The sequence below is a fragment of the Oenanthe melanoleuca genome, chromosome 8, assembly GCF_029582105.1.
Source record: "Oenanthe melanoleuca isolate GR-GAL-2019-014 chromosome 8, OMel1.0, whole genome shotgun sequence".
In the NCBI taxonomy this organism is placed as follows: Eukaryota; Metazoa; Chordata; class Aves; order Passeriformes; family Muscicapidae; genus Oenanthe; species Oenanthe melanoleuca.
In genome coordinates, this window is record NC_079342.1 from 13,325,541 (window position 1) to 13,466,994 (window position 141,454).

General features: G+C 41.3%; 5 protein-coding genes across 18 annotated transcripts; 4 read left to right on the forward strand and 1 right to left on the reverse strand.

Moving 5' to 3' along the window:
* The first annotated feature begins 3,990 nt into the window (after positions 1-3,990).
* Positions 3,991-30,681, forward strand: SYDE2 (synapse defective Rho GTPase homolog 2). Its single transcript, XM_056497714.1, has 7 exons — positions 3,991-4,224; positions 7,563-8,228; positions 16,745-17,844; positions 20,453-20,579; positions 25,725-25,906; positions 26,708-26,939; positions 29,042-30,681. Exons 1-7 carry the CDS (start codon positions 4,116-4,118, stop codon positions 29,524-29,526), a joined length of 2,901 nt encoding a protein of 966 aa, XP_056353689.1. The 5' UTR covers positions 3,991-4,115; the 3' UTR covers positions 29,527-30,681.
* A 4,540-nt stretch (positions 30,682-35,221) lies between these two features.
* Positions 35,222-61,754, reverse strand: DNAI3 (dynein axonemal intermediate chain 3). Of its 2 annotated transcripts, none has more exons than XM_056497828.1 (23): positions 61,696-61,754; positions 56,033-56,114; positions 55,751-55,789; positions 52,137-52,318; positions 51,499-51,603; positions 50,536-50,673; positions 48,939-49,138; positions 48,557-48,673; positions 47,704-47,888; positions 46,666-46,790; positions 46,473-46,562; positions 45,926-46,042; positions 45,129-45,257; positions 43,225-43,298; positions 41,719-41,866; positions 41,391-41,478; positions 40,588-40,718; positions 39,210-39,273; positions 38,718-38,848; positions 37,876-38,080; positions 37,412-37,503; positions 36,041-36,174; positions 35,222-35,452 (listed from the first exon to the last, which is right to left on the reverse strand). In XM_056497828.1, exons 2-23 carry the CDS (start codon positions 56,100-56,102, stop codon positions 35,446-35,448), a joined length of 2,571 nt encoding a protein of 856 aa, XP_056353803.1. In that variant the 5' UTR covers positions 56,103-56,114; positions 61,696-61,754; the 3' UTR covers positions 35,222-35,445. The 2 variants fall into 2 exon arrangements, with proteins under 2 accessions (XP_056353803.1, XP_056353805.1); XM_056497830.1 differs by having other exon boundaries at positions 35,227-35,452; positions 37,412-37,500; positions 61,696-61,748.
* Positions 61,755-61,954: 200 nt separating this feature from the next.
* On the forward strand, positions 61,955-76,098 carry MCOLN3 (mucolipin TRP cation channel 3). Of its 3 annotated transcripts, none has more exons than XM_056497832.1 (14): positions 61,955-62,211; positions 65,138-65,367; positions 67,120-67,287; positions 67,793-67,946; positions 68,419-68,503; positions 68,584-68,680; positions 69,287-69,386; positions 70,951-71,063; positions 71,139-71,288; positions 73,215-73,316; positions 73,428-73,550; positions 74,078-74,284; positions 74,655-74,784; positions 75,969-76,098. In XM_056497832.1, exons 2-14 carry the CDS (start codon positions 65,140-65,142, stop codon positions 75,980-75,982), a joined length of 1,671 nt encoding a protein of 556 aa, XP_056353807.1. In that variant the 5' UTR covers positions 61,955-62,211; positions 65,138-65,139; the 3' UTR covers positions 75,983-76,098. The 3 variants fall into 3 exon arrangements, with proteins under 3 accessions (XP_056353807.1, XP_056353806.1, XP_056353808.1); XM_056497831.1 differs by lacking the exon at positions 61,955-62,211 and adding an exon at positions 63,357-63,477; XM_056497833.1 differs by lacking the exons at positions 61,955-62,211; positions 74,655-74,784; positions 75,969-76,098 and adding an exon at positions 63,357-63,477 and having other exon boundaries at positions 73,215-73,347; positions 74,078-74,200.
* A 4,263-nt stretch (positions 76,099-80,361) lies between these two features.
* MCOLN2 (mucolipin TRP cation channel 2) lies at positions 80,362-100,221 on the forward strand. 3 transcript variants are annotated; one of them, XM_056497550.1, is made up of 14 exons: positions 80,362-80,520; positions 83,783-83,942; positions 85,932-86,105; positions 89,475-89,619; positions 90,155-90,242; positions 90,363-90,459; positions 90,890-90,989; positions 92,514-92,629; positions 92,780-92,929; positions 94,307-94,408; positions 94,536-94,658; positions 97,040-97,246; positions 98,396-98,511; positions 99,466-100,221. In XM_056497550.1, the coding sequence occupies exons 1-14, from the start codon at positions 80,471-80,473 to the stop codon at positions 99,500-99,502; spliced, it is 1,665 nt and encodes a 554-aa protein (XP_056353525.1). In that variant the 5' UTR covers positions 80,362-80,470; the 3' UTR covers positions 99,503-100,221. The 3 variants fall into 3 exon arrangements, with proteins under 3 accessions (XP_056353525.1, XP_056353526.1, XP_056353527.1); XM_056497551.1 differs by lacking the exon at positions 80,362-80,520 and adding an exon at positions 80,947-81,623; XM_056497552.1 differs by lacking the exons at positions 80,362-80,520; positions 83,783-83,942 and having other exon boundaries at positions 86,023-86,105; positions 89,480-89,619.
* A 738-nt stretch (positions 100,222-100,959) lies between these two features.
* Positions 100,960-121,357, forward strand: LPAR3 (lysophosphatidic acid receptor 3). Of its 9 annotated transcripts, none has more exons than XM_056497901.1 (5): positions 100,960-101,787; positions 102,001-102,126; positions 108,034-108,528; positions 110,993-111,749; positions 118,210-121,357. In XM_056497901.1, exons 3-5 carry the CDS (start codon positions 108,442-108,444, stop codon positions 118,557-118,559), a joined length of 1,194 nt encoding a protein of 397 aa, XP_056353876.1. In that variant the 5' UTR covers positions 100,960-101,787; positions 102,001-102,126; positions 108,034-108,441; the 3' UTR covers positions 118,560-121,357. The 9 variants fall into 9 exon arrangements, with proteins under 9 accessions (XP_056353876.1, XP_056353874.1, XP_056353877.1 ...); XM_056497905.1 differs by lacking the exons at positions 100,960-101,787; positions 102,001-102,126 and adding exons at positions 102,718-103,121; positions 110,745-110,900 and having other exon boundaries at positions 108,034-108,261; XM_056497899.1 differs by lacking the exons at positions 100,960-101,787; positions 102,001-102,126 and adding an exon at positions 102,252-102,387.
* Positions 121,358-141,454: the final 20,097 nt, after the last annotated feature.

Below are 141,454 nucleotides of genomic sequence, written 5' to 3' on the forward strand. Positions count from 1 at the left end.
GCTCCACTTTAGTCATATAGTTGTCACTTTATCCCTCTGTCTGCAATAGGTCTTGAGAGAAGAAAGATACTGATTTGTTAAGCTTTAATGAAAAGGAGACTCATTCATGTTTCCAGACACTTTTAGCTTTACTCACACAAATGAATCCCACTGAAGGAAAATAAAGTACATCTTTCCACAGGTACATCCAAAATTAAAAAGAAACTATTATTTCAGATACATCTGAGGAGATCTTGTATGCTATAAGGAATGGAATTTTCTGAAGTCAGACCAGAGCAGTTAAAAACCAGTCCCCAAGAGCGTATGGAAATGAAAGCCTGTGTACTTAGGGAAGCACAACTTAACCTATCTGCTGAGGCAGAGCTTATCTCTGATGCTGTCAGCAAGACTGGGAAGATTATTTTTGAGGTTATTTAAGGTTATTTAAGTCTTTTATGAGGAACTATTTAGCTGCATAATTTCATTATTCAACTATATCAGTGCCCAAACATTGTTACCTATGCACCAGCATCTTCACCAGGTATATCCTTCTGATAAATGCATCTTTTTTCCAAATTAATTTGGACTTTTTGCCTGTTCAGTTATTTACAGTTCTCACATTATCAGCTTGGAAAAAATTAAGTAATTGGCAAAATCTCAATCTCTTAATGAAAAAACTTTTAAAAACATTTGTCTTTGTAGCATCAGAATACTGTTTTCTCTTTGCTAAAAGGGACACTGGTCCTAAATATTTGCCTGTCTCCTAACAAGAAGCCTCTTCAACTCTATGCAAGCTCTAGTTCCATTCTCTTAAAGTAGCTTTTACTTTGTGTAGAAGGCCAAGTAAAAGGACTCACATTCAGCACTGTGTGCTTTGCAGTTCCTGAACAAAACAGGCTGAGCTGAAAACAAAAGCTCAGCTTTGACTCTTACTCCACTGGCTCAAGTTAGTTCCAGCCAGATCCTTAATGTTACTTTATCTGCAGGGTTGTTTTGTTTTTTGGGGGTTTTTTGTGTATCAATGCCGACACTGTTGGGCAAATACAGGATGCATAGGGATTTAAAAAAAATCCAGCTGCCAACAAGAAAAAGTGCTTTGTAACCACAGTTTGGAATGGAAACAATTTTCTAAGATACAGATCAAATTGTGTTTATAGACTCAACTATTGGCAGCTTTTCACCAAGCTATTTCCTGTGTGCCTATTGCATAGAGGAATAATCTAAGTGCTTAAACTAACATTTAAAACCCTACAGAACATGAAGGAAATACTGTGTGAAGCAGCATGGAAAACACAATGGTGTTGAATTTTCTTTTGTTTTCATAGCTAATACTCATGGGAGAAGGCAATAAGTACTGCACACCAAATGCCAGTACTCCAGTTCTTTGTAGGATTTGGTCCTTACTCTGGCCAATACTTACTTTCTACTAATATTCTTTTAATTGTTGAAATATCCAAATAACAAAAATTTTCAAAAGTGCTGCCTAAATTAGATGAACTTGCTAAAAGAACTTGCTAAAAGTTACATAGTTACTTTAAGTGCAGCAAGTTGTTATTCCTTAGTAAAATAATTCAGACAGTCAATGGCACACATAAACAAAGAATCTGATTTCCCATTAGAACAGGTGGAAAATTTGAAGGTCAGAAGATAGTGTCAAAGTAGATGTGAAGTGGTTTGCTCAGTTTTAAATGATTGCAACAAATGTGTCTTGCAGATAAAGCCCAGAATTCAGCTGCTAGCTGTTTGGAATCTTTTTGGTGTTTTTCAGTGGGGCAGGTTTCCTCTCCCACACTTCAAATGCATGCTCTTTGCTTCAGGCATGCATGTGCTGGTGGCACATCTCACCTCCTGATAGCATCAGTAAGGTCAGGGCAGTCAGGCTGTGGTGCCCATGCAGAATTTTAACGGGGTTTTTGTCCCTGATGTTCTGCTTGGCTGGACTTCCTTCCTTCTATCCAAGCTATGTCTCAGCTAGGGAGCATGGCAGCTCCAGCAGTGGAAAACTTTATTAGGAGAGTAATTTAGGTTGGATGGAACCTCTGGAGGTTGTCTGGTCAGCCCCAACACAGAGCAGGAGCCATGTAGGTAACTTTAGCCAGGGCCAGACAAGTTTCCAATGTCTCCAGGATAGAATTCTCACAGCTTTTCTGGGCAACCTGTTGTGGCATCTAATTATGACATGCACAACAACAACATCCTCAAATTTATTTATATTTTTCTTCTTCAGCTGTATCCTTATGGATCCATTTGGGAGATATAGTAAAAGGCTTAGCTTTACATACTGATTCCAGCTAGAAACCAAACATTTTTGTTGGGAAAGAAAACCACCTAAACAGGTAAGATCAATTCAGGTGAGGTGGCCCTGGGCCTTTGGGTAATGAAGAAAACGTTACTGTGGATGAGTTTGCTGGAGATATGCATGCTGGAGACAGACATGGACTGTACACAGCAAGTTGCTGCCAGAAAAGCATTGACAGTTTTGGGTTTATGCATTTCTTGCACACTAATTTGCCTGAGATGCAGTTCCAAACCCAGTCCATGAGTCCTGCAATGCAGCTGCCAGACGGAGCAAGATCTGAGGCTGTGGGGACAGAGGCCAGGCAGATCCATTGGGACTCACAGCTCCTCATCTGCACAGCACAGTGAGCATTGGGACCATCCCAACCACCACCATCGCTTCTGGGATTTGTCCCAACCAAAGGCATTCTGGAATGGTGCTCTGAAACCCATACACAGATATTTCACAATATTTGTATTTAAAGGAATGCAAATGGTTTCAAAAGACAGGATGGCAAAATTTCATTTCATTGCATTGTGACATATGATAACTATTGTGAGATTTATTTTAGTTGAAGAGAAATCACAACTACTCTGTAATGAGTTGTTTTTACTTTGTAGAAATACAGGGTGTCTCACATATAAAGATTCAGAAATGTAATCTAATTTTGTTTGTTCTTTAGGAAGATTTCGTTTCAGATGAGCAAATTGTTAGACCTTCCTCAAAATTTGGGGAGAGAGGAAATCTATGAATTATGTGTGATGCTTATATGTGGCACGTTGCTTTCTCTAGAACCAAACGAGGTGACAGCCAACCTATGGCCAAGGGGGGAGATGGCAGTGGGTCCCCTGCTCTCACCCACCACAAGGCAGGTCTGCAGATTGATTGTAAGCTGTGCCACATAAAAAGCTGCAAAATACAGTTCTGAAGCTGTTTATAATGAAACTAAATGCAGGAGATGTAGACTCAGGCACAAATTAACCAACAAATCTGTCTCAGTACTTTATCTTGGTAAAAAATCAATGCTGTATAATCTCCTAAGATCGGTTTTGAAGGGCTGTGCATTTGCTAATGGAACCATTGTAGTTTGCAGCTCTGCAGCACGTATACCAAAACTGGAGTTTTGCCTACTTGAGCAGCCTCAGCACATTATTTGCCCTGTCCTAATGCTGTTTGTCTTCCACCGGCGTGGTATTTGGGCTGGGGTAGGAACGGCTGCTAAGAGCGAGGCCAGCTCCATCCCCACTCACCAGGCCCGGAGGAGAACCTGCCGGGAAGCGAGAAGTGCCACATGCACAGCCTGAGCCCAGGGGGCAGAAATAGGCTTTCAGCCCACACATTTGCTTCTTTGGGGCCAGAGGGAGGCAACATCAAGGGCAAAGAAGTATTTAAAATATGCTGCGATTCCTTTGCTCTTTGTCAAGAAACACCACGCACATGGCTGCCGAAGGAGATGCTGACACTGGGGGCCGCCTGGGGAACGGGGCGATGGGGAGTCCGTGCCCTTACAGAGCCCGGGTCCGGGGTTAGTACGGCATTCCCGGGCCCTGGGGCGGCTCCGGGAGTACAGCATTCCCGGGCCCCGCCGCCCCTCACGCAGCCCGGCTCCCCCGGGGCGACCCCGCGCGCGGCGGGCGGGGCGGGGCGGCGCGCATGCGCGGCGCGGGCGCCCTCTCACCCCGCTCAGCTATGCCAAGTATGTGCGCGGCGGAGCCGGGGCCGGGCGCGCGCGGCGGCGGCGCCATGGGGCGGTCGGGGCCGGGGCTGCCGGCGGGGCCGCCGCGCCGCTCGGGGCCCGCGCGCTCCCGCGGCCCGGGGGGCAGCGCCCGCTGAGCGCGGCGCGGAGGCAGCGCCAGGCATGGCCGAGCCGCTCCGCAGGACGCTCTCCAAGCTGCGGGGCAGGAGGTCCCAGCGAGGCGCGGCGGCGGGCGCCGGGCACCGCCACGGCGGGGTCTGCGCCCCGCAGGGTAAGTGCTCGCCCGGCTCGGCCGCTGCTCCGGCTGCCGGGCAGCGCCGGGCGGGGGCTCCCGCGGCGCCGGGAGATGCTCCGTGCCCGCTCCCGGAGCGCCGCGCCGGGGCCGGCCGTGGGCTTGGCTCCGGGTCAGTCCCGAGCGGCGGCCGCAGCGCGCCGAGCTACCTGCGGCTCCCCTGGGAGCGGGAGCTCCTCACCGGAGCCAGAGCTGCTGGCCCTTGGACCGGCGCTGCCTGCGCCTCCCTGCTCCTTGCCCTGTCTCCCACATCTGCTTGTCACCCCTCCGCTGCTGTTTGCCCGCTGGGCTGGGTTGGTTTCTTCGCTTTTTAAAGATGCACTCGAAATCTTACAGATCAGTTTTCAGTTTTGTCCTTGTTCCGTGTGAATATATAGTAGTTATACTTTTGTTAGGAAACTTAGTGAAAGAGAATGTGTTTAAATATCAGCCAGAAGAACTGAGAATTGTTTGATCCTTATATGGAGAGGCTGGATAAAGCTGTTCCCTGCTTCCATGCAATCTGCAAAGCAAGGCATGGGATCGTGCTGAAGTATTTTCTGTGCCCACGGAGTTGGCATAGTGTCAGTTTTGACTTCAGTTGAGTTGAAACATTGAATCTTTGATTTCTGAGCATACACGTGTTGTTACTATCATGGCTTAACTTGAAATACTGATTTATTTAATTTTTTGTCAATAGAGTGTAAGATGAAGGAAATACCTGACTTTTTTCTTGAACACCATATTGAAGCCTTTTGAAAAGGAACTGTTGTTATGTTTCATATTTGTGTGGAGACGTGGTCTTAACAGTATGAAATATAATATTAAATATATGTGTGAAAATGCTAATAATAGGCAGCATTCTTCTGAGTGAAGCATTGCTCTAGAACAAAAAGTATGTACCTGACCTATATGTCTCTCAGAGCTTTGTATTTATTTAAAATTGACTCACTCCTGTAACAGCTAACAGCATTGAAAACTTGCTCTGTGATATCGAACCACTGGTTCTGCAGATACTTGCATGTGAAGCAGTTTGTTACTAAAATAAACACGGGCATAAGGGCTTTCAGGATCAGGGCCAAGTTCGAATAAAGGGGAAGCAGTGCTTGCAAATATTGCTAGCAATTGCAGAAACTGCAGTTGGGAGATGTATGTGTGAGTGTACCATTTGGACAGGTTTCAGTGAGCATTTCCAATGGATGATCCGGCAGCGTGTGGCCGGTCAGTCAGGGTTGCCCTGAGTCCTGTGGAAGGTGCCGTGTCCCTGCCAGCAGCCTTGCTGGAGGAGCTGCAGGCTCGTGCTTATTGATGTTTCTGCAGATGGCTCGTTATTGAGATACCTGGGTGTATGTTGAAAACAAAGTTTGCTGCTGCTAGCACTGAAGGGGCCTGGGGCTGACACTGGATGGTCACTGGGTGTATGTTTAGGCACACTGCACTGCTTAGGAGTCTGTTGCTTTGGGAATCCTAGGCTGTCCTAACCGTGTTTGTACAGCAAAGCAGGAAGTGGCAGATATTTTTGTTTGTGGAAATACAGCTCTCAGGATGCTCCATCTATTTATGTCACTGGAGCGGGGACCATCCTTGGAGTGAAGCAGGGACTTTGGGATAGTTGTCACCAGTAGAAGGGATGCCTACCCGAGAAGTCCCTGATCCACAGAGACTTCTTGGAAACATAGGCACAGCCCTCTGCCCATTGCAGATTAGTTTCCCATCCTTTTGGTTAGTTCTTACTTGCAGTGGTAGTGTGACAGTGTGTAAGGAGGAACCATTACAACAGCAAGCTTCCATTTCCAGGCTGTGGGTGGGAGAAGGAATATGGTTGCTGCCAGATCACTGAAACTTTGACGGAGATCTGCGTTCACATTTTGCTCAGATTCTTTTACCTGACTGACTTGGGCCCCAGTGTAGCAAAGCACCTCAGTGGACGTGTGCAAAGGCTTCAAAAGGAGCGTGGATTAATTTTGCTAATTCTTTGAAACAAGTTAATTCTTCAAATCACAAATGGTGATAATACTACAGTTTAGCTGAACAAACAAACTGTATGCTTTTGAAAAATTACCAAATGATGAATCTTTCATCAAATAAAATGGTGGTGTTTCAGATCTTATCAAGGATCTCTTCTATCATTAAAGTACAAACCTAAAAAGAGGGTCAAAGGGAAGGTGTTCAAATAAGTCTTTTTCATGTCTCCCTTTCTACAGCAAACTTGGCTGGATTTACAGAGCTGCTCCTTGAGTCCTCCAGAGAGGTGTTCATATTTTAACATCTATTATTGGTGTGTAAATAATTCTTTACTGAGAATAATGTTCAAGCAGTAATGAATAGCTGCTTCCGTCTGGAATTTCCAATGGCATAGGATGTGAAAGGAGGTTGTCTGTTTTGTGTGAACCCAGTTATCCCTGTTCAGCCTCAATGGCTGAGTGAGCCTGGTTTGGGTTGTCCTCCTGTGCAGAGCAGTATGAGGGTTGTCTGACCTGCTCCCTGTTTTTAATTTGGGTGTATTTGCACCTCTCCTCAGTCCTCCTGCAGTGGCTGCAGCTCCCTGGCTGGGATGTGCTGCAGCCAGGGGGGGTATGGCACTGCTGCCCAGTGGTGCTTGAATGTGCTCTGACAGGGGGTCAAGTGTGAGCAGGGCTTTCCATGGACAATTAAATGTTTGTCTGCTGCTTCAGTGAAACTGTCAAGTTTTGGGAACAGTCAGTGGAATTTGTTTACTTCTTGCATGAAATTTTTGTTGTTTAAAAACTTCTCTACATTTATTCTTTCTCCTTCTTATTTTCATGGTAGTGTGTTTTGTTTTATTCCCCCCAAATCAGGGGATGCTTCTGTCTTAATAGTAGATAAAGCTGGTAAGGAGCCTTTCTGGAGGTTCTTGTGCTAGACTTCATCACCTTTATTTATACAGAAATCTAGAAATGAATTTATGTGGTGGTTCTGTAGCCATTTAAGCAGTACATTGGGACTTTCTTCATTGGCATAACTAAACTGGAGAAGTAGTATAGTGACTTTTCAGACCGATTGCACCTGAACTTGGCAGATAGAAGCAGCTGTTTCTGTGGAAGTATGCGTGACCTTTCAGCAGAGCTATCTCACTGCCGTTTGTCTAAATTACGTAGTGTTAAAAATACAGCCAAACAAGCCTGCCTCTTTATTAGCTATGTGCACATTCTGCTTTGACAGGCTGAAATCTAATTTTGTGATCGTATCTTTTGTCCTTTTGGATGAGGTCTGGTGCAAGTGCTATAACGACAGCAAATGTGTTCATCTGTCAAAACCAAAACGATATTCTAAACATTTGTCTTTCTCTCTCTTTTTGCCTTCCTTTCTGGGAACAGATTTCATAGAAAACGTTTACATAGCTTCGAGGAGCAGGAAGGAGCCCAAGTGCCCGCAGGCCAGCGAGGTGCCCGAGCACAGGCCGCAGGTGAACAGCATCACCGTTTCCAAGAAACGCAGCTGGCTGCAGCAGAGCACCCACCGCCGGCCTCCCCCTCCTCCCCTGGAAGAACACACTGCCTGCAGGGAGGTGCCCGGGGCTGTCGTGCCAGTGCCCAGGTCCCCGGTGCCGCTGCCCGAGCCCGCGGTGCCCTGGGCTCCCTCAGCGCGGAGCTGCGCCCTGCCGGGCCCGGGCCCGCCCAGGAGCGCGGCCTCGGACTGCGGCGAGGACGGCGACGCCGACGACGAAGGAGAAATATGGTACAACCCCATCCCTGAGGATGATGAGCCCGACCTGCCCCGGGTCCGCCCTCCCGCTGTGAACAGCCTGGCTGCTGCGGGCTCCCCGTCGGTTTGGTACAAAGCCCACCCTGGAGGTGACCCGGGGATGGCCGCGAGTCCCCAGGAGGAGGGCACGGGGAGCGGCCGGGCGGCGCAGCCCGGTGAGGGCAGCCAGGCCGACGGCCCCGCGCCCGGGGAGCAGCAGCACCGGCAGAGGCTCGCCTGCAAGGCTCCCTCTGCGCCAGCAGCCGAGGATGGTCCTGCCTTCAAGTGCCCTTCCACAGGTAAGAGGGCTCGGGAACAGAAGTGTTGGAACCTCTGTTGTCTTTCAGAGGAATAATAAACCCCTGTTATGCCTCTCTTTCTCCACCTCCTCCTTTGGTGGAAATGCATGTCAGGTGCATTGAAAACGACTCAGGTTGTGAGACTGGTGCTTGCTGAGTGCAGAGGTGCACAGTTGTTTCTCATCAGTTTGTTCATGGCATGTCCAGGTGTGGTTGCCTGTGTTCTCTGTGGCCTCCACCTCACTTAAAACACAGGTTTTACAAAGCAAGCTTGCTGAATCCTGGTAATGTGAGGACACACTGGGTCTCCTTTGTCAGCTGGTGTCTAGCCCTGGCCTTGGATTCCTGCCTCAAAGCTACTTAATGTCTGCAGAAGTTTCTTTAACTTGCTGTCTGGGACTTTTTAATAAAGACTTTTTGATAGACCATGTAAATGCTATTCATCACGTTGCTTTCTGTAATTACTGTCTTGTTGACTGTCTCAGGCTAATCTAATAGACTGCAGAAGAGTGGTTTTCACTTTCAGAAGCCAGGCTCTTTGTTCCTTGTTATCTTTGGCTGAGTGTTTGATAGTCTCGTTTCCATAATTCCATTAGTGTGTGAATTCAGCATCTTATTAAGGATTTTTCCCAGTCTGTTAAAAAACCCCAAACAAATATAAAACCACACCAAACAAAAGTAAGTAGAAAAAACCCTCCCTTTCCAAAACCTTTCCAAAAAGGTATTACTTTTAATTACTTATGTGCCTCATATTATCTCAACCTTAACTCTAGTGTCCCGTTCAAAGTTAGAAGCAGTGTAAAGTTCAGGAGACAGAATTCCAGGTTCCTTTCTTTGGAGAAAGGTTATGCTTTACACTGACATTTAAGAGCCTTATTTTGCTTGGTTCATCAGAAAGGACCTGAAACATTGGTGTTGGAGCCCAGGTGTCCATTGCCTTCTGGAGAGGCTTCTTTTTGGGTTGTCCTTGTGCAGCTTCACCATCCTGGCAGCCCCTGGCCCCAGGTCCCTGTGTGCTGCGAGCTGCTGTGCCTGGATTCCTGGTGTGGAGATTACTTCTGGGAACAGGCTTTGTTTTCAAAGGCACCAGAGCAACTGCTGTAAACAGCAGATTAAAAAACTCTTGGTCTTCTGGGGGCTCACATTTTGTTCTTTTCATGGAAATGCTGCAGATACAAGCATATTTGCAGTTGTCAAGTGTGTTAAAGTTTTTGGGCATTTATTGCAAATAGCTCACTTAATAGCTGTTTTAAATACTTAGACCAGTTTTATTTGCTTGCAAGACACATGAGATAATACGTTCTTTGTTAGATTTTTGTCATTGTTGGGGCTCTAGATGCTTTGTAGAGGTCAGTAAGAGTGGTTATTTAGGAAGGCCACGTGTGTCCTGCAGACTGCTTGACCTCTATTTAGTTGGTTAATCTCTCTATACATGGGTGACTATTTCTTTTTTTTAAAGAAGTTAGTCCCTTTCTGTAAGAAGAAAAATGTCAAACTTGTTTTCATACTGAAGATGCATTTATTGCTGAAACCAAAGTCATCCACTTCAAGAGTTTACTGAAACTGGGAGAGAAGTTACAAATTTCACCTGATTGTTTGTTATGCATCTAGTTAATTAAGGTAGTTCAAATGCAGCTCTCCTTCTACATGTGTTGGGTGGTGATCACATTGAATAGATTAATTGATGATGAAGTGGATCCCTGCTGCTCAGTAATTGGCTTTATTATGGAGAAGTGGCTTAGTTCTTTTTAATCCAGTTAAAGTATCTACAGTTATTTTCAGTGAAATTTAAAATGACAGCTCATCCATATAAAATTACTACATGAAGGGCACCATGGCCAATTTGTATTTGTGTTAGGACCTTGTTTGAATTATACAGCTGGTATGAAATGGACATCTGTTGGTAGAGAGCTGGGTACATTAAGCAGCAACTCCTGTCCAATAAGAAATTAAAGCTTTGGGGAAAAGTCTCCTTCTTCTTCTTATTGATATGATTTATATATGTCAATATTGGTTAGCGTTGGAGCCTAAATGCTAGCTTTTGGGAAGCATAGACAGGAAAAGGTGAGGCAGTACAAAATCCAACAAAATACATATATTTGTTCATTTTGTCATTTGCTGTTTGCTTCTTTGGACAAGGGAAACAATTTTACCTTTAAAACCTTAAACATTGTTGCCTTACTTGGATTTCCAACTTTGTAGAGAGAAAATAGTAATACCTTTCTTTTTTTCTTTTTGCTTATATTTTTGAGTCTTTATTAGAAAACAGATTTTTTTAAATGAAGAGAATAACTTATAGAATTCTGTTATTGTGAGTCTTTCCAAAGAGAGCACCAAACAGGTATTTCCTGTAATTTTTACCAGTACAATGGATCATAGTTGTAGAGGTACTAATTTGTCCCATAGTCTTAATTTACACTGCTAGCTCCTGGTATTAATCTGGTTACTTCTACAGTAAATGCCATTTATGTTAATAGGATTTGTCAGGCAATTCCTTAGTGAATAATTCTGGCCTTGTTGGCTTAAAAAAAAAAAAACAAAACCTGATCAGAAATAAGGCACCCTTATAGCAGAGCCTGGGAAAAATAATTAATGTATTTTATAACATGTACCCAAAAGGTAGGAGTAAGAAGGTAACTTGGTTCCTAGTTAATAATGTAGAAACAGCCCATGTTGACGTCTTAGGTTTGGGGGAGAAGAATTTAAGTGGAAAGAACCCTGGAGGTTGTTTTTGGTTAGGTGTCTCCCTGCACAGGCAAAATTGTTATGATTGAAAAATAGAATTTTTTTTTTTGTTACAAATGCAATATGAGAAATTTTTTTCACTGTAAAATGTTCAAGTAAATTTTCTTCATAACTCTTTAGGCCTGAACTCTTAACTGTATGTTTTTACAGATGTGTGTATCACCTGCAGATTGTTGAAGAAAAGCACCCCTTTGTAATGTTGGCCACTCAGACAGATTTACACCATGACGCTCTGAATAGTGCCCTCTGAAAAATTGGCACTGTATTTGCTTTTGGGGAGGATTACTGTTGGTATTAGTGTCTACCGAATGAGTAGAATCATGTGTACCTGTATCTAAGAGGCATCCTGGTAGGACCCATGCATTGGAGGTTGCCAGGATCTGGATTGTGCTTTTGCTACTAAAAATGTACTTGAGTTAGCTGTCTGAGTGGAAAATCCTGGTAAGAATCACTGTAAACAATTTCTTTCCAGTGTCATGGCAAGTGAAGATGGATCCCATATTCCCACTTAACCCTGATATATGCCAACTAGAACTTGGCTTAGCTCCTATTAAAACTACAGGGCTCTTTTTCCACTTCAGACTGTGACCATTATCCTGGTTTCCAAATACATCTTTTGGGGCCAGTGCATGCAAATATTTTGCATGCTTACATGTTGCAGGCAAGCTTTCAGCAATACACAATAGAGTACACTGGGCAGCAAATGCTATCTACACCTTTCCTTCCACATGTTACAAATATTAAATTTGAAATTTAAGGTTTTTTCCAAGATGGAAGATGCTTTGTGATTTACCTGTTTTTAAAGTGCAAGGAGCTTTGGTTTCACAAGACAGAAGTGCATTAATGTGAAATACTTGCACGATGTTTGAGATACCTTTCTGCCAAATCCCTACTCATTCTGGTACCTCTGCTCCCTCTTTCTCCTGCAGAGGTGAAAGCAGTTTTTAGGTGGATTTTTGGAGAGTTTGTGCACATGCTTTAGGAGGTCAAGGGCTTATTCATGTATTTATCTTGGATTCATGAGGTGACAATGCCATAAAGACCTGGTGGTGAAAGAAACAACAGGATGCAGCACTATGGAGTGGAAGCAGTTCAATCAGAGTAGTTACTGCCTTCTCCAGTTTCTGATTTGTCCTGAGTAACTGTTTATGACCTCTGATGGGGAAGATGGGGCAAGGCTGCTTTTCATGCTGTGAAAGACACAGTGAGGAGAGGAGATGTTGGTGAGAGCAGACAGTGCTTGGCATCGCCTGGGGCTCCGTGAGCGCCTTGGTGCAGCTCCAGCGTCTGAGCAGAGCTGCCTGCAGTTCATCTGCAGGGTCATTCGTGTTTAAAATATCTGTAACAAACTCGTGCTGGGTTGGAGATACCGAACTCTTTAAATCTGGTCAGTACAGTGCTGTTACACGTGCTTGCTCCTCTCTGCAATGGGATACCCCTTGGTGGGTGCTCCGAGGATCACCACCAGGATGAGGGGTAGGCACTGGCCACACCCTTCACCTGTCCTGCCTGAGCCTTGGGGAGCTTGTGCTGTGACCCCCTCCCATTTTAATTATTGCACTATTTTAAGCAATGTATTTTCTGTCTTTTGCTCCTATAAAAGTGATCCCTGGGTTGATGTGTTCATCACATCACATTTTATTAGTATTAGTGTGTATATCAAAGAAAACAATCTTTACAAAATTCTGAGGGTTTTTTTTTTGTTGTTGTTGTTTTTTGTTTTGTTTTGTTTTGTTTTAATAATTTCTCCATTCCTTGACTCTGAAGTAGTATGTGAGATAGGGACTGCATTGGTCAAAGTAGTAACTTATACAGAGGTAAAAAAGACTTTCCTTTACATGTTAAAAGCAGAGATTCTTTCATTCATTTAGATAAGTAATTAAGATGTTACATAGAAATAATTGCTTTCTAACACAGTTTTCTAAAGTGGTTTTTAGTTTTTTAATTTTCTTTTGCCCAGTTACTGATGTAGATAGAGGTGATGCTTACCTTATGTCTTAATTGAAGTTGCTTCAATTTGATATGAGTTGTTATCTCAATGCCATTTACAGTTCTGCTTTGAAGTTTTCTATCAAAACATGTCTAGAGCTATGCCTGCACCTGAGAAACTTAACAGCCTTTGACATCAGTAGAGCTGATGTGCAGTTTGTGTCAGCTGAGGATCCAGCTCAGTGTCTCTTGTGGATTCTACCACAGAAAAACAGTAGCCCTCTTTCACTCACTGTTTGCTACAAGAACACTTTTGAGATATTTGGGCTCTTCTGTTTTGGTTTGCTGCTTTTTCACTTTTAATACATAAACTCAGCATTTCCATTAGGTGTGAGAGTGGCTGTTTGATACCTCAGTAGCTTGGTGTAGTAAGCAACTGATCGCTTTCTGACCAGCTTAATCACCTTGACTTGTTGTGCAAAAATAAATTGCAGGTTTTCTGAGTAACTTTAAAATAACTCAGAAACCCTATCTTAAGCAATGAGGAATGTGACATATATAACAGCATAGTCAAACGTGCCTGTAAAACAGCATGTGTTGCTGGCAGTGGATGTGACAGTGATATATGTGCCCAAACACACATAAACAGCATTAAACAGGGTCAGACAAGCATGTTTACTGTGCTAAATCACTGCATGTGTCTGGCAGGGGCTGTGTTGTAAGTGCTTGAGTCAGTGCTCTCTTCCCTTGGGGCAGTGGGTGTAGGGGTAGGTCTGCTCCACTCAGGGGACACTCGTGGCTGGGAGAGGGCCTGGCTTGTGAAGCCCTGTGGGTTCTTCATGTTTTTGTGGTCATGGAAAGGCTTTATGCTTTCACACAGCCTCAGTGCTCAGCAAAGTAAAAGGTGGCTGTATACTCAAGCTGAACCCACATCTGATGTTTAAGTTGCTTAGGGTGTCAGCTAATTTGGTCTTGGATTGCATTGTCCTCCAAAATATTTTTTTTTTCTGTGTCCATACTGCTGAAGTGTCAGAAGGCACAAGGTGAATGTATTAAAGACAGTATAATAGAACAGCTCAGGCTGGCGAGGGCATCAGATGGTCATCCAGCTCACCCTTCAGTGGAACAAGGAGCCTAAATGAGACTACCTACCCTGCCCTGTGCAGCTGCAGCTTGCAAACCTGCAGTGCTGAAGGCTCTACCACATCCCTGGTTGTTCCAGAGATTGAGTGTTCTCAGTGTCAAAGAGAAGTGTTACATACACATATAAATGGTCAGCTGTGTATATAAAACTGACCATCACCGTGCTGTCCTGGTGCAACAGGTGCCTCCTATGTTTTGTCTTCTCCTACCACCCTGCTTTAAGGATTTTTTAAATGTCTGACTGCTGTTTGCAGCACAGTGTTGTAACTTGGTTGAGAAAAGAGGTGCAGCTCAGTTTTGCTGTCACCCTTGTGAGAAAGCTGTGTGAGATGGGTAGGCTGGGAAGTGAAGTGTTACTGGACTGTGCTACAACTCCTCCTGCAGCTTGTTCAGAGTTGTCATGTACACTCTTCTAAAATTGCATGCATACCTCAGCACATTGCTGGCTTTAGTGGAACAACATGTGGCTCAGTGCTGATGGGAATACCATCCTGCATAATACTCGACTGTTAAGTTTCTTCCAGCCACATATTTCACTTTAACTGTTTGGTGCTGAAGGCAGCAGAAGTTGGACACATAAAAGTCATAGTGTTAGATTGACTCTTTGGTTTTAATGAGCTGGTGGAGGGAGTTTAATTTGCTGGCTTGCTTTTCCAAGCCTGTGCCAGAGACTTTTGACAGAAAGGGAAGATTAATGTTAGAGGCTGCAGTGTGGCACTGATTGCTATAGAGTGCTCCACGCCAGCCCACCAGTGGGACCGTGCGGTGATTTGCAGTACAAGGGAAGGCTTTGTCTGCCTTTATCAAACACCACATTTCTAACTAGCTGCTTGCCAGAAAAGCACAGCAGGCGTGCTAGAAATAGCCCTTCCCCTGCAAGGGAGCTACTTCCATGAGATGCAGGATTAAATGAATTTTCCTCTGTTCCTCTGGAAAACAGATTCTATGCGTTATTCTTTGTAACTGAAACTTCCTTTTATAAAGATACTCTTTTAAGCAACTGTCTGCAAAAGTTACTTAATCCAAACTTCTATTGAGACTAGAACTAGGCTTTGTAGCATTTTTCTTGGAAGGGAGCGGGGTGGGGGGACCAAAACCACAGTGGATGACTTTGGTCAAAGACCAGATTGCCTGATTTCGCTGTTTAAGCTTGGTGAAGTATAAAAAGAAAGTTACAGTCCAATGGTGAAAATTAATTTGAATGCACAAAGCACTTGTAAGAATCATTTGCTGTGGACTTGAACTGATTAGTTTAGAATTAAAGTAGTAAGTCCTTGGCAAATCTGAAGGAGAAACCTCTATAAAGTATGGTTTGTGAAAACAGCACTTCCTTCTTTCTTTTTATATGCTGTAAACAGTCTCCCTTTCTGTGGCTAGCAAAGGGGAATGATGGATGGATAAAGGTGTTTGAGTCTCTGTGAGCTGCCTGGGCTAATTGCATCACACAGGGTTGGTGTAGTTAGGGGCTCTGTAGCACCCCAGCCTGCACAGGCAAGGCTACCCAGTCCTCTTGGAAGCTGCTAACATTTTAAAAATGATAAGTTTAAATGGGATGGCTCTTGCTAGCAAGAGGCACTCTTTGTTTCTTAAGGCGTGGAAAGGTGACTCTAGTGAAAGTAATAATGTAATTTTATTAATAACTATCATTCTGGCCTCATTCCTTAACTCAGGTAGATTGATCAATTTTCTTACAGTTATTACTGCCTCTTGCTGGCAAAAGTGAGAATGGCTTGAGCAAAACTTGGTATTTGCATTTCCTTGAGTATTAGAGCATGAGGTGAACCACGGGTTCCTGTCTGTGTGCAATACTTGCTATGTCTAATTGTGTTCCTTAATTAGCTTTCTTTACTGCTGAATTGAGGTAGTGGTTTTTTTATCTTTTGCTCTTATTAGCATCAGTGCTTGCTGGTTTTGTTTTTATTTCTTTTTGATACCTTGAAAGGGGGGTGATTTCCTTTGAGGCTGTCACTTGGGAACTGTCTAACTTTAAACTCTCTTGTGGGATGGTAGTGCCAAGAAACATGGAAGGTTGCTGGCAGGCAGTGAAGTGAGGCAGTGCAGGATACAGCTTTTGGAAGAAATAAATCTTATATCCTGCTGCAGAAAGGAGAAGCTGAAAGAAATGAAAGAAAAGGTGTGAGACTGCCTGCATCTACACAGGAGAGATTTAGGGCTTTTTGAGGTAATAGAGGGACATAAAGAGCCATATTCTTTACTAGAGACAAGTGTCTTTCCTCCAGACATAAGAGAAGTGGCAATGCTGATGTGTTGGCTGTGTTGCTAACTGCTCTGTAGACAAGGGTGCCTTTGCCATATTTCCAGGATTTTTTCATTAAGTCTGGTTTCCTTACACTTGTGCCCCAGAGTGTGGCTGTGTGTGCTTGTGTGGGGGATGCAGCACAAATGGGTTGAGCTGAATGCTGCAGGTGCCATTGCTCATTTGTTTATATGTAATTTCTGGCCATTTCATCTCCGTAAAGCAGAACAAATCTGGCTTTTGACAGTGAATTGCCAAATTTGGCTGGACAAGTCAGCTTTGTGAGCACTTGTGAACATCTGACTGAATGAGTGATGGTTGTCTGAATGAATTGTATTACCAGGTTATGGCAAATCAACGTTTTCCCCAAGTTCAAGATTTATTTTTTCATTGCCGAGAATTGCAGTTTGAAAATGATTATTCCTTCTCTTTTCTTCTAAAGGGTTTGGAGCTGCCCTTGCACGCAAGCCTGATATACCCTCCACAGAGATTTCTCCTCCAAGTCCCTGTCCCCTGAAAAAAAGTGGGTCAATCAACTGGCCTTTCCCTGATAGAATTAAATCTCCCAGGACCGTGAGGAAGCTTTCCATGAAAATGAAAAAGCTGCCAGAGCTGAGCAGGAAGCTGAGTGTGAAGGGAACTTCAAGCCATAGTAGTTCAGATAATCCTCCTTCCCTGTTGAAGGGGAGCTGCCGGGATACAAGCCATACAGTGTCTTTGCCTTCTTCTGGAAACTCAAGCACAGCTGCCAGCAGGAATGTGATAAGCCGTTACCATCTTGACAGCAGCGTGTCCTCACAACACACCTACAAAAAGAAGAGCTCAAGGAGCTCCAAATCCTTCAACAAAGGTGGTTACCTCAGTGATGGCGACTCTCCTGAACTTATAACAAAATCAGGTAAACACAGACATGAAACCAAGTGTGGGAAAGGAAAGGAGAACCTTCCAAGTAACAGTGGTAAACCCGAAATAGATATCGATGCCTTCAGACACTACAACTTCTCTGATCAACCCAAGTGCTCTCAGTACATCTCTGGACTCATGAGTATTCACTTTTATGGTGCTGAAGACTTAAAGCCACCACGAATAGACTCAAAAGATGTCTTTTGTGCAATACAGGTTGACTCAGTAAACAAAGCAAGGACTGCCCTGCTCACATGTAGGACAACATTTCTTGACATGGACCACACATTCAACATAGAAATCGAAAATGCTCAGCACTTAAAGCTGGTGGTGTTCAGCTGGGAGCCCACCCCAAAGAAAAACCGAGTGTGTTGTCATGGGACTGTGGCTCTTCCCACTCTTTTCAGAGTCACCAAAACACATCAGCTGGCTGTCAAGCTGGAGCCCAGGGGCCTTATTTATGTCAAGCTGTCACTCATGGAGCAGTGGGAAAACTCTCTTGATGGCCTTGACGCAGACCGTGAGCCTGTGATGTTTGGGGTAGATGCTCGAAAAGTTGTAGAGAAGGAAAATGCAGGCTTGATGGTGCCACTTCTGCTGCAGAAATGCATTCTGGAGATTGAAAAGAGAGGCTGTCAGGTACTGTGCATATTTCAATCTCTTTTGTCAATATTTCTGTGTAAAGATAGCTGTTGTTGCAGTGTAAATACTGAGTGGAAATGGGGGAAATTAAAAACATTTTTAGAAGTCAATTTTTTTCCTTTGCTGCTTGTTTGTGGTGAACACTGGCCATTGTAATGTGGGAGGAATAACAGGGCTGTGTGCCATCAGTGCTTCCAGCTTGGCCTTTGTAGAGGAGAAGTACACTTGCTCACAGGAGCTGCTCCCAGCAGAGCTTCAGGAGTGGGGATAGTGAAAGAGACCTGCAGTCCCCAGAAAGCAGAGATCAGTTGAGAGCTTGAGAATGCTTGACCCCTCAGACATGGCTCAGTCTATAGGGACACACATCTAAATGCAAAAAGGATATGGTTCAGTTTGCTCCAACCCAAAGCTGAGACCCCGTGTGCAGTGACACAGTGAGCCCATCCTGTGGTGCAGTCTGGAGCCAGTGTGCCTAAGACCCATCTCTGTCATCACTTTGTACCCAGCATTAGGATGAGGATGAGTCTCTGAGGGGCTGAATTAGCCCTTTCCCCACACCACTGCTCCTTGTCTTTCTTTGGGTTGTTCTCAAAACTGGGACTGCTGCAAACCAGCAGTGCCTAGTGTCTTTGTTTTCATCCCATTATTGGTTGATGTAATCTAATGAACAAAAATATGTATGAGAAATGAGATATAGAAACAAATCACTGGTTACGGATGCTAGGCAAGAGATCTATTAGGAAGGACTGTGTACAGTCCTAAGCTCAGATGTTCCCCTTGGCAATTAATTTGAAACTGGTGGGAGGGCTCTTGCCTGCTATTCCACAGCATACGTGAGCCCTCCTTGTCTTTTGCACCTGTTCTCACTCAGGTGAAATTGAGAACTAGTCACACCTACCACTGTTGCTATTTTAAATTGCTGACAGTTTGGATATGCTTCCAGGTGTGATGAGATTAGTTCTGCTGTTTATAACCCAGGTCATGAACTATAGAGGGAAGTGGAACTTCCATAAGGCTCTTGTGCCAAAAGTCGTTGCTGATATTAACTGTGTGATTTTTCTTGTAGTTACTTCTCCTAACAGCCAAATCACTGGAAAAGAGAAGTTTTATTCTTTCCAGTATATGTGTCCTATGATTTCAGCATTTTATTATAGGCTTACTAGCACCTAGTCATGCAAATGATATTGGGTAATCAAGGCAACACTGTAATGAAGGAATTGGGATTTGAGTTATCTGAATGTACCTGATGCTTTTGAGCATGAAATCTATTTTTGTATTTGCACAGAGAGAACCAAAACTGCAAAATACACTGTTAACTTCTTCTTTTAACCACATGCTTGTCTGACATTTTTGACTTTCCTACAGGCTGCAAATACTGTCATGGTGCATAATCTCCACTTGAATTTCAAATATGGCATTAGGAAACTTGAAAAGTTTAAAAGAAATGGTCTTAGGCATATACTAGATCATATTCAGTTTTGAGAAAGGGAGAGTACAAATTCCATTGGGTAACTTTCCATTTATTTAAACAGGAATTAATATACGACCAGAAAAATACTTTTGTTTGCATACCTACATTCTTCTGGTTGTGAGACAGTACAGGTGGGATTCTTTTGTTTGATTTGGTTTTGGATAATTTTTTTGTCTTAAGTCCATAGTAGTTTTGCATTAATCTTTTACTGCTCAGTACAGCTGCCTATAATGCTAATTAAAATAAAATTAATATTTTAAGATTTAGTTTTTTACTATCATAGGAGTTCTTTGTATAACTAGTGATGAAAATAAAAATAATGATAAAATAGAAAATTTCCATACATGAAAGCACATGATTTAACTGGTAATTCAGTTCAAGAGTGATGTGGGTTTCACTCCTATCACCTTCAGTGTGTTAAATAATATCTGTTTTGCTGAAAAATTTTAATATAATTTGAAACATGGAAATCAGCATCTATTCAACTTTAAAACAATATAGTTTAGGTGTAATAATGGAGAATACATAATTTTCTTGAAATTCCTGTTAAGGGTATAAAAATAATTTTTTTTCCTATATAATGTAATACTGTAGGAAAATATTTTCACTTATTTCGGGTTTGTGTTCGTTTATTAATTGATTTGTAACTTTCCTCATTTTTAGTATGGAGTCAGTTGCATGACTTTTTCTTCTGCTAATGGTTAATAGCTGTATTTGTACTGCAATTTTTACATAAAGCTCTAAACACTTCTCATTTCTTTCTGCTGAAGTTCGAATTCTATTCTGTATAATTAAACAATTATGCCAGGAAAAATAATAATGATCTGAGTAAGTAGGGTGAGAAGCAAATATAGGTTTAATCTGTATTTCTTTCCTGATTCTCCATAAAAGTGAAACCTGAAGCAATTCCGGTTGAGAACTAGTGTTGTGTCATTAGAGCAGTGCAGAGGGAGCAGGAGCATCGCTCCTGGCTGCACCTGTCCTGCGATTCTGCGCGTGGTCATCCATGGTGTGCAGCCTTGGCCTGTCCCAGCTGTGCTCCCAAACTGCTGCTGCCTCTCTGGATGGCACAGCACAGGATGGCAGTGCTCCCTGGCAGGCAGGGGCTGACCTGGGCTGTGTTTGTGCCTGCAGGTGGTGGGGCTGTACCGGCTCTGTGGCTCGGCTGCCGTGAAGAAAGAGCTTCGAGAGGCGTTCGAGAGGGACAGCAAGGCTGTCACTCTCTGTGAGAGCCAGTACCCAGATATTAATGTCATAACAGGTAACACTTTTACTTGCTTTTCTTCCCAAAGAGTTGTGCCGTGTTCCTCATGTACCTTTAAAAGGGTGAAGTTGTGCTTTGAGCTCTTTTTCTGCTGTCATTTTAACTGCTGCTGAAAGCTGGCTGGGAGTGAGTGCAGTTACTGTGAGGATGTGAGAGCATGGATGAAGCAGCAGTGTTTTGTAGGGAGGGGAGGATGTGGAAGGACCTGCTTTCAGCAGCTGCTCCACCAGCTTCTGAGGGAAGTGGGAGTTTGGAAGGAGCTGGTTAAACCTGTGCCATTGGTTTGTATTGGAGCAGATCTGGAAAAGCTTGGCTGTGATCCGGCACCTCTGTTGTGCTGCTAGCTCTGCACCATGTGCCCAGGGCTGTCTTGTTCTCCCTTTATGTTGGAGGTTGCAGAAGTTATGGGAACAGATTGTGTCATTGTGCAGGATAGTTAGAGCTGCAGCAAAGTGCCTTCATTTGATCACTGCTTTTTTAAAAATCTTGCTAAGGTTTTTAAACTTAAAATTTAAACTCCTGCTTCCTGGAGTGGCCCTTTACTTGTTGTCACACAGCAAGCTCCAGGCACAGGTGGAAGGTCCTGGGAAGCCTGTCTGCATCAGCTCCTTACATGGCTCTCTTCAGAGGAGCTGTACAACTGAAGTAAGTTAGTGAGGTTTTGCTAAAAACCAGAACAGTTTTATAACTATTGATACTTGTTATGTAAGCTAAAGTTGATCTAATTTCAGGCATCACTGAGTAAGCCAGTTGCTCTGAGAAATTAATCAGAAGCATTCACTGCCTGTATAGCAAGAGATGGAAAATGTAACCTTAGTTGGGGTATAAATTTTCTGTGCCAAAACTCTTTCTGTAATATCCAGCTAGGTGTATATTGTATAATATCCAACCTAGCTGTTAGTTATACCCGTTTGATGGTTTATTTCATTTCAATGTAGTGGGAATTAATTTTATTTGTACAACATGTTTTCAGAAGATACTGCTCAATGACATTTGCTGAGTTACATAAACCTCTTCCTTCAGAGTGTGCAGCCAGTCAGTTCGCCTTACTTGCCTTGGCTGATTTTGCTGTGGGGTTCAATACTGTTCACAAGAACCAGCATTCTCAGCATCAGAAACTTGTATTTATAGAATCATAGAATTGTTTAGGTTGAAAAGACCTGTAAGATCATCAAGTCCAGCCATTAACCTACCAGTGTTTCACTCTGATGTTGTACAGCTTTTATAAACAAGGTGTACAGTAAAGATAAAAAGTATAAACAGTCTTTTAAATTGGGTTGTCTTCTTCTCTTTACAAATAAATTAATGAGAAAAAGTGGTGAGAACTTCTAAGAGCCTATTGTTCCATGAAATTATTGAAGTCCTATTTTCTCAACTTTTTTATCATCAGCTCATTTGGTGGACTAAAACCCCTCAGTTGCTTTCTGCCAGCAGCAAAAGCCATCTGATACTGACGTAGAAGCAGATAAATGGCAAACTGCAATTTGGTTAATGAAAACTTCAGGGTACTGAAAAATTGTTCTTACCTTTTTAAAATTTTAGATACTAGAAATGGCATTGCACTTCCATGCTACAAGTAAATTTTATTAAAATAAAACTATTTGTGGGAATGGTTCAGGAGTATCATGGAGAAGGGTATAGGAATTTAATACTTACCTGTATACAACAGAACCTGGAACATTTCCTAAGCATTTTGATTTTCCTGAGTATATTGTACACTCAGAACCAACCAGAACTGGCTGCAGCCAAAGTCTGAACTGCAGGAGAGCTCAGTGCTACTGCAGAGCTCTGGAAGGGCAGCAATGCAGTCTGACTGATCTTTCCTGAGTTTGTGCTGTGGTTGCAAAATTGAAAAATTGAAGTACATTTTTCCATATACATTCCTGCAAGCCTCACTGTTGGTGGTGATCTTTGGAGACTGCAGGTGTGGCTCGGTGGTGGTACTACTGGAGGATGCTATTTTGCATCCAGAGTTTGCATTGCAAGAGTGAAAAGACCACAGCTTTGTGCTCTGCCTTACAAAAACTCTACTGGGTATTCTTTAGCTTTTGTTCTATTGCAAGAGTTTACTTAAATGCTGCTTTCCTTACAAGGGAAAAAGAGTTTTAAGGAATTACATTAGAAAAGCAGTTTGTTTTCCCTGGTAGCCCTGCAGCTGTGCAGTGCCTGTAAGTGCACTGCCTGTGTCAGTGTTGTGCTGCAAGGACTGACTGGGGGGCTCTGGGCTGGGGGAGCAGGCAGGGAAGGGGTGTTGACATCCATACCTTCCACTGACCCAAATGCAGCCACTCAAGTGATTGGAAACCTCCTGCTCTGCAATGACAGGGGAGCCTACAGTTTTTGTGGACAGCTGAGTTAGCCACTGTGCTTAGTGCTAGGAATAAAAGAGCCCACAAAACTTACTGCATGTGCTGAGGCAGTTGGGTTGAGAGGGAATGTTTCCCCTGATTACTTAATGCTGAGGCTGATGCACATGATTCATACTTCTATCAGCCAAAACATGTGTTCCACAGAATATGAATCCTCGGCATAAATCTTGGCTGATTTGAAGAGAAGTGCTGCCTTATGTCCTTTTTGAAATTTGAGTAGCACTCTTTTCCAAAAAGATGAATAATGGTTTTTTGACAGCTCTCCAAAGACTAAAGAATGAACACTTAATCTTGACTGAGAAATTCTCTTGGGATTGGCACAGGCTTACACACAATGAAGTGGGCTCATGGATCAGGCTGAGGCGTGCAGGCAGTTCATGGAACTGACCTGTAGCTGTGTTGGTGCATCATGCCTGTTGGCATCCACGTGAATTCATATCTCTGCATAAAGCTTGCACTACTCCTTACAGTTCAGTGGGTCAGAAAAATGAGGAATTAATGAAGTGGATGGCAATTTCTGCTCTCTGTCTAAATGTGTTGTGTGTGGTTGTGTCAAGAGGAATGTGCCAGTGGGCTGGCAGCAGCAGGAAGCGTAGATTCATGGAAAAAAAAATAACAGCAGCCTCTTAGAGGGCTAATTTAGCTGAGTGAATAGCAAAAGGATTTAGAAAGGTCAAGGGGCATTCATGGCTCCCAAACCATCCTGTTATCCAGAGCTGAACAGGAGAAAGTCTTTTGGCAGGTGGTAGTCCTATGATTTTGGATGCTATTACAGGAATTTCTGCTAAAAAATTAATAAACAGTTGTGAGTGTTTAGTATAAGCTAATTTGAATAGAATGTATCATTTTCTACTGTAAGCTGGTTTTGATTTCAGCCTCTGCCTCCAAAAAAAGCACAACTGAAACAGAGATTTCGATAGAAGTAAGCATGTCTTGCTAATGTTGTGCTTATGAAAAAAGGAAAATATCCCAGACCATGTTGTACAGCACCAGAATCTGCCACATTTGTTTCATAAATATTTTAACCAGCTAATCCACATAGGGAACATGAGCCTCTAAATTCAGGGAAGAAAAAATATTTAGTGGGAAAGGAGGAATATGAGTAAGTTTCTAAACAAAAACGAGCCACTTAAGTGGAAAAGTACCAAAAATGCTTATTCTTTTGAAACCAAACAAAAAATCCCACCAAACCACTAGGGGAAATACTTTTTCAGGAAAAAATGGTTGTTTGCATATTTTGCTGAGGGGCTGTTCCCATTTTAAGCACAGAGTGAGCTCCTGGAGGCCGTGTGGTGTCTGTAGGGATGGTTTTGCCTGGCTGCCCCATGCCCCTGCTGCAGCTCAGGACCAGGGCACTGCTGCTCCTGCAGCACAGCTTCAGTAGCTGCACTGAATCCTGCAAGTGCAGGATTCTTTGTAAATGAAAATATTTATACATAGACAGGTAGAAGACAACTCTTACATGCTTCTGCATGTGAAGGGCAAAATGTTAACTTCTATTCTCTGAACCTTTTTAGAAACTGCCTCATAACAAAGCCCACACTGTACAGTTGATTTTATGGCTTGGTTACACAGACTTGAGTTAATGAAAACTCTTGCTTTGTTAAATAGCACCGTGTGATGGTAATTGCTGTGATGTGAGATTTTACAAGGTTGTGAGGAGTGCCTGCTAAAAAGAATCTTCTGCCTTTCCAACCTTACCTGTTTGGAGGACAGGCTGCTTTGTTAACTGCAGTACCTGCTTTTAAAAAGTTTATTTTAATACAGTATTTCTTCCTAACGAAGTATTTAAATGCAGTTGTGATCTAGTGAAAATTAGTAGATATTTGTGGCACAGAAAGCAATTTTTTAAGGAAAATGCAAACTGCTGGGAAACAGCCTTGTTTCCTTCAACTTTTTGTTGGCTATATTGGATATTGCTCCTTGGTAGCATCCTGGTACGTCATTTCCAGAGGCTGCTGTTAGAAGCCTTAATATTTTGTGGTTTTTTTCATTATTATTCTTCCAGTCACTGAAACCCCTCTCAGAATGAAGTATCAGCCAGGTTCCAAAGCCAGCTTACAGGAATGCAAAGTCTCAATTCCTCTTTGGAAGGAATAGGTGTTAGTAGATGCTTGCCTGGTTGTTGCAGTCTCTGGAACCAGCCTGTCCCCCAGCACATCCCCATCTTCAGTGGAGTATTTCTCTGCAACAGGGAGGGCTTGGTGCCTGGGCATTTCATGCAGTGTCTCTGTGGGTGTGAATCACATCTGTCCCAGCAGGAGCAAGTGCTGTGCTGGGGCTGCAGGGAGCTGGGGGCTCTCTCTGTTTGGTTTGTGCTTGGCTGGGTGAGAAGACACCATGTGCTTTGCTGTACGTGCCAAGGGCACTGGGATGTTTGCTCATAATTTAATAGCTGAAAATAAACAGAAAAGAAGAATTAACTGATAGGCTTATATAAAGAGGAGGGGTCATGAAGCTGGACTTTGGTGTTTGTAGGAGCTCCTTTCCTTGGATGGGAGGTGGACTGCTCTGAGCCCTCTCCTTGCCTCTCCTCACCCTCAGCAAGGGAAGTTTGGAGAGGTGTTCCCCACTCCTGCACATGTGCCCCTGTGCCCCAGCCCCTCTTTGCTGTGCCCTTTTGGTGGTGTCTCCCTCGCTACTGAGTGCAAGGTTTGTCACTGACACAGAGGATTTTCTTATGGAATGGGTGAAGTTGATGTGCTTTAATGCTCCCAAAAATTGCTGCAAAGTGAATCTGCAGATTGTTAAGTTAGCTCTTATGTCTCATTAGGTGTCCTAAAGGATTATCTGCGAGAGCTGCCCTCTCCCCTGATAACCAAGCAGCTCTATGAAGCAGTGTTGGATGCCATGGTGAAAAATCCCTTGAAAATGACAGCAAATGGTTGTGAGAATGACCCAAGTGACTCTGAGCACACAGCAGCCCTTCTGGATTGCCTGCCAGATGTTGAGAAGGTGAGTAGTGTTAGCATGGTCAAGTAAACCACAAGCTTCAGAAACTAAAGGAACGGTTTCATATGTCTCAGAACTGTTCATTAGATCAAGTGGTTCACTTGGATTTGTGATGCTCCACATATTTGAAAATAATTCCATGCTGCAATGAATTGGAGGGTCTGCCTTGCTGGATTTGTTCTAGTTTTCATTTTATATTGTTTCTTTAAAACTGCATGAAAGGCTGTGATCTACTTTTACGTGATTAGATCAACCATTATTCCTGTGTGTATTCCTGCTCCACTTCTGCAGAGCTCTCTGATCTGTATGATGTAATTACCTGGGCAAATCCATTTCTCTTTCTTAAGTATGTGCAATAAAGCCTTTGCTTCCTGTGCTGTGCAGTGTTACCTGCCAGATTCCTGTGTAGCAAACCCCAGCCCCTTCTGGGGGAAGAGAGGGGCCTGCATGGTATCTGGAATTACCTGGAAGCTTGTTCAGATGCTGACATCATATTGAGGGTTTATTTTCTAATGTACTTGGAGCATCTGTACTGCTTCTGTAGCCTCTCCTCCCTTCCTTTTTACTGTGAGAACTCGTGTGTGAGTTCAGATAAGAAACAAACTGAGTTTTACCAGAAAAGCTATCTTAATTGGTCTGCTCTGTCATAGTCAAATACAGCTTTTCTAATTCAGAGCTTGGATGTTCTGTTGATGGGTGTTGGTAAAACCAGAGCTATCAGCCTCGATCCTTTCCCTCTAGAGCTGTGACCAGCACCACTGTTTTCTAGTGTTTGGTTTCCTGAGTAGTGTTTTGTTTCTCTAGGCTACCCTGAAGATGCTGCTGGATCACCTGAAACTGGTGGCTTCTTACCACGAAGTAAATAAGATGACATGCCAGAATTTAGCTGTGTGTTTTGGCCCTGTGTTACTGAGCCAGAGGCAGGAGACCACCAACCATAACCACAGAGTCTTCACAGACTCAGAAGAGCTTGCTAGTGCCCTGGACTTCAAAAAGCACATAGAGGTTCTTCACTACTTACTTCAGTTGTGGCCAGGTACTTTCATGAATATGATCAAGGAAAAAAAGTCAAAGCATTGTTGTGTGTTTGCACTGTGTGACACTGTACATTAATTCACAGAATGATTGAGCAGCATCAGAATTCTTAAAATGGGAGGTACTATGGTATCACCTATTAATTTAAAGAAATGACGACAGTTTCTATTTGGGCACTTTGCTAAATGGAAAGTTTTTTGTTTTAATTGCTTTCTTACCAGATGGCAGAGTTTGAGTATGATGTAAGAAATAGTAAAGACTTTATGTGAGTAAAGACACTAGAAAACACAAACCCAGTGACATTGAAGTTTCCACATCTGAATTCGAGAGGCTGGAGATTTTTTTTCCTGCTCTCCAGCTTTGACTTGATGGAGTTAATTTATTTCCAGCCTTGTAATTTGGCAGAGTTGAAGACCATCCTTAGAGTAAGAGCTCTGTAACTTCTACTTGTTTTTGCAGAGCTTTGCATAAGGAAAAATGTTGCTGCTCCATGATGGGTTTGAGGTGACTGAAGATGCTGCTGCTCACTTGTCAGCTGCAGGTGGGCAGCTCCAAAGCTGCTGATCATCAAAAATGAAAAGAAGCTTTCAGTCAGATGAGTGGGTCTATGCAGGAGAGATGGGACATGTAAGTGGAGGAAGAGGGAGACCAAGAGATGTTTGGGTAGCAAATACTGTGCAGAAACTAATTTTGAAACCCTGGGGATAGGTTATGACATGGCTGTGGACTGCAAAACCAAGCTCTGCCCATAGGAGTGTGTACTGCTCTAAGAGGGTAGAGTTTTCTTCACTTAGAAGAAAAAGCCAAGTCCTCTCCCTTGGCATGCAAGAGCTGTGCAGGATGTTGTGTTAAAAGGGAGGTAAAACAGAAATGCAGAGACTTGAGTAGGCGAACACCACAGTGTAAACAGCACACTTGGACTGAATGGAGGGAGCACAGTCTGATCCCTTACATTTAATCTTCTGTAGTTTGAGACAGCTTGATAACCAACATGTTGTGCAATACTTCGATTTCCGTATATTTCCTACTGAAAACAAATAGTCCTTGTTTGGTTAGAGTGTGTAAAACTGGCAAGTTATTGTTAACCCATGGCCCTCCATCTTAATAGAGCATAGTCTAAACAGAAGGGTTTTTGTTGTAGTAAGGGGGGAAGCAATGAAAGTTATTGTGTGTTACTGTGCAAGACATAAAGTAAAATCCCCTGGAGAGACCTGTAATGTGGATCCAGAAGGAGAAAGGTTGGGCACATTTCAGGACTCAGTCTTTGTGCTTGTGTCTAACAAGGAGAGGATCAGATGGTGAACTGCATGGGTTTGTGTGCACTACCTTTTCAGTGGTGATTGGGAATAGGAAGTCTCTGCTGCTCATTACAAGAAGCAATGGTCTGTATAAAACCAGAAGTTTTGCAGCTCAGATACTTACTAGGCACAGGTCAGTGAAAAGAGCTGTGCTGTTTGCCTTAGGCAGCGGGTGACAGCAGAAGAGCCTGTTAGTAACTTGTGCTGTGCAATTGTGAGCTCAGGTAACACTGCCAGCAAACCTGTGTGAGTGTACATGTGCTTGTGGCTGCACAGAAGAATTACTGCAGGTGAGAAGTGAGCTTCTTAAATAGCACAGAACGTTAGGGCGGGAGAGAAGCCCAAGAGCTCAGCTCAGTGTGTTGTCTGCTTCTCTAGGTGTTTCTCAGTGGTGGTATTTTTGTTGTGTTTTTGTGTTTTAACCTCTTTTGCTGTGCCTGCTTTCTGTTACTCCTTAGCCTGGACAAAATGTGTGAGCTGAACTGTTTGCTTTTCTTTGACCCAGAGTTGCACGGTGATTAACTTGTACAACGAATTTAATTGTTGTTCTGGGAGTTTCTACTTTTAGAAAGGTTTCTCTGCTGCAGTTTGACTCTGGAATGAATCTTCAAAATTGAGATTTTACAGTAGTTTTTCCTGATTATTTTATATCAAACGGTGGCAGAAAATGTGCAATGTGCTGGCTGTGAGATTGCATGTGTCCGTGCATGCTCTTGGACACCGAGGGAGGACAGTGGGCATTTGCCATGGACTTTCCTGTTGCAGCATGGATTCAGTTCTGACTGGTTGAACTTCTCTCTTCTAGTTCATCACTCACCTGCCAAAGAGCCAGCACATCTGAATGTGTTCCCTGAGCACTCATCCTCCCTGAATTACCTGAGACCCAAGAGGCAGAGACCTCAGATGCTGAACCTGAGCGGGACCGAGATGTCGGGGGTGCTCAGACCGAGGCCAGCAGGTCTGGACAGCCCCTCGAGCAACCGCTATGCAGGGGACTGGAGCAGCTGTGGGGAGAACTACTTCCTGAGCCCCAGAGAGTGCCTGGGGGAGGCAGACTACGATGACGTCCCTTCGGAGGACACCGAGAGCGGGGATGACAGCAGCAAAGCCGAGGAGCTGGAGGCGCCCGGCCCCGCAGAGCATCCCCTGGGGGGCTACCTGACAGTGCCAGCTATGGGCTCTGCAGTGGATCACAGAGCACACCTCAAGGACCTGCAGGAAAGTATTGATACTCTCATAGGAAACCTGGAAAGGGAACTCAATAAAAACAAACTAAATATGAGTTATTAAATCCTGTCCTGCATGACATCTCCTTGTGCCTCCGTGCCCCTCGCTGGGCTGCCCTAGCTGTGTGAGGAGTGATGGTGCCCCTGAGCACCTCACGGTAAGGCCATGGCCCACCTTGTGTTAGCACATTTGAAGCCATTCCGTAATGTTTCTGCCTTTCTGTTAGAAGGTATTGTCCTGATTTCTGTTGGAGACAAGCTTAGACTGTGATGTGATTCCACATAGTGGCATTTCTCCCTAAAAACACTATGCACTTAGGTGGCCTGGGCAGTACCCGATGGAAGATAAAGCAACACCTCTGCTGTCAGTGGCAGCAGAATTCCTCATTCCTGAACTCCTGGCTCTGGTACAGATGCTCCTCTCAGAGGAGGATGAACGCTGCTTGGCCTGAGTTTTGCAGCAGGGACTTCAGATAGACTTGTTTCAATATATATGCAATGGCTGCTATGAAAAATGCTTTATATAATATTTATATATAAAGTTTTAATTGTACAAATATTAACGTATTACTGTATTAACACTTTTCAGTAATTATTTAAGCAAGCAAAAATAAATATTTTTCTAACCCTGTTTGTATATATCTATGTATAAATGTGCATGTGTCTGTAGCCATCTTTGAGAAGAAAGGTCTCAGAATTATGAAATGTTCCCATTTCTAGGAAGGCATGTTCAGTGATGCCAGGACAAGGTTGCCCTTTGGGTAACACAGCTTTTGATTTATGCACAGAAACATGGCCAGAGAGAAGGCAGGGTGAATGATTAATGTAAATGACCTTGTGTATTGCAGGAACAGTGGTTTGCAGGTGTTGACTATTAACTCTCACACACTCTCACCACCTTTCTCTGTTTGGTTTTTATTTTTCTTACTTCATTGTTTGTTTCTTCCTCCATGGGTTTTTTCACAAATAAAGAAGGTCTGGAAGGTATTTACTTTTCAAAAAATATTTTTTGTTTTTCCTTTATAACCTGTTAACTTTATTCTTGATGTTTTGGTACGTTTTTTTTTCTTTTCAGAGTTTCATGTATTTTTGTTGTGGTACCCTTGGCTGCTGCTGGTAGTTACATGTGTTTGAGACCTCTGTAAAGGGTTGTGGCTCTGGAGATGCAAGTTCAGCACAAAGCCAGTTACTTTGTTTTTTTTGTTTGTTTTTTGTGGTTTTTTTTTTTGTTTGTTTTTTGTTTTTTTTTTTTTTTTTTTTTTTTTTTTTTTTTTTTGTTTTTTTTTTTTTTTTTTTTTGATTACTCTCCCAAAAATGGATACCAGAGTTGTCACATGTGGTTGAATGGGTGGAGTGATATTACTCCTGGGAGTTTGGGTGGGATTGCAGTTCACTGTGACCTTACTAGATGCAGCCATCACCATCTGCTCAGAGCCTCTTTTATCTCTAGTCATTTATGGTGAGCCATTAAACATTTCATGTTAAGGAAACACATTCTTGATTCCATTAAAAATACTGTATACAGATGTTTTGATAGTCCTTCTAACCAAAAGGACATACAGTCATTCCTTGTCCTCGACAGGTCACACACAAACCCCCAAGGAAGGGTTTGGGCAGGTGGGGCTGAGAATATTTTGGTGTTTTGAGAGGTCAGTTGCTGTCAGCTGGCAGGGTAGAAATTAATTCTCTGTCTTTTTGGTACGATTTTTGACATCCCACCATGGCTTTCCATTCACCCTGTGGGTAAGTGCTTTTCTGCTAACCTGTACTTCCTTATACTGCTTAATTGAAGAGTTATTTATTACAGTAGCAAGGAATTAAGAATTGCTATGGCAAACTTCACCCCTCTTTTCTAAGCAATTATTTTAGCATGGTTCCAATGGGTTATTCAATCTCATTAATTTATTTTTATAAGTGTTAAAAGATGCAAAACAATTATTGCAATATGATGATATGAATGAAAATGTAAATTTAACCTGAAGCATTTATCAATAAATCGATGTATTTTTTTAAACTTTTATACCTACAGAATGTGCATACTTTTTAAACTATAAATTTAAATTCTAAATAAAATTTGAATTAAGAACAAAATCTGCCTGTGCCTAGTTTGTGATTATTTAAACCAATCTAAGCTGATGTCATCCATTTGCACTGGCTGCACACATGAATTAATTCCATAAAGACATTTAGCTTTTCAGATGTTTTGTTCTGTTGTCATGTCTAGATTTACCCAATGTTTGAGTTAGGTAATTAAAAATAAACCACTACTCCATTAGCACTCTTTAAATTTAAATGCAAACATTTTTCATTTATTAATCTTTCAATGCCTGTAATAATCCAGATGATGTAAGTGGTCACCTCTTGAATGCATGTAAGCTTTTTCTCCAGGAATAAAATTAAAAATAAATTTGGGGCAGCAGTGCACTGCTCTGTCAACTTTAATAGTACAGCAGTGGAAATTAGTGACTTGATAAATTCTATTCATGCTAGGATCATGGGGTAATTAAAATACATTAATATGTTGTATTACTCAAACGTTTCTGGGTAATTTAGTCATAATTTGTAAAACATGTTTTGTATCTTAGATATCCTCCTTTAATGAGACATTTCCCAAGTGGTATTTTTGTTATGTTTTTCCTTATATATATATATGTATATATTCTTAGAGATACTGTTATATTTCATACAGTTAGTTATGTAATCTGGTCAAACTGCATTCTTTTTGTGATTGTTACAGATTCTTAAAGAACAGGATTACTGTGGGAATTTCCTTAATTTAGAAGCACTAAATTGGGAGATTAAAACAACCTGCTTCTACCAAAGCAGTAATTAAAGTTTTTACACAAAAGGGCAGCCTCTGGCTGTGTGTGGCTGCAGGGCAGAGCCCCTCCAAACCTGTGGCCACGGCCAGGAGCCTCCTTTGCTGTGCTGACCTGTGCTGTTGCCTGCTTGGTGAGACTCCTGTGGCATCAGGAGCAGCTCCTGTTCACCAGGGTCTGGAAGAGGTTAACAGCAGAGGGCAGAGCCTGCAGTGGAGTTCAGAGAGCAAATTGTCCTTGGAGTCTGTGGACTTCCTTCAGGTGTGACCTCTTCTTCCCAAGAAAAGAAAATGGGTGTGAGTGCTTTTACAGAGGCAGTTCCAAGGCTTGCACCAAAATCTCATACAAATGGTTTTACCCAAGCACAAGCCACTGATGGCCATGTGCAGGGCTGGGTCACAACCAAGAAATGTAGTTTGCAGTCGCCAGGGAAAAGCGGAAATGCAAAAGTAGGTCTGTGCTGTTCTTTGCTGCCAAGTGCTGGGGATATGATACACTTGGGTGGATTTAGGAATGGACTAGGCCCATTTTAGAGTTTTAATCCTTTCCTGTTTGTTTAAATAGGATTTTCCACATTCCAAACGCGGGTGCTGTGTAGCTGATCCACCTTCTGGCTTCTCCCCTTTTAGCTTCCCAAAGTGCTTATTACAGGAGCATGCACGAGGTGGGTGGGGATGGTGTGGGTTTGCATGACCTCAGGCTGGCTTAAGCCACTGGGGACCTACATGTTCAGAAACCTCAGGTTTTTACACCTGTCTTTCCCAAATGCCTATATGTATCTTTGTAAATGCACCAGACAAGAAATGGATCTGCAGTTAATCAGACGTGTTCTAAAAATAGAGGGAAATATCCCCAACAGATATGCAGGATTTTTACAGGATAAATCTATAAATCTGATAAGCCAGAGACACACATGGTATTTCCACTGTCAGATCTTAACCCCTTCACCTTCATCCCCTTCCTAAGGAATAGGATGGGGATACTGGGATTCTTGACATTTTTCCTGGTATAGGAAACTGTTGTCTCACATTGTGGAGCTAACACAAGCTGAAATACGGTTATTTGGAGTGGGAGGGGGACTGATGTTGCACTGTCATGTAACTATGATATGTTTCCTTTAAAATGTCATCCTACATAATGAATTTAGTTTTAATTCTGCTTATCTCTTAGAACCAAGCAGTAAAACCTGTAATATGTCTTCATATCCTCAGGGCAAAATTGGAAGGGCCCAATGATGCAAAGCTGACCCTACAGGTATTTGCACATCTAGAATTGTATTAGATTAAAGGATCCTGATGGGATGTACAATCTCATGTGTCCTGTATTACTTGAGAACAGAGATGAGGAGGAAAATGGCCCTCAGGAAGATTTCTCCCTTTCAATTGGGGCATTCCTGCAGCTCCCCAAACTACTACTAGGGAGGGAGGGGAGCTGGAAAGCAGAATCCACATCTGCTGCTGCTTTGGCCGTGCTGTTAGGAAAACCCATCTGAAATTCCTCTGTCTTTTGGAATATTTTCTTAATCAAAACTCTTAAGAGTGCCTCTGTGGTGGGGAACAAGGCTCCCATTGAGAATGCTACCTCTTCTGGGGAGTAGTGACAGAGCTGCAGTGGAGAGGGTTGGCTGGGCTTTCCAGATAAGCCATGACTGACTTGTTTATTTGTAGTTTGTAGCCTTGTTAATCAAAAGAAATCTGTGGAAGATGCTCTGAGGTGGTCTACCAATAAAGTCCAAGCCTGATAATAGGTGAGCTTTTTAATTAGTCAGTTGTATGATATTTATGTATCTGTGTAGAGCAGGCTATTAGTTAAATATTGATTTAGCAGAGGAGCAGTGTTCTCTTCCTGTTTGCACTCTGACTGTAAACACTGTGCTGCAGGTGCTAGGGACATGCTTGTTGAATTTTCCTTGGTTTTAATTTAGAACTAATTCAACCTGAAGGACAAGGCATGTTGCTATAATAATTAAACTTCAAAGTAGCAAACGAGACCATTTTCCAAACCAAGTTCTATCTAGTATCAACAAACTGCTCTTAAATCTGACCAAAGTTCAATCAAATTGCTAAAAGCACATGGTAGGGAGATCCTGGCTGTAGAAAATTGAAGGGGCATGTCTTTAACACTGCCTAACCCCAATTAGCAGTGTTTATTTTGGGATGCAGGAGCCTCACACTGATCCTGTTTTCTCTTTGGCTGTTCTTTATTCTGACGAAGCAGAGCACTGGGGCTGGCTATTGCTTGTCAGCTGAAGATCCTCTCTGCAAATCCCCTGTGTGTCAGTTGTCTTTTGTGCTTTAGTGTCTACTGTGACCACATGGACATTTATTTGACAGGAGTCTGTGACCCTCAAACACTTTGGTGAGTCATGGAAAGAGTGAACTCACCCGTATAGAGTTTAATCTGTCCTCCTCTGATAGATTTAATTTCTGCCTGGCAGGCTCTGCTCACTTACATGGTGTCTGACCTGGATATTGAAACCCAGCAGCAGCAGAACCACTTACCAAAGAGTCCTCTCTGGATGGAGGGTGGGCATTAATATTCATGAGCTGTTACTTATTTACACTGGTAAATATTGAAACTTCTGTAGAACACCATTTGATCTCTCTGAGGGATAATTATCTTTTGACAGAAATGCACAGCTACAGTGAGCTTACTGAAAGCTGTTTGTCCTAAAAAATACTGATTTCTTTGAGGGAACAATATATTTTAATGGACTTGGTTTTCTGTTAGTAAGCACTTGCCAGGATTAAGTAACAATACGTTTGTAAACTGATGATAGCAAGTGGTTCAGAGTCCTGACAGAGCTTTGAAAACTATTATTTAAAGAGAATATTCATTATAACTCTATTAAGGAAAGACAGTGGGGAAACTGGGTCCAAATCAATTGTTCTTTAACCACACTGTGAGCAAACAAATAGATAAGGTTAATGAAACAATAATCTCTTGCTGCAAGATTCTTTATTTCCAAAGATAAACATGTTCTGCTGAAATAGAGGTCTTTCAATAAGAAGCTTGCTGGTTCTAAAGGTGATAATAGGCTCTAATCATCTAATGAGGAAAGTATTTCTTGTCTCTAAATCCATTACTACCTGCTTCTCCAGCTCCAGAAATACAGTATAATGTGCATTTTCTTGATCTTCCATCTCTTCTTTTGTTTTCTGTAGTCATATGCTGAAGGAAAAAAACATACCAGGCAAAAATGCACTGTTAATCTTTGAAATCTGTATGTGATCCCATTGCTTTCCTTTCCAATGAGTTGTGTCAGTGCTGTCACAAATTAATAAAAGTAGGCATCACCATGGGCTATATCAATCAATAAAGGAAATGACATTTAGTTACTTAGTGTTATTAAATCATTTACTGAAGAATGGATAACCAAAATTCTTATGTGAGTCTAGAATGGAAGGCTGGAATCCATCCTTGCTTGAAGGAGCAACATTTTTAGGGAAGTTGACAAAATGTAACTTTTTGAACAAGCAACTGGTGTAAAATGGAAAGCAAATTTATAGTTGTTAAATGTCCATAGGTTCTAATGCTCTTGCAGAGGGTTCATTTGACCAAGAAATGGACCACATGAACTGGGACCATCTTTTCCATTCTTAAGAACTGTAAATATGAAATAAAGAGCTGCTAAACAATTCTGATTATGTCTATCCTGATTTTTTGAGAATTCTGTGGAAAATTCTGTCTAGCAACACAGGTGCATGTTAAAGATACAAAGAAACACAGAAAATTTTCTTAATTCCAAGAATAACATACTGTTTTTTCTCTCTCTGTCTCCAGTTCGATTTCAATTCTGTTTTGGCTTGAAACTTTTGATACTCTTTAAACTCCTGTTCACAGTACTTCAGATATTTGACTTCTCTTTTGAAGTAATCAAGTATATTGGCATGCTGTAAACACAGTGACGAACAAGGGTCATTACATGCTCAGAGACACAGATCTCTTGCTGATGATCTGAATGGGATTAATATTTCATCTAAACTGGAAATATGAATATCTCTATGTATCCCAGTAGTTTGCAGCAAAACAATATAAAGATGTGACCAACTTCAGGCATAAAGAAACCATAAACCACCATACATGGGTAGTACACTATGCATTTATTTTATCTGGCATCCTATGTTTCAGCTTTATTAGTCTCTCCAACAACCTACTATTTTTCTGTGAATACTTCAGTTACAATTAACATAATCTAAATATTAGTGACTGTTCCTTGGCTGATAATTCAGCACCCTAAAGAGTTTACTTCCAAACCACAGGTAATCTGTGCAAAAGCAATTGTTCCCTCATATCACTCAGCTCAGTTGTTTTGGAGAAGTAATTTTTACTAAAATGAAGCTGCTGATGTGATGTTTTATTGCTACCCATTGCAGCTCTGTGCATGGCAAACCTTTATGGGATGTTTATAAACCAAGTGCCTACATAAACATAAAACTGCAATAGAATGGGAAGATGATTTTGTGATGTTAGAGTAACAGACTTGGCAGCAGGCAAGACTGCTAGACTGACACACTAGCTCAATCTTTGGCTGGGAGGTGGAGGAAAATAAAAACTGAAAACTATGTAGAAAAAAAGAGAAATTAAACTGCTTGCATTGTTCCCATGGCCTTTTGGTACAGATAGTCCTTATTTCAAGAGAGTGAATGAGTGGGAATGTTAGTAACAGTTTTCAAAATGGGCTTTTACTGAACTAGAATCAGATAAGAAAACATGTAAATTGAATTACCAAATTTAGAGGAAAAAAATTAACACAAATGTGGACAAGGAGGTGTAAAGAAAAAGGAATCCAGTATATATACATTACTATGCACTTTAAAACATTGTTTTACTGCATGAAAGGTGTCATTTTATGGATATGGCAAAAAACACTGTACTCTTAATTGGGTTTTCAGGTAGCCAGGTTGGAACAGTGGAATTCTGCCAACTGTCACTAGATTTCCTTTAGTTGACTCTTATCTAAGCTCTGTACAAAGCCAGCTTGGCTACAGGTGATCTTTGGAGAATATGGCTATACTGGTTTCAAATTAATTGTCATTGTTTGAAGGCATCTTTGTCTAGGGAGACTTGTTCTGTGTTGGAGTTTTCAGGATAAAGTGTCAAAGAGATTTAATAAAAATTCTTACTAACCTCATTACTCAAAGGCTGACATAGTGTTTGACAGATTTCCAAAATATGCAGAACTCCAAGATTGTCAGAAACAGCCAGAAAATGCTGCTCTGCTGAAAGATATTTGACAAAAAAACATATAAACAATCCAAATTCCAACAGCAATGTGAATCTCCACCCAAAGACAAGCTACAGAGGGTTCTTTTTTTTTTTTTCTGGTAGATTTAGTTTAATCTAAACAACCTCATTACTCTGTTATTTTATTAATTCCTTTCAAGATTTTCTTTTAACAGATTTTTTAAAAATGAAATATTTTCAGTTGCTTTTATGCCATGGGGGTACACTTAGAACTGATGTATGCATTTTTGTATGTACAGAGTTAAATTTGTGGAAGTATGTACTTGCATAAGATCATTTGTAATAAGATTTGTGTACCCATTTTGCAAACAGGGTAGCACAATAATAGTCAATCACCATCCACATACCTGAGGCACTGGAGGGGCTGATGAAAGTGATGATTGATTTGGAGATGTTTTGGAAATGAGATGGCTCATGAGTTTTCTTCACTAAGTCCCAAATATCTATATTTCCATTGTCTCTGCCAATGAAGAAAACTCCTGGTCTTGTTAAGGACCATTGTCCTGCAGTGTATCTTCCTGCAGAGCATCTTGACTGAAGGATTGGTCCATTCTTAATTTTTTTGAAAACAAAAGATAGACCAGACAATCAAACTTCAGATCAGATCTCCTGTCTTTGGAAAATGCTTACAATTTAAATGGTCCCATTACAGAAATTATGTCAATTGCAAAACTCCTACTACCTGCTGTAGATAAAAAGGATTTGTGAGGAGGTTAAAAACCTGGTTTCTCACTTCCAGTTTCTTCAGGTAGTCTGTCTGCTGTTAAAACCTGCATGGTCTGGAGATTTTGTCAGGTGCAGCTAACCTGGATTCCTGCATGAGACAAACTTTAAAAACCCTCATGTTTCTTTGTCTTCACATGAAAAAACCTTCTCCTAAAATACAAGTTCTTCAGATTTATTCTGCATGCACTTCCCTAGCAGAAAAAATGGATAGTTGGAAAGCTATGCTTTTTGCAAGGTTGAATTTAAGAAAGTCACTTCACTTTTTCTGTAAAAGGCAAGTTTACTAAGCTGTATCTAAAATAGTTTTCTGATGTGAAGAGGATGGAAAGCGTCTTTTATATCTGTTTAGTTTCTAAGATATAATGCTTCATTACTTACTCTTTCTGAAATACAGTCTCTGAGCCTGTTCTAGTCCTGTCTTGTATACCTATCACAAATGTTACAGCTTGTTCAAGTAACTTACTGTAACTCCTTCTTTCCAAATGGCAAATTTTTGGCCTCCAATGCTTAGAAAGATGTCTTTAAAAAATGGAGATTGCTGGAGAGTGTTGATAGTTTCAGTGTGGAGAGTATATTTCTGGGAGTGCTTCTGACCTAATGGAGGAAAAAGGCAATTGCTTGTTACTAGTGCCTTAGGGATCAAGAAACAAGAGTGCAGGACCTACCACAGGCCTGGAAGATATCATACTCTTTTTCTTTTGCTCACAAGGAACAGGAATTGGATTTGCCACAAATCTAGTTACTTCCATGATTTGTGACAATATCTTTGTGCTATTTTGTCATGCCAGCAAAAGTGCTTGCACTTCTGAGGGTGTACTGTTAAATCCAGATGTTATCAGTGAGAGAGACTATTAGAGCTAAGAGCAAGAACCTTAGGAAGACAGAGTATAGACACAAATATTTTAAAGTTAGTGATATATTAAGACTTAACAGGTATTGAGAAACTTGAACTTACTAGCTAGTTTTGCTGAATTAGTATCAATTTTCATTTTCCAGTTAGAATACACAATTTCTCCATCCTGTAATGCCAAAAAAATTGAGCAAATGCTAAAGTTAGAGCTTGGTGGTTTATTTCAAAGTGATTTTTTTTTTTAAGTTAGGACTTTTCTTCATTATAACCATTGACATTAAGATTATTTTTTGCCTTTTCTTTTATATACCTTTTATGTATCCTCAGTATTCTTAATATGCATCCTTGTTATTTCTTAATAGTCCTAGTATTCTGTTAGGCCAGGAGACCAAACATCCTAAAGTCCTCGTAGTAGAAGGCCAGAAAACCCTGCACCATTTTGGGAAACCAAGGTCCTCTCTAGAGCATATCCTGTAAACCACAGCTTTGGTCCATCCAGGGAGGAATTCCTTCCTGATGGAGGAATATCACACTATTCATCCAGGCCTCCCATTGGATCAGCCTTGTTAGATATGCTAATTTGTAAGGTCTATAAATTGTATACATGATCTACTGTGTTGTGTGCATTGCAGTGCATCCCACCTTGGCAAAGTGGTGCACCATAAGGATCCTTATAAAAATACCAAATTAAAAACGCCTTATCCCTTAACCGTGTCTGGCTCTCCATTTTTAAGACCACGGAAAAACATCACCATCATTAAATATGATCTGAGTAAATTAAAATCTGAATTTGCAGCCAATGACTGAAAACACAGTAAAGTTTTGCATCACTGTTTTTCAGTTATGTGCTGCCAAAACAGCTTTATTTGCCATGATGTATGCAGGCTGTCCTTCCTGCAGAATTAGGTGCTTGGATTTGATAGTTCATGCTTTGCTCCAGTATATGGGGAAAAGGTGACTAGAAGCAAAAAGGTAGCTAGAAGCCTAATTTTCATTTCTATATGAACTCTAAACTAGGAAAGACCCATGAATTTTAGTAGCATAGGGTAGGTAGCAGGCTGTGAATAGCTGGGATTTCCTAAAATAAAATTAAGTCGGGGAGGTAAACTGTAGAATAAATGTTTTCACATGACATGTGGGAAGACACAAACAAATTACTAATCTTATGTGTCCTGGAACAAGGAAATATTCTTTGGTTCCTAATAGGTGGTTAAGCTCAAAATATTTTGGAAATGTCTTCTAATTCTGCTCTTGAAGTAAGGGTTCACAGTCTACCGAATACTGGAGGTTTATTATTTTTTAAGCATGTAGCTAAAAGTATTAAAGTGAAAGTAAAAGGTGGCATGTTCAGGAAGATCTTTTTAGTTACACCTGAAGAAAACATCCAAGTCCATACATTTGTGAAAATTCTGTTATTTAGCTGTTCAGTCTTTCATATATCTTGGATTAACATTTTAATTGGAAATACATTATTTTCACTTACTTCATTTCCAACAAAAAAGTCTGTGGATATATTCTCTAGCACTTCCAGATTTTTGCTTGAAGATGTACTCATCTCTGTATATGGGCTCTCTTTGATGGGTGTTCTTAGTGCACTTAGAGATTTTGCCTTCCCTGGGAAACAACAGTTACATCTTTTTGTTACTCACTGGAATTTATTAGACCGAGCAAATCCTTTGTCTTGTAAAGGTAACTTGTGGATAAGGGGAATTTCAAGAAGAGATAGGAAGAAAGGCTGCCAAGTAAAGCAGCAGTACTCTAGGTTTACTGTTTCCTGGTGGAGTCTCCCCATTGCTGCAGCTCTGAAGTCTGCTTCTTATATCCAGACAATACTTAGGGTAGCATCATCCTGTTCTTTGGCAGTTTTACACAGCACCAGTGTCTCAATGGGAGCTGTCCTTACACATCACCCAGAGCTGCCACAAGCAGGAGCTCACATCTCTGCTCCAGGGAATGGATTATGTTTCTAAAAATAGTTTTCTGTAAGGGCTGAAAAGGGCATATTGTTTCAGGGATAAAGAGATTGTGTGAGGGATTTGCATGGGCTTCTAAATGAAAGGGTAAAGTCACTGTGTATATGGAATTGCTCAATTTGGATTTTTACATGTACATCTCTTCGTAGTCAGTAAATGTAGTTCACACACCAAATACCACTATACTTAAGAAATCTTTTTTCTAGATGAGTTTAGCTATACAGTATTTTGTTGCTCAGCTTTTATTATGCATATACTGAAATACAAGCTTATTAAAAATATTTTCCCCTGCAAGGTGTAATAAAAATATTACCTGAGTGTTTGTAACGATACTGCAGTTCCTTTAAATTAATTCTAGTGGGACCATACTCTGTGTTGTTATCCCTTTCACGCAGATCTATCTGTTCAGAAAGAAGGGCATTTGCTAAACCATTTTGTCAGATCTTTGAGGTACAAGTCTAAATGAGTTACTGCTGTAATGGAACAGGTCTTTGCAGTGTGTTTGTGGGTTTGTAATACTCAGAAAGTCACAATTTGCTGGAAAAAAATAGAGTTGGGAAGCAAAAGAATATGTTCCTATGGACTTCTAGCCATATCAACACTTTAGCTCAATCCCTGTGTTCTATGTTTGTGAACACTACCTTTATGAGAGGTTTCCAGGAGAGATCTAAATCCTCATCAGAATCTGAAGCATCAGGGGGCATGTGAGATCTTCTCTCCTCCTTTATTTTCTGAGATAAAAAACTTTCACGATGTTCGATGGATGGAATATCCCAAAATAATATTGAGCTGCAAAATAATTGTATAATGGATACTGTATAGTGTTTTGGTTTGCAGCTAAATGCAATTTTCCTTACATTTTAAAGCTTTGAGGCTGTTTTAACCTTTTATCTTCAAGCCTTATATAGCAGTAGAGACACTGAAAATCAGACAAAGGCTAGATAATTAATTGCTTCTTTTGTAAATGATGTCATATATTTCTTTGTTCACCCTTTAATCAGTTAATTGTACCAAAGCAGCTAGATAGCATTAATACAGTTTGCTTATGGACAGTTATTGGGTGAACTTACTGGCACTGCCTGGGTGAAATTCCTGAAGGCTGTAGCAGGTAATTTAGTAACTCAATTTGAAGATCAGTCCCAATTTTTTGTGTGTACCAATTAATTTGCTGACATTCAAGACAAATGGTCCCACTTGTATCTGTCATCTCATTGGAATCTTCAGCCCTCTGATTATTCCTTTTGCTCTACTCTGGACATTCACAGGTTTGATATAGCCAATGAAACTTTCCTCATTGCTGAGATCTCTTTCCCTTTTCTAACGGGAGTTGCTCAGGGACCTGTGCCCTTCAAGTATGACATTATAGTGACTTTCCTGTTCTTAACTTCAGGTAAATACTTCCAGTGGTGGGTGAGTAGTTAAAATAATTTCTTCTATGTGTATTACTTGCATTGCACTGCAAAATCATTAAGAACTGCATTTGCAATCTTCTCATTTAATTCTTCAAAGTCTTCTCTGTTATTTTATAAGAAAAATAACTTAGCATCATAAAATTTTGCTCTCTCTGACCCTCTCTTTGACTTAACTAACAAATATATGATTGAGCCCAGCCACGCAGCCTTTAAGCCTTAAGGCCTTCTGACATTATGAAAGCTAAACATTTATTTCCACTTTTGCATTCTGCCCCCTTGCTAGTTTTTCACACAGAATAATAATGTAACTGTCATGACTATTCATGTCCCTCCACAAAAGAGGAGACTCACAAAAAGTAATTCTGTCAGCTAAGTCTCCAAATTTATATATAGTTTACAATTTCTGTAGAAATGGGCCTTAGAATCTTTTAACAGCTTTTTGTGCACGTCACACAAACAAATATAAGTGTGGGGATGTGGCTTTCCAGGCTAACACGTATGATCAACACTCTTCTGAAGAGGGTATACACAGAATATAAACATATATATGCAAGAGTTTTCTGTTAATAAACTGTTAATGGTCAAGAATGCAAAGTGCTTGTCTTCTTCATACAGAATTTCAGCCACTCAGGATATGCTGAATCCAGAAATGTGCTACTTAAATAATGGATTATGCCTCATTAAATTTTTCAAAAGAAACAGAAAAATGTCTTGTAGAATATCTATTGTATATACCAATCAGGGGAGCAGGTTACAAGCTGCAGGTTATTTTCACCTCTGTGTTCAGAAGTACCACCCTTTTGGTTGTCCTGAAAATAACAGTAATAATTATTACAGGGGCAGAACATAATGAAGGACAAAAATCACACTCTGATATGTAAATACTTCAATACATGAAACAGGCTACTAGAAATTAAGTCACTCTTTCTGCTTGGGTAAGGTTTGAAAATGAAGACTTTTTAATTTGCAGTTATTAAGTGAAACTATTTAGAAATGTGCTTCAAGTGAACTGACTTTGTGTACTGCTACACACCTAAAATTCTAAATTAACTTGGCAGGATAAATACTTACTGGTACCACTACAAGTCAGGCCCTCTTTTATTTGCCATGTTTGTAACTTCATTTATGCAGCTTAACCACAGAGCCAGTAACTGAGAAACTTATCTCCAAGAGTTCAGTGTAGTGGGAATTATATGTCTGCCAAGTTTACACCATGGGTCATCTATCTTAAATTATCATTTGGCTGGACCTCACTGTGGGATTGTAGTGGTGCCTTCAAATGTTAATTATTAATACTTTAGTTTGTGTGTGTTGGGTTCTGAAGGTTTTATACTATTTATCATTTACCAAGTAGCTATTGGTTTATAGCAAATTAATTTTAATTACTCAGAAAAATAAAGGAAAGGTGTCAGGGGTAACAAGGGATTATAGGCTAATCATATCTAACTTCCAGTATATGAAAAGCTGGTAATAATGGAGCCAGGCAAAGCTGAATTAGGTTCTGGATATAACTTTTAATAATTTTTCATTAAAATGTAATCATGAAACTGCTGATTTTAGGAACTGTGCCATAAAAACTGCTATGTCATACAAAGGCTGACATATTCCATGTTTATATAACAAAAATATGTCCCAGTACATGTTGCTAAACACTGGCAAAGGGATTCCTTTGTCAGTGTTATTTATTAAGCATAAGTCTTCTGTATCTGTTATCCCAGATCAACACAAAAACAGCCCTCTGAGCCTAAATTTTGACTAAAAAAACCCCACCCAAACAACAAAAACCATAACAATGTTCTGCTATCCAATCCCTTTCTTCATGCCTTACATCTGGTATCAGTTAGTATCCATGACTATTAGTGTATAAAATAATAATGAACAGTGGTATCAGCTGACATTTTATGATATATGTGTGCCCCTTTTCCCACTTTTCTGGAAATGTCACTAAGGACTGTTGTACCTGTGAAGTCTTAAATTTTTTTTTCAAAGATTTATTGATATGAAATTTCCATAAACCTTTTAAAGATGTCAGTTTTCTTCTTCTTGGTCTGGTTTTCCACTGTCATTATTTTACATTTGACTACATTTGCATTTCAAATTAATTTAGCACTGTTTGCCATACTTTGATAGTAAATCATCACTCAGTGTTCCTGTTGGATCCTTTCAGTACATAGACTGGAAGTACTTTGGAGCTTTAAAACCATAATGGAAAATGTAAGTTTTGAGTGCACAGGCATCATCTAGAAAAATTAAGGTGACTAACACCATTCTTGGGTATCCAGATATTTAAGTAATTGAAGTTATTTCTTGGAATTCTTGGTGACAGGCTAGATTGCTCATAGTAGAAATTCAGTGCATTTTAAATATGGAAGGCTTACTAAAATTTTTAATTATATTTTTCTGTAAAGTTATGGAAATTTTTTCCAGTATGAGCAGATTCACATCAGACTGAGAGCACAGCAGAGTGGTAAAGCACAATGAACAGGACAAGAGGCACCAGATTATTAGTATTTACTAAATGCAGTGAGAAATAATGAATACAAATAATTAACTGTTTCGTATTTTCTCTTGAGTTTACATTAGGATTTCTGAGGTAATAGATTAGAAAAGCAATAAAATGAAGTGAATTTTAAACTCACCTCAGAGTTACATGGTAGCCAATGTACATCTGTTGCTGGCTTTGTATGAGTATATGGCATGGAAGAGGCTGCACAGTGTCTCACTAGAGGTGGCTCTACGCTACTCTGCTGGACTTGCACACGTGATAGCTAGAAATGTTTTTAAAAAAGATACCTTAGTGTGTCTTCGAAATATAACAGTAGATCTATCAAAGAATAAAAGGTTACTTTGCATTCTCTTAACACTTTTTCACATATTTAAGATCAGTTGATAGAACTTTCTAGGAGTCTAATACCTTTCATTTGGGGAAGAAAAAAAAGGAGAAAAGCATCAAAACATGCAGACATCATTAATGTCTCCTCACAAAGTAAACAATTTCTTCCTAATATCTAACCTAATTTTAAATTTTTTTTTCCATTACTCACTGTGCCATCACTACAGTTGCAAACCAAGGGTCCTTCTCTGGCTTCCCTCTAGATGCCCTTCAGATACTGGAAGGTTGCATTGAGGCTTTCATGCAACTTTCTCTTCCCCAGGCTGAACAGCCCCAAGTTTCTCAGCCTGTCTTTGTAGAGGAGGTACTTTGTAACCCTTCTCTGGACTTGCTCCAACAGTTCCATGTCCTCCTTGTGTTGGGGACACCAGAGCTGGATGCAGTTCTCCAGCTGGGATTTCACCAGAGCAGAGTAGAGGGGTGGAATCCCCCCTTGCCCTGCTAGCCACGCTGCTTTGGATGCAGCCCAGGATGCAGCTGCTGTTCTGTGCTGCCAGTGGGAGCCCCTGTACACCACTCTCCAGCCATCAGCCCTGGAATTACCTCAGCCACCCTCACTGCTGCTCTTGGCTCATCCTCTGCTGAGTCAGTGGTTTCTTCAGCAACAGGTACTGTATTTTGCAGGTTTGTTTCATGTTTAGAAATATCCCACAGTACAACCTATAATGAGAAATTAGTAAATTACAAATTATACTTGTATATGTGTATTAATATGCTGTGCATTAATATGCTTTTTTTTTAAATCATGGAGGTTTGGGGAAAAAGAAGAAATCCACTCTCTGCACTAGAATTTATGAAGTTTTTAAAGTATTTTCTCTTCAGTCTGATGCAATCAGCAGAAAGGTTACATTTGTCTCTAAAAAAGAGTCTTTACAACTTGACCTATTTATCAGTATATTGTATGGTAATGGCTCAGCTATGGAATAACCAGACATAGCCTCAGTCCAGGATAAGAGAGCTTCAAGACTCTGTGACATCTGTCTTCTGTCTCTATGTGTTACTATGTATGTTGAGTACATCTCTTCATCCTTATTTTTATACAGGAAGAAAATACAGAAAAATGCAATTTTATTTTTAAAGGGCAAAAAACCTGTCCGTCAACACAGCCACCAGCAATGATATTTGGATCACTTGGATTGAACTGAAAGCAGCAAATGTCTTCAGGAGCCTTCAACACCAACTAGAGAGAAGAAAAACAAGGTAGTTGAGAAATACAGTCACACTATTTGTTTGTTCTCATGTTATTTAAATACTTGGCATATTTTAAAGTCTTGATTAAATACCTGGAGGCAGGTAGGGTCAAAAAAACTCCAGAGAAGTATAACTGACTGGTGTAGCAATGATTTATTAATGAGGTTAACTTGCTCTTCATCTGAAGGCTGCTCTCCTGCTGACAGTGCTATAATCCCTAATCAAAAGAGAAAATAAATTTTTTCAAAACTGACAATTCAAGTTTCAACACATTGATAATTATTCTGAATTATTTATATTTATACCTTCTGAATACAGTGAAAAAAAAATCCACAAAGCAGGAAAGAAACTCCAAACAAACCAACCACGTATATTTCACTTTTTTTTCAGATCATCTTTGAGGAAACTATTTTTGTTACTTAACATTAGGTTATTTTAAAATGAGTCATAGAACCTACACATCAGGATAAAACTCCTCTTTTTTTACTCCTCAATGGTGTAATACTGCACCTGAAATGATGTGACAGGCATGTAATCCTGGCCACCCATCATGAAAATAAAGCCTTGTAACCCAATTCATTTTCTTACCTAGGCTGCAGTGTTGGCTAGTAGAATGCTGGGAGCTGGGGCATTTATAGAGAACTTAATTGTGCCTTTAGGTCTGGCCATGCAGAGCAATAATCCCCAGCAGGAAGCAGGAGTTGAAATTTCAGATGTCTTGTGATGCACCCTGGCACTTGGCAGACCCTGTCCTGCTGTGGCTGTGCCTTTCCTCACCAGTACTAGGCATGCTGTGAGAGCCAGGCATTGACACAATGATATGCAGGCCCATCTGAAGAGTCTGGCACAACAACCCTGCTCAAATGAGCCTCGTGGGGGTAAATTTCTCTTACCTATGATCTCCACTTATATATTAGCATGGACTTTGCACAGCCCATATGAATTCTACAAAGAATTAGTCTGTATTATTTTTCATTTTGCCTCAAATTGGCAATTCAAACAGGGATACTAAATCAGTTTGGAATTCTTTTTAAATTTGAAAGCTGACAATTTTATGAAAGATGTGTATTTTAGAGCTGTCATATAATACCCATAATTGAAGATTCAAATCAGTACTGTAACTGCATTACCATAAATGGTTGGATGCCAGCGAACGCAGCTAATGGTTCTGTTCTTGAGATACTGCACATCTGTAAATGATTGGTATGCTTTAAGATAAACATCTGGCTTGCCTTCTTCTTGGTCCTCTGCTAGGGCCTTCCAGTCATCGAAAAAAACATTCATAATTTCATTTTGCTGCAATGCGATTTCCATTCTGTTTTGTGAAAAGAACAATTAACACTTAATAATCCAGATGTGACTACTCAATTGTAGAATTAAAAATATTTCTGTAAAGAGGTAGCTTCTGTTTTTCACAAAATTACCATCACATTAGTTAAAAATCAAATATAAATTCCTCAGTGGTGTATCACTGCAAGGAAACACTCTTCTGTTTAAACAGAAATAGCTACTGTACCAAGAATTTAAATCTAGTTCTTTGTGGACCAAGTACAGAGCAATTGTCCAATTCTTTGTGCAAAAAATGTCATTAAGTAGGACTTGTCCCACTTAATGGGACATGGCTAAGGGCATAATAATGGGTAAGACAGCACCTTTGCTCACTGCACAACCATCTGCTTGAGTGGGCAGTGTTTGAAAGATCAGCTTTGCAGTTTGAAAAGATGTATCGCTATCAACTTTAGCAGTTCTGATATCTATTTAAAGCAATGTTTCTATCTATATAGCATAGACTTCATGGTTATTTTCACAGAAAGAAGTATTAAGTTAATATTTGTTAATATTATAATAATAAAAAAGGAAAAATTATCTAGAAATAAAAAATAAAATTTATGTTTGACTAGGCCAATAATCCATTCAAGAGTACTTGCCTGTATTCTGTATTATTTCAGGTTGTCTTTAAATGTACTGCTGCAATAATTTTACCTTATATGTACTGCTGTAAGAAATTCTTTCAGCTTCTCAGATGACAGACTCTCTGCTTTTGCTTCACTTGACAACTGCCTAGTACAATACTGCGTGGATGCATTTTTTGGATAGATCCTACCCAATTGGAATAAATTTGAATGTAAGTATTGAAAACAAAGTCTATTGTCTATTTCAAAGACAGAAATCTATGTAACATGTAAAATTTAAATACAATTTTTCTAGAAACTTTTTAGAAAATATTTAAGAAAAAAGATGGAAACAGAGCATCCAATTTTTTTCTGTTAATCAGTTTGTAACCGAGTAACTTTAGAATTTTAGTTGACATAAGAAACAGTGCATAGCTTAATAAATAAGCTGATAAATGTTTTCTCATACGTACCATTTTGTCTGAGTACTAGCTTCTCTTACTTTTGGAACCATTTGCACCCCCACATCCCTTTCAAGCAGTTTAATACTGAAAGTGTCATCTTCATAGGCTGTGCATTCAGCATAGCTGTCTTTGTCATCTGAAGCATTCTTGTCAGTAAATGTAATCGGTGCACCAAACTTCCTGCGAGCTCGAGAGATCTTGTACTTAATCTGGAAAAGATGCATTTCCATGGCCAGCAGAAAAGAAAGCTTTTGGAAAGTTCATTCTTCAAAATGGCTGCATTCATATACTTGTAAAATTAGTTCTATTAATGATTTCTATGTTGAGGTTACTCATATTTCTGCATTTTGAAATTCTGAAGTGCTCATATAAATAAACTACATATGTAATAGAAGACAGGTTTGTATTTGTAAAACAAGAAGTTGTAGCATTTTTGGATTGCTGCTAGCAGAACAAAAGAATTACATTTTCTAATTAATCCAGTATCAAAACTGCACATTTAATTAAAGGATTGATTTGAAGGCAGCCTTATGTAATACTGAACTAGGCTTCTAAGACCTAAGTTTTCAGCTCTTCCCCTCTTGGTGGAATTCTCAGCTTTGGGTGAGGTATTTCAACTCCCCTTGCAGTGCCTGGGGTGAGAAAAGTACTCTGAAGAAGATGCAAAAAAAAGGCAAGAGGAGTTTCCTTATGGTGAGAACTAGGAAGGATGAAGGGGCATGTCTTGACTTCTGCCCACAAAGAGAAGTAGGCACTTGATTTCAGGAAGTAGAGAGGTATTGCTTTGTCTTGGATCAGCACCTCCCACAGAACTGGAAAGGGAAGTAGGCTAAAAATGCTTTTGAGTGGACCTTGCCAACAAAGCAGAATACTTGGACTATGAATGTGTTAAATTGAATGACTGTAAAATAGCTTATATCTTTTTAGGTGTAAGCAAGAATGTCCAGTTGCTGAGAACTATCAAAACTTAGCCAGTCTTCCCTGAAGAGGCACTTAGGTACTGGGTAAGAATCACTCAAGTTAGATGCTTGGAGATGCCCCACACATCACAAGTTAGGTGACAGCTGTGAGTGGATCTAGTTTTTGGACACATAATTTTCTCTCTATATATATAATCTGTAGATGTAATTAATCAAGTATCTCCTTCTGTAAAGTCAGCTTGTAATAGCTGTACATATTGTGTTGCATGCTACTGAAATGCCATCCATATGCCAGAACAGTTCACTGAGTTTCATGGAAACAGAGTAATGACTGTGTCAGCTGGACATCTGGTAAATAAAGCAAAAAGTGGCAGAGGTGCCAGTGACCAAAGATGATCAGGACTTTTGAATTCACACCTTAAAAAGTAATTATGTCCAATGCAGTGATACGTGCCTTATTTGTAAGACTTAAGGAGATCAGAGTTCAAAAGTAAAAGTTTCTGCAGCACTTTCAGCTTGTGTTAAAAGTTTAGCTACTTCTCAATTTCTCTATGTTAGTTTTCTTGAAAGACCTCATGAAAAACTGCGATTGCAGCTTCCAGTTTTCTGACTTTTTTTTAAAGGAACTTAAAATAAACATAGGGGGTTTATATTTATTTGATTGACTAACACCTGTTGATTCTGACCTTTGTATCCCTTTCTTTAAGAGATTCTTCTTCAACTTCCTTTTCGCTTCCAAGGGAAACCCAAGGTTTGTGAACTTCCAGAGTTTCTTCTATATTTTCTTCTTCTGTTTCTTCTTTTTCTTCCACAGCTTCTAAAGACTGTGATATCAAATAGTGAGAAACGGTACTTTTTCAAAAAATTTATTAGTGAAATGTAAGTATTGACTAGAAACCTAGTTTTCAGTCTTCACTCACACATTCTACTTTTGTCTCAGTGCAGTGGGTCTGGGTATACTACACCCCTGGGTAGGGCTGGCTTAGGTCCTGTTCATTTGTGCATTAGAGTTTTCCAATAATATTTAATATTTAACTACTAAAGAGAGACTGTTGTCTTGAAAGCAAATAATTTTAAATAAAAATAATTTATGGTAATTTTTTCCATTAGGCCCTCTGGCCTGGAACTGCATTTTACTTTTCCTAATTGTTGCTTCTCCTGATTCCCTGATGCTGGATGGCAAACTCATATTGAAATATTATATAATCTTTCTATAAACATTCTCCTACAGTGCAGTGTACAAGTTCTATTTATCTGGAGCTATTTAGAACTCAAGAACATTTTCGTGATTTGAAGAATATATTCATAGATATTATGAAAAATAAGTATAATACTTCTTTGAAAACGCTCAATATATTTATTGTCTGTTATTTTTATGTCTGAGAAATCTAGGTATTGGCAGAGAAAATTAATGCTTATGATAAAAATGCAGCAGTGGTGGTTATACTGGTCCTCTGAAGTGAAATACAAAAATTAGTTTAGCCCTTCTCAGTATAAAGTATATTTTTACAGTGATATATGTATTTTTCCATGATCAGCTTAACCACTAGAGTAACACCAGGTGCTTAACCATTCCTGACATCTTTGTCTGAGAGTAGATTCTGATATAGTCATTGATAGAACAATGCTGTGGTATACTTGGATTTTACCTTTAGAAGGTTTTCCTTGGCTTCTTCAGAAGCAACCATGTAAAAGTTCTGTCCATACTGGAGGTTTGGATCAAAAACTACCAGGATTTCTTCCCCTGGATATTCCTATTTTAATGAAAAAAATTAGTGGAAAACTGAAAACAAATAGTATTCAAAACAAACACGAGGTTGTGACTGGAAAAGCTACCACCAATTTAGTATCTTTGGTTAATTTTGTGTTCTTAACAGAAAATGTCATGTGCTAATTGAAAGGAATAGATGGGGTTTATTTTGTAATCAAAATAACTCTGGGACAAAACGAATCTTTCATACAGACAATTAAACAGAAAATAAATTGTTTTAATGATTCTTAATAAATAGGCCATGAATTAGGGGTAGCCAAATATGTGAAGCTCTGTCAGTTCACAGAATCAAAACCAATAGTATTTGTTACTTTTAGCATATTTTCAATCTGAAGTTAGTGAAAAAAAAAAAAGTATGGCAAGCATGAGAAACTGAGTCAACAACGGTCCATGACCTCTAGCACTCATGTATTACAGCATCAGTGTGTTCACACAAACAAGAGTAGATCCATTCTTTATAAGAACAGATCCTCTGAGACCATAAGTCTTAAAGTGAGAATGAAATATGCTACATACCAGGATAACTTTTTCGAGAAGGTAGAAATCAGAAGCTTTAGCTCTTGTTTTCAGGTCTTGAATTATGTCCTCTTTTTTAATACACTTGAAACAATTTTCTTCTGTGACATCTTCATCAGGTCGGCAATTAAAAATTTCTTGGGTCTTTGCAGACAAAAGCAAAGGAAAGATTTCTGGGTGGCCTATGAAAAAACCAAAATTGCATGATAACTTCAGACTGTTGTTTAAACATGCATATACTTTGATAACTCTATGTCTTTACTGTTTCTAGCAAAATGCCTTTGAATCTCTCAGCTTTGTTTTTTGTATTTTGGAAGGCATGAAATACAAATTATATTTACTTAATTAATCTTTGAAAATACTCTACTCAACATTTTGACAGAATGAATATAATTTCCCTAGTATGAGGGGATTTTTTCTTTTTGATCAACAAGTTATTAAAAATCTTTAATGGATTGTTTTTTATGTATTGAGGGCAAAACCACATGGTTCTGATCTAAGAAACCTTTTGAGTAAATACTCTGTGGCCCTTCCTTGTAGAGCAGCACCATATTAAGCCAAAGTTTAATCTAGGTGAGGCTTCTCTGTAGTAAGGATGCTTTTCTGATTTCAGACTCTCATCTTGTTCCCATTGAGTTCAGAGTGCAGTAGAGACTATTTCTCACTAATCAAATGAGACTAAAGCTAGCTCACTGAGATTAAAGTCAGATATTTCTTTTCAGCTTTTATTAGCTCAGAACAAGATATTTCTTATCCTTGCACTAGCACGGATATCTTCATTGGTTTAGGGGAGGCTGGATGCAGTCAAGGTGACCTGTCAGCTGTGCTTTGCAGATACTCAATCTGAAGATAATATACAGTGCCTCTTACTGTGTGTGCCAGCTGTATGTGAGCAAGACAATGTATGTAAAAAGCTGTTCTTTCTCATGTTACATGCTCTGTCTCTAGCTTGCATTACAGCTCTAAGTGGCTGAGATCACTCTAGGCCCAGCTAGTTGAACACTGCCCCTGAGACTCCTCCTTTGCTTTACTGCCCTGCTAGCAGATTCATGCTCTGTCTCAGCTGCCATAGTAAGACCATTCCTCATGAAGGCCACCACATTTTTGCCCTTTGAAGGTTAGCAGACATTCATCTTTTTGGTGAACTGGAACCTAAAGACAGGGATGTGCACACCCTGTACTGTTTTTCTGTACTGAAACGTGCTGGCTGTTGTGATAATAGCTGATACTTTCTATCTTTGTTTCACTCTCTTTTCTTAGTTTAAGTTCCTTAGTATTTTATCTTAATTCCCAGCACCTGAAGGGTTTTTCCTCTTTTTGCATGCCTTGAAGGGAAGTTGACATACCTCAAATGATTGTGACCAGCTATGTCAGCATGTTTTGAATAATCTCTAATCTGAGCCAACAAGGACTAAAAAAAAAGATAAATCCTCCTTAATCTCTGCATAATCCTATCACATAATACATTATGTTTGATGAATCTGACATTTATCCTTTAAAATCTTTCAGTGCTGCTACTCCACTGCATCTGCTCTGCCATATTCATCACCAAAATTAATGGCATGCCTGATGTTTCTGGTGCATGCTACACTGTTCCACGCATGGATTACTTAGTGTCCACTTGTTATTTCACAGCACATACAATCTGTTTGTAGCACACACTTTCATCACAAGCTGTAATCAATATTGCAAGATTTTCCTTTTTTGATATCTTGGAGATTTCCAGGGTTTCTATGTGGATGCTTCCAAAAAATACGGAATCATAGGGATGTTGATTGGAAAAGACCCTTAAATCATCTGGGCCAAACTCACTCTTGCTAACCCCAGACCTCAAAAATCCCAGCCAGGAGTAATGGTTGTTTTAGACATTATACTGCTTGTAACAATAAGCTTTTATGCTACTGTTTCTTAAATGCTGAATCATGTATACAGCCTTGTGCACAAATGCTAATGCTGAAAAAAAATCCTTTTAAAGAGATGTAGGTTTCATTGCCAAATGAAGCAATACAAGCATGCATTAAAGTTAAGCAAGATTACAATGGACATCATGAGAGGAAATAGAGTAAGACAGATACTCTATGTGCATTTTTTTCAATGCTTTATTACTATAAGACCAAGTTAAAAACAAAGTAATGATCAGAATTAAAATTATACCTTTCAGTCTAAAGAACTAAAATTCTTTATAGTAGAATATTATTTTTAACAGAATCTATATTACAAGGAGCTGATACTGGAGTTCTTACATTCTAAACATTTTTATTGAATGCTCTTTTTTCAGGAAAAAATGTGTAACATCTGATCATAGGCTTCACATTGTTTTTCTGTTAGTAAATTGTACCTGTATCATTTGTAATAGCCAGCAGCTCTTAGTGCTACGAGAATTTCACAAAAGACAAAGAAACTCCCAGGAAGAAGTAAAGAACGCTTGCAGGCCTAAGGAGTGCATGCATGGAATTTAAATCTTGCACAGGCAGTGTTTGCTTACACCAGTGTTATTTTCCTGCTTTCAACAACAGGTTCCTAGAAGTAGTTTAGCTGTTAGAGCTCTAACCTTATTTGCCAGTAGGTGGAGGTACAATTCTCTTACTAACTATCTCCTGGAACACTGAAAATACATTTTTTAAAGTACCACTTCAATCATCCGAGGGATCACTTTTCATGAATTTTCATTAACTGCAGTTTAGCCATTCTGGCAATGCTAACCAGAGAATAATTTTCACCCAGTGCTCATAGGAGTTTGGAGGAAAACAAGTGATTTACAGTTTCTTTTAAAATTACCTAGTTTGTATATTCCTTCTTTGCCACACTGTTTTAGTTTTTAACAATCAAAGCTGTATGGTTACAAGCCAATTATTAAGATAACCCTTTGGATTGTTCCTGTAAACCATAGATAGATTTTACTTGGATATCAATTTAAGTTGTATCTGAGGAATAATTGCACAGATCAGGTCAGAAAAAAAATACAACCAGAAATGCGAAAAATAACAACCCATTGGAAATAATTTTTCTAAGAAAAAAAGAATATATTTAAACTTGGATAATTTCATACTTTTAGCCCTTAGCTATGGCCATGCTTAAAACTGAACTTGCACATAAGCCAAATTGTGACTTTTAAATTAATTTTCTCCTACAAAAAAAGGATGCCAGTTGATATATTTTGGTATCTATTGTTAAAAACCACAAGTGATATGATAAAATAATTTTATCATGAAATTTAATAATGGTTTGTCAAAGATCAAAGATTAATGAATTATTTTAAAAAATCATGTCTTTCTTTCAATTGTTAAACTACTTCTAAATGCAAAGATTTTTGCACCCTATAACTCTGTTATGATGCTTTCTATTTCCCCTTATCCCAACTCCTCTCAAAACCAAGAAAAAAACCTCTTCTGCAAACCCATACCTTTTTCCTGCTGCACTGCCTGCTACTCAGAGAGCCACTGTAACCACTGTGATAGCTGTATTTCTAAAGTACTCTAAAGAGTTTTTATTTTTTCCCATTCATAAAAAAGAATATTTTCTTTTTATTCCCTTCATTAGTAACACTGAAGCTTCAAAAGTGCTTTGAGTATCCCAGAACTACTACTTTAATGCTCAGTCATCATAGCACTTACCTATACTGGCCATAGAAAGATCAACTTCATCCTCTTTACCTGAAATATAATGACATGATATTATCAGTAGTGTTGGTTACAGAACTATAATGAGTATTTTTTCCTCTCTCAGTTAGTTATAAAAAAATAGCATATTCTAATTGTTCTCACAGATTTTTAATGCATGGGGCCAAAATAGTTAAGGTATATCCCATGTAAGCCCAGATTGCTGCTTGTTTCATTGTTGCTGTACCTTACATACCAAGCTGTGTTCCTTTTCATGATTCCTTAGCTTTGTTTTACCTTTTTGTTTCTTTGATGATCTTTTTGAACTTTTCACAGTGGTCTTGACGGATCTGACACTTTCTGACATTTTTTCAGATTTCTGTAGGGAGAGATACGTATCATCAATAATTTTAAACAGATGAGAGAATGCACCATGTATGAGTGAAAACTCGGTCCATAACTTTATGTAGCTTATAGTAATATTTTCATACACAGTTAAAGGTATGTTCATAGTTTTAAATCATTAGCTGTATTTTCATATCATGTGTAATAGTTAGAAAAACTTATTTTGTCCAGGGTATTTAATAGTGAGCCCTGATTGTCCAAAATAATGACAGGTTAAATTATATAGAGGTTTCTCTTACTGAAAGCTAAGGATCTGAGATAAAGTGGGAAGAGCACCCATAAATGTTTGTCCCAATGTTTGTAAGTGTAAATCATTACTCAGCTGCACAAAGCATTTTTATTTCCAGTTTATTTTTCAGTATAGCTCTGCAGAGGACAAAGTCAGGGAGAAGACATACGCCTAATTAAATGTAGCAACCATACAGCAGGAGGTGATATTGTATAGAAGCCTGCTCTGTTTCATTTGCTCTCCTTCATCCCAATATCTGGAGAAAGGATTAGAACAGTAGTGAAGGTAGGACTCAGTTCCATGGGAAGAAGAAATGCAGTTCTGCCTGCCCTCTGCTCAGGCTGGACAGCACCATCATGTGGGAAATGCTCACGCAGCAGCCGATGGAGCAACTAAATCAGGATGGCCCAAGCTCTCTCAGAAGTGTTAAAGTTGTTTGATGTTAATATTGAAGAGCCAGAGGCATTCAGATAGGATGAGGACAATGGGGCTCTCACTTTATTTGTGTCCTCCCTCTCACGTTCACACTCTTTAAGACTGTAAACTGACTGGGAGATGAACCATTTTGTGTCTACAGAGCACCTACAGTATTTGGGTGCTATTACAATTTTATCATTGACAAGAGGGAAGTAGATGCAGATAGGACAGAGACAGGACAGAGGACACCTTCAAGGAGGCTGTCACGACATAACCATTTCTGATGATTTCTTACAGGAGCTACAGCCTGCCTGCCTGCCTGTACACATGAACTGCACATTTACTGTCAAGATGCTTAAGGTGAAAAGGTGAGTTTATTAAATAAATATTCTGTCTTGAGGGTTTCCTTATGAACAGCCTAAAAATAGTGAGTGCCAAAACAAATATGCTGCGGTCTGTGTATTTGCAATTTCAGTGGCAAACCCAGACTGAGAAACAGTGTTTTACTGTTTTGTAACACTGCTCTTAAAAACTCCAGAAGCAAGCCAAATAATCTTAGCTTCTGATCTAAATTTTAGTATGGAGATGGCCACTGATGGCAAAATATAGGTAATGGATTATAGCCTGATGGAAGAGCTGAGTTTGGGATAGATGTTGGCCTCCCAGGAACTCAAGGTAAATTTCAATGTTGGCTTTAATGTGAGCAGAGTCTGACACTCTTATTAGAGTTATGCATTTTCTTTTTCACTCCAATCAAAGTAGAAAAATACACTATAAATCCTCAGACTCTTTTGTGTATCATACTGGATCTTGCAGATCATAGGTGGCAGACTGCATTCATGGCATGTTAGTGTATATTCTCTTGTTTAATCTCTCTTGATTATGGCAAATGCAGTCCCCTTCATTAATCTGTCTGAAGAATGGTAGCAATTTAATCCTCTGCTTCTTCCAAAAAGCAATGATGATACCAATGCAAAGAAAACTAATATTTCAGAATTTTGAAACTTTTGCTGTGCATGAAATGATGTTTTTAACCCCTCACTCCCAAATCACATATAATGAATCTAAGGAGAAAGTTGGGAAATTTTTCTATCCTCATTCTCACAGTCTTTTTTTGTCAAATACAGGAGTGGAAACACTGTTAACATAGTTCTGTGTAACAGTCAATGTATTTTCATACATATATTTATATATATATTTAATATATATTTTCATATGTATAATCTTTCAAATGAGCTTATTCAATATGCCTAGCTTATAGTTCTGAAACACTTAGGCCTACCTCACTGAGAGTGCATATCAATTCAGATGGTCAAAAGAATCTAATTTTTCTTATTTAAAAAGGAAAGCTGTGCAAAGCTGTTCCTTATCTTTCTTCTTGTATACTTTACCTATAAAAACTGTGACCCATTTTGTAAATGGGACTATTCTAATTTGAAACCAACCTCTATGCCTCTGTGGAAGAGAGACAGCCCTCCAGGACAGGAGGTGAGGACAGCTGTTGTAGAAATTAGTTGAAGGACAATATGAACCATCTCATATATGTTCCAGTCACAATGTTTTACTTCACCATTTCATAATTATGCACTGCAACAAAGCTAGTTTGGAAATTTTGAGTGAGTTCCTCTGAGTATCCTAAACTCTAAGTCACATGAATGGGGGAAACACTGAGAAGGCTGACATAAGACACATTCTGTGTTTAGTAAGATAACTCACAAATAAAAACATCTCTTTCCTTTCAACTGATTTCAAGTATATTTGACCTATGAAAACAGTTAAGACTCTTGAAAATGGTGTCCCAGTAATCAGTTCCTCCTCCTTCACTGACAGGATGAGGTTATAGAGGTAATTGCAGCACTGTACAGAGAAGAGCCATGGTAGTGAAGCTGGTGTCAGCGCTTGGTGTATGCATTTGCATTTGTTAATACAAAAAGTGCCCCTGCTTAAGGGTTGCAGATGAATAGAGCAGTCAGTGGCACTGTTGGTGCTTCCCTCTGGGATGCTGGAAAGCAGACAGAAAATTCAAACCACTTATCTTCTTTTACAATAGCCCCAGGACCGTATCACCCTGCCCCTCTGCCATCCTGTGCCCACATGATTGTCAGAGGTCAGGAAACAGGGAAGGCCTGCAGAGAAAGCAAAGGCAGAGCTTCCAGAAACTTCTCTGGGAGCACACCAGGCCCACAGCAATGTACAAAGCCTATATGCAAAGTTGGTTTTTACATAGGAGTATGCAACATCCAGGTGCTCCCTTCAGGAAACACACACTCTGAGAACTTTCATGTTTGAGGTGCCTTTTGCACTTCACCTCTTCCAAAAAAGTATAAAAGAACAAAAGTCCCAATATGTGAGTTAAAAACTACTATTTTCAGTAGTTACCTCTTAGTTTCGGGTTTGCTTTTTTCCCCAAAGTTTTTATACAAAATACTAAATCCTATCAAGAAAGCCATGAAAAAACAGTCTATACTAGTGGACTCTCTGAAAATTTGACCAAAACTATTAACTTTTAAATCTATAGTTAGTTCTTCTTCTCTTAGGGATATTTCTATGCTGCTTATTTAAAAAGAACTTGTCATGGCATACAAAAATGTATTATGCCTTTCCATTAAGTTTATAAAAATTCATGATCCTATGCTTGAGACGAGGTTGGAAACAACATTTAAATTAACATAATTCGAAAATTTTAGGAGTGCAAAATCTATATAAAATTATAGCTTTTGAAAATCAATTGTCATAGATATTGCCATGTATTTTATTTTAAAAAAGTAATATTTAGATTTCATTAATTATGTTCAGTCTAATTTTTCAGCAGTTTTTTAGTGGAACACAGTGTTACATTATGTAATTGCTAAAACCTGCGTAAATATTTGACAACTTTGTCTGACATTTTATAGCCTAGTTTGTTTACAGATGGCTCTAATATTTTGAACATTAAGCTTAAGGGAAAAAATAAGATCAGAGTGTTCTCCCAATCATTTAATGTACTGAAACATTTACAGCTATGAACAAATCCGTGAAGTTGCTAGGTAATGCAAAAGGCAAAAACTAATTAGCTATCAGTTCTACAAAAGATGTCATCTGATTTGAGGACACACAATGATTCATTAGTTGCCTAATTGAATTATTTAAGGTAAAGTTTGTGTGCATTGCTATTTTAGGACTGTAATTTACTATAATTTGGAATGACAGATTTGGATGTGTGTCCATTTTACAAAAGCACTACAAGGAGAAGATCAAAACCACGTGCTAATTGCTTTTTTTTTTTTTTTTGTATCAGTAGCAAGCTAAAAACCACATTTCTGTTGGTAAAATTTAGGAACTTGTTAAAAATACCATCTTGAAAATTACTCTCTCCAGAAATTCACATGCAATGTTGCCTTTAATGAAATTTATTCAATTTTGCTCTAGACAAAGAGCAAATAATACAAAATTATTAAAAATTATTAATAATCCTCGTGCATAATTTGACACAACTTGAAAGTATAAGTAGGGAGAAAAGTTGAAGTTCTGGCAGCTGCCAAATCATTTCAGCATATAAATAGTTCAATTTGAATGTACCTGGTTTCACACTTGTAACTTTTTAATAAATCAGGCTTCCTTCAACATGGTGTTGATTTTGTTATTTGATAGAAACCAGTAGGTGTAGTTAGAGTATCTGGAATGGTAAGTTCAATATGTGTAAAATTAAGAATTAGTAAGAAAGCCATAAAAGAACAAAATTGAAAACTTCATTAGAATGTTGGTTAATATTGTTCTGATTCTTTCCTTTATTTTACTCAAAGAGAAACAGATTAAAATTGGAAAAGGTATAACAAGGATGATTGAGGATATAGAACATATTTTGTACTGGGAATAAACAAGGATTATTTTTAGCCTGAAAATTATATAACTCAGTGAAATCACAAGAGACACAGAGAAAGTGACAGGAGCTGCTGATTCACGGTGCTAACATGAGATGAGCTGGCATCACATGAGCTTAGGGATGTGGAACAAACAACTGGGAACAAACAACAGGACTGCAGAAGTGTTTCATTGCACAATAAGTGTGTGAATTATGGAATATACTGCCTGTGGACAGGACAGCTGCCAGAAGCACACAGTTTTAGAATGAACAGGGCAAACTGACAGATGAAAAACTGAAGGCTACTAAAAATAATGGTAATACATCTGGCTATAGAAATTAAACCCAAAAAAGAGAGGGTGCTAAGAGTGGAAATATGGCTTTACTATTATCTTGCCCAGACAGAACTTCTGGTATAAGCCAGTACAACTGGTCTAGGTTATTAAAATAGAGTAACAATTTGGTTGGTACTTAAAAAGTTACTAAGTGTGATATAGAAGCTGTCATAAAATGGTCTGTGAGGAACCAAACAGTAACATATGTTGTATTGTCATGACTTTTGAAACAGAAAGGCTATATTGTAAAAATTTACATTAGATAAGGCTTCTGCACACAGAGGTAAGAAAAATAATCATCTTCGACATGTGAGAGCTGGGTGGCTGGAACAAGATCCTGTGTGGAGACCGGGGATGGGATGGGATGGGATGGGATGGGATGGGATGGGATGGGATGGGATGGGATGGGATGGGATGGGATGGGATGGGATGGGATGGGATGGGATGGGATGGGATGGGATGGGATGGGATGGGGGTGTGGATTTGCGGGGATTTGCAGCAGCGCGGGGGCTGCGGCGGGGCTGGGCCGTGTTTGCAGCCCCGCTCCCGTCCCCAGCCTTGGCACAGCCCTCAGGGCCACCGAGGAAGGCGCTGCCTCGGGCCGCACGGGGCAGTCCCGGGCTCCACGCCAGCGGCTGTGCCCTGCCGGCCGCTGCCCGTGTGCCCTCGGGTCGGGCGCTCTCACCGCGCCCACAGCGCGGCCAGGTCCCCCTTCGTGCCCTTTGTCCCCTACCTGAGCGGCCCCGGCCCGGCGCGGCCCCGGCGGCGCGCGGTTGTCGTGGCGACGGGGGCAGCCGTGATTGACGGCTCGGGCACGCAATCAGCGCCCTGCTCTGCAGACCCGCCCCCGCGGCGGCAGCTTGCAGGGACGCGACAGACACGAACTACTCGTCCCAGCATGCTTTCCGCGACAGACGCGCCGCCGGCGGCACTCTGGGGCGCGGGGCATGATGGGGTCTGTAGGCGGCAGGCGGTGGCAGTACCTTCTGCAGCCAGGCCACCCGCGCACCCCTGCCCATCGGCTCGGTGTGTGCCGGGCAGTGCCGAGACCGTCTCCCGCTGGCATTGAGGCGATTCGATGCGCTTTGCTAATATGAAGATTTGTAATCTCTATCTTTTGTATTTTGGATGCATAAAATTAAATTAATTTGCCTTGCTGCAATGTAAAACACAGGAGCCTTTCTCTCTGTGTAGTGCACCCAGGCTTGGTCCTTGGTGCCACTCCGAGGTCCATCCACCCCTTCTTATGGTAAGCAGGAGGGTTCCTTCTGTCTTCTGTGTCAATCTGTACAGCCAGGAAGTTCCCTTTCTCAAAATGCCTGCTACTCTCTTTGTTTTGGTCTTGGCCTTATTTTACCTTCTCCTTACACGCCAGTGTTCAGAGTGGTACTTGCAGCACGAATTTGGCAGCTGAAGACTGTGCAGTTATAAGCCTGGTTGATGCTCTTCTCAGGCAGCAGTGCCAAAGGGATCATTTCTGCAGTGCAGTGGGACTGGCGCAGACCCAACGCCGGAGACCGTCCTCTTTGAAGTTCAGATAATAACTTTAATAGCTTAATTGTGTATAAGTGGAAAGACCAGCATGTCCGCTATACCGCTAGCTGCCCTTCATAACCACAGTCCTGTGACCTGAAAGGGATTTTGGGGGCTTTTTGTTGTTCGTTTGGGTTTTGGGTTGTTTTGTTTTGGGTTGGAATTTTGTTTGTTTGTTTTTGTTTGGGGTTTTCTTTGGGGGCGGGGGGGGGGGGGGGTGTTGTTTTTTTTTGACGGGTGCGAAACAGCTATTTATAACATAAATATTACTTCCTCTGGTGGAGAAGCCTAGGTCAATAAATCTGGAGCCGGCATTACCATCCTCTAGGAAGTGTATTAGAGTGTGGAGAGCCGCCCGTCACGTGCGGCAGGCGGGAGATGAGCAGCGCAAGGTGTCAGAGGCCGCGTGTGCCGGTGTGCACAGCCCGGCACGGCCCCGCACAGCCGAGCCGAGCCTAGCCCGGCACGGCACAGCCGAGCCGAGCCTAGCCCGGCCCAGCACAGCCGAGCCCGAGGACCGGGGCGGGCTGGCGGAGGCCGCGGCTCTCCCGCCCGGCCAAGCGGAGCCGGGAGGGCGCGGGGCGGCTGCAGGCTCCGCGCCGAGGGCACCGCGCCGAGGGCTCCGCGCTGAGGGCAGCGTTCTGCGGGCTCCGCGCCGAGGGCTCCGCGCTGAGGGCAGCGTTCTGCGGGCTCCGCGCCGAGGGCTCCGCGCTGAGGGCAGCGTTCTGCGGGCTCCGCGCCGAGGGCACCGCGCTGAGGGCAGCGTTCTGCGGGCTCCGCGCCGAGGGCTCCGCGCTGAGGGCACCGTTCTGCGGGCTCCGCGCCGAGGGCTCCCCGTTGCGGGCTCCGCGCTGAGGGCACCGCGCCGCGGGCTCCGGGCTGAGGGCTCCGCGCTGAGGGCACCGCGCTCCCACGGCCCCCCCGCGGCGGCAGCAGCAGCCCCCGGGGGCCGGGCGGCGGCAGGAGCAGTCACGGGTGGCAGGTACGCCGGAGCCCGTAGCAGCGGGAGAGAGGGACCGGGGTGCACCTCGGCCCGCAGCCTGCGCCTTTCAGGTGCCGCGGGAAAGGGGCGCCGAGCCCGGCCTGGCCGGGGCTGGCGATGCGGGTGCGGGCGGCTCCCGGGTCGGGCCCCTGTGCCACCCGCGGGTGCCGAGGGGAGGGCGGCTGAGGGAAGGGCCCGGCCCGGCCCGGCCCGCAGTGACCGCCCCGGCTCTGGGGGAGCACGGGGCTGCGCCTCGAGCCCACCGTGAGGGACAGAACTGGGTTTGGGTTTTTGTTTGTTTTGTTTTTGTTTTTTTAATCCAACACAGATATTGACAGGGCTATTGCAGTGGCAGAGTAGGGCTTAATTTTAGAAATGCTGTATCAGCTGTGAGAAAGATGAGTGGAAACCACAGTGCTCTATCCTGCAGGACAATGGAAGTCAGATAAAACAGGAGCTGAACATTTTCGGCCTCTGTATGGGCCTATTCTTAGTGTTACACTGCTGACTCAAAAGATTTCTTGCTTTCCCTGACAATTGGGGAAATTGAAGGTCTCGAATCATATCTGAAACAGAATGTTGTTCTGCTATGTGCAGGGGCTGCTGGAGGAGACTGGATGTGACTGGACATTAGTAAAAAATCTATCTTGATGATTGGTTGAGTTATACACAAAACTATTCTTACGGGAATCAAAATAAACTGTCTAATAAGACACACCTTCATTCACAGCCCAGGCTGTTTTCTCTCTTCTTAATATCATCACTCTTTTATCTGAAATAAATATTCCTGGCTAGTCCTTATATATTTTATAAAGTGCTTATAAAATGTTTAGGAATCAGTGAATTTAGTAACAGATCAAAATGTAAATATGCTGAATACTATGCAGAGTAATGTCTCAAACTGTGTTTGTAAGGTTCTCATCTAATCTTTTCCCCTCATACTGAATGCAAATGTGAGCCTCTCTGGATAACCATGATTCAATTACCTCTTGGTCTTTTTGTTTGGTTTATCATTGTTGGTGGTTTGCATTGGGTCTTTTATGTCAAAAGAAAAAGACATAATCCTGCCAAATGACAAGTTAATGCTCTCAGGTAATTTATCTGAATTGCAATTTGTCATGTTCCGTCTCCATTTCCAAGAGTGAGCCATGCTAGTAGTAATGTATAAGAAAAGTGCTGCATCTCTTGAAAATTCCATTTCTTTCAGAGACTGGGCATAGGCTTGTAGGTGTGGGGGAAAAATACTAGCTACAGCAGTAGATAATTTTTCCAGAAGAGTGAATGCTTGTGAGAGGCTTTTGGTGCTCTTCTTGAGTCAGGATGTCTGGCACATATGCGGTTCTTGTCAAATGAGAGAGGAAGACTTTTACAGGAAGTGACCCTGTAATTCCAAATGGACAGAAATTCCACTATTAAATTAGTGTCCTGGCAACCTAGCTGCAAATGTAAGGACTTGCCCAAATTTTTCTTGGAGTTCTGCAGAATGTGTGCAATAATATGAGCAAGGTCTGAAATTCAGGGTAATATGCAAGTGCCTTTCACAGAAGATAAATGCCTTTGGAGTTCAGGTTGTTAGTGCAGACTGATCTGCTGTATTGATGCTTACATGCTTTTTAACTGACAAGGACTGTTTTTGGTTTTTTTTGGTTTTTTTTTTCAGAAATGGAAAATCCTGAAGTGACTGTGAGCGGCTGCAGTGTGCATGATGATGAAAACCTCTGCAGCTACAAACGACACTCATCAGTATCACAGGAGGGGCTTTTGGAAGACCAGCTTAGAAGGAAGTTGAAATTTTTCTTCATGAACCCATGTGAGAAATTTTGGGCCCGAGGCAGAAAACCTTGGAAACTTGGGATTCAGTTACTCAAAATAGTAATGGTTACAGTTCAGGTGAGTACCTATGGAAGCAGGGACTCAGCCTGTGGGATGTCAAATGAATGCAGGAAACATGCTATTCATGGTATGGTGCAGAGGAAGGAAAAGGATAGGTTGCAAAATTATTTTATTTGCATATATGTAGCTTAGATCTCACGTGGCATAATTTTCTCATAAAACTATGGACTGAAAAAAATAGCTTTCCAGTAGTACAGATGAGAGGAACCTTGTTTAAGGGCTCAAATTGACTTTTTATTTTACTTTTTTTATCTTTGCCATTTTTACCCCCAAAAGAATGGCATCCCTAGACATCTGTTACCTCAATACTTGCTTCACTGTTGTGTTTAAGGAAGGAAAAGTTGTTTCTGTTTTGATATCACAGTGATGAGAAGTGAAATTAGTGACTTTTTCATTATGTTCGCTTATATCTTGCATTGCAAGAAACCTCAGAAAGTCTTCCTCATTCTTCCTCTCACTCAGCCTTGCACCACAGATTTCATATAACACATTTATCTGCTGCTCAAAACACAGTTGTTTGTCTCAAAGTTGTGTGGTTAAGGCAGAAGAAAGTTTTCATTAAACCTTTCTAAGGCCTCAAATGATCCTTCATAGTTGCCCACATGTGATTTCCCTTTATGGTCATGCCAGTGCTATGACAGCACATCTGTAGAAAAGAATGTTTTCTTTCCATTTGTATGAATGATGGCACAAAGTGCAGAAAGAAGAGTTCTCCTGCTGTGCATCTGGCAGCATGTTTGTATCCTTTAGTTTTTAAGTGTGTCATCATCTGATTGCCATATCTACCATTTTGCAACTAAAATTAAAATTTGATGATGGAAGAATCCAAATAGGAAAGAAGCTAATGCTGATTTTGTATTTTCAGAGAAAATCTGTAGATAATTCAGTCTGAGCAGTGTTGGTTTGCTGGTGTATTCCTGTGTGCTGAGCACGCTGAGCTTGCCTACAGAGCATTTCAGTATCTCTGTAACTGAGTTACCCTTATCAAAACCTGCATATCCAGTTTGCACCATGGCCATAAAACTAATCTGTAGACTACTGATTCAGACTTATCTCTGATGAGTGTCTTCACAATACACCTGACACCAGATTTGAAACAATAGTCAAGAGAATTGTGAGCTCCGAGAAGTACATCATGTACTTCTAAGAAACCTTTTCCAGTCTGGATAGCAACTAACAGTTTTGTGCTCGCTTTTCATGAACGGTTGCAATATACTTTTTTTTTACCAGCTTCAGGTGTTATCTTGTTACAAGCACAGCTTTGGTGAGTTATTCTCAAAGCACTTTTCACTGAAACTTGATTGAGAGATGTTTGTTTTCCTGAGCTATCCTCAATTTCCCTTTTGTCCCCTGGAGTAAGGACTTCAAAGTGGGGTCTTGTTATGTCCCATCCTGGTTTTTTGGCTGAGGAACAATGATATTCCCCCAGAGCTAGTCAATTGACACCAGGCTGAAGTAACAAAGCGTGTGTAACAATATATAGGGAGCTCGAACTCAAGATGGTGTCATTTTCTTTGTAAAAATGCCAGTCCTTAGCCAAGATGCTGTAAACATGTTAAAGGCCCATTTGTGAAACCCACTGTTTCCTTAAAGTCAAACTTTCATTTGACCAGCTGTGAAATGGAGCAGCCTGCATGTTAATTGCCATGTGTCTACCAGTGAGACAAAAGATTCGTAAAACAGAGTTCACACATGTTAATCCAGAAGCCAAGGTTGTCTTTGAACAGGAAATATAAATGTCTTTTTCAGCTGGTGGTTTTCGGATTGAGCAATCAAATGGTGGTTGCCTTCAAAGAAGAGAACACTGTTGCATTCAAACATCTTTTCTTGAAAGGGTATATGGACAGAATGGATGATACCTATGCTGTGTACACACAAACAGATGTCTATGATCAGATATTCTTTGCAATAAACCAGGTAGGGATTGTTGCTGCAATATCTACAATATATATGATATTTTCCTGGGTATGTTTTTCTGAATTGAACTTCTGTGTCAATTGCTTAAGACTAAAGCATCAACTCGTTAAGTTTTTCTGTCATTGCTGGAGCATTGTAGTGTGGTAACATCCTTAAAGTTAATCAGTGTACTAGTTCTACACTAAAAGCACTCCTTGAATCTGAGCCAGAATTCTTTGCAAGTAAGGCTTTCTAGTAAGAATTGTAAAGAGAAAAAACTTAATAAGCAAAAAGGTATTTAGATCCAAATCCTGTACTTAGTGCCTTTGTAAAATACCTTAAAATATTTGAGGACTTAGCTGTGGTGTGGTTTAGATTTCAGTTCTTTAGGTGACCTTTACATAAAAGAGATGGGTTATAACTGATCCCAATACTTCTGTGTTTACTTTGTTTTGTTTTTTTTTTTTTCTTCAGAGACTAACAGTTTTATTGCCATTTAAGTTGGTTTGTTTGTTCTGAACTTTAGTACCTTCAGCTACCCAACATCTCTGTTGGAAATCATGCTTATGAGAAGAAGGGAGCAGAAGAGACACCTCTGGCTGTTTGTCAGCAGTTCTACAAGCGAGGAATTATCTGTCCTGGAAATGACACATTTGATATAGACCCAGAGATTGTGACTGGTGATAAACCTAATTCATTTTATCAGTTCTTTGGGAGGATGTGACCTACATTTTTTATAAATTCCTTATAAAACTTCACAGTACGGTATAGTCTTATCACATGATCTGTATTGAACTTATTACCATCCAAAACTGGTAAGAAAAGTTCTGTGTAACTAACCTCTAGCCTTCACCTCCAGTGTCCAATGCCAAAAAGAAGTGAGGAGCCTTTAGCACTGATGGCCATCTAATACAAGTATTTGGGGATAATGTTCAGGAGTGTTCCCTGTGAATTCATGATGAATAACTTGGCTGGTGTTCAAGGAAGCCAGTGTATTTGTCAGTTGGCTTCTCAGATGACTCCTCACTCAAGTATGCTATCTTGTCTGGTGTAGCCAACAGCTCATAACAGCCTTGGGAGTGGGACAGGCAGATTACAGTTAAAGAACCTGATAATCCATGAGATATTGTTGTGAGTCCTTATCCGTTCCAGACTGCTTGTACATTGAGCCAACGACTTCATTAGACAGCACAACAATTGGAAAGCACAATTTGAATTTCACTCTGGATTTCCCCAGGTGAGGAGGAATGAACACCTCCTGTGTTGGGGTTTTGGTGCATTTTCCCTGTGCAAGGCTAACCTGGAGCTCTGTTGCAGACTGGTGGCAGTGCAGCTCATGTTCAATCTGAAGGCAATCAACCTCCAGACCGTTCGTCACCACGAGCTCCCCGACTGCTACGATTTCACTCTGCGGGTATGTGGAAGCCTGCCACGTATCTTTCTGTTCAAAACCAGAAAATGTCTTGCTGGTTTGCTGCACACAGCACAGGTATTTTCTGAAGAGTGTTGAGTACCACTGGTCAGTGGTGCCTTGGTTACTCTGTTACGGCTTGGTGCTGTAAATTACTGCTGTAAATAACCAGCAGTTGTCACTGTGGGAGGTTAAGCTTTGTGTGCTCCTGATGTGGTCCTGAAGTACTTGCTTGGCTTACAGCCACTTGTGCTCTAGTCCATCTGAAGTATAATGGAAGCGTAAATCTCTTCTCTTTAGAGAGATGCTTCTGGGAAGGGCTGTTTTCAGATCATAGAGGAATGAGAATGTAGTTTAAAAGAATTTCACCTAATAACTAGTTCATCAAACAATTTGTGGCAAATACATGGTTGAGCATATTTGTCTTTTGACAGCATTTATTTGAAGATACTGGAATTTAGTTTAAGCTTAGAAAAGCTTTGTAACTTCTCCTCTAGGAGAATTATTCTGTATCATTATGCAGGCTTAGCAATACAGTGGGCTACATATGTAATTGTTTAACTTTATAAAGGCATGAGCTTTTTTCATTTGTTTTTGTTTTTAATACAGATTGTGTTTGATAATAAAGCACATAGTGGAAGAATTAAAATAAGTCTAGACAACGACATAGCAATCAGGGAATGTAAAGACTGGCACGTTTCTGGATCAAGTAAGTGGCATAAACATGTTGAAATTTTCATGCTGAAATTTTGTCCACTAGCACAATATTTGTTAACCTTTCTCTTTATGAAAGGCACCATTGACGTAAAATCTCTAATATGTGCACTCTAGGTCTGATTTTCTAAGAAATTGTTGTTCTTCAACCTCTGATCTGAAAACCTGGGAATCCAGCCACACCATTATTTTCTGTAGCAGTTCTCAAGGCTTTCACCATTGATAATATCAAACCAAAAATTTTCCATACATCACTGTGCATCCTTCTATCTTTTGCTACTAAACTTAGGCTGCTCATTTCTTAAGGCAAAGTTGTGAACTGTTCTAGCACCAGGCAACAGGACGCATGATACTGGTGGAAGGTTGAAGCTGATTTACTCTTATTTCAGGACTTTGCACCAGGAAGGATAAAGAAGCATTGTTAGCTAGCTCCATTGTTGCTGGAGTGGAATGGCTAGAAATACTTCTTATTGTTGCTTAAATGCCATTTACTGTGTATTTGGCTATAACTGAGGTGCACAGGATGGTTAAATTTCTTACACAGTGACTCACAAGAATGAGCCACCTTTATTGGCAGATGTTTGGCCTGCTCAAAACATGATCTTTTTTCATTAGCAAAAAAAATTTCTGATAGTCAGAAGCTTTCCAGGATTTTTAGATTCCACTTTGCAACAGGATAAAGCAGGTTCTACTTTGCCACTTTCCCTGCTGCTATGCCTTTGTTAGGGAATGAAGGCAGTGGAAAAGGATAACTGGTGTTTTTGTGAAGATGCAGACTGGAGTTTATTGGGGACCGAAGGAAGCGCACTTGGAGCTCAGCGCGGGTGCCCGGGCTGGAGGCTGCCGTGCCAGCAGTGCCCAGCTGGCGGCGCTGCCGGCCCGGTCCCGAACCTTCCAAACCATCCCCTGGAGTCCCTTAGCTTCCTTTAGCATTAAAATCGAATCCTTTTTCTGTCTCACCTCTTTTCAGCTGTATGGTAGGTATAAAAACAAACAAACAAACAAACAAACAAACAGATTTGGTGCAATGCTTAACATAAGATGATCAAGAATGTGAATTTTAGTAACATAAGAGGTGGAGAACTCGTCTAACTCAATGTTGATCTTGACTAGCTAAGCAATAGTACAAGTTATCTGCACTGCCCTAGGACAGAAAAACTAATTGTCAAGTACTGGTCTGAAAGAGAAGTACATATTATAAAGTTCCTAGGATTTTAAAAAAATTCTGAGCAGCTCTATGATTCCAAAGGCCATTCCAGTCCCTGTAAAATGATTAACTCTCACCTGTAATCCTGCAGGGCTGTAAGAAGCACTCATACTCTGGTATATTTTTGATACGGTATCAACCCTCCTAAATTTACTGAAGTGGTATCTGTAGTGCAGATGCACTTGTGTCTCTCATAAAATAAATATGTCAGATAAACTTTTGTGGGGAAAAATGCTAAGATTTTTCTTAATTCGGTTGTATAAAAATAGTTAACATCCAAACTGGATTTTTACTTCAGTGACAGTCAACAAGAGTAAGCACATTATAGACATGTACATTTTTGTTCTTGCAGTACAGAAGAACACTCATTACATGATGATCTTCGATGCATTTGTCATGTTGACTTGTCTGGCTTCATTGATCCTTTGCACACGTTCAGTGATTAAAGGAATTTGGCTCCAAAGGGTGGGTATAGCTCCTTCTTCGGAAAACCATGTCTTGTGTAAGCCTTGTTAACTTTTCTTTTCTCCTTTCCCTTAGGAATTTGTTAGCTTTTTCCTATATTATTATAAGAAAGAAGTGTCTTTCAGTGATCAAATGGAATTTGTTAATGGATGGTACATCCTGATTATCATTAGCGATGTCCTAACTATTGTTGGATCAACTCTAAAGATGGAGATACAAGCAAAGGTAGGCTTTTCATACTGTCAGATGAAAGTGAAACTGTTTCTGTCTAACCTAGGTTTAAATCTCTCAGAGGACTTCAGGCTGGCTGTACCTGCATCTGAGTGGCATGACATTTTAAAACTCTGCCTTCTCCTCCCGAATTGCAACTCATGCCTGTTGTTTCTAGTAGCAAGATTTAAAAACTCCAAATATCACTCTGTATTATAGTGCTGAATTAACTTTGCTCCCTGTGACAATGAGGAATAAAATGTAGTTCATCTCTGAAAGTTTGACTGTTGACTTCCTTCCTTCTTCACTTATATTTGCTTATTTGATGATTTTTTTCCAAATTTATCATTTAACATTTTGAACTCTACAAGTGTTTAACAGAGTGTTTATCTCCTTAAATATCACTGTGCTGCTTTCCCAGCTTCTGTTTTCCAGCACATACGTAACAGTCAGCCACAGCAGGTTCTGGCCTTTCACTTTCTAAAGTAAACTTGTTATAGACAAAACTCAAAACTTCTAAAACATTTTGTTTTACATAATTAGAGAAGAAAAATTATTATAAAATACTATCCTGAAGCACTCTGATATTCAGATAATATTGTTCTTCACAAAATCCCTTGCAGACTTTGAAGTGTGACATTGCAACATAGTGGACTTTGGACAGTAGTGATGAGAGGATGGGTCTGAAATCCATCTGCTGACAGCTTGACTATCACAAACACCCTGTACAAATTGTCCTGTCTCACATAGGGCCTATAAACTCACTGAGAATAGAAAGAGGCTGTGAGGAAGTTGCCTAAGATAAGAGATAGCTTTGGGAGAAGCAAAGAAGAGAATAAGATTGGAATAAGATCTTGCATTTGGAATTCCTGTATCTTGTACTATAAATACATCTGTTTATATATGTAAAAGTATTTTTCTAAAACTCTACAGGTACATTTTACTCCATTTTGCAAGCCTTGTGGACCATAATAACAAGATCTTGTTCCATGTTACTGTATGAAAGTGGTTGAATACAAAGTTCACATTAAAGTAGCCTAAATTTGTTTCTTGTCAAGCTCTAAATGAATTATGCTGATAGGAAAGATTAGCCAATATCCATTGCCAATATCTATTATTTATGTTTTATTCTTAGGAGAATAGAAACAGAAATGAATGAAAATTTCTTTTCAAATAAGCTGTCACAATCCATGTCAGAGTAGAGTGCAGTTCAGGAACAGAGTGCATGCTAATTTGGATGAAAACAGGCCAGCATCTATAGGTGGAAAAACCAGCAAAGTTCCAATAGATGTAAGTTCCAGACAGAATTCATTAGAAGCTAATTAGTGTTCTCCTTTATAGCTTTATATAGCTCATAGTTCCCAACTATATAACAACTCCTGCGTATTTATCTGAGCAAGGCTGACAAGCAATGCTAATTTTTCCAAAGAGCTTTTCCTTCATACTGTAAGAACTTTCTTTGTTCTATGTCATGTTTACACTGTCCATTATGCAGTGCAGAGGTTCCTAAGATGCTCTGAGGAATCTGTCAATGCAGATTCCAGAAGCAGTTTCTGCAGGTCTGGAAGCAGCATACAAATGTTTGCAATGCCACTGCAGATCTTGGTGAGCTGGGTACAGAGGAGGTGTCTCTGCTTCTTCAGTGCACCTGCACTCTTGGCCTTGCAAATAAAGCTCTAAGAATCTGTTTTACAAACAACCATGTGTAAAGGCATTGCAAAGAAATGAATTGCAATTGAAAGTGCCCCTGCTTTTTTGTGGGACCTATCTCTAATGTATATTGCCTCAAACTAATTTCTAATTGGGAGAGTTTGCCAAAGGAAAAATGTTCCTTAACAAATCTCTGTAGTAATGGGAGTTGCAATTTAGATCCTGTCAGGTGTTACAATGACTAATTTTCTCCTTTCATATATTTTTGCTTCTTCTCTTGCTTTTTTTCAGAGTCTGACAAGCTATGATATCTGCAGCATACTCTTAGGAATATCCACTATGCTTGTGTGGCTTGGAGTCATTCGCTACCTAGGTTTCTTTCAGAAGTATAATGTAAGAATCTCCTGGGATCTTCATATTGTTGGTATTTATTCTGTTTGTTGCTATAAGAGGACTGGAAGAGGTATCTGGTTGAATTCTAACTGTTTGCATTGCTTTGTGCAGCTTCTCATCCTAACACTGCGAGCAGCATTACCCAATGTAATGAGGTTCTGCTGTTGTGCTGCTATGATCTACCTGGGCTATTGTTTCTGTGGATGGATTGTACTGGGACCATACCATGTGAAGGTAATGTTATGACCACGAAAAAAGACAACTTGAATAACAGAATGAGAGATTACTACTGTTGTTTTCTAGTTCTCCATGTCAAGGCTTCCCTTAATGTAAAAATAGTGCATCTTCAACATGATGCTGCTCTGTTTGAGGAGTCTGACTTTCATGACTTAATCAGACTTTCCTCAAGTTATGAAAGATCCAAGTCAGAAGTGGAAGCTGCTGTGACTCCCAGTCACATGCTGATATTTTAAGAAATAATTTCCATTCTGCAGAACACTGCTATCAGACTAAAACTTTGGAGACATTATGCTTATCTCTCTTAAAAGAGAAATTTGCTTGAATTGAATGCACATGTGTGTGGGAGGCGACAAACTTTGCTTGTTCCTCAGATGTTTTACTGTTTGCACCTTGTCACCCCCTGGGTGTAGGAAGAGATCTGAGGCAGCCAGTCACCAGCAGTGTATCTTCTTCATGTTGTGTACAGTCTCTGTGTCCAAATAAAGTGGTGACACATCCTGGTCTTCTTCCCTCCTCTCTAGTTTCGCACTCTGAACATGGTTTCTGAATGCCTTTTTTCACTGATCAATGGAGATGACATGTTTGCCACCTTTGCAGAAATGCAGCAGAAAAGTTACTTGGTTTGGTTATTCAGTAGGATCTACCTCTACTCCTTCATCAGTCTATTCATCTATATGGTGCTGAGTCTCTTCATTGCACTCATTACAGATACATATGAAACAGTCAAGGTAAGCACAGACTGACTGTCCATTTGGAGTAACAGTGCAAGATTGGTGCTATCAAAACTCTCATCTCCCTCAATACTGTAACTTGCAGTGCGTGCCAATCTAAAAAATAAATATAACGACTACTTTTGAGGATGCCAAGTGAAGACTGGAAGGTTTTTAATCCCTCTCTACTCTGTTTTTTCTTAAAAAATCTGTCTGTTTTTCTGCTCCAATGGAAGCTAAATGTCTACTAAAAAGCAGTATTTTCACATTAGGTCCTGTGAATCTTCTAATTTCACACCTGAGCAGTGTCTCAAAAGTGTTCTGAGGAGAATTTGGGTTATGGTAGGATTTAGCCTTGTTAGAGGTTTAACTAAGTATCAATTTTTAGCACTACCAGCAAGATGGCTTTCCTGAGACAGAACTTCAGAGATTTATATCACAGTGCAAAGACTCACCAAGCTCTGGGAGGTACAGATTAGAGGAGGAAAGTTCTGCATCTCTCTTCTGTTGTTGTAATGGTATGTATCTATATTAAAACTATTAATTATTAAATTATTACTTAATATACCTGTTAAGTTATATGCAAAAGCAACATGCTAAAAAATGTCCCTGGTACAACATTTATGAAAAGTACTTAGTTTTTGGGGGAAGTTGTGTGGGAGGGGGAAATCCACACAAAAATCTCAAACTATTTCTAATGAACAGAGCACTTCAGCAAAATTGTTGTTTTGCAGCCAACAAATGTCTTGGAAGATGTGAGGGAACTTCCAAATTAAGAATTACTTAACATGTGAAAAATTATACAGAAAGTAAGGTAATATTTACAGTAACTTGGGAACCCCATATGTGTAATGTGTAAGCATTAACATTCCCTGTACTCACTGCAACAGGCAGGACTTAGAGAACTCTCTCAGTGGTCTCTTATCCACTTTTTAATCACACCTTGTGCAGGTAACAGGCCTGAAACTTGGGGAGAAAATCAGCTTGGCAAGGTTTTAAGACAGCATGCAGTTTAAGATACTATCACAGCTCTTGGAAAACATTGCCTAATTTCCATTATAAAGAGAAAATGCTACAGTTATTTGAAGTTGTGTTTCTTCAGGAATACTGATTACAGGATACATGGTTTATATTTAACCTGGCTGGCAGCAAGTCTGAGTCTTCCTTGCTGAAGAGCCTTTTGGTGGGGGAGCTGAAAAATATTTGCCACTTGATTAAAAAGATCAAAGGTGCAACTCCTTGGTATTGAGCTTTTTTGGTGGGCTGTATTGTTATATGCCTGATAGAACATATTTATGAGTTGGAGGAGATGGGGACATATTTTGACCCTGTTCAGACCGAGTGTCTTATGGAGATAAAAGAATGGGATGGAACAGAGCAGGGCATCTTGCTCCTCAGTAAAGGGCATGGACACATTAATATTTCCTTTTCTGCACACAACTCTCAGTTTAACCAGACAAAAAAGTCAGCATAAGATGGGACAGGGTGGGGACATAATAATTTGCCTACTGACTGTACAGTGGGGGTCAGGCATCTAGGAGAGCAGTCTCATGTTCAAAATGTTTTCTGGTGGTTCATAGCAATTTCTTGTCAGTGAACGTCAAATTATTAATAGTTTAGTTGCATTTTTAAGGCTTCTTGTAGAGTGAAACTATTACTTTGGTGCATGTGCCTGACAGCTTCCCCCTCCTCTCTTGTACAGGTTGTATGTATTGAACATATTTAATGGATTGCGGGAGAGTATCATGGAGGTTTTAAAGCAGCACACATTGCAAGAACTGGACAATGGAGCTGGTGGAAAACCTTATCTCTGAAGACTTTATTTGCTTTTCTCGAAAAACAGTGTAAGCCTGTGGAAGAAATTGATACTAAATTTACAGACTTTTTGATTAGACATTCACTGCTATTTCGGGGGCTTGGGGATGGTTTTTATTAGTTTTATTCTATTTGTTTCCTCACTTAAATTGTGCTAGAATGCAAAGGGCATAAAAACCTATCTGTGTTCAGCGACTTGTCTAGATTATAAGAGTAGAATAAAAATGTAATACTTTCAACTGTAAGTAGAACTCGTGTTGGACAGCTTCAGCTTTGAACACCAGCCTAGCCCTCAGTACTGCAGGCGTTATCTGTCTGTGGCTGACCTTTTACTGAATGAATGAGAGCTCACTAGAGCCCTCAGAATTTTTGGTTTATTTGCACTTACAGTAAAAATAAATACTATGAAATTTGGTGTAATTTGTTTCTGGAATCATTACAGTGAGTTGATACACCAAGCCACTCAAATATAGCTGAAAGCATAAAATAAATATTTCATTAAACACAAGTACCACTGGATGTAAGTGGCAATCTGTTCTCAGAGAGTCTGGGTTATGCCAGGCTAAACTGAAGTTGAGGGATGAGCTGAATGGAGAAATGTTCTCATATATCAAGCACTGGGCAGGGTCAGTTACAGTCTTCAGCTTAACAGTGTTTGGATCTTATGTTTTTAAAGGAAAAATCAGACAAAAACGCTTTCAAAATACCTATTTTTTAAAAAATTTGAAATCTTCATCTAGCATACAAGTCTGTAAACACTGTAGTCTAAACTAAGTTAAAGACGCAGGAGAGATGTCTCTGAGAGTCTTATCTCTCCACACTTTAGAAACTGGATGTTTCCTAGCAACTGAATAACCTGCTACTGTCAGTGGCGGGCTGAAACATTGCTCTTATAAAAATTTAGTTTTGACAACTTAGTTTATATTCTTTGTTCATTGTGATACTATTTAATGGATGCCTTATTTTCTATAGTCTATTCACTCTGGGAGCAGAATAGATAGAAGACTAAAGGGAAGCATATTTTAGAGAACTTGGATTTGTCAGCAACGTTGCTGTAGCTGTGTGTGACAATGCATAATGAATGCTGCAGAGGACACTAAACGTTCTGTCTGAATGCCTACACATTGTAAATGTGCTACAATAAACACAGCTGCAGTAAGTTTTGGGTGTGTCAATATTCATCTGTTGCCAAGTTAATATAGGAGCTTTATTTTTTAATAATACTGTGTAATTTCTGGCATGAAACAGAGTGTGGAGTGTGTGAACTTGGATTTCCTGTAGTCATGATACTTCCTGTGGACCCTGTCAAGGACCTGCTTTCAGCTGATGTTTAACAGCATTTCAGAGTTTGCCATAGAAACTAATATTCAAGTATTTAACCTACACTAAAACCACTCCTCAAATTCAGCAAAGGCAAACCAAATGCAAGGCATAGGCAAATTATTCACAGTATCTGAAAGTTTTGTGTACTGAGGTCCTTCTCTTTCAACACTCACCTAAGACTGAAGACTTTTGAAGCTTTTCAAGAAGATGCAAGGCAGTCTTGCCTCAAAAAGCAAATATTAAGTGACCATGTTTTCTCTTGACACAATTAACTCCTTATGGATCTTTGACAACACACAAAATACGATATGCACATCACCATTGTATACAATAACTTATGTAAAGAATTCTGGTAAAGGTGGCAAGCACTTTAAGATCAATGAAATGCAGAAGGCAGACTTACATGGCTTTTTCATACAGAGTTAAGAGAAAGCTAAGATTAATAATTCACTTAAAATACAGGTACATTTTGTAAACAGGTATGGAATACTTTGTTTGCCAATATAGTTATAAGGAAAGAAGTGATCTGATTTCATTTAGAAATGGGGTAGAACGTGTGCTTTGTCACTGTTAACTTATTAAATTGGTAGCAAGTTTCAAGAAAATTTGCAGAGCTCTAAAGTGTCAAATTCTTACAGAGTTTTACAATAGCAGAGAGAAAGCATGTTAATAGAAGCCTGCAATATGAACATAAGGCATGGAAAGCTACAACGGGTGACCACAAAGCAGGAAAAGATACTGTATCTAGATTCCTTCTATTCCTAATGCAAGTGATGAAGTCTTCTACTGAAGATTGGTTTCTACTGCCTGAAGTGAAGCAGTGAAATTCCTGGTAGAGTCTTTAAGTGATGACCTGTGCTTGTGCTGCAGCTAACAAGTCAATCAACTGAGATACAGAAATTATTTGAAAAACCACAGTCTGTGTTACTTCTGCTGGATTCCTCAGCTTTTAATTTAGCATTGCTGGGAGCTGTGTGGGTTTGGGGAGGAAAGAGTTGATGAATTACAAGTTGCCTTCAGACAGTAATGGGCAGACTGTGAAGCCAGAGGGGAGGGCTATCTAAAAGAAGAATGTTTCAAACAAAGTATAGGATGGGGTGAGGGTAAAAGAGATACAACTGCTTATACATTTAGCAGGGTGGCAATTGTGTGTTTCTGGTCATGGGTGCAGGCTATTACACTGAAAAGAAGAACAATACCCTGAAAGGTTACTGGCTTGCTGCTGCTCATAATGTCCAGTTCTGACTGGGAAAATAAATGCTGCTTCTATTATATATCTGATACTTACCTTCTGATTTTTTAACGAAAAGTACAGACACTCAAACATGCACTGTTCACCTTGGTGCTACTGCTGGCAGTTTAAGTGCTTGCTTGTCTGATCTGCTTGATCCTTGGTGTTTAAGATCTTCTGCCTGAGTATTTTGCTCACCTGAGAAGAAGTGAGTCAATGCTTTGTTTTCTAGCCTCCTGGCTGCATTTGAGATGAAGTACAGCTCTGCCAGATCTGTGGCTGCTGCTGTTGTGTGTGTGGTGAGGCTTTTTAATCTTGTCAATATATGATGCTCTGGCTATGGCTTTGAAGAGCCAAGATGTGTGACAATGATCTTATTCTAAAAAAAGCCTTGTGACTTCAGAATATCAGTGATTGCAGCATTAGCAATGCTGGTAGCACATGTAAAGCTGCATCCTGGAGACATCAGTATCTTTATGCTGATACAATCAAGCAGGCACAGATAGAACTATAAAATGCAGTTGGGGAGAACAAGGGAGCAGATAAAGCATCTGATAAACTTGCTTAAATATGCCATCCTTAGGGAAACAAGGCTTTCAGCCCTGACCAAGAAGGGTGGAGGGGTAAGAGATTTTCTTTGTTCTGATTCTCACTGGGCTCTGGAAAGCCACCTGAGAATACTGATAGTCAGTATTTCATACCAAGGCTATTTCAATGCCAATGTTTTGCATATACAGTTAGGGAGAACTTCTTATTTTCAGCAGAGCCCAGATGTTTTAACATAATGAAGTTACACTTGAGAGGAAGTGGTGGTGAGCTTACTTGTTTCTAAGTACCAGTTTCCATGCTGGATTGTTGAAGCACATTCTCAGGGGAAGGTAAACAGTGTACGTGCAAAAGAGATCGAATTCAGATGTGCTCATGCCTAACCAGTATTAAAATGTATAAAGCATAATTTATCTGGCAGATGGGGGGGACAGGAATGAAGTAAGACAACACATGGACACTGCTGTAAAAAGCAAAACCTGTGACTTCACCTGTGAGGAGCATCTTCCTGCCTCATGCAGTATACCAGAGGAAGTCTTAGGAAAACTTTCAGCATGAACTGACACAATGCTCTTGCAGCTAATGTTGAGAAACTGCATATGGATGTTTGTCTGCGCTTTTGTTCCTTCTGCCTTACACAGTGTGACCACAACCAAATACAGCATCATCTGAGAGTGTTATGTAAGAATCCTGAGTTGCCCATGCCCACTGTGTGGGCAGGTAGAGAGCTCAGTTGCTGCAATGATGCCTCTTATGAGTCTGCATTCTCTATTGAACACCCTAGCTTGGAGTTACCATATTAAACCACATCTTTTGAGGAACTAAATACCTCTTGACCTGCATGACGACCAATTCTGTAGTAGCTAATCTCACCTGCAGTCTTCTGTGTCTACAACTACTAGTTGGCAGTAAGGCAACTACTGTTATCACAGAATCGGAGATTATGCTGAGTTGGAGAGGACCCACAAGGATGTTCCAGTCCAACTCTCAGCCCTGCACAGGACATCCCCAAGAGTCACACCAGCCCCGCATGGGACATCCCCACGAGTCACACCATGTGCCTGAGAGCACAGAGCCGTACTCTTGCGGCCAGAGCCCGCGCTCGGGGCGGGGGCAGCGGGAGCCGGAGCCGCAGCCGGGCCGGGCCGGGCCGGGCCGCAGGGCACGTGGGCTGCGGGCGCCCTCCTCCGCCGGGCCATAAAGGCGGCGCGGCCGGAGGGGCAGGTGCGGGGCCCGGGCTGCTCCGCCGGAGTCCTGCCCCGTCCGGGCCGGGCCGAGCCCCGCGGCCCATGGAGATCCCTCTCAAGTCCCTCCCCGGCGGGCGGGCCGCCGCCAGCGGGTGAGGGAAGCGGGCTGAGCCCTGGGGTCAGCGCGCTCCAGCGCTGCGGGCTGGGCACATCCATCCCTTCCCTTCCGTGCGGCCGCGATAGCTCCGGGGGCGCCGGGAGGGCAGGGCAGCCGCTCGGAGGGCGCTCCGGCCCCCGGGCAGCGGGAGCAGTGCGCTCGTGTCTCGGCCCTGCACAGGTAGGTGCTGCCCTGGGGGAGCAGCGGAGCCTCCGAGCGGCTGCGGCGGTGCGAGCCCTGCGCGGGAGGCTTTCCCCTCCGCCTCGGAGAGGCGCCAGGCGATGCCGTCCTGCATCTAAGCGCTGAGCTTAGTGCAGATTCGGGAAGGTGAAGCTGGGGTTGCCCAGACTCATATGTAGAACTCAACTCAACGATGGGATTTTTTCCGTTTTTTGGGGTTTTTTTTTTGTTTTGTTTTTTTGTTTTTTTGTTTTTTTCTTTTCTCCTTCTTGCCCCCTTAGCACCCCATCGTTCTCGTTAATATCTCTTCAAGATACAGAGCTCTAGTAGGTAAATGTTGCTGATATGGAGCTCTGATGGACACTTAGTGTCGCTACAGTAGTGAGTTACTCATTAAAGAAAGTGACTGTGTTCACTTACTAAGCGCCTTTTAGCCACTTGATTCAATGGTGCTTTTTCTGCTGGGTGAAGAGCTAACTACTACAAGTGTATTTCATGAGCAGGCAGCTGTAATTGTAGTCCTTACTGCTGAAACCTCTTTCTTGAGTGAAATGTCGAGCTCTAAAACGCCTCGCTACAAAACAGCCAAAGAAGACTGTCCGGCCAGCTACAGCAGTAAAGTATTGGTTACAGTAATGCAGCTGTTAGAACTGAGTTAGTTATAATATGAGGTACATGGCACCTGGATGTGCACTAAGCATGCATTATACTGTTAATCTTCATTCACAAAAAAATTTGGTTGTGTCAGTGCTTCACAAAACACACTATGGAAACCCATTGAGTGGTGTTAATTACACTAGTGTGTCGGAATTTAATTGCTTCATTGCTTTATCTTGAGCTGGATACTTTGTTTCAATTAGATTTAGATCATTAGGCTAATCACCACGTGGTAGAACAAGATGGTTTGTTTTAAATATGGTAAGTCACTGGTAATCTCTTGGGGCTTTTAAACTTCTCCAATGCTTTGTTTGAAGGTTCTAGTTCTGCTGATTTAATGTGGTCTATTTGGATGTAATTTTTAATTTGTCCTAGAAATGAATGAGTTGAAAAACAGTTGATGTATTTAACCTGTTGCCCTGTTACCTGTTTCACCTATTTAAGAAATCTTTCTTAAATACTACAACAGAGAATGCCTGTTTTTTTATTGGAAAACAAAGTCCTGCAGTGATACAGGCTTCAATCTTGGCGCTCTCTCTTAAACCAAAAAAATGTGTTGCTTTCTTTGACAAATTTCCTGCTTATCATTTCTACAGTTAATTTAAAAAGGGAGCTAAAGACATCAATGAAAATAATCCCTAGTTGCAAATGAGAGTTGTGTAAAGATGCTGTTACTACTCGACATTAAATTTTTGGAATAGCTGTAGGGTCTTGACATATATCTTTGGAGTAAACCATTACATTTTTCATGGTATGAATTTGAATATGTAAGAAAATAACATTTATTATAAAGTTTGCTGTTTGATTTGTGGGGGGGTTGGCCCTTTTTATTGCTTGGTTGGCTTTTTGTTTTTAAAGGTTTGTCACTTCTGATATACTTTTACTGGAAGCTTAGGGATGATTTTGCTGAAGTCTTGGAGTGATTCTTATGTCATACCTTCATGCTTTAAAATTTGACCAGATTTAGCTTAACCCTGTTTCCTCTTTCTTTCCCACCTCCTCCTATCACTTTCACTCTGGGTTAGCTCATGTTCACTGTGCACCCACACAAATGCTTCTGCCTGTTGGAGAGCAGCTGGTACAGGAGCAGTGATGTCTTTGGGTGTCAGTGCAGGATTCAAGTATGTATGTACCTGTTTCCTTAATCAATGCTCACAGCTGTAGTTATCACCTGCTCTTCTGTCAGGTGTGTTTACATCTTTCAAAATTTTTGTATCTTGAACATTACTAAAGCTAGTCCAGTATGTTTTTTATTAGAAGTCTAAATAGGGATGCTGCCCACAGTTTCTTTTTTCTTGGAAACTACCCGTGTTTTTCCTGCTTTAAAAACCAAAATCATCCTGCCTCTCATCATCTTCTTGAGAGATTGATTTAAGGCTGTGTAGGAAAGATAACTTTTGAGCTTTTAACAGTAAAATAGATTTTTTTGTTGTTGTTTTCACTTCCTCTTCTGAGGAAACACCACAGTGTCAGCCTTACTGTGCTTCTTTAACTGAAATTTCTTGTGGGACAGCTGGTTCTAGCATATCAAATGTGCTTTGTGATCTGCAGTTTGAGCTTAAATATCTGTGCACTTGAAACAGGTGTGGGCACAAAGAGTAAAAATGAAAAAGTTTTCCAAGTATCTGAAAACTTGGATGCTTTTGGTTTCGAGCCTCAGGTAAAATATTGTCCTTTATAAAATTCAGATCTTCAGGACTAACATTCTGAATGGTAAATAGAACTGATAATCAGATGGTGTCAGTTATGATCCTCTTAACATGTAAAAAGAAAAAAATCACTAGATTAGTTTTGATCTCTATATGAAGTAGGAAAGCTCTGAAAATATGACACTGGAAAACAGGGTTAAAAGGATTAGAAGATGGGGAAAGTTTTTTCATGTTCCATTCAGTTGAGGAGGAGAAACTTAAGGTGATTTAAAACACTTACAATAGCAGTCTTTTCTACTTGGTCCTCTGATTTTTACATGCCCAGGTATTTAAATAAAGAAATGCTTATGAATTTAGCCCTTGGAGCTGCATGTTCATTACAGAAGTGTGTGTAAAGACTGCTCTGGTTTAATCTTTAGGACAACTCTTCTTCTGCTAGAATGTGGGTTATTCAGACAAATATGTTAGCAGTGGTCCCTCTTTGTTTCAAATGGATTTTTAAGACGGTAACAGCAAGTCTACATTTCTTTTTATTACAAACCCTCTTATTTAATGCCTGTTATTTTTTGTCTAAATGGTGTGTTTTAATGATCAGATGTGTTTGATTTTTAATGATGTGATCACAGGTAAATATTTTTGCATTTCCATAAAATAATCCAAAAACTATTTTGGACCTTTTATGTCCTGTGGTGATCTGAGGTGATACTGCAATGAGGAAATTGTCTACCAAAGCATTCTGTTGGTTTCTAATTAATATGTTATTTGTGGCAGAAATATGATGACTCAGTCAGATTTAGATCTAAGAGAAACTGCTTTGAAAGAGGATTTGAAGTTTTACTTCATGAACCCATGTGAAAAGTACAGAGCAAGACGTCAGATACCATGGAAATTGGCTTTGCAGATTTTGAAGATACTCATGGTTACAACACAGGTAATCCTCTGTTTTTACTTTTAGAGTAGCAATGATGTGCAAGAGAAGCAGGTCTGTACTTCTGGGCCTTTTGTCATCCCTGGTATTTGTTACCCAGGGAAAAAGAAAAAACACTATGAAAGGAATTTCAAGGGGGAAGAATAACAAACTATAAAAACCTCCTGGAGATTTTTGGGGCAGTGCTTAACCAGATATTTTGCCATTTTTGACATAATACTTTAAAGCAAATTACTCTTCCTATTAAAGTCAGCACTGTCTTCAGGCTTGTCAAGTACTGCTTTTTGTTACATTTTTAGATTACACTTTCACTGGACTGTTTCAAAAGTGATATTTCCTGATATCTAATCAGAAAATTAAAGTGTCCTTGTTCAATGTGAATATGCTATGGTATCTGATGTGATGTCTGGGCTGCAGGAATTGGATGGGTCTCTTGCTTTTGTAGTCAAATAATGCATCTGAAAAGTTGTGTTCTGTTTGAGATATTACATGCAGGCAAAGAAGAGGGTGTGCGTAAGCTGCACTGGTATCACAGTGCAGCTGGTCATTTTACAGTTCTCTAATTGTGACTGCACATATAGGTAGAAGTAACTTTTTCTGAACCTTTGAAATGCAAGACAGACATCTGACAGTTTGCAAGAACAGGTTAATATATGTGCTGAGTTGTGGGATCCCTGGTTTGTGTTTGAGTTGCCTGCTATGAGTGAAAGGAAGCACACCTCCAGCTGATGTGTGCTGGTGTTTTATTGCCCATGGCAAGCTCTGGGGTCTGGCCTCTGCCAGTGCCATGCTGTGCCCAAATCCTGACAGGTCTCTCTCTGCAGGCAGGAGTGGAGTGCCCTGGTTGGTCTGTCTAGGCAAGGCTAGTTAAAATAAGTGATTCATGCTAGTGCTGGCACAATTGTGACCTGCAGAGATAGAGCTGATGGGAACAGGGATTGTATTAAAGTGTGTGGGGTGGGCAGTGTGAGCACAGTGCCAGCCAAAAGGAAGGGGTGCCCTGGCTTTCTTTACTGGCAGCTGTACCTCATATGTGGGTTGTTCCTCTTCCTTCAAAGACAGGACAGAAAATTTGCATGTGAATGATGATACAATATACATCTTCACATGTCTCTGAAAAGGTTCAGTGCTGCCATCTGTCCTAACCTACTGAGTTCAGCTTTTGGGAGTATCACTGAAGATGTAACTTTCCTGTCTGCTGCCCCAGTCTCCTACTATCCTGTGAGCAGAGGGGTGCTCTGCTGCCTGGTTTTCAAAGGCCATGAGATTTTTCTGGACTGCTGCTTGAGACTTTTCTTGTGAGCCCTTGCTTTTGCTCAGGTGTCAGGCACATAGCTGTGGCTTGGGGGTATCCTCCTGCTACTGTGCCTGTGAAGAAACTCTGGCTGAAAAGTCAAGCAGCTTCTAGGCTCTGTTGGTTTTCTGTGGTGGTGGTGGTGGAAATGGGAACATCCATATGGAAGGGGAATACATGTCTTCAGTAGTACCTCTGCTGTTTGTTATAGCCTCCTTAAACAGCACCTGGGTCAGGCAGGTGACGCTTTTTATTGCTGTAGGGTCTCACATAGGTTTGCTCTACTCCTGTGCCATGCCAGAGGTAGGAAAGGTGCAGGAATTTGTCCATAGCAAAGCAGAGCATTTCAGGGGTAGCAGGTTGTGCTGTTAAGTTGGCTTGTCTGCCATTTGCATCCTCCACAAAGGTTTTTGCAAATCCCAGTTGGAGTTGTTGGTGCATGATATGTGTAAGGTGCAAGTGATGTAGCTGTCTGTTCACTTACTGCACTTAGATTTGTTTCACTTACCCTGCATGTGATAAGCTTGGCTTTGGTATCTCATGGCATTAGTTATCAGGTTCTCTGCTCCTGCCATAGCAGAGTTACAGCAACAGGCACCTGTCTGTTTTGTATTTATTGTAGTTTAAAGCTGTTTTCAAAATGCTGCTGCTTGACCACTGTTCAAAATTCAAATCAGTTTCTTTTTTTCTCTTGTCAGCTTGTTTTTTTTGGTTTGAGTAACCAGCTGGTGGTCTCCTTCAAAGAGGAAAACATTGTTGCTTTTAAACACATATTCCTGAAAGGCTATTCTGGAACTGATGAAGATGACTACAGCTGCAGTATATATACACAACAAGATGCTTATGATAGCATTTTTTATGTTATTAATCAGGTAGGTGTGAGTGTTTTTATAACTGTGTTATATACAGCTATAAACTTCACTAAGTTTCTGATTTTCTGTTTCCATTCTTGGATTTCAGTTTGGTATTTCACTAAATCAGTGTAGATGGGGTGTCCTGAAGTTTTTGTTGTAGCTGAATTTTTGTCTCTTGGAGATGAATCCAAACAAGAATTGTACTCAGGTAAAAAATCTAGAAAATTTGAAAATTGGTCATCTTGCATGAGCTGGAACCTTGATTTAGGTCTTACTTTGAAGGCGTAAATATACCTATGCATGCTTAAAAAAAAAAAAGTCCTTAACAGCTCTCCTGAATTGCAGCTTTGTAGTGAGGGCTGGGAGCCTCAAAATGGAATATAGTAATTAGGAGTGTAGAGGTATTCACCCTGGTTAGGGATGGTATTTTTAAAAAACAGTTCCTTTACAGTTTTCAGAAAATAGTGAATAAATCTATGATGAAAATTCTGCAAGAGTTTTTTGTATTTAATACTAATACATTTGGAATGTATGTTTGAATGAGATAAAGACTCTGGAATATGAAATGTCTCCTTCCTTGGGAGTGATGACAAACCCAGAAATGTTTAGCACTGGATGAGTAAAAAGTGGTTTTAAACACCTTTCATGTTCACTTGGCACATGAGCTCTGGCACTGGGTTAAAGCAGTGCTGCTTTAACCTGGGGGCTGCAGGGCTGAAGGACCAAACCTCTTCCTCAGTCATCCTCTGGTGGGGGCTGGCTGCTCTCCTGTCCTCTCCTGTGGCTGCAGCAGGGCCACCAGCAGAACAAATGTGCTAGACAGGGCCCAAGACTCTCATTCCTGGCATTCTAAATGAATGGTGAAGCAGTTTTCTCAGTCTTTCTTTGTACTCTCCATATTGCCACTGTTTCTGCAATAAAACATGCTTGCTTTCTTTTTCTTTCTTTCTTGCTTTGTTTCTCTTTCCTTCTTTTGTAGGCACTGAGGTGAATTCCAGATACAAGACAGTAGAGAAACAATAGCTTTATATCCTCAAGAATGAGCCAGGCATCAGAAAAAGGTCTCTTCATAAAGTGTCTGTGTGGTATAAAATGTAGTCATATATTCAAGAAGATTTAAATTGTGAAATCTGGCTTCTTTAGTATCCTGTGACATTACTGAGAATTTTATATCACACTTAAGAATTCAAAAAGCATGCTTTCAGGTGAACATTATGACTACTGTTTCCTTTTTTGTGTCTGTCTTTAGAAGGTGCCTTGTGGGATGAGCTAATCTAGATGACTCCTAAGCCAAAAGAACCTTTTTTTTTTTTTTTTTTTTTTTTTTTTTTTGAGATGGGCAGCTAGAAGACATGGGATTTGGTGTTCTGGTTTGTATTTTTGAAATGCATGGCTGGGTTGGTGAAGTGGAAGGAAAAGATGGAGTTGTAGAAAACCGAATTTCAGCCTTTGTGTAATATACCACTGGGGATATTTTAACACTTAGGGGAAAAAACCCCAACAGCATAAAAGCCCAAACATACATTTACACTTGGAAGAGTACACAGGTTTCCCTTGGTTCAAGCTGAAGTTTCTATTAGGAAGCAGCTGTGAAGTTGTTACTCTTGTGCTCTGCCCTGTGGCAGAGGCTGTAAGACCAGGACATTCTGCTGCCTGCTCTGAGGCTGTTTGGATACTTATAAACAGGAATTTTGCTTTTGCTGTTTCACAGTGCTGTTTAAAGTGGCATGTGGGTAGCCCAGCACCCCGTGCTGTGCTGTCAGGAGGGCAGAGCCTGAGAGCACACGTGGGCAGGGCAGCAGGCAGTGATCTGGAGATGTCCTGGGTGGGATGAGCAGCTGTGACTAATTGCTGTTTCCACTCACTTGACCTGCCTTAGTCAGATGTGGCTTCCTTAGCTTGCTCTGAGTTCAGGCACTGACAGGGTGGGGAGGCCATGCTTTACTCCTGGGCTGTCTAATCCTCAAAGTGGCACTGCAAGGCAGAGCTTTGCATAGAAGGGTGGTAGCTTGTTTGATTTTCAGTTCTGGACATGGAGTGTGTGGTTGTTAATGACTGGTGGGATGTTGTACCTCATCAGGTGGGCTAGTGGCCACAATGCCCATAGGAAGGGGGAAATAGGATGGTAATGAATGATGCATAATACAGAAATCCATGTTAAAGGGGAAAAGGAACTAAAGCCAGCTGAACAAATTTTTAAGTAATAGGAAACCTTGTCTGACTTCCCTTGTTTATTTACTTCAGGCCTCCAAGAAAGCTAAATGCTTTCTTGGGAGCAGACCACTGCTCTATGCTGCCCTGAGCTCTTTTGCTAGGTCAGGTAATGATAAAAACTAACAAATTGCTGTGTGTTTGTCTTCTTCCCCAAAAGGCCATGGGTCTGTCTGGCTTCTCTTGGGCAGTGTTAGCTCTTGGGAAACTGAGCTGGCAGGCAGCTGCCTTCATGGTTAGTCATTGATCTCCTGTCCTTCCTGGTTAGTCCATGGATCAGCTGTTGAGGAGCCAAGGGCAGAGGAAGAGCTGTGCCCTGAGGCTTGCCTCACTTGTGCAGGAATGGCAGGTGTGACTCCAGGGATCAGAGGGCATATCTTGCTTCCAGTAGATACTAAGGTTGTGTGGAAATCCAGTCTGAAGGGCCACAGTTCTTGCTGTTGCTCGGGGCTGATCCCTGTTTGGGCAACACTTGCTTTGGCACAGCTTTATTTGCTTCCACTTTTAGTCCTTGTTTTCAAGCATGTCTTGTAAATGAAGAAGTGACTTGTGCTGTATTTTGGAATTAGTGGAAAAAGTGCCTTCCTCACAGGCATGTTTTCAGCTGCTCCTGTGCTTGTGTAAAGCAGGCAGGTTGAGTTACCTTTGGAGGCTGCTGGAGCTGTGTGTGTTCCCTGGTTACACAGTGGGTGCACAGCTTCCCCCTCCTGTACTCACACAGGGAGCTGCTCTGGTTTTGATCTTGGCATACATTTGATAAGAACTGTGACTCAGATCATGTGTAAATGATCAGGCTTCAAGTGTTGTGAAAATCATCACCTTCATGATGGACCATCACCCTGAGGGTGTGTTAGCAGCAACACTGTGCTGAAGTCTCTGCCAGGCATTAATTACCAGGTGTCTAATGACCATGGTGATCACCTGCAGGCAGCCCAGTAGGCACAGGGCTCCTGGTCACTGTGTCACCAGGATGCTGATCACTGCTATTTAGTGGCCAGCAGCCCTCTTGTCTGTAAATTGAGTGGAAAGCTTTTATGTAAAGTAATGTAAAGTAAAGATTTTTTAAAAGTTAAAAATCTGCATTGATGCATATAACTTTGAGGTTTCCATTTGCTGTGTCATGCAAAAAAAGATGACTTTCTTTAACTTCTAGTTCTGTTTTTGTTTTTAAACTAGTATAGGCACTTGAAGAACATATCCCTGGGGACACTTGGTTATGAACATGAAGAATCAGGTTTAAAAATCTGTAAACAACAGTACAAGAGAGGCACAATGCTTCCTTCCAATGATACATTGAACATAGATGTTTCTACTGAAACAGGTACAGTGCCATTGTACTTAAAATGTCTTGCTGTGGAGTACTTAAATTCTAGTTCTAAAGCTGAAAACCAATAGCTTTTTGTGTGGAAACCTCAGGAACATTACCATTCTTCTTGCCTATTTCCATTTTGGTTATTAGTAGCTGTCTAGAAGAGACAGCTGTGATTATAAGAGGCCCTCTTCAACCACCTACAAATCTTTGTAATTGATGGTGAGGTGGTGTTTTGTTCTTTTGCTCTTTTTCCTAAACACACCTCCTCCCCCTCTGTGCAGGAGGTTCAAATGCAGAGTTCTGGATGCAGGTCAGTCTGTACCTTCCATGGGTGAGTGCTCTCACTGCCTCTCAGAGCTGAGATCTGGCTGCTCCCAAGTCAGTACACAAACCTGCTTCTGACCCCACTAGTTTGGCCTCTGAATAAGTTTGCTCAAAATCGATGTTTTGCCTGATTAGGACTTGCTATACACATTGATCGTCTCAGTTTAATGCTACTTTCAATGTGAAGTTTTTATGATAACAAATTTTCTTGTCTTTCCAGAATGTATCCTTTTAAAGCCAAAGGAACTAATTGGTAAGAAGGCAGAACCGAAGCTGAACTCTTCTTTTTTCAATCTGGAATTTTACAGGTAAAGTGATGTGTTTTTTAAAATGATTCCAATTTGCCCTTTCATATAATAAGGTAGATTCTAATTTGTGCATATTTCTGTGATATTTAAATACATTTCTACACTTTTTCAAATATGCAGGCTTATACAAGTTGAAATCTCCTTCAAGCTGCAAGGCATTGCTCTGCAGACAATCCATGCCCGTGAATTACCTGACTGCTATGCATTTCAGAATACTGTGAGTGACAATGGGCTGTGGCACTTCCAACACTGTATGTGTAATCAGAGCTCAAGCTAAGGTGCAGGTGTCATCCTCATATTTAGCCTGCAAGAGGAGCACAGCTGAGATGTCCTGGCCCTTACCCCCTTCCCAAAGGCTGCTGAAATGGTGTTGCTGTGAGGCTAGGTTGCCAGGTGGTAACTTCCTAACCTGGAAAGGGATAAGGAACTGTTCTTTATCTAAAGACTAAGTGTGAAGTTTGACCTCTTGGAATAATACGTGTCACCTACTCAGGTTATGTCCACAACATCATTTATGGTGACAACTTTCTTAAAGCCTATCTGATCAACAAAATTAATGCATGCTGTGTCCAAAGCACTTAGCAGGATTTATTTTTCTGGAATGCAATCTTGCTAGTCCTGTTTCTTATGTAGCTCTATATTTCCAGATAACTTTCAATAATAGAGCCCACAGTGGAAAAATCAAGATTTATTTTGATAGTGACACTGATATTCAGGAATGCAAAGACTGGCACATATTTAACTCGGGTAAGTGTGATACATGAAATTTGCATAGCAGCAGTTCTGCATCTCCCATTGCTTTCCCTGGTCTGTAGACCTGGGAAACAGGTAGAACAATGTAACTTGTAGAACAATGCAACTTGTCTAAGGCAGTTCATTGCCCCTTGCTAATCGAGAGCTAGGAAATAATTCCTCTTGTGAGAGTGTTGTGAGATTGACACAATCATCACACACTGCATCTCAGTGTGTATCAGCAGTGAGCTTTCCCTGCAAGGAGGATGAATGTTTCTTCAATAGATTTTGATTTGTTATGCTGCTCTGGGATAACTTGATTTAACCCACTAACACTGGACTTATTTCCAGCTGAAGCCTCCTACAGCTTTCAATTTTTTTCCTTCTAACTGACTGAAGCATACTATTTCTAAAAGTTTGTTTTTTGTGTTGGCTTTTTTTTTTTTTTTTTTTTTTTTTTTTTTTTTTTTTTGCCACTGCTGGTAGATTAAATGTGTATGAACAATGGCTGGCATCTGCTGTGTATTTCTAGTGTCAGGGCTTGGTCTGACAGCTCAGGAATGTGCAAGAAAGGCCCTTTAAGGGAATAGTAGCTGTGGTAGCACTGTACAACTGCTGCTCCCATGTGCTGACTTGCAAAGGACTGTGGTGGAACAATATTCTTCTGTGTGCTATACAGTATCTTGATTAATAACCATGTTAAGTAGCCTGCCTTTTGCCTCAGTAAAGCCAGCTTTTCTCTGATAATGCCATGTTGTACTGATATTAAAGTGGTAACTTTGAGGATATTCTGAATAACCTCAAAGTGCCTTGGCTTGCATCTCTGTCCAGCAATTTCTTGTGGCTGTCTTTCAACTACCTGTTCCTGAGTAGTTTATTTTGTCTGATTGCCAGCTGAGGGAGTGTGCATTACTTAGTAACAAAGGTGAGCTGAAGGGCTATTGCAACAATTGAAAATGAGTGTTGGCCTCTCTTTCATATAGTTTAAAAGGCATGTTATGGAAAAGATAGGGACCATTGATGTGAGAAAGCAAAGGAAGACACCTAATTTGTGTTCATGTGGTGGCTTTTAAACTTGTGGATGAAAAGAAAACAGTACAGAAAGTCCAACAAGTTTCTTATTGCAGACTAAGGTGGGAATTTTTGCTAAATTTAATGGTGTTAATACAGACCAAATCTGCATTTCTTTTGCCTCATGTAGTTGTAACACTGTGGAAGCACAGATGGACAGGTTAAAAGGAGGATACCTGTATCAATATATATTTATATATATTTACATATAAATGTATACCCATTTTTGGGTTATTTTGAAGAACTTGGACATATTTTTCATTCTTGTATCCCAGTCTTCATGACTGTCTTGATGTATTTCTCTGCTGAGCTGTGTTCAAGGTAGGTTACAAGCTATATTTTTGCTGCAAGTGTATCTGCTTATGGGGTGAGAGTATTTGAGCATGAATTGTTACAAAATGCCACATAACTTGCATTAAAAGACATGTGGAAAGACTAACCCTACTTTATTTCCTTGGCTCTTCACAGTTCTCCAGAAAAACACTCAGTATATTCTAGTCTTTGATGGATTTGTCATTTTGAGCTGCTTGGCTTCTCTCATCCTCTGCACACGATCCATTGTTCTTGCCTGGAGGCTACAAAAGGTAAGCACAGTGCTCATGACCTCAATGCTTCTTTGGTCCCTGCCTTCTCTGCTGCTGGCCCTGTGAAGGGGCACCCTTTGAAACATGAAATATTCAAGTGAGAAAATCTGTTGCAAGATATCTCCCTTAGTGTCGCTATCTTGTCAACAGAGATTTGTGAACTTCTTCTTGGAGAAATACAAGCGCTGTGTCTGTTACTCTGATCGCCTGGAGTTCCTAAACGGGTGGTATGTCCTGGTAATTATCAGTGATGTGATGACAGTCATTGGGTCAATCCTAAAAATGGAAATAAAAACCAAGGTAAGAATTTCATACTTCAGCTAAAATACTAGTTTTGCAGTAACCATGTGTATTGTGCTTTAACTTGGGAACAGGTGGAAGTGAGCTATGATAGTCCATAGTCATCTGTTTATTTTAGCTCATTTCCCAGTGCCAGTGTATCTAACAACTACTTTCAGTTACTCATCCCCAAAATCTTTCAGTAAGGCCATGTAAGCTATTTAAACTTCTTATTTCCACAGTGCTAAGACCCCTAATCCCTGGTATGAGACCTGTGGGTAGGCAGTTCCTTACAGAAAGAACCCACAATTTGAGTTGTTAGTTCTGTAAGAAGTAGTAGCAGGTACAGTATTGGGAAACCACGAGTCATCCCCTTGAATGAAAGAGGTGCTGATGGCTTGTAGGACTGCAAACAGAGCTGTCACAGCTTGTCTTCCTGGCAAGCACAGGCACAAACAGTGTCAGTCAGTCACAGGCTGCTCGTCCTTGAGCTCCCTGCCTGGGCTTGCTGAAATCATTGTGCCTTGTCCAGCTGGCAGCTCTCCAGGAGCCTTTTGGGGTTGGTTTTGTGGGGTTTTTTTTCCTAGTGTGTTTTGTTGGTTTGTTTTTCTTTTTTTTTAAATCTTCAATAGATGTGTGTCAACAATTCGTGTTCACAAAACTTTGTATTCTGGGAAAAACAGAGTAGGTAGTGTGCTGCTACTGCCTCATATGTACTGAGGCTCAAAGGGCAGATCCCAGAGTGGCCTTCAGAGGAAGCACTTGGGAATCACTGGCTGTAGGGTGAGGTGGGGATTGAGGGTAGGAAAGCTTGAGCTAGATGGCTCTCTTGGGCTTACTGCAACCTGTTCTGGCCTCCTCAGGTAAAGTTCAAGTAGGTTTGGTTGTAGTAAAATCTGTAGTAAAAACAATGCTCAGGTTCTGGGCTGCTGGCAGAGAACCTATTCAGATATGTAAATGCATGTAAGCATGGAAAGGGCTGCAGTCCCAAGGGTCACTTTCATGTAAATGATGGCTCATGTTTTTTTAAACAGTGAACAAGAGCTTCTATGCCTAGCAGCAAATAGTAACCTTCTTTTTAAACAAAAACTGAGGTTTTCAATCTAATTTTGAAACTGTGTTGTGACCAAACTAAGGGCTTTTTTTTCTTCCAGACTTTGCACTTAATGCAAAATTTCAAGAATATCAGGTGTGCTTCCACTTGCAGCACTGTTGTGTTTGAATGATCTCAGTAAATAACTGCAGTTCACATTGATCTGATTTTTGTGATGTAGTAACAGGCTTTCCGTACTAGACTGCCCTGCTTTGTTTGTTTGAGCTGCTGGAACTTGAATAGCTGCCAAGCTGACCTATCTAGTGCTTTGTAACTTGACCACCTGCTCTGTTTGGATTCCTTAGAACCTCGCAAGTTATGATGTCTGCAGCATTTTACTTGGAACATCAACTTTGTTTGTCTGGGTTGGAGTCATCAGATACCTGGGATACTTTCAAACCTACAATGTAAGGAGGGAATCAAATGTCTAACAATTAAAACATGTATATATCCACATATATATCACTTTTCCCCCCAGGTATGTCTCTAATTTTTTGCTTTTTCTTCTCTTCTTTTCTCCACTCTGACTTGTAGGTGCTCATTTTAACTATGCAGGCATCGTTGCCAAAAGTGTTAAGGTTCTGTTGCTGTGCTGGGATGATCTATCTTGGCTATACTTTCTGTGGCTGGATTGTCCTGGGACCTTATCATGAAAAGGTACATCAGCAGTATCACTCCTTTTGTGGTGTAATTATGGGAGTATCTGTGTGTGTGTGTATAGCTCCTAGCCAAACCAGCAGAAAGGTGTCTTAAATGAAAATGCCTGTTTAAAAGCTGTAATGTGAATGCAGGAGTGTTTCTCATTCCATCTGTGCCTCCTACTACTGGCTCCTTTTAACAAAATAACTACTCTTGCTTTTACTGTGTGCTTGAAGTCAGTGTGATCTCCAGCCGCTTGTGGTGAGGGGTGGTTTGTCCAAGCCACGTGCATTGGTCTGTCTCTTCTGCCCTCTTCTGGCAATCCCAGTTCAACTGGGCTAAAGAGGCACTAAACAGTTCACTGGAACTATTTTTTTAAAAATCTCCTTGGCTCTGGCCTTGTTTTTCCAAATCTTTTCTGTGCCATGTAACTTCATCTCCCAAATTGTGACTCATAAGGGGATGGATGAATGCTTGTCTTGTTTGCTTTGCTTCCTGTGTGGGGGTGTGTTGTGGGTTTGTTTGTTTGTTTTCTTAAGGCTAGTATCAAAGTGTGTGCCTGGTATGTCTTGTCTTGAAACTTGGGTGAAGGAGTAAGGCTTTGTATATTCTAAAGCAGAAGCCAAAACAACCCTAAATCTTGTTTGCTTTTCTTCTTGGCAGATGCTCTGTGTGACAGTTTGAACAGAGGCAGATTCCTGTAATGGAAAATTCTAGATATCTGTTAATGACTAACAAATGTTTGATTTCTCATTCCTGATCTCTGGGTGCACACAGTGTATATGTAATGGAGAGAAGTGCTGCAGTGCTTCATTCAGCTTCCTCTGCCCCCAGAGCTCTCATTGCTCTCATTTACTGTAATTCTGTCCTTTGAGCAATGTAGGTATTCAGTCTGCATGTTCCAACGTGATGGCAATATATTTTCTGTGGGATGCTGGATGCAGTGAGATCCTTTGCCACAGCAGAGGTTCAATTGTTTATAACATTATAAAGCACAGCATGATGACTGCTGTAACTTCCCTGCAACAAGTACATTATCTGAGCCAAAGGAAGGATAGTTAACAACATGTTTATCTATGAAAATGTTACCTCTTGCCTAAAGATCATGTATCAATGTCAAGGAAAGCAGCTGTGGAGGATTCCTGTTCCTGCCAGTCCCCCAGTGTCCCACAGGAAGGCAATGTGGCTCTGTGCAAGGCAGGCTCTCCCACCCCAGCCATCCTGTGAGAAATGGAAGAGTCTTCACCCATGTGCAGAAACCCTGGAGAGCTCCTTAATATAGAAATACTCAAAAATATAGAAATACACCCTCTACTATAGTCAGAGAGAGAGAGAGTGGATATCTTCATTTTGTGCTGTGTCAGTTCAGGGGTTTCCAGGTGAGCAGTCCTTAGCAGGTCTTTCTGTGTCAGTGCATCAAAAATTATCTGTGCTGTGCCTCCCTTCTTTCTGGATAATTTACTTCTGAGTTTCACAATGGCTTTAAAATTCAATTTAAAAAAATTAAAATAAAATAAGCCATAGGTGTAAACTAGACCCGCTGTTCCTGTGCACCAATATATTTTCCTCCCAAGCATATACCTCTTGACATCTTGTTTTCATTATGGGGCCACAATTGTGCTGGTTCATTGATAATGCATATGTTTTAATGTGGCTATTAATTCATATTGTCCAATAAGTTATAGTTAAGAAATCCAGTTATTTGGAAGGGCAGAACAAAATAGGAAGTGGGCTTACCTAGCAGATAAAAAAAGGTTTTAGCCTCAGGATACATTCCAGTTTAGGGAAATGGAATTTGGAATTTAAGAGACTGTCCTTGAAATTAAACTAAAATTTTTGTACAGGATGTGCTTCAGTAGCTTCATAATACAGCTATAGCCTGTACTTAAAGCTCATTGAGGGCTTTCTGAGTGACAGGTGGTTAATTCAGTTGAGACCATTTGAGTTTTGAAGGCTATGTGTTAACTCTAGTCCCTTAATACTGTATTGATTTATTACCCACACTTCAGTAATGCTGCAGAGCTGGGAAGCCAGAGAATGTGGATTGTGTTCCCAGCATACTACCACTAATTTACTGTATAGATTCTGTGAAATCACTTTAGCTGTGCTTTGGGAAATGGAATGATACTTTTCTGCAGGTCCAAAATTGCTTATAATTCAGTAGCTTTGTGGTGGTCAGTTATTAACTGTTCTGCCTGTTGGACATCATAAATTTTATTTCTTGATAATAAATATTATGTCTGATTTTTTACACCTCATGCTTAGTCAAGATGATATTTCTACATGATTCTATTACTGACATACAGGAAAGCATGGTAGCATTTGATTGCCTGGGTTGGCTTTTTTGTTTGAGTCTTGATTGATTTTCACATTGATAATAATTTGTGCTCATTTTCTAGTTTGAAGATCTGAACACAGTGGCTGAATGTCTGTTTTCCTTGGTCAATGGTGATGATATGTTTGCAACATTTGCTCAAATCCAACAGAAGAGTTCACTGGTGTGGATGTTCAGCAGATTATATCTGTACTCCTTTATTAGTCTGTTCATATACATGATCCTCAGCCTTTTTATTGCACTCATTACTGACTCCTATGACACCATAAAGGTAAAGCATTTTTTTTCTGTTACACTTCTAATCAATTTTGTATTTGTTCTTGCTAATTGCTCATCACCATACCATCTACTATTGGTTCTGATGTATGATGAGATTATTAAAATCTTTTAGCTTGGTCTGTAGCAAAATTGGAAGAGTGGATGAGTTTGCTGACATCTCAGATGTGCCTTTGGCAGGAGTTTGGAAAGGTTCAAGCAGAAGACTCTGAAGTCATTTAGGTCTCCAGGCCTCCTTAATGTGCTGCTTGGAAATGTGTGGTTAAAAAGAAATCTCTTCTGAGAGGTGCACTACTTCTCGTTCAAGTTTAAATTGTGTTGTCCATTTCCAGTACAGACTCTGAGAGTGAGCTGAAGTTTTCTGTAATTACCTTCTGTTCTTGACCTCAAGTGCTCTCTGCCCTGTGTGCTCCTGGTAGCCTCAGTGACCAGGGAAGGCAATGTGGATCACACCCTTCAGCCCTCATCTTTCCTGCCTTGGTGTCAGGTACAGGCCAGCAGAATAAGGCTGGTCTGACATGAACTGCAACTTCCAGACCAAGCAAGAGCTTCACTTTTGAAGCACCTCAAAATGTAACTTATTTGTCTGTGCTTCTTAGTTTACTGGATGGTCTGATCTGCAAAGTGGTATTTTACTGACCCTTCCCTCTGAGAATTTCACACAGATCAGCTGAGAACTGTTTCAGTAGGCTGAACTTTTTTTTTTTTTTTTTTCCCATAGCATTTCTTCAGCATGGCAATGTTGAATAGTCACACTGGAACCCTTCAAACCCAGAATTAGAGCTCCTAGGGAAAAGGAGTCCAAGGCACTTGCAGTGAGCACAGCAGCTCACTGTGAGCAAGGGAGAATCAGTACCATTATGGCCTGAGATTGCTTGCTTGGCCTTATGGGCAGCAAACAAAACTTAAGAGAATCTGTGAACAGTGTGAATTTTCTGTCACTTACATTTGTTCCACTGTTGGTGGAACAAAGCAAGCTATGTACTGTTTCTAGGATGGGAATGGGTTTTTTCCTTCCTATAGCAATACTTAACTTTTGAACTAAAGAATCTGGTTTAACTGTCACACTCTAGAGGAAACATTCTAGAATATTTCATGCCCAGCAACTTCTCATGTGTTGTAAATTAAATGCTTTTTCTTTCAGAAATACCAACAAAGTGGTTTTCCAGTAACAGATTTACATGAATTTCTAAAAGACCATAGCAGTGCTGGCTACAGAAAAGAGAGAACTTCTTTTCCATTCATCTGCTGCTGCAGGAGGTCAGTAGGGTATTTTTAGTGAGTGTTTTACTGACAAGTACAACAGTTAGCTTCTCACTGCAAACTGCTGCTTCACAAATGCTGGAGTATCCAGAATTCAGCCTGTGTGATATTTGGATCATGTTGGATCTTTAGTCAGCTGATGATGCAAAGGCAGCAATTCTGAGCTTAAACATGTTTTTACTGTTATACTCTTATAAAAACTGCTATGCAGAAGCTGATGAGAGAACTTTGGAATACAGCATGAAACTACCAAGGGTTCTGGAGCAAGCCAAGTCTTTGCTACAAGTTGTCTGTTTCCAAAAAGCTTTGCTACTAAGCTTGGAGTAGTAGCAGAAAGTGAGAGGGTGATTCAGCCAGAGGTTGGTGCTTAACCCCAAAACTATGCTGTGCAATAAATCCAGGCTGTGGGAGAAGGAACAGACCAAAATGTGAACACTTAATCACAACTGATGTAACAAATCCCCTTTTAGCAGTAGGATAGTTGTCCACTTATATACTGCTGTTTTTGTGAAATGCAATTCTGTATTTTTGGTGCATCCTGGCAAAGGAGACCCAATAGCCAGAAAAAGAACATGAGATGATGGTGGGAAGGTATACCAGTGGTTGCTGGGGGCACATAAAACCAACTAGTTAACAAGAATTCCAGCCAGGTCCAGCTTCAGGTTTCACCTGCAAGTCACTGTGCAGAATAAGAGATTTGTGTGCCTGAGCATAATAAATATGCACCATAATATGCTCTGCAGTACTGAGGGCACAAGCCTGGTTGTTGGAGTGAAAATCCAGAGCTTTTGCTACTCTAGCAGTTTTTGCATCATGGTCCAGTGCAGGCTTTAGAGCTGTGTGTGGAAAGGGAGAGCAGAGAACAGAAGGATCAGAACTGAGCTCATATGAGTAGATGCTTCCTGTTGCATTTATTGCTGAATGGAGAATTGTGAATTTTTTTCTTTGCAGACAACAGAGTGATGACAACTTGATACTTATTAATTGATGGCTGCACATTGAAATCCACCACTGACATATGCAAAAAAAGCATAGTGGTATGGAGAAGGATAATTCTCCAAATTGCAGTGGAACCTGCCATCTGGATCTGCCTCATGAACAGACTGTCGTGGCTAATTAAACTTCTGGGGAAGAAAACAATGTGACAGCAGCTGGCTGACCAACAGGAGACCCAGAATCTGTGTCTGGAGGACAGCTGTGAAGAATTCTGTATTCTTGCCTCAAGTTCTGTCATGTTAGAGAAGACTGATCCTAGAGCATTGTCTGTGGAAGCTCCGTTTGCTAATGATCTTGAGGAGGAAGGAAAATGGCCTTGAATCAACTGTTGTTGTTAATAATAAAAAGAATCATATGAAAATAATTTTTAAAAAATAATCCTGCAATTAAAAGTATTAAATAAAAAGAAGTCAAGAAGGGAGGAGTTTTTCATTTAACTTGATGCATTCAGACTGTCATTTCTACTTGGCACATTTCATTTACTTGAATTAAATTTATGTAAAACTAAAAAGCTGCACAAGTGGAAAGTAATTGCTGTTTTCCCTCTTGAATATCATTTTAACACAAACCACTTGTAGGTCAGTCTTTTCTTTAACAGCTTTACTAAAAAGCAGTTTGTTATCCTTTTATCTTTTTTTGGCTGTCTTTTCTATTATACCCACAATATTGATTTGTACTGTGTCCAGATTAAACTTACTGCCTGTAGTTAAATACTTTTTGCATTTTGCATGGTTGAAAACTTTCATGGTAAGTATTATCTGAAGGCTGCTGGAAAGATATTTCTTTTTTTTTTTTTAAGCAGTATTATACTGTTGTATTGTCATAACACAGATGAAAAATTCAGGCAAAAATGGTGCCATTTAATTTTACTTTTATTTCAAGCACATGTAACTTGGAAGAAAATACATAGCAGCTGGGTCTTGCAGTTGGTTTGTTCAAGTGACTTTCTAGCTGTCTTTGGGATGGTCAACTCTAAGGACTGTACTTTCCCCTTGCCTCTTTATAAACTTTTTTCAGTGAGAACAGAGGACTCTGGGGAACTTAAAAGCACTTCCAGGATAGTAGTGCATAAATGTTAACCAGGTATTTCTGGAAACTTCCAGGAGTGCTGACAGTTCCTGGGGTGGATGTGCTATTATATTAGATGCTCCACTTCTGTCTCTCCACTATTTGCTCCCCAAAAAAACCACTTTTTAATAGATGATATCAGTGTGGTAGCTCAGTCTTGCTGTGTGTTCTTAACTACTAATGAGTTCTCTGTGGGTTCTGGCTTGTTAGTGTTTCAGATGGCAAAGGGAATTCAAAGTGCTGCCCTGGTATGAGTGAGGCGAGTAGCAGGTTTTCTTTTTTTTTTTTTTGGCCCTTTTTTGTTTGTTTTGACTGGAACCTAGCAAAAGCAGATAATAAAGCATGTGTGGGGATAATGTGGTGGAATGTATGAACAATGCAACAGGTTCATCACCCCCAGGGACCTGGTGCCTCTCTTCCCTGAAGCAGGTGAGGTGCCCCCCACATCCCTGACATGGAGCCATGGTGCAGGAGCTGTGGCTCCTCACTCAGGCTCCAGCTCTTTCTTAATGGGACCTGCCAAAACTGTTGTTCAGATAAATATTTGTTTGTGAGAGAATCCCTCAGGGAATGAGGGAAAGCATTATCAACAAAAGAGAATACTTAATATTTCTTAAATGATTTTAAGACTTAATATCTATAATGGAATCCTAAAGCTTTCTTGTCCAGTATTGATTTAATTTTTTATGGTTTAAATAATATTAAATACTTGCTAGCTAGACTGCTGTTTCAGCCCTACCATATTAGAGCAGGTTGCTAATGTGTGGTAAAAAACAATTTTTATCTCCACCATCTGGTGTTCTCTTTTTTTTTTCCTCTTAAAAAAAAGATAAGAGACACTTGCTGGAGGCAATTACTGCCTCTATTCCACAGAGGTGAAACTTAACAGGAAATCTGGCATATGTTGACTCTGAACTCTGCACATTAATATAGATTTGAACAGTTGCTGGCTGATAGGTGGTCCCACTCCAGCTGCTAAGGAGGTGATGCACAGTAATGGAAGCAGAACTGGAACATAAACTTTTTCAAAGTGCTCTGATAAAGGGCTCTTGCCTTTCATACTCTTGTTCTCTGGGAATAAGAAGCTTTTGCTAATTGCTTATAGGACTTAACAAAAGGAGCATAGAAATGGATGAGACAGTGAGAAGCTTGTATCAGAAAGACATGGACAGTAATGAAGAGAAGAAAATTTCCTGAGCCATCTTCAAGGTGAGCATTCAAGAGAGGGGAACAGTCAATAAGATTTTGGGCTCTTATTCTGAGGATTTTCTTTTCTATTTTTTTTTTTTTTTTGGGGGGGGGAACATTAAAACAGAAAAAACTTTTAGAATGGAGTTTGTTTGGCTTTTCACATATAATGTTCACATGTAAGGCTGTACTTAGTCTTTAACACCTTAAGTTTCATGCTGTAATTTTTATTAGGGTTTCTGAGAAGTGGGGCAGAGATCTTCTCCTGAGATTTTCTTTTGTCAGTTCTCCAGCTCCGAGCAGACCTGTGCCTAGGTCTGCACTATGTGGACATATGCCCGGCCTCAGTAAGTGATTCAGGTAGGTAGCAATGGTTCAGATCCATTTGATAACACGCTTCAGATAAATTAGATTTTGTACTACCTTCTACTTTTGAGTTTCACTCGTCCTTAGTCGCAAAGCTGCGTGTGCTCAGTCCTGCCCCTTGGAGGTGGCGTGAGCCGCCAAGTTTCCGTATCACATGTTGGGTGTGAAGTGGTTCTTGTTTGCTTTTTACACTGTTTCAAAGAAAGCTACGTGCGGTGCTCTACCTGTCCGTGCTGTCCGCATCATCCGCAGAAGGTATTGCAGTTTTGTCAGGGCTTTGCGTTTGTTCCCTAAGGCGTGAGCGGGGATGTACCTGCTGCTGGGCTCTCCGGGCAGCACAGCCCTTCAGACTCGTGCGGCTCCTGCGGCCCGGGGTCTCGCCAGCGCTCCGCACAGCCCAGCCGGGCCCCGGCGAGGTGTGCGCTGGCCGGGGCAGGTGCGGGCGGGGCGGAGCGGGACGGTGCGGGCGGAGCGGGACGGTGCGGGAGGGACGGGACGGGGCGGGCGGGCCGCGCTGGCGGCGGCGCTGGCGCTGCTGCGCTCCGGGGCTGCGGTGAGTGGGACCGGACCGGGGCGGGCAGGCTGACACGGGCTGAGCCCCTGACACGGGCTGAGCCCTGCCGGGGCCGGGGCAGCGGTGGGAGCTCCGTCGCTCCGGGAGGAGCGCGCCTTTCCCGCAGGAGCCGGGCTGGCGCTGCTTCGGCAGCTCTGTCGCTCTTTGCCGGAGCGCAGCCCCCGCCCGGCGGGCAGAGCCGTCCCGCGGTGTGTGCAGACACGGACACGCACGAAAACCCACGCGTGAGTTTCCATGTGTTTGAGGCTCCGTCCGCACACCCGGGGGGCGCGGGGCCCTGCCCCGCTGGGTGCGGGCGGATGGGAGGGACTGCGGGCTCTGCCGAAGCGGCTTCTCCAAAGTGGTTCTTTTAATGCGGTGTTGTCTTAATCTGTGCAATACACCGAAAAAATACGCTGCATTATTATTTTGCATGGTAAGTTCTTTCTCTTAAGGAAACAAAGTCGGGGGAGAGGGAGAGGAAGCAGTTTAGTACCCTTGTGTTTCCAGAGACCGTGTACCTAGGTCTGCTCTCCTATCTGTGGTATGAGTCGAGAAAAAGGCATTTCTTGTTGCAGACTGGTAAGCTTCATTGCTGGTGCTTTGTTCTTTAAGCTGTGCTGAGTGCATGGTTTCTTGCATGTTCTTATGGTCCTCTAAAAGGCGCAGTAGAAAGCACAACTCAAATCCAGTTATGTGGTGAAAAATCTGATTTCACTGAGCTTATCTCTGTACTGGAGTTTAAATTAAAAGCAAACAAATAAATCAAACAACCCCACAAACCAAATCTGCATAATCAGTAAAGAAGCAGCAGTTCTTACCACCATGTGAATCTGAGCATTTAGCTTTTTTATTACTATGCTGGTGAAAGTTTCAGACAAGTTAGACTGGCTGTGCCCTTATCCTCCTGTGCTACACTGACCATTAACCATTTAGGAATATCTTCTAGCATAGGCTTTATGCCATCAGATAATGAAATAAAATCTGTGAGGTATATGATTTGACTCTGTAGAGAATATATTCATCTTGGCTATTAGTCTTAAAGACTGACACGTTTGCTTGGAAAGCCAGGCTGCAAATCTCTTAACAGATCAGATGCAGTCAAGTGACTTGTTTTAATCAGCAGTGGTGTGATTTAAGTCCTCATCAATATGTGCTGAAAATAAGCAGTAAAAGTTTATTTATTTGGGACTGTGCTGAAATAGTCTGTATCCACAGTAGGTGAAAGAAAGCTGATTTGTTGAATGGTAAAATGGAGCTGGTAGTGGTCAGTGAGAGGACCTGGAGGTTCTGCAGAAATGGGAAACTTACTTTAGAGGCAGAACAGGTATTTTCTTCAAGGCATGTTTCACAATGTATAGGCTGTTTGAATGACTTTTAAATACTTTAAATGCTGTGTCTGTTTCCGCATTATAGGATGACCTGCCAGCTCCTTCCAGAACCACACTTAAAGGAGACTAAATGAAGGCTTTGCAGCAAAGTTTTTAGTTTGAACTCCATATATAGATATAGTAAACTATAATTTCAGAAAGTCTTAAATTACCCAAGTCTACTGAAGTCTAAACTTGTGGTAACTAGTGAGTTACTTGCTATCTGTCCCTAACAAATTTCTGCAATGTATCAGAACTTTCACAAGCAATTTAGTGCAGTAGAACAGCTTTGTTCTAAAGAGATTTCAGGAGCTAGAGCCTGAGCCTGAGCTTTGTAATACCTTGGTGGAGGTGCCTCTGTATCTCTGTTTCACAGTTCCACTGTGGGGGTCAGTGTGCAGCAGTTTGCAGAGGAGCAGCACTGTCACTTATGTGCACAGGGTGACACTTGTGTGCTCTGACAACGATTTTTAAGCCTCTTATCAGACTGTGTGTACAGAGCACTGTAGTTTGTGGCTGGCGGTGCTCCTTCCTCTCTCTGCAACTTTAAATATTTAGTCTTGAGGTTCTACATTTTTGGTAAGCTCAATACTTTTCTTGAGGCTCTCTATTTGTGCCATATAACATTAGTCTTTCATGCAGGATGTATGATAAAAAAAACCTTAAATGTTTCCACCACAGATACTTAAGAGTTGCCAAAGAATCATCTTCATTCCTTTTGGCCCACTCCCTTCCCAGTACAAAAGATAACACCACAGAAAAGGACTATTACTGGAAATATCCAGAACCATGATGGAAGTATGACTGCTGTACTTTCCATAAGTTAACCTTATGTAGGTGAAACAGACTTGGAGATAAAATGGATGTTGCACTTTGCTCTCTTTGGTCTGAAAGGTATTGAAGACCTAGGTAATGGAATAATGCTGCTTGGGAGTGATTGGTTTGAGTTCAGCCAGTTATCTGAACTTGGAGATACTTCAGTTAGAGAAAAAAAAACAGAACCACAAGTAGATTCCTGTACTGATAAGCAAGTTCTCTGGTTGAAAAACCTATTCATCTGGCCTCATAGTTTTTTAGTCATAACTTTATTTTTTTTCCAGTTTGTAAAGCTGCATTTTAAAAATGTTTAGGAAAAATTACATTCTCAGGTCCTTGAAGTATACTATGTACCATGCTGTTTCAGGTACAGGCAGTACATGCCTGCACAATTTCTGTAATAAACAAAATTTAAAACAGTTGCATTTCTGAGATAATTTGTCTCTGTAAAACCTGGTAAATGAATGATGGCTTCAGTTATATCCTCCAGTAGTACCAGATTTTAAAAAGCTTTAGTTTAGATATATTTGTATGCATAATTTTATTTTCTCTATGTGCTTCCTTTCAGTTTGTTTCTCTAAATAGATTTTGGTTATAATATCAATAAACTATTCAAGACAAAAGTGAACCAGAGCACTTATCTCACAAAACTCTTCCTTACAGTTCATGTTAACATGTTTGGCTTCTGCTGTGTTACACACCCTTTTCTGCACTGGTATTTCTTTCTAAGCTGAGGTAACCTGGATGGGTTTCTTGGGTTACTGTGCAATCACTGGGTTGTGTTTTCCTCTATGGATGTACATGTAGCAGGGTGTGGAGGGGAACAAGGAACCAATTCCCATTCTGAACTGTTACTGCTGGTGTGCATGGCTTTGGCTCCTCAGCACCCTGGCTTCTTTCTGCCTGTGCCTTCCTCTGGGGAATAAGGTGAGAGAGAGCTTTTCAGTAATGGGACAAACAAAACCAGCAGCAGTGGTTGATCCAGAAGAAGAGGACAGGACAGAGGGTGTCTGCCTGTGGCATGGGGCGCAGACAAGCAAATGCAGCACTGCTTTTGTGCAGTGAGCCCTTGGCAGGGGCTGCACAGGCTGCAAGCCTCCAGACACTCCTTTTGTGGTGCTCTATCAGGAGCCATTTGCTACTTTTAGGGTAAATTTAAAAAGCTGAAGGTACATGTGCAAGTAGGTAATTGCTGCTGATATTTCTCTGCAGCGACAGGCTGAAAGTGAAGAGAATATTTCAAGTGACTCTCTTCCTTGTTCTGCCACCTGTGCCTGTGATCAGTCAGTGTGATAAACTCAGCTTTCTGCAGAGCAACTTTTGTACTAAGTTTCAAAATCTCTCAGAGATCTGTATTTAATACCTGGTCTTTGCTAATGGAGAAGGGGAGCAGGAGGCCAAGTGCCCATGCAGAGCTGGCAGCCTGCCTGCCCTGCAGGCTGAGCCTGGGCACAGCCTGCTCCTCTGTGCTCTCACAGACCTGCCCGGACTGGACTGGCTTTGTGATCCCTCCTGTTCCAGAGTCTATCATTTTGGGTGTTGAGCTACCCTGAAATTCTGCACAGAAATTGCTCCTCAGGAAAACCAGCAGTACACCAGGCTGGTGTTCTGCCTGGGTACACACCCTTCCCTCTCCCCCAAGATGATTTTCTGCCCTGCTAAAGGGCTTCACCACTCTTGTCCTCCTTGTAGGCTCAGTTTTGCTCTCAGAACCTTTCAGTCCATCTCTAGAGTTGGCTTGAATCCTCCACAGCAGCTTTCTGTGCCAACCCAGGCCTGTCTGCTCCCTCCCTCTTGCATTTATAAAGGGCATCAAGAAACCATCAAAGGCCCCCAAACTGACGCCAGCCCTTCAATAAAGTTGTAGCCAATGTATTGAAACATCTTGGTTTTTAATGGACAGGGAAGAGGCAGAAAACCATGGGGGTGTGCCATGAATCACATTATGGTTTGCAGGCTAAATTTTATAATGACTTTATCATTAAAATACTATTTGTGTTTTCCTTCAGAAAAGTTTGCATTAATAATGAGTAATTCAACTTAGAGTTGATTTACAGGCAAGATTAAATTTTTAATTAAAATTACTTAAAGCTAATTTTAATCAGAGTTTCAATCAGCAAAATCCTTGACAAATAACTGATATTAAATTTTATTATGAATATACAAATTTTTGGTGAATTTATTGAAGAAAACAAGATTCCAATTGAATAACAACTATTAAAGCATGCTAGCTTGCAACTGGCCAAACCTTATGTTGTAAAACTTACCTAGGTGCTGTTTTATTTCACTAACTCTTTATTCAGGTAGCTAGTGCAATATATTCCTACATACTCGTGCAAATTCTTGACTTTTATTTAAAGAACAGTGAAGAATATATTTTTACTTGGTAGGAATTATACTGTCATAGAGGAATTTATAAGCAATCAAAATACACAAACTATCATGAAGACAAAGTTCAAGATGTTATGTATTGGGAAGAATACTTAAAGTGTGCTTTGGTGTTTGAAAGCAGTTTAACTAAAAATCCCATATCCTTTGAGATTTTTTGGAACAGAGAAAAAGCTTGAATGTTTACTCAAGAGTGGTAGAGGAAAATGCAGTTCATAGTCCAGCAGTTTGTGATCTTTGCAGCCACTGTTGGTTGAAATGAGGTAAATAAACTGAAATGAAGAAAAGAACCTTTTAGACAAGGGTATGCTTTTGGCACTTGACAAGTGTTGCTGCATTTGCCTGCAAGTAAAAGAGCAAGCTGTTAGCTCAAGTCATCTGCAGAATATGCAGTGTGTGATAACTGCTGGAGATCTGCATGGTGGGATAGGAAACACCAAGTGGTGTAGAACAGGGGAACAGAGATTGTTTGTCCTTTCTCATAAAAAGCCCCAAGAACTATCAAGCTTGGGAGAGCCAATTTCAAAGCAAAATAAGGCAATTTTTCTTAAAGTGAGTAGCACAACAGGGGAGTTTTCTGCTGCAGTCTCTGGATGACTCTCTTGCTTTTTAAGTCTGGACTAACAAGTTTAATTTTTTTTTCTACTAATTTTGAACAATATTTTGCCTGAATTATCAAATTCTTGTGTACTTAATAAACAGATCTGAAATGTGTAATACTTAGGGTTATTTTTAATGAAGGGTTATATTTAAGTATTATTTTTTTCTTTTTAGGTTTAAGCCTGCCCTGATTAAGATAAGCATCTCTGACTTGGCTGCAGAAAAGAAGACCTGGAGAAGAAAGTTCTGCCAGGATATGTGACATGCCAGGAGCTATGGGATATCCTATCCCACTTTTGGTGACTGGAGCAGGACCACTGAGGATTCAGCTGCAGAGCTCTGTCACAGCTGTACAGCTCTCCTGAGACCAGGCTAATTCTGCTGGGAGGACTTCAGACAAAGGTGTGAAGAAAACCACTGTCTGCAAGGCCCCTGGTGTTGTGGGTGCTTTTTGCACACAGGCTGGTGCATCTCCACTGGAAGGACTGGGATGTAAACGAGTTCCAGTTCAGCTTCTGCTTTGGTGCAGCTTCCATTTGGAACTGCCCAGAGTCTGCCCTGTGACCCTGAGACCTCAGCTGGATGCTTTTCTACTCCTTCTCACCTTACCTCAACACTTCAAGACATCTCTTACAAAATCATTTGTCATTTGAGCTGTGCTGTGTGACAGTAAGTATTTGTAGTGTAATTATTTCAGTGGAGAATAATGGATTGTGAATTTTTTTTTCCTTTGGTTACTACTTCAAACAAGGATGGGACCTCATTAAGCTGAAGTATTTAGAATAAATTCATGGTTGATATTTTTGATTTTTTTAAGATTTTGTGCAGCTGAGATGCAAAAAGCATCTGCAGATTTCTTTCCTCTTCTGTCACTGCAAGCAAGAGATTCATCTGTTGAGATGATTACACAGTAAGATACAACATGTTCAGAAAACCTTCCCTGTAATTTTCACAGTTTTGCTTTTTTTTTTTTTTTCTACCCTGCCATTCTTGCCCAAAATGCTGCTTCTATTTGCAGGCATTTGGGCTGTTCTATAAAAGCTTAATGTCGAGCTCAGTAAGTCCTTTGCTGCCTTGATGTGTTAGAACAGAGGTTTCTCTGCTGGCAGGGCTCCCAGCACTCGGCTACCCGAGTCGCTGCTGTCTGCAGCTCCCTGGGGACTTCTGGTCACTTGGAGACTGAATTTGATTTTCAAGTACTTCCTAGGTGAGAATGGGGAATGCACTGAGTGCCCAACTCCCCCTCCTTGCCATGAACAGGGAGCAGTGGGCGTTGGATTCCAGTTGACTCATCTGCATCGCTGAGGCTTTTTTATTTTTAGATGGAGGGATGCTCTGTAATATTTCAGCACAAGGGATGATTTACTTGTTTCCTTCCACTTCTTGTCCTTAAGTAGTTGTTCTTAGTTCAGACTATGTGCTTAAATTTGATGCTTCAAGTAATATAGTCTTTTGTAAAAAAGTGTCTGGCCACGTTTTTGAGGATAATAAAATGGACAACACTGTCAAATGGCCTGCTTTCATGTTGATTACTAGGTGGGAGTTCAGAAAAATCAAGGACAAAATGCTAAGGAGCCAGTTCAGAAAAATGGAATGCTAATAAAGATAAATTTCCTGAAAATATTAATATTAATATTAAATGGAATAGTGTAATTTGATTTAAAATTGCTTTAAATATTGTGCGAAATAACATAGGTAGCATAAGATAAATTACAGAAGCTGGACCTTTTTAGTTTAAAGCTTAGAAAGAACCTTTAATATAACAGTGGTGCATTAACTAGCCTGCTGGGGATAGTTCAATTTTCTTCCCAGTCCCTGGGGAGATGAGATTTAAGTGTAAAATAACCACAGGGTGATAATAGACTAAGTGAACTCAATGTTTATCTGCCAACAGTTTTAGCTGCAGAGGTGGAAAGTCTATGCTTTTTTTAATCTTTCTGCCTCTGACCACTTCTAGGTTTTGTGTTGGTTGCTACTCTGTAGAATATTGAACATGATTAGAATCTATGTTCCTGGGTTTTGCTAAAACCATACAATATCTAATAATGAATTATTAAAACCCTTCTTTGGATACTGGCAGGGAATGTGAGGGCCAGTGATGATCAGACACAAACTCTCCCTTCTGTGCTGTGAGACCTTGCATGGGGTCCAGCAGCCTGAGATATTGCTGCCAGATCTCCTGTAAAAATTAGTCCAGGCTCAGCTTAGTTCATAAAAAAGGCAGTAAAATTGCCAAGGCAGCTGACATTGACCTGGCCAGAGTAGCAGAAGTGTGATGTAATCTGGAAATTGAATTATCTTTCCATCATTAGGTTTAATAGCCCTATGTCCAAAATAGTGCTGAGTGGGTATGAGAAATAAATCCCAGCACTACTGCTGTTCCTAGGGCTTACTTTACCTTGTGGTTGGATAGGGAACTGGATTTTGGTTTTAAAGATAACTGGGCTGTGTGGTGCTCATAAGCCTGTGGGTTGAGAACCCAGTATAATAATTCCTGGCTTTAGAATAGTCAAATATCTAGAAAATAATTTTCCCTTTTCAGCACATTTACTTAAGTCCTAGTACTAAATAACAGATATGTGCTCAGAATATACAGGCCTATAGTATCTTATATACACATATTTTTTACATTTATTAATGTATAATTCAGAAACCAAAAAATATTTTTTTCTGTTATGGGCCTTTTATTGCTTAGTCAGTAAAATGGAAGAGTTATGATTTATGCTTCCCTATCCCAACTGGCTACACTGAGAAATGGAAATAATGATGGGGCTGTGGCTCAAACATGGGATTTCAAAGCAAGAATGGCTTGGCTGTTGCTCAGATTTTCTCCATGACCTCCAAAAATAATTTTCCTAACTTCCACTTTGTTGCCTTTGTTGCAGTATGACTGCTAGTGCAAAAGAACCACGCTGGAATTTTTAAAGTAGGAAAATCTTTTAAAATTCCTGATTCATCCAAGCATCATGCACTGTGGTCCTCCAGAATAGCTTCTGCATCAACCCTGCACAGTTTGAATTTTTACTTAAGGCCTCCCTTAGGTATACGCCCTCTCACATCCCTGTCGCTCCCCCAAGAGGGGATTGAAGTGGGGCTCTTGGCTGATTGTTAATCTTCCTTCCCCCCTCCCTAGGATGCAGGGGCTTTAATCAGGATGAACGAATGCTACTACGACAAGCGCATGGACTTTTTCTACAACAGGACCAAGGCGGACACCGCGGATGAGTGGACAGGCCCTCAGCTCATCGGTGTTCTCTGCTTTGGCACGTTTTTCTGCCTCTTCATTTTCATTTCCAATTCACTGGTCATAGCAGCTGTGGTGAAGAACAGGAGGTTTCACTTCCCCTTTTACTATCTTCTGGCCAACCTGGCAGCTGCAGACTTTTTTGCTGGCATCGCCTACGTGTTCCTGATGTTCAACACGGGCCCGGTGTCCAAGACGCTGACGGTGAACCGCTGGTTCCTGCGGCAGGGCCTGCTGGACACCAGCCTGACGGCGTCCCTGGTCAACCTGCTGGTCATCGCCGTGGAGCGCCACATGTCCATCATGCGCATGAAGATCCACAGCAACCTCACCAGGAGGAGGGTCACCTTCCTCATCATATCCATCTGGGCCATCGCGATTTTCATGGGCGCCGTTCCCACCCTGGGCTGGAACTGCCTCTGCGACATTGCTGTCTGCTCGTCCCTGGCACCCATTTACAGCAGAAGTTACCTGGTGTTCTGGAGTGTCTTAAACCTGGTTGTGTTCTTCATTATGGTGGTGGTTTACATCAGGATCTACATGTATGTCCAGAGGAAAACCAACGTCTTGTCGTCACACACCAGCGGCTCCATCAGCCGGAGGAGAACCCCTGTGAAGCTCATGAAGACTGTCATGACTGTCTTGGGTAAGAGACTTCAAACCGTGGTGGGCAAGGCTGGCAGTGCCAGTGGATTTGTTTGTGTTGGTTTGGTTTAGTTTTTATTTGAAACAAACCAACAAAAAACTCCACAAAAATTGCTCAGCCCTCCTAACACACAAAAACCTCAGTGGACCTGTAAGTGTGGAGGCATCTAGACTTCTGTGTGCTTTAGACAGTGAAATAGTTGTTGCACTATGCAGAAACATGAGATAGAGGACTGGTCAACACATAGACGAAAAGTAGATACCTTGTTACAAAACACAAATTGTGAAGGTAAAGAATTTTTGGCCTTTTTTTTTTTTTTTTTTTTTTAAGCAGGAAGATGAATCACTTTGGAGAAAGGCTTGTGAAGGTTTGTAATTAAGTGGTAGAACATTTTCAAAATAATGATTTTAATATTTGCACAAGGCCATGAGCACTAATATTGGATGTTGATAGTTTTCTTTGCACATCTTCCCCTTGGTTTTCTGAACATAGAAACTTCTTCCCCCTGGAAATGCATCTTCCCTAGGGAAAGGAGAGAATGGCTGTTGGGTCTGTGACTTTGACAGAGATTTGCTTTTCAAGTGAAGGATTTACTTTCATTCTGTGGATATTGCATGGTGCAAAATACTTTTAGATAATGATGGTACAGCCTAGCCTTGGATCTCTAAATCATAACATGAGATTTGCCCTGGGTTCTACTCTAAAGACAGTGTTGATCCTTGAGCAGCTCAGATCACTTCATCAGGGAATTGTGAAGTAGTGCACACTAAATTAGAGATGAACACAGCAGGTGACAGATCCTTGGAACAAATACCAGATGTAGCAGTCAATTTTCCCCAGAATTACTTGAGTCTGAACAAGATGTGTCCTGGAAACCAGATATTGTGTAAGCAGGGCTCCAGGCTCCCCAAAAGGGGTTATACTGAGACACTTGTGAAGCTGGCCTCAGGTGGTGGTGGACTCTAAACCCAAAAATATGGCTTTGCTGCTCTGACAACTGCTCTGAGGCTGGATGAGCCAATACAGTAAAGCTGGAGCTTTTGGGAAAGCTGGTGGTCATGTATACCTGGGACACAGCTGTGTCATACTGCAGCATGGTAGTATCACAGAGCTCTGGGAGAAAAGTGTGATTTTTCATGGAGGTAGGGCTTGCCAGGGTAAGAAGTTCAAGTTCAGGACACATTTTTCCTCTTGCAGTTTTTGGATGCTGTTTGCACAGTCTGGCATCTGATTTTATTATTTTTTTCTGAAATAATAGAGCTATGCTACATAACACCTTTGTCTACCAAATGATGTATTAAAGAGCTTCAGAAGCTGAAATCCATTAAACTTACAATGCCTGACCTTGTAAAAGAAAGTGGACTGATAGTTCAAGCATGTACAAGGTTCTCACTTGTATTTCTGTGTCTTCTGGAGTTGGCTTGTCCACTGCCAGAGCCTTTTCTTTCTAAATCCTTCCCCAGCTGTTCTTTTGAGATTCAATTTGGTGGTTGTTCCTGGCCCCCTGCCCTTGACTTGCAAGAGCAAGGTTTGATCTTTTGCCCTACCTAAGCTCTTGTGCTGTGAAACCTGAACCATTCACCTGGAAGGAGAAAATCTCTGCAGGAAAACTCTGAATTGCTCCAAATATACTACTCCTAGTGCCTGGGGATGAGTAAACTGTAGTTAGCTGCTGCACTGCAAAGAGACAGAAAACAGAGCACTTCTAAAAAGCAGCTCTCTGAGCATCTCTGTTGAAGGCAGAACTGCACCCTGCAGCCCATGTGGGAGTGGGAGGGACAGGGATGGTGGCTGCCATTCACTTTTCCCTTGTGGTCCTTTAGCCTGTGGCAAGCCTTTGGTGTTCTCTGCAACTGTGCTGCTGTGTGGAAATAAACCTCACTTAAAATCTAATTTCAAATTTGATATTTCTTTTACTAGAGAGTGAGGCTTTAGGACTATGGGTTGATTTGAAGTTCAGCATTAGCTTCCTCTTACAGCATATGGCTTTTCAGCCATGAAATTGAACTATAATTCAGGCAGAACATTTAATGTTATTGTGTGCTGGGCCAGACAAATTTAACTTAGCCTGAGCACTACTTTGGAGATCATAATTTTGTATATTTACTTTGTCAGTCAGAAACAAAACCGAAACAGAGCCTGCTTCCAAAGAAGTTAAGTTAGCGCTGGTTTTGCTGGGTGTACAGTCTACTTCAAACTCATGGGGCAGAGCAAATGTATCTTGGCATGTTCCTTCATATCAGTTCTCCAAATTTTGACTCTGAGGGGCTTTTTATAACCATTTATTCCCAAGAATGAGAACTTATATTTTTTAAACAGTTTGAAATGTGCTCTCCCGGCCAAGTCATTCAAGCACTGTGTGCAAAATGTATTAAAAACCAAATAGCTTGTTTTCTGGACTTTCCAATTACCACAGAAGTCACCAAGTGACCAAAGTTCCAAAATTCTGCTCATAACTGATGCAAGAGCCTAGAGCTATATGCAGCATGTGGCTTTTGCCCAAAGTAGTTATTTTTAATGATTTTTTCCAAAACGTCTGAAAATGCTTTGGAGTACATGCCTGCTATCATCTTAACTAAAAGCCCATTCCAAAATGCTGGATAAAGCATAATACATTCTTGTTCATGTGCTCTGCTGTTTTCATGGGAGATCCAGGACAAAATCCTTCTCCTGTGCTGCTGTGTGGAAGGAGGCTGTGTGTAGCTGGGTACTGCTGGCATGCTGCTCCTCCCAGCTTCCTCCTGCTCCCTCCTTGGGAAGGCTGGGCTGTGGCTGGCTGCCCTTCCAGCAAAATATCCCTGTCCTCTCTGGTGTTCTCCTCCTGTGGTCCTACAGCTGAGAGTTGGGGGAACCGAGATTTTTGTGTAATTTAATGGATTCCTGGTGACCACAGCTACAGGTGGCTTTTTGCACCATCACTTAGGCTTGGAGGATCTCTTCCAGAGGCTGGGAGTCAGCTCCTTCTAATCTGCATATTCCTGCCATAACCCTTAGAATTGTCCACCACAGTATGGGAGTAAGGCTTTCCCTTTGACATGTTGAACCACAGGGACTTATCTAGTGGAAGCTGGAAGAAGTGAAACCAAGAAAAAGGGGCTAGAATCCCCTTGAGCTGACCTTGTGGCATAGCCCCAGCTCAGCTGTGAGTGTAGCTTTGAAGAAGAGTGGCTGCAGGTATGCTGGTATGTGATTTTTCAGGTGGTTGTGTATGTGGTAGCTCCTCTGAACCTGGCAGTGAGATTCCTGCTGAAATAGCAGCTTTGGAGGGGATGATTTTCAGTTTCAGTGAATTTATAGTTTAATTGGTAACTTGCTGTTTTAACTTGGTCGCACATGTGGCATTGGCAGCTGGAACCTACTGCACGTTTGTTTTTTTTTTCTCTCAGCATTGGCATGCTTAGGGACAGCAGGATGTGTAGGAGTTTATGAAATGATGCTGTTGAAGCATCAGTAGTGCTTCCAGATCCACAGGAATTAATTTTTAAACAGGATGATGTGATCTACAAGAAATTCCATGGTCAAATCTAATGGAAAATCCTTAAACTAACCTTGAGGCATTGTGACACCTGATCTCCCATAATCTGGTGGAAAGACTCCAAGTTGTTCTGATCTGTGTGGTAGTCAGGCTGTATTTCATGTCACTTTTGTGAATTTTAAAGAGTCCCAGAAGTTAAATTATTTTTGGTGTGGGCACTTTGTCAGGGAGGGGAGTTCCTATGGGATAAATATTCTGCAAACAAGAAAATTGCTGAAGGGCTGAGACTGAGCTATATTTTTATGCTTAACCATGGTTCCCTCTGAAAGCTTGGTGGTAAAAATAACAAAATCTGAGCAAGGCTGTGAGTCTGAGACGTGCTTCACTTTCATCTCTGTGGTGCTAAGAGTAAAATGTGTTTTTGATGGAGCCAAACCGCAGCCTAGAGAAAGCATTATCCAGTAACTTGGACACTGTCACTGCATTTCCCCATCCTATGTGTGGAGACACACCTGCAGGTGTCTTTTATCTTCCCTTACTTCTGCAGCTGAAACTTTTTAGGGTTTTGCTTGTATAGATACATCCTATGAGTTTGGGACTACTACTGCCTGCAGTCGTGGGTTCTGTTTGAAGGAGAGATCTGTGTCTTTTGTTAAATGTGCCTTTTGGGGTCTCTTTCCTCTCCTGCTGACTTCCATAACAGCATGGTTGTACCTTTCACACTTTATGGTACAAGTGATCAAAATGCTTTTAGTGTCTGTTCTAAGGAGGGTTTGTTGCCATCTCAGTTTCTGCATGGAGCTGGTGGATTGGCAGCTTTGCCAGTGACCCTTGGTAGGCAGTGAAAGCTCTGTGTCTGAATGCTTGCTGAGACACTTAACTAGGCACAGTATTGTCTGGGTGGTTGGGTTACAGCACTTGTTAAAACTGATGGCATTTGCTGGTGAACCCCAGGACAGCAGATCTGTGCAGTGTTTTCTCCATTGTAGATGATAAGAGAGAGCTGCTGCCCTGCTCACAACTGCTTACTCAGCATGAGGAGCCAAACCAGTGTGTAGTACAAAGACTGACCAGGGAAAACAAGTGTTGTGGTAGCAGCATGCAGCTCCCAATGCCAGTGGGCAATTGAGGAATGTTACTGATGTTAACCAGTATCTCAAAACTAACACCATGAAATTAGTACTTAGCATCACAAAAATCTTGGTACAGCAGAGTAAAAAATCCAGTTTCTGAAGAAAGTGGTCTCTTGCCTTTCTGTTCAGTATTGCCTGGAACAGAGTAAATCAGTTGAATTTTGTCTGTAGTCCAGGAGCACAAGGTTGCAGCAAGACCCACAGTACCTTGTCCTGGATACATTTTTCAGCAACCCTAGTGCTTGTTAAATCACACAGATCCAGTTAACATACCATTATGGCCTGCCTGCCATGTGGGGAATGTCCACTCCAGTCCTGGATGGGGACAAGTGTCAGTGCTGCTGACAGCAGCCTGTGTGTGCAGCACGGCTGGGGGTGCCTGAGGTGCTGCTGGGCACTGGGACCCAGACTCCCTCCCACTGCTGGCTTCCACAGCTTGCATTTGGGAATATCAGCAGCTTTGAAAAGGTGAAGTGGACTTGCTTGTTCTACCAGAAGTGTTGAACAGATATCCACATCCCCAGGAGACCTTTTAGGCATTTAGATGCTATTATTTGCTGAATTATTTTTTTCTAAGCTCCAAAATGGGGAAACTCTGCTGTGATAAGTGATTGGAATTTCCTTGGTACATTGTTCAAACTGTGACTGCCTGGCAGAGTTGTAATTTTCTATTTCTGTATGTCAGACAGCAATTGTGGCTTGTGCTAAGTTAGTATTATCATGCATTTGGCTACTCCTTCCCTGGGCTCTGGGCGAGGGATCATGGGGTGCAGAGCAGAGGGGAGACCAGGGGACAGATGGGGCAGTCCAGGGCCCCTCTCCCCTTGTGGCTGGGGCTGCATTTGGTAGCAATGTTACCCTCACTCATGGTGTGGGTGTGCAGGAACATCAGAAGGTGCAAATGCAATATTTGGCTGCCTTCTAAGCTGTGGTTTTAATGCTTTCTTTTTGCTCTGTTCAGTCTGTCTAAGATCTCTCTTACTCTCCCTTTAATTATTTTTTGCCTCTCTTGCAGAGTTTTCTCTTCCCCCACCACTATGCACTTAACTTCCTCATACTTTTTGTTTTGGTTTTGATTTTCCCTGATCCTTCATATCTCTGCCCTGACTGCTATATCCTTCACTTCACCTTCACCAACTCATCTAGTTGTTTCCTCCTCTCTTTTCCTGTGTAACTCATATTTTTTCCCTGCAGCCAAATTAGTGTGTCTCAGCATGCAGAGGCTGGGAGGGAGCAGTGGAAGGAGGTGAGTTCAGCTCTGACCAGGGAGCCCACAGTGTGTTGTAGGCAGTGACATACATCCTACACTAGCTGTAGGTTTCCCACCCAGGACATGTTTAAATGATGTGACATCTGTTTATTAATTGGCACTGCAGAGTCAGCTGTAGGGTGGCAGGAGACTTGTCTCTTTGGATCATACTATGGCAGTGGTGGAAGTGAACCACCTGATGTCTTCTCCTCTAGCACATGAGAGAGATGAGCAGAGGAAGTGTGTTCCAGTGCCAGTTCTCTGCTTTTAAATGCTTCAGAGCTCTTGTTTATTTATCAGCATGGATAAATCACTGTTGTGATGACCTTTCCCATGTGTGTTTGAGTTTATGCTGTCAGCAGCTCAGATTCTTGCTCCCTGCAGTCTTCTGAGAGCTGCCCTGCCTCCTGCTCAGGGCTTGGCAGAGGTACTATAGCAGATAGAATCTTGCTACTGTCATTAGAATTTTGTCCTTTCCTGCTTTTATCATTTTTGTGTAGAATTTTGACAAACTCAATAATCTTGTAAGATACTAAACACTCCAAAACCCTACAAGTTTGAAGTCAGGTTTGGTTTTCTTTTTATTGTCTCCTATATTTCTAGGTGCCTTTGTTGTCTGCTGGACCCCTGGCCTGGTCGTCTTGTTGCTTGATGGCCTGAACTGTACTGACTGTGGGATTCAGAATGTCAAAAGGTGGTTCCTTCTCCTGGCCCTGTTGAACTCTGTCATGAATCCAATTATTTATTCATACAAAGATGATGAGATGTGGGCTACCATGAAAAGGATGATTTGCTGCTCCTCTGAGGATAAGAGCCAGGAGAGGCGCTCCTCGCGGATCCCCTCGACAGTTCTCTGCAGGAGCACGGACATCTCGGGCCACTACATTGAAGATGGCATTATTCAAGGGACAATTTGTGGAAAAGGAGAACTTGGTGACAAAGGAAACTCCTGAACTGTGCAAGGGACTGACTTGGCTGGAAAAGGAGAGGGGGAAGGGAGAGGTTTTGTAAGAGGAGATTGACTGGCAAAGCTAGTAAACAATATATCCACTTTGTTCCAGAGCCTCAACTCCAGTGTTAACAAAAGTTCTTATAAATAATTGCCTGATGGAAAAACACTTTGTAATGAAGAAAACCTTCTGTGCTGCCATCCTTTTTGTCTTTCAAGTACATGAAATTGTTTTTCATGTGAATGGAATAAATACCTCTCAGAGACTTCTTGTGCATGGAAACAAATTGTAAGCAATGTGGAGAGACCCTCCTTAAGCTCCTACAGAGAGAAGAAGCCTGCCTGACTGTGCAGGCTTGGAAATCATTGACTATTTATGCTTTGAATAGTTTCTGTGCATTTTGAGGAGGATTGTAGGCTTGGATGGACAGAATTGTGACCTCTTTTCTTGGTTTGTGAAGTTCATGAAATAGTTCATGCTTACCTCTTCTCTTCCTCCTCCTTATCTTGCTTTCAAAATAGGTAGTTTGATAGTTTATTAAAGCTATGCCAGTAGCCTGGCATGGGAGACCCAGACCAGGTGTCAGTGTGTGTAAGTGTGTCTGACTGTGGACATTTCTGAAAGCACAGAAAGCACAAAAGCCATCATTTCTTCTATAGTGGGGTGAGTGCTGCAGGCTAAGACAGTGCACTCCTTGCTGCTGTTGTGTAGGCAGGTGTTGAGGGTGGATTAACAGAAAAGCAGTGAGGCTGTGTTCATTATGCTCATTTTTTGCTTCCCTAGATAATATCAAATGGGTGTGCTCACTCCTCTTTACCTGCCATGCCACTGACAGAAATGAGATCCAAAACCCTGGTTTACAAGGGAACTTTTAAGGGAAGTTTAAATACCCATATGTCCAGGTTCAATGAAGCTATTTAAAATATAAATTAATTTACAGGCAAAAAAAGCCTGAAATCAATTTAAGCCCCTACCATAGTACAGTCTGCATTGATTGTTGGACCTTGTCTGGACCACAAAGAACCTCTGATTTGTGAGCAGATCTTACTGGAACAGGTACTTGAGCAAGAGACCATGAGGCAGTGAGCCATGGAGGGCTTTCAGCATTGTGGCTGATCAAATCTAGTGCTGATGCAACCACAACCCAAACAGCTGGAGTTCTGACCTATGGACTGTGCTCTAACAGAGCATCCAGCATCACAAAGCTCCAGGGTAAACTTCTTATATTTAAACTTACAAATTAAAAACTGGATTGTGGATTTCTCAGTACTCTAAAAAGCTGGTTCATGCTGTCTGGTTTCAACAGCAGTGAACTCCCAGCTGCCATTTTAACTTCAAGAGGAGTTTCCTGTGCTGTCTCTTAGCAAAAATCTGATCCCTGGTGTTAAGGCAGGTGACCACAACCACAGGTCACTTTGAAAAGTTTTGGAAATTTTGGCTGCCAAGAGCTAACACCAAGGACATATTTTATGAAGCTGGAAGATAAAGTTCAGCTGCGATTTGGACAAATTCTTCCTTCGGTTCCACTTGCATATGGATATCTGGACTGTGTTGGTCAAACAGAACCAGCCCTTGGCTCAAATGCTGAGCAGGGGAGTTGCAGAATGCACTGGGGGACTTCACAGCAGCCCTTAGCATATCTTATAAACCCAGCAAGGCTCTGTCCAGAGACCTGTCCCATAACATGCATCATCTTGTAGGGATGTGGCCCAGTATTCAAGGTAGATACTGTATTTGAATAATGCTAAAAATGTTTACACATTTTTTGCTATTATAATGCAATTTTTTTGGTGCAAATACTACTTCACTGCTTTGGTGTTCTGAAAAGTGTGTAAAGTGGTGCTTTGTAGAGGTGGTGGTGTGGTGGGTTGAGCCTGGCCAGAGACCAGGTGTCCACCAAAGCTGCTCCACCACTCCTCTCCTCAGCTGGACAGGGGAGAGAAAATAAAACAAAAGGCTCATGGGTCAAGATAAGGACAGGGAGAGATTGATCACTGATTATAGACTTGACTTGGAGAAAAATTAAGTTATTACCAATCACATCAGGGTAGGATAATGGGAAATAAACCCAGATCTCAATACTTTCCTCCCATCCTCTGTTTTTCCTGGGCTTAGCTTTACTCCTGGTTTTCTCTATCTCCATTCCACAATGGTGCAGGAGAACAGGGAATGTGGTCAGTTCATCAGTCATTGCCACTCCTTCCTTCTCATGGTGAGGTTTCCTCACACTCTTCCCCTCTCCTTTGTGGGGTCTCTCCCACACAAGACAGTTCTCCTCAAATTTCTCCAGCAGCATGGGTCCTCCATGGGGTCACTAGCCAGCAAGCCTGCTCCAGCATGGGCTTTCCATGTGCTCACAGCCTCCTTTGGGCATTCCCCTTCTCCAGCCTGGGATCCTGCACAGGCTGCAGGGAGACCTTTGCTCCACCATGGGCCTCCATGGGCTGCAGGGGAAGCTCAGCTCTGGCACCTGGAGCACCTCCTGCCCACCCTGGTGTTGGCACAGCTGTTTCTCTCACACATTCTCACTCTCCTCTGCAGCTGCAGTTGCACAGGATTTTTTCCATCCAATTAAATACATTATCCCAGATCCTCTGCATGGACTCAGCTTTGGACAGGGGTGGGTCTGTCTTGGAGCCAGCTGGCATTGGCTCTGTCAGACATTGGGAAGTTTCTGGTGTCTTCTCCCAAAAGCCACCCCTGTACCCCCCTACAGCTACTGCAGTGCACAGTTTGTCTGAACTAGGCTGAAGCTCTGTATACAAATCTAATAGAAAATAAAATGGCACTTCAAAATGAAAGTCTAGTTTTGCTTCCTGTTTGAATGGTGATTGAACAACGATGAGGAAATGTTGTTTCATGTCACTGTGGGTCCAGGGTGGGGGTGGGCGTTGTTTTAATAAAATTTTCCTATTTACTAGCAATACTAGCCAGTGTATTGCTTGGTTGAATCAGAGCTTGGATGAAGATCTTGAGCATCTGCAGCAGGGGAAAAAACATTAGGTGTGTCCTGCAGAGCTTGGGATTTAGCATGCAATATAACTACCTTTGGATGATATTTCCAGGTAAGCAGGAAAAGATGACTTCTGTGAAGGTAAAGGACTCTTTTTTTTTCCCCCAGCACCTTATCCAGTGGACTCCTGGTCTGGGTTAAGTTCTGAGAGGTATTACCAATCATTCTGCTACAAGTAACTGGGAGGGTTTGAGGTCTTATCCATTCTGTTGTCTAAATTAGAAAAAAAATGAAGAAGAACCACCCCCCCCCTCCATCCAAAAGCCTTCAACAAAACAAAACCCCAAAAGCCTGCAAACTTGTTCTTGGAGAATGGTGCTATTTGCAGTGATGTCCTTTGTTTCTGCAGGATGCTTTCCTTGGAGCTGCTACCTCATGGTCTACTGCTATAAATTGCAATGTGACATGACTGGAAAAGGAAACTGATCTTGCATCAAACTTTCCTATGAGCTGCTGCAGCCCAGGCTGTGTAATGTTTCCCATATCAAACTGTCTAAACATCTACCTACTCACAGAGCAGGGAATTCCTTATTAACTCCATAAACATTTGTCAGAAGAGTTTGTCTCAAGGAAACCATTAAGGCACTATTTATACTTGAGTACGAAAAAGAATAATTAAAAGAGCAGTGTAGTTGGTGAAGGCAAGTTCTGTGGGGTTCCCTTGTTCCTTTTTTCACAAATATCCCAAGATATCTGTATCAGTTGACTTTGCATGTGCCTGCTCCTGTTTATATACCTCAGTGTACATCCTGCTGGGGAAAGATTTAGGGTGAACACTCACAGAAACCCCAGGACATGAGTTCATAGGAGGCAGAGGAAGGAAAGGGAAGTGTTACCATTAAGTCAGATGGTTATGAGATTCTGCATATTCCTGGTGGTGCTGGAGGTCTTTCTGCATCTGAGAGCCTTAAGAGCTGCTGTATTTCAGAAAGTAGCAGGCAGATACTTCTAAGACAGCATTTTCATAGCAATTATGGTTTGAAAACCTTTGTGATGTTCTCTTTTTCTCTCTCCAGCTGCTCCCAAACCGAAGTTACTTTTCCAGTTGATCATTGGGTCCAGGAAGAAATGCTGCCTGGCTTTTCCCAGGGCAGAGATGTATGGTCTGCCCTCTGTGATTTGCTCTCCCATAAAGCCTGTGTGGCCACGATCATTAGAGATGCTTTTCAGAGAACTATTATTAAAAGCTGGGAACAATGAGGTTTTATTTTACACGCTAGATCTTTTGAATCTTTCTGGATAAGCAGCTAGCCTGATCACTGTTTATTAGCTGTGTGTGTGGGAGAGAGGTTTCCCTGATATCTGTGCTGTCAGTTTGTCCTGGGTGCTGTGGGTGATGAGTCCCTCTGGGACAGCAGCCAGACTGCTAAAGCTTCAGTGCCTCCAGACCATGACCCTTCCACTAATTTGGGGCTTCTTTACCATGACTATTTTCCCTCTGTATAGGTTTTTTTGTGAGCTAATTTTTTTTTCAGTAATTCCTGCAGACTGGTGAAATACATCTGTATTTGTGCATATGACAGCTTGTGCATATATTTGAACTGCAATAATCACTGCAGCTACATGATGGTGCCTTTCTCTGACCAGAACTTTATTTTATACGTATTTTAATATATTTTTCCCTTAAAACTCTCTCCAAGTAGCAGTGAACTATAGGAGTAATACTTCTGATATGACACTTTAACAGTTTAGTGAGCTCTGCACGAAGATTCTAAACTACTGTTTAATGGAAGATGACAGAGGAAGAGTCCTTTAAGCTTGTAATATTTCTTATGCTTTTTCCCTATGGTTCTGGCTACAGGCCACTATCCAAGCAGATGCAGGGCAAGATCAGCCTTTGGTCTTGCTCAAAGCAATGGCTGCTTGCAAGATTAGAGCAAAAAAAAGAAAATTCATGGAAATGTTAAAAAGAAGCAAGCAGGGAAATTCTGTTATGTATCCCAGCCTATAATTCTAATTAAATCCTTTGAAAGAAGTGGTCCCACTTTCCCCCTTGCACCCACTCCTACTTATGCTGGTGCACCCGTTTGTGAGACCATACTGTGAACTGTAGCAGGTCTGAAAAATAACCCTGCATGCCACATTTTGCTAGCAACTACAGAATTTTTGTTATTTGCCATTAGCCAGCAGCTGCATTATTTCCTCTGCTTGCTATGTGGAGTCACACAGATTATTTTCTCTCTAGAAATCTTTGTAAAACACAGTCCCCCTTAAATGCTATACTTTGCAGTGACTAGGCATGCTTCTATCAGGGAAGAAGAAAAAAATCCATCTGGAAATGAGGAGTTAGGTCATGATAGTTTCTCCCCACCCCCAAGGTCTTTTGGAAGATAGGGAATTTAGACTCCTACCCTTTCAGACATTATTCAAAACATCCTGCTTATCTTTCAAGTACCATTTGGTCCCTGGCTTCTTTTGTATGCATTTTTATAGTACTGAGAGTGTTTTTTCATTGCAGCAGGCAGAAGCATCTGTTTTCTTCCAGCCCACTTGGAAGTGCTACCTTGCAGCTCCCAGGTATGCTATTGTGAATTGTCTTGTACGTGATCCATGCATCTCCTGCTGTGTGAGCTGACGTGAATCAATGTTTAAACTACCCTCTGCTGTACTTACCACAGACTGCTGTGCTAGGGACAGCCTTTTTTCTGAACTGGCCTTTACTAAAATCCCAATTTTACACTTCAGATTCTGATATATGGCCCTGTAAGAAAGTCATCATGCAGAATAAGAAAAGCACAAATCACTTGTTACTCTGTTCTCAGCAACATCTCTATTTTAACTTTACACATTAATTTCATTGAAATCATAGATATGGCCTAACTTCTCTAAAAAACCCAAAAGAAATAAACAAAAATTCTCATTAAAAGGCTATGGCAAACAAAAAAACCACACCAAACCCAATGTTCTGCATATCTGCAGGCTAGAAGGAAGTCAGCACACTTACCATCCATGAACTTTAGTTTACCTGGCTCGCTTTGAGATATATGAAAACAAGGAATGCTTGTTTCTGAACACAACTAGTTGCTTAGGGGTTTGGTATGTGATCTCTTTATGTGATGTGCTTCTTATCTAGACAGGTTGTTTAGCTTTCCTCCTAAAGCTTCTGTGGAAGGTGGTGGGATACTGGCCTGGGAGCATCGTCTCACCCATTATTGCATTTCATACGTGTAATAGTTAAGAATATATATCTACTGTATTGTCCCTACATGTTAAGATTCTTTTGTTTATGCTAAACACTCTCTCAGCTCTGTAGCCCTAATTTTATCTCCAGGTTCCATTTGTATTTATACAAACAAATGCTTGGTGTGTTGGCTTTTCTTAGATTTCTGTTAACAATATGCTCAGTTGCTAAAGGATGTCAAAATGCAGAGAAGTGGAAAGGCTTGATCTCCAGAGATGGAAATGTTATTAATGCTTAAATGCTTCTATTCAAATCCCAGTTAATGCATCAGTTGTTATGAATGTTAGTGTACTGGCTTGTGCAGTGCACTCTGTGATACTGGGCTGGGATTTTCCCACAGGTATAAATGAGTTAATTTAATCAGAAATGTAAGGATTTGTGCCTGTAGGGGTAAAGGGCTGGTGAATAGTGAACTTGCTCACCCCATGCTTTAGCTCTGTGACACTGCTCTCAGTGGCCCCTTTTCTGTGAAAGGAGCTCTGTGGGTGTCAGCAGTTGTGAGGTGAAGACATTTAATGGTGTGGTTGAGATGGAAAGTCCCTGCTATATGGGAAACCAGCCCTATAGCAAAAGGCTGGCTGACAAACCAGCCCCTCTCAGACACAATTACTGATTCTAAAGAGGAAACATTTGTCCCCATACCCACGAATTTACAATATTGGATTATGTCCCAAATTTGACCTACATTGTTTTGTCCTATTTTCTCCTATATAATCTCTTTGCACAGTCCATGCAATTTTTTGTGTGTTCTGCTTTGTTCTTCAAAGCACAAATTAAACCACACTTCTCTCTAAACAGATAAATTCCAGCAGTATTGGGTCCTATAGCAACCCTTCAATTTCACAGACCAAAGAGCCACAAAAAGAAATAAAGATGGTTGAGCAGAGATTTCAGTCTTCTGTTTTTACAAGGTCAAAATAACAAAATTAACAAAAAATAGTTATGCTTGCATGTCTTAGTTAAAGATGTTGGAGAAAAATACTTTGTCAAAAGAAAAGGAAACCCTGAGCTTATGCTGATTTTTGCATTAAAATATGATTTGGGAGTTCTAAACTTTTAATTAGTGAGTTTTCTGGACAAGAGAAGCAAAGAAAACTGTTTTCTGATTGGTTTCTCAGAGCTGGATAGAAGCTGCCGTGTGCATTCAGCTCCCTCCCAGCAGGAGGGGATCCAGGCAGGAGGATCTCCTGAGCCCCTTCCCCACCTAAGCCCACGTTTCTGTCTCCATGGGCTCCAGGACATTTGCTGATTTGCAGAAAAAACAAGACCAAGCCCAAGGATGGAGGAACTTCTGCAGAATACAGTGTGAGCTCTGGCTGGAGACTTTCTGTTTAGGGCTTGTGCCTCCTGTCCCCAGTGGTGGCTGAGATTTCACCATGGTCCTTGCTTCTCTCTGCCCAACTGTTTATTTTCCCAAAACCTGTTGGTAAGGCAACACCTTTAGATCTTTGTCACTCAGCCAAGTTTTATTGAAAGTGAGTGATGGTTTCAAAAATTTCAAGGGACTAGTCAGGCAAAAAGTGACACACTGCCCATGCCTCATTCCATTCTGAAATCAGGATAAAAGTGTTATGGATGCAATTTTATGCTTACCTGTGCATAGCTGAGGACTTGCAGGAAGAGGATGAAGACAATCCTCCAAGAGTCTTCCCAGCAAATCCCCAGCACCCTGATATCCCATCACTGCCATGCCTCTAATCTTCTCATCCAGTCAATGCCAGGAAAATACCAGTCTGCCATCTTTATTCATTTTGTAGTCAGCAAAATTGTTACAAAATTATTGAGGTGAGATAGTCTTGGCTCATTTTCTCTGCAGGAATATGAATATGGCTTCTTCAAAAGGTAGCAGCATGACTTGCAAGGAGCTTGACTTGCAAGCATCTGTAAGCACAGAGTTGTGTGTGAAGGAAAATCAGGCTTCTGTGGTTGCTCACCTTGTGTACGGTCTCTTACTTCATGATACCTGAGGTTCAGAGGGTTTTCAAATTGAGTATTTACATCTGTGTGACTTCTGAGACCTTTCTGCTTGGTGGAATGGGCTCAAATGAGCCAGAAATCACAGAGGGATTGACATAAGGGAGCCTCAGGGGATGCAGATGGTCACAGAGATTCCCAGTGCAGAGGGAAACTCTTCTTGTTTGACTAAACCTGATGCTACTGACTCTTCATTGGGCTGTTCAGGTACCAGCTGTGGTTGTCAGCCCTTTTTATCTGAGTGGGACTGGGCCATCCTGGTGCTGTGGGTGTTCAGAGGCTCTGCTGTCCTGTTCAGGGACAGCAGGACCAGGTGCTGTTGTTCAGTGCCCTGACACAAGGGTAGGAAGCTGAAAGGAATATTAGGAGGTGACACTTCAGTATCTCAAGGGATTTAACCCAAATGGCTCAGTGAGGGTTTCCAGATAGGAATCTCTGGTGGATGAAAATTCACTTCTCTCTCTCTCCCCTCTTGTCTTGCCCTCTGTCTCTTTTCACCCTTTGCAACAGCAGTACAAGCTTCAGATTTGAAGTACAAAGAACTTTAGCCAGTCAAGCCAAATGTTGATTAGAAGAGGTGCCAGCGATGAGATAACACTCGGATTTGGAATGAGCAGTTCATCCTCCCCTGAGGCAGTCAGACTGAATATTTTGACTTGCTACAATAATTTCCTGTGGGCTGTTAACCACTGATTGGGTACAAATGGTAGTAACAGGCTCCATCAGGAGCTGTCCTGGAGGGCTGTTGATTCATTTAATCCCACAATGAAGATTGAGTGAGCTATTATTCCGAAAGGCAAGCTGGATCCAGCGTGTATTTGTATCAACACGCCAGAGATGACACAACCAGTGCCTCACCCAGCCCAGCAAAGTAGGTTTTTGCTAATGTTTTATTTGGTCTCCATGTTTGGCTGGGAGACAAGCAATGCTGTTTTGATGTGTTGTTTCTATGAACAGTACACTAAAAACATTCTCTATGAGAGGGTGGCACTGCTGTGTTCTGCTCTCTTGATTTCTGTGCACCTCCCTTCTGCATGGGCTAGTGGGAGATGTCACTGTGAGAATAAGGACCTCAGGCTTCTGGAGCTGCCACAGTGCTGGGACTGCTGGCCCACCAAATGCAGCTGGGAGCTCCTTACAGTTCCTGCCACACTTTGGAAGCAGTGAGGAGAGCCTGAGGGTGGTCTTGCTGCAGGAGTGCTGCTGGTCCTGGTCAGACAGTGTGCAGTAGCTGCTTCCCACCTGCATGGGGGCTCTTTGCAGGTTCCTCATGACTGTCCTTGGAGCCCCACAGGCACTCAGGCATCTTTCCAGGTATGAGGTTTAAATTTTTGTCCCTTTAGTTTTTAAGGAACATTTTTGGCATTGTCAAAGTTGAAGCAACTGGAGCTTTCTTTGATCTAGGACTGAAGTTGACTCAGCTCTGCTTTGCCCAGTTTTATTTAAAGACTGTGACTCCTGCTTCTGAAACATTACTCATGAATGCTGTTATTGCATTATCTCTCTTTCCATCTGTTAGATGCCATGGCCTCAGCAGCACAAATATCATAACAGTAGCAGCTGTCAAAGGTCTATTTAGGCATCTTCAAAAAGAAGTAAAACCTGACACCACTGAAGATAAGCCAAGTTTTATTACAATAAGGTTTTCTTTGGGTCTGATTTTAGAAATGTTACTACGTCGAGCCCCTCTGGAATTTTACTTTTGATAGGAGGGAGGTTGTACTCATCTATCATTTTAAGTAGAATTATTTGCTTATTCCTGGTTTAAACAATGTTGTCTTGTTGTTTATAACCCATGCACAAATATATAACCCTCTGTTATATCTGTGTTCAGTGTTCTGTTTGGTTGCTTCCCAACTCTGGGAGTTCACATAGGATAAACAGGGATCACTTGGGCCAAACCTATGTCTCATCTTCTGGGTAACCCCCATGACTTCATGACAAATCAAAAGCCTAATTATAAGCATTGCTCATGAAGCAGGAGATGCCCTGAACCAAGTTCTGTGTATCACTTAGAAATGTAAAATTACAATTCTGTAATGAATAGTGCATTTAAATATGAATGATAATTGGAGCAACAAATTAACCTTGTTTATGCTAATTGAGTAGATCTGAAGACTCCTTGAGGACAGGTGTCCCATTAATAAGCATTGCCTAATGGACTGCTGTTCCTTCAGAAGCCTCAGAGTCTTGACCAGGCACAAGGAATCAACCAAAGAATTCTGCAACACTGCAGCCCCACGATGCTGTGTGTCTGCAGGAGGTCTGGGCACCCTGTCCCTGGTCCTGGCTGCTCCTGCACCCCTCTCCCCATGCGCTCAGCACCTGCTGGTCCTTCAGCCAACCTGGGAAATTGGAGGAGAGCACAGTTCTTCATTCATAGCCCAGGAGGACAGGGGAGATGATGTAATGGCCACCAGTTGCTCTTGGGGCTAGGTCTGTCCCAGCAATAGTCACAGGGGTGGGTGGTGCCCGATGGCAGCTGCACATTCCCTGAGAGCTGAAGGACACAGCACCAGCAGCTTTCCCGGCGTTTCATGGGCATCTCCCTGCTCACAACTGTGGATGCCTAAAAAGTACCTTGGAGAAATGCACGTTTTAGGGCTCAAACCAGAAATGGGAAGCAGTTGTGCGGGGCCCAGGCTCTTCCTGCTGGCAGCAGCTGCGGTGTGTCAGGTCGGGCGTGCTTTGGCGTGGCTGGTTTCGCTCGCTGCCGTGGGGCAGCCGGCAGGAGCCGCTCCGGGAGGCAGCACGGCACGTTCCCTGCCAGGCACGGGCACTCCTGTCCCCTCCTCCCGAGCCCGGAGCCCGCCAGCACAGCCCAGCGCCTCGCTGGCATCCATGTGCCACCCCAAGGGCTCCCTCAGCTCCGATCCTGCCGGGGCTTGGAGCCCCTCACCGGGCTCTGGGCAAGGGGTCACGGGCTTTAGGGACAGGGCAGGCAGAGGAGGGCAAAGATGGGGCTGTTGATAAGGCTGCAGCCACCAAACCGGTCTGGAACCGTGTGATTTGGCACAGCGCAGGGAGCTGTAGCTAACAACACAAAAGATGAATAATTGCAGGTCATGGCATTCATTCTCCGAATTTAAAAATGATTGAGCTCTTGGTGAGGGCAGGCAGCTGCAGGTTCGGGCTGCCTCTGTCCCCCCAGCCGTGGTGAACGCGGCTCTGTCCAGCTCTGTCCCTCGCCGGCGGCGGGGCTGTGCCCCTCCTTCCCAGGGGATTGTGCCCGGCAGGAAAGCCAAGGGCTCTTCTCCTGCCCTCCGGAGGCGATGGAAGCTGTGACATGGGTAGGGCACAGCCACTGCACCGCCTGTCCCAGGAGGTGGGGCTGGAAGGGGCAGGAAGGACAAACATCTCCAGATAGGCACATCCAGCCCGGTGCATCCCAGGCCACTGAGACAGAGCTTTAGAGGCGTTCATGGGCTATTGGACCTGCCTAAACTGAGCTTAGTTCTGTGCTTAAAAAGAATGGATGTGTTTAGTTGAAGCGTAGAGCTAATGACTGGAAACAGGGAGGTTTTTATCATATTGTTGAAGGGAAGGTAAAAATAAAAGGGCTTGTTTCTAATTAGAAAACCGCAACCTGTATAAAACTATATATTATCAGGATTGTTTTATCTAAATTTACATTCTCTCAGCATTTGGGAGGTACCATGAGTGCCTATAAGTGAATGTGTCCTTGGAAAAGAAACAGTAGCCACTGTGAGTTCCTGCGGAGGGCTCGAGGGAAATCCCGAGTTACACTAACTGCAGGTTAATGTAAAAATGTTGACTTTGTAGCTGCTGCTGTAGTTTTGAGCTCAGAGTCTGTGAGTTTTGCCATCAATCTGCAGGTACAACGCTTCGGTACAAGCCTGAATCCTGTGAGCAGCAGGCTGAAGGTAAAACAGGACAAAATGAATCCACCAACGATTGCTAAATGGTCCTTTCCTCTGATTGCTGGCAGTCTTTTAGTCCCTTCCTTGTTGGAGTCTAAATGTCTACCAGCTCCTTTCAGAGTCACGGCATTGCTGACCCAGGAAAATTAATTATTTTCTTTTGTCTTCCAATTCTTTTTCCCCATTTCATTGAGCAACCCTTTGAGAACCCCTTACTGTCTGTGCATCTGCTTTTAATCTGCCCTTGCTGCAAAGCTTGCAGAGCTGCCCTCTGTAAAATTCTGTAAAATTCTTTACAGTAACAAGAGGTGGTGCACAGACCTTCAGACATGGGGAAGAAGTGAAGCCAGGCTGGCAGCCACAGCACAAGACTCACAGCCTCAGCTCCAGACCCACTACTGGTTCCACCGCTGGTCCTGAGCAGCATTATCTGCAGGTAATAATCTTACAGTTCCTGGCCTCCTTGAAAGGGTTAACAGCTAAACTCTCTCCTGAAGTGGGCTGAGGTCTCTATGGGAGTGGAACTCAAGATCTGCTAAGTAATATTATGTTGCTGTTAAGGCGGCAGGAGGGATAAACTATCCTGGCTCATATATAAATATTTGCACTTACAAACAGGAGCAAGGGTAACTGAAGGAAAATGTGAAAGACTCATGTTGTTTCTGTTGCTTTTTTGAAGTTTGCTGTCCTGCAATTAAATAACTTTTAAATAATTCTATGGCAACCACAGCATAACAAACCCCACATGGCCTTCCTCTCAGTTACTTTGACCAGCACCAGAATGCAGGTGGTCACGGAATCTCAATAGCTGCTGGTGTTTTAGTCAAAGCACAAGTCTGCAGGAGCTGGGTCCTGCTTCTTTCTTTACCCAGTTTAAGAAAATGAAAATAAAATAAAAGGTGTTATATACCAGGCAGTTACAGCAGGGGAGATACAGAAATAACCTGTTTTATTACTAAAAGATAGCCCTGAGCATCTGAATGCTAGGCCACTCAATAATTAAAAATCATCTTAGAACTGTGAAGCAAGCTGTGCCCTACACTCCCATTTCAGACAAAATAATTATAAAAAACAACTTAAAACAGATACTAAAAGCAGCAGACATCCGGTTAATAGCCATAGGGTACATTAGGCACATTAGGGTACATTAGGAAATAAGTGGTTTGCCTGTTTATTTGCATTTTTTTTGGCATAAAGAAATAACAGTTCATGAGCCTCTCCTCTTCAGGGCTGAATGTGCTGCTGGTAGAAGGCTGAGATGGGAGATCAGCAGAAGTTCATGACTGCCAGTAGCAAATCCTGTGGGAAAATCAAAGGCAGAGTTGTTAAGGATCATCTTCTCAGAACCACGACTGGGAATGGTGAGCCCTGCAGCACCCACCAGGTAGGTGGGTGAGATGGGGTGCAATGCAATGAATCTACACAGAACACCCTGGAAGGAGAGGGTACTAGGGCAGGAATCCCCTCCTGCACAGCAGGAGAATGAGAATGCTGTGGCTTGGGTGGTGCAGAGCTGTCTCCTTGCTGCTCTCCACAATCTTGGGTAAGGTGGGTCTGCTTTTGCCAACCAAGGGAAATGCAACTGCTCTTGGAGATTAAGACAGGCTGAGGGTGATTAGGACCTATAAGCCACCATCAGCTCTGAGACAGAACTGCTCCTGGCAGTATATTCCCAAGCCCTTTATTAGATTTAATTTTCAATTCCCCTCTCACTGTGATGTTCTCTGCTTCCTCCAGGACGTTTGGTTCATTAGGTCCATTTATGCAATTAGGGATTCAACACAGCAGACCACTTGAAAAACATCAGTCCAAAGGGCATCTCACTGACAGCTGATGTGGCTTCTCTCTTACTCCACCAGAAAAGCTGCAGGAAAAACAGTAAGAATGTCCAAGTGTGTCCTTTCCTGGAGAAACTTCCTTTTGCCATGAAAAAGCAAGGGTGTTCATGTGGTGCTGCAGGCTGATGGCAAAGCAGAGCTCACAAGGCTTGGTGCTACAGCTGGGCTGTGTGGCAGAGCTTCCTGGGGCCCAACCACTGCTGTGTCTCCCAGCCCTCACATCCTGGGAGACCATCCATGCAGGAGGAGCTGGGATGGTCTCGTGTCTGGAAGCAGAACATGAATAGCTGGAGGAACTGCTGACCACATAGAGGGGGTCATCATGGCCTTGTATTCCCTAAAATGTGCTTGTGGGTCAGTGGCAACACACACAGCTGTCTGCTGGAGATGGTGAGCCACATCCTACCATGACTGCTCTTGGAGAGCAGAGGGCCTGGGAGTGAATTAGGAGTCAAGTTTCAGCCTCCTTTATGCATCTCTTTTCTTCTCTCACACCTGGAATGGAACTGGTCAGTGTGTGGGGCAGCTCTGGCACCATTTCAACCAAGCTGCAAGCCAGAACTGAGTTATTTCTTGCTGGGTGCATTTGGAAGAGGTCCATTCTCCATGTTGTCCTGCTAGTAATCTGCTGAATCAGAGGACAGTCAGTGCAATGAGAGGAAAATCACTTGTCAGGGAAAGAGTGATGGCATATGCTAAAGCTGTTTTGAGAATTTTGCCTGGCTTTGCACAACTAGTTTCTGTTTGATAATGTGAGAGATGATCAAGATCCACTTTTAGATTTCAGTACAGAATAATCTAAGACAGCAACTCTTGATGTCAGTGGGAAATGAGCCTATTTCTGCTAGAGAGAATTTGGGCATGGCAGACCAGAACAGCCATATGTTGCACAGTATTATGCCACGCTCCCCTGTACTTTTCTAGTTAGTTCCTTACAATTCAATATGCTCAAAGTAGAAGCAGGCTGTGCTGTGTTTCAGGAACTTGTGCAAGCAGCAAATCCTGTTAGGAGAATAAAGCTGCCTAACTCATGGATGGCTTGTTGCATGCTCAGCACCATCAATCACTGCTCTGCCATGGCAGCTGGGGAAGGAGCAAGGCTGCCAGAAGCATTTTGGCAAAGAGCAGTGCCATCAGGGCTCATGGCCACCATTCAGAGTGCTGCAGCCACAGCCCCTGGGCGACCACCTGGCCCTGCCCTGGACGAGTGTTTGAGTGGGAGATGTGGCTGAAGGGAATGTACAGCTCCACTGAGCCACCACATTTTACAGCTTGGTGTGTCAAGTTAGAGCTTGGCAGGTTTCCTCTTGTGTTAATATGCAGGGCAGTCAGCTAGGGCAGGTCTTTGACTTCCAGGAAGGGCAGGACATTCCCCTGCATCTGGAATGGCTCCAAGGGCCACAGCTACATCCAGCTGCTGTTCAGCCTGCAGTGTGTGCAGGGCATGTACCTTTCCAAAGGCTGTACTGGCTCTTCCATTAGTCAAACACTTAGGAATCTTCCAGAAGTTTGAGTACTTTTCTCATACAAACTTTATTAAATTGCACAAATTCTCCCTGAGACCATTTGTCCCATCACATCCACAGTCTATTCAATCTACTGTCAGCCACCACATTCCAGCTTATAAGCCACACGACTACCCCTTGCACTCTGTATGCACAGCATGCACAGGGTTACACGGGCTGTCAGCCCCTGCCAAAGTCTGTGAACAAGGCTGAACTGAAGAGAAACAGAAAAAGCACTTACTTTAAACAAACAAATAGACAAACCAAAGAAAGAAAGAAGAATCAGGTCAAGTTTCTACTGCAAAGGCTTGGGCTATAACCAAAGTACTGGAACTTTCTAGACAATAAACACTTCCACAAAGACTTATTTTGTTAAATCTTTAAAGAGCTAAATTGTGCAATAGCATACACCCTCAGTCAATTAATAGGATATTTATTTTTCTATTTCATTTAGTTAAAAGCCTGCAGTGGAAACTAATTCCTACAGCTCTGTGGATTGTCATCAGCCATACACTGCACAGGAGCCAAACATTACAGCCTTCTGACAATTTTTCAGATGGCTGTATCTCATGTTGCCATGGAAATGGACCTGAGCTTACTGAAAGCTGGGTAATGGGCTCTAAAATCACCACTCCTTATATTGAAAAAATGCTGGGGAGGCCTTAGGTAGTAATAGTACTAATAGTGTCTCAGCTTGTAGAACATTGGTCTTGGTTTTGTTTTATGGAAGTGTTATGTTCATGTTTGTGTTTAAATTATCTGGTCAAGTATAACTCTTCCATTTGCATAGCACTGACTGACCACAGTGTTGAGCAGTCAGATGCCATCGAGACCCAGCAACATGGAGAACATCACTAAGAAAATGGAATTGAGGAGGAGGATTGTTTGTTTTAACTAACCTGGCGTAAGGACACAACTGACCTTTCCTTTTATCATGTCTGTCCTGTTGCACAACTATTTTCCATTAGTCCAGAAGTGTTTGTTTGATCCACTGCCATTACAATATATGATAAAGTTCAATATTGTTATGTCCCACATTAATGTCCTTTCACTTTGCTGTGTTCAGCAATCTTCAGCTTTGCCCTAGTTTCACAGTGTACTTAATTGTACTGAAAATGTTTGCCTCTAGCATCATAGTAACATCTTACTAATCAAATCATACTGGCAAGGAAAATTTTGCTAGTCAGATAAACTTGACCATGAGAATTTAAACTGTAAAAAAATTTGAAGCTTTTAGGTACAAATTGTGCCTGTAGTCACAGGGTGAAATGCAGGACTGCAAACACAGAAAAAGTTGGAAGCCATCTTCTCAGGCTGTAGTTTTGTGGAAAAACCTTCTACAATTAACAAGAGTCCTGCAAAAACAAAGTGCTTATATGCCAGTCTTAATCTTGAGATATTTTAATAGCTTGCTTTTGAGTTATTTAACTTTATTGAATTAGCAGAAGAGTAATTTGTAACTTTTATATTAGCTCTAGAGAAACATCATTGTCCACCAGAAACTAGCATAGTGTTTTTATATTACAGCAGCATATCAAGATATGATGTTGAAATGTTTTAAAATCTGAGTCTTGAGCATATCAATATAGAAAATGGAGGTATACACTTTTAATTCCTGGAGAAATCCAGCTCCCTTGGTCTGCGATCACCACACATTGAAACACTGCTGAAATTAAGAGTGTGTATGTACTCTCCACCTTAATTTGTAAACTCATGGCATGCTCATTTTTATTTACTGATCAGCTGATGTGTGGGCAGACTCATGGCATTTCAGGCTATTTGCTCTCAACACATCCTTTGCCAATCCTCTGTCAAATTAGACAGAAAATTCTGTAACTATTTCAATCAATTTCCCAAATCTGACTTGCCTCCTTATGGTGTTAACAGGACTTCTGAGCAGTATTTTCAAGCCTATGAAGGGTGTTCCTGCTGTATCTGTTTAGAAAGATGCCTGAACCTGGTCCATTATAGTCAGAAGAGTTCTGTAGCAGAGAAGGGGTTTGCACATTCAGAGGGGAGGCTGGTGATGAAGGAAGATAACACTTCTGCAGTAAAAGTCATTAGGCATGAAGCCAAATTCAGATTATAAAACCTTCCTCTAGGCCATGCTTGTGAGATCCAGGGTTGTTTTAATTATATTGTTTCTTTCAAGTAGATTTTATAGGAAGAGGATTGTTCTGTTTTCCTTCAGTGACTACTTTTTTTCAGAGGCTCAGAGGTCAAGTGAAAGATCTCTGGTGGTTAATTAATTTCTGCACAACTTCTCACACCCATTATAGTATGGGGTTCATATTTTAGAATTATGATTGTGACAGGGAGAGCTGAGCTGGTGCAGGCTGCCACTTGCAGAAGGGGAAGCTCTCTGAGCAGGGTCAATTCAGCTGCTGCTTAGAGCCCCTGCCCAGCTAAAACCTCTTGGTGCTTGGGAGACACACAGTGCCTGTCCACTGAGGAATGCACAGGGCAAGGGTGATCTCCAGGGGAGACACCACTGAGTTCTAGGAAGAGGGTTTCACAAAACTTGTCTTTCAGCCTGATTTGAGAACTGCATCCCCCTTTCCTCACATTAGCTCCCAGTTTCAGTTAGGATGAAGTCAGGGGCAGATCCACTGAATTCAAAGCAACAAAGTCTTGGCATTTAGAGGAAAATCAATATGAAGAATAATAATGCAATATAAACATTTCTGTTATAAATGCATAATGTAAATAACACATTTTTATAGCATTTATTTAAATCCCCAGGCACTGGTGGAAAATAGGTCTCCAAATAACCTAAACAATTTGGCACATTAAGCCCTCAGCCCTTACAAATATTGGTAGTGTTTCAAAGAATGCATTTTAAAGTGAGCAATAAAAAGCAATTAGGCATGTAATTGTTGTTTTAGAGATTTAATCCCATTCCCACTGCAGTCAGTGGGAGTCTGCAATCACTTCAATGGGGACTGAGTTGGGACCTCACACATTTGACGGCAGGGAGGGAAAAAGAAGGGGATAGGCAAATTCTGAGCAAAATCAGAATTGGGAAATTCATAAGCCCAAATAAAATGCACAAAACACTTGAGATAGAAGACATCCTTTTGTTTGGCAGAAAGCATCTACTAAGCACAACTAAAGTTTCTCCCCCTTCCCTTCCATACAATGCCCCTCCTGACAGCCATGATTAAATTATAGGATAGTAAACTTTTCTGAACTTCTCAAAGAAGCTAACTCAGGTTTTCTCTGTCAGATGTCATGCCACCTAATTATAATTAATTGTATTTCTGTATTTGTCAAGTAGCACAAATGCTGTTAAGAAAATGTATATACCTGAAATGGGAAAACACTATAGAACTTACGTTTCACGTGTTTAGGATAGGCATGAATGCTACCTAGACAGGCAGATGGAAAGCTTCAACACATTTTATGCTACTATTTTCATTGAAAGTAAAAACTGCATTTAGTTTTTAAGGTGGACATTGGAAAGATATACTGTTCAGAACATTCACAATTACTTGTGAGAATCATGGATTGTATATCAATATCTACACTGCAGAGATCTGAATACAAGTTGTTAAGTATTTTGTTTTCCCCTTGACTGATGTGCAAATTTATTACACCTATCAAGTTACACAACTCAAAAACAAGTTCCCCTGTTTAAATCTTTAAACTTTTGTCAGGATTATATCTGATGGGAAAAATATTATGCTCGTTACAAGATGTTAGTGCAATTTTTTTTTGCATTTTTCCCTAGATATCACAGGATCTCTTTTACCGAATTTTGTTTCCTGCAGGACTGAGACTGCAAACAAATATTTTGTCATTACTGAGTCAGGGTTAGGTTCATTGTTTTGGCTGGAATCTAAATGGAGTAAACAGAAGATGGATGTAAATGGGCTACTTGGAGTTCTGGAGAAGAGAACACCCCCTTTCTTTTGGTGCAGGAACAGAGGCAATGGGCATTAAGATGATCAGCCTGGTGTGAATGGAAGGACTCCATCCACAGCTCAAAGGTGAGAATCTAAAACCAAATAGGGCAAATCATATTACCTTAAAACATGATTTAAGTCTAGGAAGAAATGGTATAAAGGTACAAAACACATTTTCCTAATAGTGGAATGGCTAGTAAGGAGACATGATGCAACTGACTTCAGTGACATGGCAAAGTAAGTTTCCAAGGATTTATAGCAAACTGAACATTACTTCTGGTGATTTATAAAGCTGCACACAGATCTTCCTCCAGACAGCCAGAGGAAGCAAACACAGCAGACAGCTGGAATGATGTATTACTGTTTGTTTGACCTCCTTCATCTCAAGAACAGGGCCTTTAGATCAAATGTGTTCGCATCAAGGCCAGCTCTGTCCTCCCTACAGTTACTTGCCAGCTGCAATAGGGCCTTGGAGAATTAGCATTTAAACTATGGGACTTCAGAAAATGTATTTTACTCTTTCTACAGCAATGCAAATACACTCAGTTTTCAATGGAAAGTACTATCTACCGCCATTAAAAAAAAAAAAAAAAAGCAATCAAGGACAGACCATGAGGTGTATGAGCAGATCACAGTTTTGCAGTGAAACCCTGGAGAAGCAGGGCTTTTAATTTGCTGATTGACCACTGGATGCCACTATTGTTCCACTGAAATGGTGTTTAGTGGTGGTGTATTCTGATTGGTTTACTATCCCAAAGAAGGGACTTCAAATAGCACTGTTATGTGCAATTTTCTGTAGAAAATAAGCAATTAGATTTGAAATTATTAATGCTGTGTTTAGAAATTTGATTTTTCTCTTCACTCAGAGCCCCTTCCCTGCAGGAATCACAGCACCAGTCACTCCCTTTGAAGGCCCTGGCAGGCTACCTCCATCTTTTGACTAAAGAGGAGCAATTCCAAATCCACACTCTCATCATGCAGAATATTTAGGCAATATTCAGGAAAAGAGGAAAAGATGAATGACCTAACATTAGCCTCCAAAAATTCAGAGACCTGAACTGGGGAGATGGTCATGGTACTGTGGTCCCCAGCTGGCAGAGGCTGCAGGGATGCTCAGAGCCTCTGTCTGTAATAAGTTCAGAGTTGGATGTCAGAGAGACATTAAGATTAGAAGACAACAATGTTATAACATTGTGAAATTTCCTCTACATGAGTAGGTCTGGATTATCTTGCTCTTTACAGTTTTTAATAATTTAAAACTGCATATATATGTATTTGAATCCAGACCAGTTCTGCAAGTCTGCAGAATCAGGGGAGATGGGTTGCTGTATTTCTCACCATCCTCAGGTTTGTGTGTGCAGCTTGTCAAGATCTGTGACCTTTGGAAGCTCACAGGAAACCCTGCAGCTCTCAGGTGAGGAGCAGTGCTGAGGTGTTCCCAGGAATGCTCTGCAGCCTTCCCCCCTGAAAGGGCTTTGCTTTTGCCCTTGGGATAAACACAGGCTGTAGCACTGCCCCAAAGCCTCCACACACTGCATGACACTGGATCCATGCACTATCTCATGCTGATGTTTTCCATGATTAAATTCCCACTTGGAGCTGGCACTGAGCCCTGCTCTAGTACTAGAAAGTGTGAGCAATGATGCTGCTTGTGAGCCCCTCTGCCCCCAGCTTTTCCTCAGTTATTTTCCTGTGCAAGTTCTCCACACTCATTCCTTGCTGTCTGTGCCATGGAGCCATAGAGTGGATTTTTCTCATTTCCAGGAGATAACTCCATCAGGAAGGAACAGACATTCTCCTCTTAACTGCTCTGCTTGATGTTCCAGAGGCAGTCACCTCCAGCAAGAGGTGAAGAAAACAACTGCAGATAGTATTGTCTTAAATGCACTGCTCTAAAATTTTGCACTAAATCCGGGAATTGTGTTACATGCTGGCACCTCACTGTACAACTAGAAAGAAGTTTTTCCCTTTTCTTACTTTCCTACAGATAGTATAAGAGAGAAATACAGGGGTTTTTTTTCCTTCTATTGGCAATCTCACACACACACACGAAATACTGGATGTTTGAAATTAAAATCAAGATTGCTTTATTCCACCTCATTTTTCAACCACCTTTCAAAATCCAGCAAGTGTACTTTAGTCACCAGGGAAAGGTAACTGTCAGCTATGTGGATATGGAGCCAGAAAAAAAAGCATAATTTATGACTGAACCTAAAACAAATCACCATGATTTTTTCTTTTGCAGTTTTCAGCAGTTTGAGTGACTTCAGTAAGACAACAAACCTTCCCCACTATGCTTTGTAATCATTTTTATTTGAAAAAATGCCCTTCCTTTATTCATTGTGGATTCCTTTTATGCCTTAATGCAGATATTTTAAAAGATTTCTTTTGGTTTCTTTTCAAAAGGGCACTACTTAAATTTTTGTAAATCCAATTGTACAATGCAGAATATCAGATTTCATTCAAAAGGAACCTGATATAATAGTGATAATTATTATTATTATTATTGTTCTAGAGCACATCATAGCCTGGACAATGATTGCAGAAGTGCATAAGAGAGTTGTTACCATGCCCACAGTTTACAGGATTAGATGTTGTTTCTGCTGATATAAAACAAAATAAACTAAGTTTATGGAGTGGAATATTCAGGTGTTTCCTGGAATGCAATTTCTGATAACAATTTTACAAAAATTATTTCATCAAGGGCATTTTTAAAGATCCATTTGTTGGCCTCAACCTGTTTTTTTTTTTAAGCAGTTCACTTTATTTCTTCAAATAGCAGAAAACTTTTCTTAAAATTACCTTAGAGACTGGTAAGAACAAGTTGTTCATCATTGTCTTTCCAGTTCTGTACAGAGTTATTGTACCAGCTATTTATCATGTTTAGACTATGTGTGCTGGTGAATGAGAAGTTGCTTTGTGCAGGCTTCAGATCAAGAACTAAGGAGAAAACAACTTACGTTACCAAGACTTTCTTATTATCTTTATACATATAGATTTAAAAATATTTTCTTCACTTTATCATGTTTAGACTATGTGTGTTGGTGAATGAGAAGTTTCTTGGCGCAGACTTCAGATCAAGAACTAAGGAGAAAACAACTCACATTACCAAGACTTTCTTATTATCTTTATACATGTAGATTTTAAAATATTTTCTTCACTTTTGGTTTGGCCTTTGCATTTCTGCTGCAGGCACAGCGTGCAAGAGGCAGGCCAGCTCTCTGCAGAGACAGCATGTCTGGGCAAAGATATCTGAGAGATACTGCTCACTTCTGTTGTGCCTCCAATTTATTTTAAACCATAGGTATTTGATTATATTTTTAGGACATTAACTTGAATATTGTATTTTTGCTAAATAATTAAAGAGTCTTTCAGCTGGTAATCTGTTTTGATGTTTCCTTTTTTTTTCCCTAGTGCAGGTGATGGCACTTGGACACATGAAGTTTAAGTTGTACATAGGCACCTGAGCATCAGCACTCATCAGACTGAAGAGTAATAGAGAATCATATACACATTTGTTTCCTAAATTTTTGCTGAGCTCATCCTGAATGAAAAAAGAAAGGATTTTGATTTAAGTGTCTTTAACTCATCTTAGCTCACA

Bases quoted from the DNA above. Each gene is read 5' to 3' on its own strand.
- SYDE2 (XM_056497714.1), top strand. From the start codon at position 4,116: ATGGCCGAGCCGCTCCGCAGGACGCTCTCCAAGCTGCGGGGCAGGAGG. The intron at 25,907-26,707 runs GTGAGTAGTGTT...TTGTTTCTCTAG, and splicing joins GCCTGCCAGATGTTGAGAAG to GCTACCCTGAAGATGCTGCT. The intron at 26,940-29,041 runs GTACTTTCATGA...TCTCTCTTCTAG, and splicing joins CTTACTTCAGTTGTGGCCAG to TTCATCACTCACCTGCCAAA.
- DNAI3 (XM_056497828.1), bottom strand. From the start codon at position 56,102: ATGTCAGAAAGTGTCAGATCCGTCAAGACCACTGTGAAAAGTTCAAAA. The intron at 38,081-38,717 runs GTAAGTTACTTG...AAAAAAATTAAG, and splicing joins TTTGGAAAGAAGGAGTTACA to AATGGACCAATCCTTCAGTC. The intron at 37,504-37,875 runs GTATGTGGATGG...AATATCTTTCAG, and splicing joins CAGCCCCTCCAGTGCCTCAG to CAGAGCAGCATTTTCTGGCT.
- MCOLN3 (XM_056497832.1), top strand. From the start codon at position 65,140: ATGGAAAATCCTGAAGTGACTGTGAGCGGCTGCAGTGTGCATGATGAT. The intron at 68,681-69,286 runs GTATGTGGAAGC...TTTTTAATACAG, and splicing joins GCTACGATTTCACTCTGCGG to ATTGTGTTTGATAATAAAGC. The intron at 74,285-74,654 runs GTAAGCACAGAC...ATCAATTTTTAG, and splicing joins ATACATATGAAACAGTCAAG to CACTACCAGCAAGATGGCTT.
- MCOLN2 (XM_056497550.1), top strand. From the start codon at position 80,471: ATGGAGATCCCTCTCAAGTCCCTCCCCGGCGGGCGGGCCGCCGCCAGC. The intron at 89,620-90,154 runs GTACAGTGCCAT...TTGTCTTTCCAG, and splicing joins AGATGTTTCTACTGAAACAG to AATGTATCCTTTTAAAGCCA. The intron at 97,247-98,395 runs GTAAAGCATTTT...TTTTTCTTTCAG, and splicing joins ACTCCTATGACACCATAAAG to AAATACCAACAAAGTGGTTT.
- LPAR3 (XM_056497901.1), top strand. From the start codon at position 108,442: ATGCTTTTCTACTCCTTCTCACCTTACCTCAACACTTCAAGACATCTC. The intron at 108,529-110,992 runs GTAAGTATTTGT...CCCCCTCCCTAG, and splicing joins TTGAGCTGTGCTGTGTGACA to GATGCAGGGGCTTTAATCAG. The intron at 111,750-118,209 runs GTAAGAGACTTC...CTATATTTCTAG, and splicing joins GACTGTCATGACTGTCTTGG to GTGCCTTTGTTGTCTGCTGG.